Source organism: Cibotium barometz, chromosome 8, assembly GCF_041138505.1.
Source record: "Cibotium barometz isolate CiBa-2024 chromosome 8, ASM4113850v1, whole genome shotgun sequence".
Classification (NCBI taxonomy): domain Eukaryota; kingdom Viridiplantae; phylum Streptophyta; class Polypodiopsida; order Cyatheales; family Cibotiaceae; genus Cibotium; species Cibotium barometz.
Genome location: NC_141053.1, coordinates 48,107,584 through 48,251,762, shown reverse-complemented (window position 1 = coordinate 48,251,762; position 144,179 = coordinate 48,107,584).

Genomic DNA, 144,179 nt, shown 5'->3' with positions numbered 1-144,179 from the left:
AGTAACTTTTTTATAATAAAATAATCATCTTTTATGCATACCTTTATGCATGAAATTCAATTATGCTAAAAGTAACACTTTTATAATAAAATAATCATCTTTTATGCATACCTTTATGCATGAAATTCAATTATGCTAAAAGTAACACTTTTATAATAAGATAATCATCTTTTATGCATACCTCTATGCATGAAATTCAATTATGCTAAAAGTAACACTTTTATAATAAAATATTCATCTTATATGCATACCCCTATGCATGGAATTCAATTATGCTAAAAGTAACTCTTTTATAATAAAATATTCATCTTTTATGCATACCTCTATGCATGAAATTCAATTATGCTAAAAGTAACTCTTTTATAATAAAATAATCATCTTTTATGTATACCTCTATGCATGAAATTCAGTTATGTTAAAAGTAACACTTTTATAATAAAATATTCATCTTATATGCATACCCCTATGCATGAAATTCAATTATGCTAAAAGTAACACTTTTATAATAAAATAATAACCTTTTATGCATACCTCTATGCATGAAAATCAATTATGCATAATATAAAAATCAATTTCTCTATGATTACAATAAATATCTTTCAATTAATCTAGGATGATAATTCCTAGAATATGGTAGGAAGTCCTCTTTTCATGCTTTGAATGAAATTATTTTATGCGTAATTTTTATAAAAATTTTACCATAGCTCCGCTGCTATGACTGATAAATCTCAATTTTTCTAAGGGATAAAGCTTATCATTAAGGAAATAATTAGAATGATCCCTAATTGGATCATTAATCCATAATGGATTGAATCATCAATATTCATGACATACATAAACTAAAAGCATAGAAAAAAGCCATTAATTTGGCCTCAAGCATAGATTAATCTTGGATTAAGGAAAAGCTTTATGAAAAGCTTCATTTGGATTGAGAATGGGTCATGAGTATGACAATTTCTTGAGTGAGAGAGAGAAATTACATAAAAATCATTAGAATTAAGCATAAATGGAAATTTATGTAATTCTTAACTATCATTAATCAATCAACTTCAATAGCATTCATCAAATTATGCAACTCTTCACTACCATTCATCAATTAACTTCAATAGCATTCAAAAACCATTCCAATTAAGCTTCTCAAGCTTGAGAGGGGTTGAGAAGAGAGAAACATTGAGAAATTATAGAAAAGATCAAAATTCACCATTTACCTTATAAATTGCTTGATTCTTTGTTCACGGTAGAGGCCCCCAACCAATCAATTGGTTTAGTATGTTGATGGAGCCACCAATGGGGATTGAAGAAAGAGGGAAGCTCCAATTTCTTACAAATTGGAGAGAATTTTAGAGAATAGTAAATATTAGCATTATTTCAGCATAGTTCTAGAATAGTAAAATTCTCTTCCTTTTTTTCAAAGGACTCATGTTCTATTTATAGGAGAGGGAGGCTCTAACCAAGGTTAACTGATTTTTAGAATTTTCCAGATTCAGTTTGGTTGAATTTGGACTAGATTTAGACCTAGTTTGGTTACTTTTTTGATTCGGTTTGGTTCTTTTTTGATTTGGTTTGGTTCAAGAGAGAGGAGAGATAAAAATATCACATTATCTTTGAGTTTAAAACTAATTCAAGCATGTGAAATATGCACCTCCTTTAATGGACTCCCCTTCCTTACATATGTGTTAAAATGGAATGATTATACCCAAAATATCTCATATTTTTAATATTGCTCATAGTTTTTTACTAATAAACCTTGTACATTTTCAACTCTTCATCTTATGTGAGCATTTACTCATTTTTGGATACCCAAATTATCTCATTTTTTTGATATTATTCATAGTTTCTTATTACTAATAAACCTTGTACATAGTCAACTCTTCATCTTATGTGAGCATTTACTCATTTTTGGGTATCTTCTTTTACAAATTGGATTTATCTCCTCCCTACACATGGATTGATGCTATTGGTCCATAGGAACCTTAATTGGACCATAATCCAAAAATTTCTGAAAATCTAGACCCTTAGGTTAAGGTCCTTTATACCCATTTCCAATTAATTCCAATTGCACATTGGAAAGTTCTTTTTAAATTTCTGTTTCAGGAAAATTCATTTTAATAATTTGAGAAATTTTTCTATCTAAAAATATTCAAAATCTGAATATTCTCTCTCTAGAATATTTTCTCTCTCTATGTTAAAAGGGTTAGAGACAAGATCTTTTATATTTCTGAAGAGGAATTTAATTACACGGGAAGATGCTGGTCATCTTGAGAGGCTGGGGAGGAATCTTACATTCTCTCCCACTTGAAAAACGCGAGATGTCCTCATCTCGCAAACTGGGGGTAATTTCGCAAGATGCACGAATATGAGACTGAGAGAAAATTTAATTAAGATTAACCACCGAGAAAAGTCTCAAAGAGAGCAAGACTCAAGACAAGAACAAAGGTTTTAACTTTATTCACTCTTGGAACATATACAGTAAAGATAAAAGAACTTTTTTACAATTCCATAAGCCCGTCCATCATATGGTCACAAAAGCACCACTCACAAGCTGCACACGTATAAGGTAACTCATCTATGGGAATAATTCGGCTGGTTATTGCAGCACCTACCTCAGTGGTATGAGGTGATCTAACAAAAGGACCTCTAAGAGGCAAGCCGAGAACGAGATAAAGACATATCTTCTGGTGAGGAAGAAAACACGCGAGTAAGAAGACCTGCTCAAAAAATCCACCATGCCTTGATCTCATCACGCAGTAGTATCGGGGACCCAAACCCAAAGCTTCAATAACCATAGCCAAGCGGACATTGTTACGGAAGTGCTGTCGCCCCCATGGTGTTACCCTAGTTATATCTCGACAGGTCCGCCATTTGGTCTGAGCTACAGAAGTTCCCAAGTGAGGGAAAAGTGAGCTCTCATACAGTTCTATAAAATCCTTCCTCACAGACTCGCTTGCATCTTGAAGGTGAGAAATCATCATGGATAAAACCAATTCCTGCTGCCAAGCCATGAAGGAGATTAAGAAAGAAAGGAGATCGATGGAAGTAAGATTACTATGAGTGACAAGTAAAAGTTACGACTTATATAAAGGAAGGAGCTAGCGTAACCTAGAAGCCAACGGTATCTTGCCACTAAAGTTTTACCATCTTTCCATGATTTGGATTTGGCACATATTTTTATAGAAGGCTTACATGAAATACATTATGAACTTTGAGATGAGGAGGTAAAAGAAGCTCGTAGGTTAAGTCACCTACTTTCTTTGAATTCAGATAAGGCCCACAATATCTGGGGGATAACTTCTTATACTTCCCAAGAGATAAAGAACTTCTTTTGGGCCGTACTCGAATGAAGACCAAAACCTTGTATCCAAAACACCGATTTTCACTTCTGAACTCATTGTTTTGAATCCTTAAAACAGGAATTTTGATCTTTTCTATAATTTCTCAATGTTTCTCTCTTCTCAACCCCTCTCAAGCTTGAGAAGCTTAATTGGAATGGTTTTTGAATGCTATTGAAGTTAATTGATGAATGGTAGTGAAGAGTTACATGATTTAATGAATGCTATTGAAGTTAATTGATTAATGATAGTTAAGAATTACATAAATTTCCATTTATGCTTAATTCTAATGGTTTTTATGTAATTTCTCTCTCTCACTCAAGAAATGGTCATACTCATGACCCATTCTCAATCCAAATGAAGCTTTTCATAAAGCTTTTTTTTAATCCAAGATTAATCTATGCTTGAGGCCAAATTAATGGCTTTTTTCTATGCTTTTAGTTTATGTATTTCATGAATATCGATGATTCAATCCATTATGGATTAATGATCCAATTAGGGATCATTCTAATTATTTCCTTAATGATAAGCTTTATCCCTTAGAAAAATTGAGATTTATCAGTCATAGCAGCGGAGCTATGGCAAATTTTTTATAAAAATTACGCATAAAATAATTTCATTCAAAGCATGAAAAGAGGACTTTCTACCATATTCTAGGAGTTATCATCCTAGATTAATTGAAAGATATTCATTGTCATCATAGAGAAATTGATTTTTATATTATGCATAATTGATTTTCATGCATAGAGGTATGCATAAAAGGTTATTATTTTATTATAAAAGTATTACTTTTAGCAGTATGTTGATGGAGCCACCAATGGGGATTGAAGAAAGAGGGAAGCTCCAATTTCTTACAAATTGGAGAGAATTTTAGAGAATAGTAAATATTAGCATTATTTGAGCATAGTTCTAGAATAGTTAAATTCTTCTCCTTTTTTTTCAAAGGACTCATGTTCTATTTATAGGAGAGGGAGGCTCTAACCAAGGCTAACTGATTTCTAGAATTTTCCAGATTCAGTTTGGTTGAATTTGGACTAGATTTGGACCTAGTTTGGTTACTTTTTTGATTCGGTTTGGTTGCTTTTTGATTTGGTTTGGTTTACGAGAGAGGAGAGATAAAAATATCACATTATCTTTGAGTTTAAAACTCATTCAAGCATGTGAAATATGCACCTCCTTTAATGGACTCCCCTTCCTTACATATGTGTCAAAATGGAATGATTATACCCAAAATATCTCATATTTTTAATATTGCTCATAGTTTTTTACTAATAAACCTTGTACATTTTCAACTCTTCATCTTATGTGAGCATTTACTCATTTTTGGATACCCAAATTATCTCATTTTTTTGATATTACTCATAGTTTCTTACTAATAAACCTTGTACATAGTCAACTCTTCATCTTATGTGAGCATTTACTCATTTTTGGGTATCTTCTTTTACAAATTGGATTTATCTCCTCCCTACACATGGATTGATGCTATTGGCCCATAGGAACCTTAATTGGACCATAATCCAAAAATTTCTCAAAATCTAGACCCTTAGGCTAAGGTCCTTTATACCCATTTCCAATTAATTCCAATTGTACATTGGAAAGTTCTTTTTGAATTTCTGTTTCAGGGAAATTCATTTTAATAATATGAGAAATTTTTCTATCTAAAAATATTCAAAATCTGAATATTCTCTCTCCAGAATATTTTCTCTCTCTATGTTAAAACGGTTAGAAACAAGATCTTTTATATTTCTGAAGAGGAATTTAATTACACGGGAAGATGCTGGTCATCTTGAGAGGCTGGGGAGGAATCTTACATTCTCTCCCACTTGAAAAACGCGAGATGTCCTCATCTCGCAAATTGGGGGTAATTTCGCAAGATGCACGAATATGAGACTGAGAGAAAATTTAATTAAGATTAACCACCGAGAAAAGTCTCAAAGAGAGCAAGACTCAAGACAAGAACAAAGGTTTTAACTTTATTCACTCTTGGAACATATAAAGTAAAGATAAAAGAACTTTTTTACAATTCCATAAGCCCGTCCATCATATGGTCACAAAAGCACCACTCACAAGCTGCACACGTATAAGGTAACTCATCTATGGGAATAATTCGGCTGGTTATTGCAGCACCTACCTCAGTGGTATGAGGTGATCTAACAAAAGGACCTCTAAGAGGCAAGCCGAAAACGAGATAAAGACATATCTTCTGGTGAGGAAGAAAACACGCGAGTAAGAAGACCCGCTCAAAAAATCCACTATGCCTTGATCTCATCACGCAGTAGTATCGGGGACCCAAACCCAAAGCTTCAATAACCATAGCCAAGCGGACATTGTTACGGAAGTGCTGTCGCCCCCACGGTGTTACCCTAGTTATATCTCGATAGGTCCGCCATTTGGTCTGAGCTACAGAAGTTCCCAAGTGAGGGAAAAGTGAGCGCTCATATAGTTCTATAAAATCCTTCTTCACAGACTCGCTTGCGTCTTGAAGGTGAGAAATCATCATGGATAAAACCAATTCCTGCTGCCAAGCCATGAAGGAGATTAAGAAAGAAAGGAGATCGATGGACGTAAGATTACTGTGAGCGACAAGTAAAAGTTACGACTTATATAAAGGAAGGAGCTAGCGCAATCTAGAAGCCAACGGTATCTTGCCACTGAAGTTTTACCGTATTTCCATGATTTGGGTTTGGCACATATTTTTATAGAAGGCTTACATGAAATACATTATGAACTTTGAGATGAGGAGGTAAAAGAAGCTCGTAGGTTAAGTCACCTACTTTTTTTGAATTCAGATAAGGCCCACAATATCTGGGGGATAACTTCTTATACTTCCCAAGAGATAAAGAACTTCTTTTGGGCCGTACTCGAATGAAGACCAAAACCTTTTATCCAAAACACCGATTTTCACTTCTGAACTCATTGTTCTGAATCCTTAGAACAGGTGGGACTCCTGAGAAGTATTCTAGGGAAAGGGTCTTCCTTTTTAAACAGAATCTTTCTTTTATTTTAGAGAGGGAATAATTATAAGATCAAAAAGGGAGATTCTTACTCCTGTATACCTCGAAGGCTGGAGAGGAATCTTACATTCTACCCCACTTAAAAAAGTGCGAGATGTCCTCATCTCGCAAGGTAGAGGACAACTCTTTTTCTTAAGATCCAATTTTATTCTGGGGTTCCTTATATTCTGGTCAACCCAACAGAATACTGGGATAAATATCCCTTATATAGAACTCATCATTAAATAACAATTCATTCAGATCATATCATTCATATCTTTAACATGATAATGGTCCATTAGACCGAAAAATGTCCTTCTGAACATTCCTCCACAGGAATTTCAGTCAAGCAAGTTCTCAATTTGTCATCCCTTAATTTGATCTACCGTGACAAGTGTTAACAATAGCAATTTGACAGCACAATCCACTAATCTCATAGTGATTTGCTGAAATCATTATCATCATTCTAGTTATGAGTATCATCACAGGGACTCATCCCATTCATCGTCATTGTGGTTTCGCTCAGGTTATTATATTTCAACTAAATTTCAGAAATCATCATTTTTCAATCAGAATCCAAATCAATTCATCAATTCTCAAACAGAATTAAAAATCATATCAACCACATTCGAAATCATCATCTGGATAGCATTAACGCTTATAATTTCAAGTCTTAGATTTTCTCGTATATACTGTCAGTAAAAGAGCTGCAGTTATACTCTCGGTATATACGAGTAGTCACGGCCCTTGGAATTATAAGGTAAATACCATCATGTCTAGGCCTCAAGCAAGTCAGGGATTCTATATAATTGCGGTACTTCCATCTGAAGACCCAATTACCAAATTACGAATTTCAGTTTGAATATCAAATTGTATGAATTATATCACACAATTACAACCTTTTTGTGTTTCTTGATAAATTTTTGACATATTTGTCTTCTCAGTTAATCTTTATTAGCCAATTGGCTCTGATACCAACTGTGAGATCCCTGATCCCACCGCGCAATGGATTCGGGGTACTAGCAGCGGAAGTAGCACATCTTGCGCGGGGCAGGGTCCCACACTCGGGGCCTCGTCCCACAGATATCCGGACAAGAGATTAATTCGTTGGTTTTTCCAAAACCGAACCCGGAAAAACTTCCCTTACCCGGAAAGCATGGGCGATTCCACCAGGATAACTTTTTACTCTAACGTAGTCAAGATCATTACTGATCCCGCTGATCCGACTGCACCTATAAAGATACTCGGTCGGATCAAGGAAGAAACTTGCACTTGGATCATTGGGATCAACGCTTTTTTCCCCATCAAGAGGCACAGTCGTTGATTCCTATCCATAGAACAATTACTATCCAGGATTTACTTTATCTATCGTAGTAACAGAATTTGAGTCTCGATTTACGGATCCATCAGTCCAGCCTAACCCCATCCAGTCCTATGGATTAGCCAACCGCCCAACCACTGTAGTGATGGGATCCAATTTAGAATTTGATTTTTGTCCCGAGTACCAGGGAAAAGAGTTCCCAGGCCCCCTAGCTGCATGTTCATGCAAAAATAAAACTAGTCACACCACTTACACACCCCCAATATGAAATTGCCTTTTTTCACAGATTCAACCAGTTTTAAAACAATCCTTTAATGAACCATAGTATCACTGATCACAATCTTCCAAATTATCTGGTTGATTCTTTACTTCCCATCATTCCTTCATCAGAGTATCTATGGCATCATTGGCAACCAGAACGCTCACCACCTATCCACTCATCAGGGGCCTTTTCAATAGTTCCTAGCCCATAATACTCGGTAATATAATCACTTATAAAAATCAAGATGGACTCTTGTTGAAGATCAGCAAGATCAACCAACAGATCCATATAAAGAGCCATGGACTCATCCATTGAAGACCAGCAAGGTCAATCAACCAGATCCATGCCCAGTTTCAGAAAACAACTCTTACTCCTTGTTCCAATATCTTCCTCGGTGCACGTGTGGGTATCCTAGGCGACCCAGAGCCCGAGCACCGTATGGTCAGCACCCTCTAGGATCCTTTGCAGGTGACCTAGCGCTTCACTCATAGGCCACTTCCTTGGTCCCTCATCCACTGTACCGGAAGCTCACCATTTTAATCGAACTGAGGCCTGTTAAGACCTCGGCTGACTTTGCTATGCGAGACGTCCTCCATTGACTCTCCATCAGCAGTTGCAACTTTATTAGTTAGGTCTCCACCACGACCTTAATCACAAGACGGTCAAAATGCTTCCCCAGCATTCTTGACATAAAACAGCCATTTACAAATAGTTTACAAATACAATTTCTATATTAACTCTCATTTTTCCACATTATCCCTCATCAATCCACTTTACTTATTCCATATTCCTTTTATATGTGTACTCATCCAATCACATCATTTTCCATCTCGTCACTTCAGATTCCTTCACATTACATATCATATATTCACATCCATACATATATCCACATCCACATCCACATTCACATCCATACATCCACATCTACATCCATGCATCTATTTTCACATCCACATACATACATCCACATCCACAACATACACATCCACATCTATATGCATACATTCACATCCAATTTCATACATCCACATCTACATGTACATTCACATCCATACATCCACATTTATATGCATACATTCATACATACACATCCACATTCATATCTATACGTCCACATTCATGCATCCACATCTACATGCATACATCCATACATACACATCCATATTCACATCCATACATCCACATCCACATCCACATCCACACATCCACATTCACATTCATACATCCATTCTCACCCTATCACAACTCATATACATCTTATCCCATCCCATACACTTCTTACCTCATCCCATACACATCTTATCACATCTTAACTCATCTTATCACATCTTAACTCATCTCATATGCATCTTATCACATCTTATCACATCTCATACACCTCTTATCACATCCTATCACATCTCATATACATCTTATTATATCCTATCATTTCACATATCTATTTATAGAATACAAGAGAATTCTTATATTTGATATAAGATTCCTTTACACATCTATTTATGCACAAATCCCATCAAAGGAGACTAACACTCTCGTATTAAAAATCCATCTTTTATGCATCTTCCTATGCATAAATTCATTTTAAATGAGAATGACACTTTTGCTTTAAAATCAATCTTTTATGCATCTTCCTATGCGTAAGTTCTATTTAGTAGGAATTACTCTTTTAGAATAAAAGAATTTCTCTTATGCATCTAGCTTATGCATAAAATCCATTTATGATGAAAATCACACTTTTAGTATAAAAATTTTCTTTCATGCATACCTTTATGCATGAAATTCAAATATGATAAAAGTAACTCCTTTATAATAAAATAATAATCTTTTATGCATACCTCTATGCATGAAATCCAATTATGATAAAAGTAACACTTTTACATTAAAATAATAATCTTTTATGCATACCTCTATGCATGAAATCCAATTATGATAAAAGTAACACTTTTACATTAAAATAATAATATTTTATGCATACCTCTATGCATGAAATTCAATTATGATAAACGTAACACTTTTATAATAACATATTCATCTTATACGCATACCCCTATGCATGAAATTCAATTATGCTAAAAGTAACTCTTTTATAATAAAATATTCATCTTTTATGCATACCTCTATGCATGAAATTCAATTATGCTAAAAGTAACTCTTTTATAATAAAATAATCATCTTTTATACATACCTTTATGCATGAAATTTAATTATGCTAAAAGTAACACTTTTATAATAAAATAATCATCTTTTATGCATACCTCTATGCATGAAATTCAATTATGCTAAAAGTAACACTTTTATAATAAAATATTCATCTTATATACATACCCCTATGCATGAAATTCAATTATGCTAAAAGTAACACTTTTATAATAAAATATTTATCTTATATGCATACCCCTATACATGAAATTCAATTATGCTAAAAGTAACACTTTTATAATAAAATAATAACCTTTTATGCATACCTCTATCCATGAATATCAATTATGCATAATATAAAAATTAATTTCTCTATGATTACAATGAATATCTTTCAATTAATCTAGGATGATAATTCCTAGAATATGGTAGGAAGTCCTCTTTTCATGCTTTGAATGAAATTATTTTATGCGTTATTTTTATAAAATTTTTGCCATAGCTCCGTTGCTATGTCTGATAAATCTCAATTTTTCTAAGGGATAAAGCTTATCATTAAGGAAATAATTAGAATGATCCCTAATTGGATCATTAATCCATAATGGATTGAATCATCAATATTCATGAAATACATAAACTAAAAGCATAGAAAAAAGCCATTAATTTGGCCTCAAGCATAGATTAATCTTGGATTAAGGAAAAGCTTTATGAAAAGCTTCATTTGGATTGAGAATGGGTCACGAGTATGACCATTTCTTGAGTGAGAGAGAGAAATTACATAAAAACCATTAGAATTAAGCATAAATAAAAATTTATGTAATTCTTAACTATCATTAATCAATTAACTTCAATAGCATTCATCAAATTATGTAACTCTTCACTACCATTCATCAATTAACTTCAATAGCATTCAAAAACCATTCCAATTAAGCTTCTCAAGCTTGAGAGGGGTTGAGAAGAGAGAAACATTGAGAAATTATAGAAAAGATCAAAATTCACCATTTACCTTACAAATTGCTTGATTCTTTGTTCACGGTAGAGGCCCCCAACCAATCAATTGGTTTAGTATGTTGATGGAGCCACCAATGGGGATTGAAGAAAGAGGGAAGCTGGAGAGAATTTTAGAGAATAGTAAATATTAGCATTATTTCAGCATAGTTCTAGAATAGTAAAATTCTCCTCCTTTTTTTTCAAAGGACTCATGTTCTATTTATAGGAGAGGGAGGCTCTAACCAAGGCTAACTCATTTCTAGACTTTTCTAGATTCAGTTTGGTTGAATTTGGACTAGATTTGGACCTAGTTTGGTTACTTTTTTGATTCGGTTTGGTTCCTTTTTATTCGGTTTGGTTCCTTTTGATCTTGCAACAACCCTCTAAGACTTGAAATTATAAGTATTAATACTATCTAGATGATGAATTCGAATGTGGTTGATATGATTTTAAATTTTGATTGAAATGATGAGTTGATTTGGATTCTGATTGAAAAATGAAGATTTCTAAATTTTGGCTGAATTGTAATAACTAAGCAAAACCTCAATGAGAGGAGAGATAAAAATATCACATTATCTTTGAGTTTAAAACTCATTCAAGCATGTGAAATATGCACCTCCTTTAATGGACTCCCCTTCCTTACATATGTGTCAAAATGGAATGATTATACCCAAAATATCTCATATTTTTAATATTGCTCATAGTTTTTTACTAATAAACCTTGTACATTTTCAACTCTTCATCTTATGTGAGCATTTACTCATTTTTGGATACCCAAATTATCTCATTTTTTTGATATTACTCATAGTTTCTTACTAATAAACCTTGTACATAGTCAACTCTTCATCTTATGTGAGCATTTACTCATTTTTGGGTATCTTCTTTTACAAATTGGATTTATCTCCTCCCTACACATGGATTGATGCTATTGGCCCATAGGAACCTTAATTGGATTATAATCCAAAAATTTCTGAAAATCTAGACCCTTAGGCTAAGGTCCTTTATACCCATTTCCAATTAATTGCAATTGCACATTGGAAAGTTCTTTTTGAATTTCTATTTCAGGGGAATTCATTTTAATAATATGAGAAATTTTTTATCTAAAAATATTCAAAATCTAAATATTCTCTCTCTAGAATATTTTCTCTCTCTATGTTAAAACGGTTAGAAACAAGATCTTTTATATTTCTGAAGAGGAATTTAATTACACGGGAAGATGCTGGTCATCTTGAGAGGCTGGGGAGGAATCTTACACACCACACACACACACTATTTCAAAAAGCCTCAAAAAACCTTTGCGCGTAGGTGTGTACTGTGTGTGTGTGTGTAGGTGAGTGTGCGTGGGTGTGTGTGTGTGTGTGGGTGAGTGTGTGCACGTGTGTGTGACAAATTCTACTATCTCTCTCTCATTTCATATTTCATTAAAAACAACACATGGGTATATGTAAATAAATACACACACCCACACTCTCTTTCTCTCTCTTTCTCTCTCTCTCTCTAAGAAGAGAGAGAATGGGCTAACCTTTCTATCACCCAAGTGTGGTAGATTGGTTAGCTCATTTCCCTCTTGAATCAAAGATCTTGAGTTCAAATCTTGTCGGATAGATCAATTTGGTCTCTTGGGATAGTTTCCTACGACGTTAAAAAGTTCTCTTCTTCTTCTTCTTCTTCTCTCTCTCTCTCTCTCTCTCTCTCTCTCTCTCTCTCACACACACACACTATTTCAAAAAGCCTCAAACACACACACACACACACACACACACAAACAAATATACACACTATGTCAAAAAAACCCACACCCCCCCACAAAATACACTCTATTCACTAACTCAAAAACCCTCAAACACACAAACACATACACACACACTTTTAAAATTTAAAAAGACTAAAAATTTTAACATTTTTTATATACTAAAAAATTTACCACTCGAATGTGGGCGCACATCACCTCAGGATAGGCAAGACCTTTGCATGCACTTGGAAGAGAGAGAGATATGCATTGGAAACGCACGTGGCAGCCCACGTTGCAAATTGCAGCTCTTTGTCTGTGTGTATGCTCGCCGAGTAGATAGGCACGATAGGCATAACCTTTGCATGTGTTTGGAAACGTAGGTGTGGGGACCCACATTGCAAACCATAGCAAAAAGAAAGATATTCTTGTCGAGGAGAGGTTGTGAAGTCTGCATGCCAAAGAAAATGCCATCCGCAACATAGAGAGAGAGAGAGAGAGAGAGAGAGAGAGAGAGAGAGAGAGAGAGTACACACACAACAACAACAACAACCACACCTTCACACACAAACACATACACACACACACACACAAATACATAAATATATATATGATTAATTATATACCTTCACACACACACACACACACACACACACAAACACAAACACACACACACACACACACACACACACACCTTCACTGTAAGATTCCTCCTCCAACCCTTTTTGATGTCTAGCATATTCCCCTGTAATCAATTCCTTTTCTGAAATATAAGAGATCTTGTTTGTGGCTGTTTTAACCTAGAGAGAGAAAATATTCTAGAGAGATAATATTCAGATTTTGAATATTTTTGGATAGAAAAATATCTCACCTTATTAAAATAAATTCCCCTAAAACAGAAATTCAGAAAGAATTTTCCAATATGCAATTGGAATTAATTGGAAATAGGTATAAAGAACCTTAGTCTAAGGGTCTAGATTTTCAGAAATTTTTGGATTATGGTTCGATTAAGGTTCCTATGGGCCAATAGCATCAATCCATGTGTAGGGAGGAGATAAATCCAATTTGTAAAAGAAGATACCCAAAAATGAGTAAATGCTCACATAAGATGAAGAGTTGAAAATGTACAAGGTTTATTAGTAAAAAACTATGAGCAATAAAATTTTGACACATATGTAAGGAAGGGGAGTTCTTTAAAAAAGGTGCATATTTCACATAAGATGAAGAGTTGAAAATGTACAAGGTTTATTAGTAAAAAACTATGAGCAATAAAATTTTGACACATATGTAAGGAAGGGGAGTTCTTTAAAGGAGGTGCATATTTCACATAAGATGAAGAGTTGAAAATGTACAAGGTTTATTAGTAAAAAACTATGAGCAATAAAATTTTGACGCATATGTAAGGAAGGGGAGTTCTTTAAAGAAGGTGCATATTTCACATAAGATGAAGAGTTGAAAATGTACAAGGTTTATTAGTAAAAAAAAACTATGAGCAATAAAATTTTGACACATATGTAAGGAAGGGGAGTTCTTTAAAGGAGGTGCATATTTCACATGCTTGAATGCGTTTTAAACTCAAAAATAATGTGATATTTTTATCTCTCATCTCTTTTGAACCAAACCAAATCAAAATGGAACCAAATTGAATCAAAAAGTAACCAAACTAGGTCCAAATCTAGTCCAAATTCAACCAAACTGACTTGGAAAATTCTAGAATCAGTTTGTTTGGTTAGGAGCTCAATTTTTCCTATAAATAGGAACCTCCCCTTGTTGAAAAAAATATAGTGTCTTATGCATTGTTACTCTACTCCACCTAAGCCAAGAACTATGAATTCTTTAATAATTCACTAGTTTTTGACACTTCTCTCTTTCTTCAATTCCCATTGGTGGCTCCATCAACATACTAAACCAATTGATTGGTTGGGGGCCTCTACCGTGAACAAAGAATCAAGCAAATTATAAGATAAGTATAGTGAATTTTGATCTTTTCTATAATTTCTCAATGATTCTCTCTTCTCAACCCCTCTCAAGCTTGAGAAGCTTATTTGGTATGGTTTTTTGAAATGCTATTGAAGTTAAGTAATTAATGATAGTAAAGAATTACATAAAATTCTATTTATATTTAATTCTAATGGCTTTTCTCTCTCTCACTTAAGAAATGGTCATACTCATGACCCTTTTCAATCCAAATGAAGCTTTTCATAAGGCTTTTTCTTAATCCAAGATTAAGCTATGCTTGAGGCCAAATTAATGGTTTTTTTTCTATGCTTTTAGTTATGTATATTGATGATTCAATCCATTATGGATTGATGATCCAATTAGAGACCATTCTAATTATTTCCTTAATGATAAGCTTTATCCCTTAGAAAAAAATTGAGATTTATCAGTCATAGTAGCGGAGCTATGGCAAAATTTTTATAGAAATTACGCATAAAATAATTTCATTCAAAGCATAAAAAGAGGACTTCCTACCATATTCTAGGAACTATCATCCTAGATTAATTAAAAGAATTTTATTATGCATGGAAATGTGGATGTTTGCATGTAGATGTAGATGTATGGATGTGTGTGAATGTGGAGGTGGATGTATGCATGGAGATGTGGATGTATGTATGTAGAAGTAGATGTATAGATGAGGATGTAAATGGAGATGTGGATGGATGCATGTAGATGTAGATGTATAGATGTGGATGTGAATGGAGATGTGGATGTATGCATGTAGATGTAGATGTATAGATGTGGATGTGGATGTGGATGTGGAGGTGGATGTATGCATGTAGATGTAGATGTATAGATGTAGATGTGAATGGAGATGTGGATGTATGCATGTAGATGTAGATGTATAGATGTGGATGTGGATGTGGAGGTGGAGGTGGATGTATGCATGTAGATGTAGATGTGGATGTGGATGTGGAGGTGGATGTATGCATGTAGAAGTAGATGTATAGAAGAGGATGTAAATGGAGATATGGATGGATGCATGTAGATGTAGATGTATAGATGTGGATGTGAATGGAGATGTGGATGTATGCATGTAAAAATAGATATATAGATGTGGATGTGGATGTGGAGGTGGATGTATGCATGTAGATGTAGATGTATAGATGTAGATGTGAATGGAGATGTGGATGTATGCATGTAGATGTAGATGTATAGATGTGGATGTGGATGTGGAGGTGGATATATGCATGTAGATGTAGATGTATAGATGTGGATGTGAATGTGGAGGTGGATGTATGCATGTAGATGTAGATGCATGGAGGTGAATGTAAATGTGGAGGTGGATGTATGCATGTAGATGTAGATGTATGGAGGTGAATGTAAATGTGGATGTGAATGTATGCATAGAAATGTGGATGTATGCATGTAGATGTGAATGTACGCATATAGATGTGGATGCATGGATGTGAATGTGCATGTAGATGTGGATGTATGGATGTGGATGCATGAATGTGCATGTAGATGTGGATGGGAAAATAGATGTATGGATGTAGATGTGGATGTATGGATGTGAATGTGGATGTGGATGTGGATGTGGATATATGTATGGATGTGAATATATGATATGTGATGTGAAGGAATCTGAAGTGATGAGATGGAAAATGATGTGATGGGATGAGTATACATATAAATGGAATATGGAATAAGTAATGTGGATTGATGAGGGATAATGTGGAAAAATGAAAGTTAAAATAGAAATTGTATTGTAAACTGTTTGTAAATGTTGTTTGTAAATGACTGTTTTATGTCAAGAATGCTGGGGGAGCATTTTGACCATCTTGTGATTAAGGTCATGGAGACCTAACTGATAAAGTTGCAACTGCTGACGGAGAGTCAATGAAGGACGTCTCGCGTAGCAAGGTCGACCGAGGTCTTGACCAGCCTCGGTGCGATTAAAATGGTGAGCTTCCGGTACGGTGGATGAGGGGCCAAGGAAGCGGCCTATGAGTGAAGCGCTAGGTCACCTGCGTGAAGGATCCTAGAGGGTGCTGACCATACAGTGCTCGGGCTCTGGGTCGCCTAGGATACCCACGCGTGCATCGAGGAAGATATTGGTACAAGAGTAGGAGTTGTTTTCTGAAATCGGGCATGGATCTGGTTGATTGACCTTGCTGGTCTTCAATGGATGAGTCCATGGCTCTTTATATGGATCTGTTGGTTGATCTTGCTGATCTTCAACGAGAGTCCATCTTGATAAGTGATTATATTGCCGAGTATTATGGGCTAGGAACTAGGAAACGGCCCCTAAGTGGACAGGTGGTGAGCGTCCTAGTTGCCAATGATGCCATAGATACTCTGATGAAGGAATGATGGGAAAATTAAGAATCAACTGGATAAATTGGAAGATGGTGATCAGTGATACTATGGTTTTATTAAAGGATTGTTTTAAACTGGTTGAATCTGTGAAAAGGCAATTTCATATTGGGTGTGTGAGTGGTGTGACTAGTTTTATTTTTGCATGAACATCCGGCTAGGGGGCCTTGGAACTCTTTTCCTTGGTACCCGGGACAACCTAACCAAATTCTTAATTGGATCCCATCACTACAGTGGTTGGGCGGTTGGCTAACCCATGGGATCGGATGAGGTTAGGCTGGATTGTTGGATCCGTAAATCGAGACTCAATTTCTGTTACTACGATAGATAAAGTAAATCCCTAATACTAATTGTTCTATGGATAAGAATCAACGGCTGTGCCTCTTTGATGGGGAAAAAAGCGTTGATCCCAATGATCCAAGTGCAAGTTTCTTCCTTGATCTAACCGAGTATCTCTATAAGTACAATCAGATTAACTTGATCAGTAATGGTCTTGATTACGTTAGAGTAAAAAGTTATCCTGGTGGAATCGCTCGTGCTTTCCGGATAAGGGAAGTTTTTCCGGGTTCGGTTTTGGAAAAACCGACGGATTAGTCTTTTGTTCGGATATCCGTGGGCGAGGCCCCGATGTTGAGATATCGAGCTCGTCTAGTGAGGTGGTGGCCACTGATGACCCGCCTGGGGGATAGGCCCCACACTTACACCACTGGCATGGTTGGTGAGATCATGGGAGATATGCGGCCAGTGGGATGACAGGCTGTGTGACAGCCATTCTAGAGACTGGCATAGTTATAGCGCCAGCTCATTTAGTCGGGTTCACACTATAGAGAACCCGTGTATGTATTGGTTGAGTACCTTTCATATTATGTATACTCTTATCTTTGTATATGGTGTGTTGAGTGTTGAGTAGAGAAGAAGAAGATTTCAGCCTCTCACCTTGTGTGTTCTCTATTAGGGTTTTGTGAGTGTGTGTGTGTACTTGCAAGAGCTCAAGCTCTCTTCTCCCCTGCATCTTTTCATGGTATCAGAGCCTCGTTTGTGCTAAGGGCTGAGCTGCAAGCAAGAGAACCACAGGAAGCGGTACGAGGGTAAGAGCTTCAACTACTCTTCCCTATTTGTGTTGGTGACTACACCCTTGTCGGGAGCTCTACGGGAGGTACCAGCAACAATCTCTGATTGAGGAGCTTTCTTCGCGGGAGTAAAGCTATAGGGCAACTATACAGTCCTTCGGACTGAAATCCTTCGGACTGAAATTTTCGGGCCGAAAACGCGTTTCGGGCACGTCTGGACCTCCGTTTTTTAGAAAGCAGGCGATTTCAAGCACTGCAGGTAAGTCATCGATTCTCTGCAGAACTCTGTTTTAAGAACTGCAGGAAGACAGATTGACTGTGCAGACACTGTGGGTGCTGCAAAGAGGTCTACAGTTGCCATTGGGTGTATGTATGCACATTGAGGTCACTGGTTGTGACATTTGAGTGGACTGCAGTACCGCTGTGCAGAAAATACAGCAGTTGTGCAGGAAAAACCAGAGTGCAGTTTCTGGTAAAATTGTGTGTTTGGCAAGATGTCTAATGATGGCATAACACAGATTGTGGCTGAGAAGCTGGATAAGAATAACTTCCATGCTTGGAGGTTCAGGTTGACTAATTTCCTGATGGGAAAAGACTATTGGGACTACATAGAAGGTGAACATGAAGAGGCACCGGAGATACCGGATATAAATCCGACCTGCAGATGTGAAAGAGTTTAAAGACTGGAACCAAGGAGCCAGGAAGGTTATGTATTGGCTTTCCATTAGTATACAGGACACCATGATTGGGCACATTCAGGATGCCAAGTCCCCCAAGGAGACGTGGGACACCTTGGTAAAGCTTTATGAAACAAATACCAAGGCACGTAAGATACAGTTCAAGAATGAACTTCATATTGTGGAGAAAAAGAAATGTCTGTGAATGACTATGCGCTGAAGATAAAGGGTATTGTGGAATCCCTTGCATCTAATGGTGTGTCAGTAAGATGATGATGACAAGGTGGAAGTCTGTCTACGTGGTCTCGGGCCACAATACAAGGCGTTTAAGACGTCTATTCAGACTCGAAAAAACATTCCCAACTTTACAGATTTGGTGTCTATGCTGATTATCGAAGAGAAGAACTTGGGTGAAGACCAACAGTCTTCACAAAGCAAAAATAGTTCAGAGCAACAGGCCTTCTACACGAGTTCAGGAAGAGGACGAGGTAGAGGAGGCCGTGGACGCGGTCAAGGAGATGGCCGAACAGGTAATCAGAATTATGGCCAGCAGCAGCAGCAATAACAACAGTCCCAGAATCAACAACAACAACAACACGCAGGTGGAAGAGGCAAATTCAGAGGCAGGGGGAGTCAAAGAGGCCATGGAAATTGGCAAAGGCAATATAATGATGCACGTGAATGCTATTATTATGGTAAGCCTGGACATGTGCAGTCAGAATGTTATAAGAAGCAGGCTGACATGCAAAATGGGAAAGTGCAGCAAAACAACTATGCATCCTCAAGCAGAAATAATGAGGATAATGAAAGGTTGTTTGTTATGCAGCATGTTGTGAATGCCATGTCTGAAAATGTTGATGCAGCACAAAAAGATAATGTATGGTATGTGGATTCAGGCACTTCGAACCACATGACGAGTCATGGGGAGTGGTTCAAGGAGATGAAAAACCCGGAAAGACCAGGTTTTGTGGAAACAGGGGATGACACTGCTCATCCAATTGCCCACATTGGAGATGTGCCATTGTTTATGCATAATGGCAAAGTGAAGTACCTTGCAGATGTACTTCATGTACCGAACATAACAAAGAATCTGGTTTCAGTTGGCCAGATGATTGAGCAGGGTTTTCAGGTTCGGTTTAACCCTGATGGATGTTATGTTGAAGATTTTAAAGACAAGTGCAGGTTGGTTGCAAAAGGCAACAGAGTGGGCAGAATGTTTACGTTGGATGTAGACATGCCTGAGATGAGTGCTGCGATGTTTGCAAATGGTTCAGGAATTGTTGCAGACACAGACATATGGCATAAAAGAATTGGACATGTGAATGTGCAGAGATTGAAGTCTATGCAGACAAAAGGAATTGTGACAGGGCTGCCAAAATTTAAAGTGGAAGGTATGCATAAAATCTGTGAAGCATGCCAATTTGGGAAGCAAACAAAGCATGTGTTTCCACGTAACAGATATGTGAGCAGAAATGCACTAGATGTTGTGCATTCAGATGTATGGGGTCCTACGAAGACCATATCTATGGGAGGCTGCAGGTACTATGTGACTCTCATTGATGACCACACAAGGAAAGTGTGGGTATATTTCATGAAGGAGAAGAGTGAGGTGTTCACTCACTTTCAGAATTTCAGAGTTTTGGTTGAAAAGCAAACAGGGAAATATGTAAAGTGCCTAAGGTCAGATGGAGGGGGAGAGTACTTCTCCAATGAGTTCTCTGAATATTTGAAGAAGAATGGTATTCGGAGACAGTATACATGCAGATACACTCCGCAGCAAAATGGAGTTGCTGAGCGGAAAAACAGGCACATTGCTGAGATTACGCGAGCATTGATGGAAGAGAAGAATATGCTGCATTGCTATTGGACTGAGGCTGTTTCTACAGCAGTATACATCATGAACAGGACTCCAACTGCAGCCATACATGATGTAACTCCAGAGGAGAGGTTTACTGGCAGAAAACCAAATTTGTCTCATCTGAAAGTTTTTGGATGCATTGCATATGTGCATGTGCTAGATGAGCTGAGAACTAAGCTGGATCCGAAAGCTGAAAAATGTGTGTTTATTGGATATTCTCTTGAGCAAAAGGGATACAGGTGTTATAACCCTGCTACACGTGAGTTGAGGGTAAGCAGGGATGTTGTCTTTGATGAGATGAGCAGCTGGTATGCTGCTGAGAAAGAAGCTGTTGGGGCTGATGTGAGTGGAAGTGTGGTTGCACAAAATGCAGGTCAGCAATCACAGTCTTTGAGTGGACCAGGAGAGTCCTCATCTAGTGGGTCTGTTGGTAGACCATGGAGTGGTGGCAGGCTGCGTCATAATACCAGCCCTGCAAATGTGATTACTACATCACGTAAAGGAAAAGAGAAAGTGGTTGAGCCCCTTGGTATGCCTGACATTTCTGCAGGGCATTCTCATGTTGATGGAGAGTCTAGTGGCTCAGATATGAGCCTTGATGAGGAGCTTGGGATCCCAGCTATGAGAACACCTGGTGTAAAGAAGGCTATGGAAGCCATGAATGAAAAGCTGCGAAGATCAGGGAGAGTGAAGAACCCTGTGCAGAGATTTACATATGATGGTTATGTGGCACATCACTATGCATATATGGTTGTGCAGGTTGTTGAGCCCACATGCATTGATGAGGCTGTTGGAAATGTGTGTTGGGAGAAAGCTATGGATGAGGAGATGGATGCACTATATGGAAATGAAACTTGGGACTTAGTGCAATTGCCTGAAGGCAAGAAAGCCATTGGATGCAAGTGGGTGTACAAAGTTAAACATAATAGTGATGGAAGCATAAACAGGTACAAGGCTAGATTGGTAGCCAAAGGATATGCGCGGACATATGGGATTGATTATGAGGAAACTTTCAGCCCAGTTGCCAAGATGGCAACGGTGAGAGTTGTGATAGCAGTGGCTGCATCAAAGCAATGGTCTTTACATGAGATGGATGTAAAGAATGCATTCTTGCATGGGGATTTGCAAGAAGAGGTGTATATGTTGCAGCCACCTGGATATGAGGATGTGGTTCACCCCGAGCATGTTTGCAGGTTGAAGAAAGCCTTGTATGGCTTAAAACAAGCACCAAGAGCATGGTCTGACAAGATTTCTGAATATCTTGTATTTATTGGCTTTCATGTAGCCAATGCAGATTTCTCATTGTATGTGAGACATGGTAATAGAGGAGTTGTGCTTGTTGTCATCTATGTAGATGACTTGATCATTACGGGGGACCATGATGTAGAGATCTTTGATGTAAAGATCTTGCTAAGACAGAAGTTTGAGATGAAGGATCTGGGGGAGCTCAGATATTTCTTGGGCATTGAGGTGATTAGGTCACCACATGGTGTTGGATTACTGCAGAGACAGTATGGCTTGGACATGTTGTCCAAGTATGGTATGACAGGCTGTAAGCCTATTTCTGTGCCATTGGATCAGAATGGCAAGTTGAGTGCAGATTCAGGAGAGATCTTGGAGGATCCTACTATGTACAGGAGTATAGTAGGAAGTTTGATCTACATGACGATCACCAGACCAGATTTGAGCTATGCTGTTGGGTTGGTGAGTCAGTTTATGCAGGTTCCACGGAAACCGCATTTGGATTCAGTGAGACGCATACTGAGGTATGTGAAGTCTACTTTGCATTGTGGACTATTCTATGAGACTGGGACAGAGATATGTGTACATGGGTACACAGATGCTGATTGGGCTGGTAGTATCTCAGATAGAAGATCTACTAGTGGATTCATGTTTTCTTTGGGGAGTGCTGCTGTTACTTGGAGCAACAAGAAGTAGCCTACGGTTGCTCTATCGAGTACTGAGGCCGAGTACAGAGGAGCTGCTATGGCAGCATGTGAGGTAGCTTGGTTGAGAAAGCTACTGGCAGATTTGGGTCTATCAGTGGATAGACAAGTTGTCATTTTCTGTGACAACATTAGCAGTATACAGTTGGCCAGGAACCCAGTCTTTCATGCTCGTACCAAGCACATAGAGGTCCACTACCACTTCGTCAGAGAGAAGGTCTTGGCAGGATACCTTGACCTTGTTTATGTCAGCACACAGAGGATCAGGTAGCTGACATCTTCACCAAAGCATTGGGTACAGAGAAGCTCCGCAGATTCAGGGCTTCGCTTGGTGTACATGAGATGGAGTTGAGCTCGAGGGGGAGTGTTGAGATATCGAGCTCGTCTAGTGAGGCGGTGGCCACTGATGACCCGCCTGGGGGATAGGCCCCACACTTACACCACTGGCATGGTTGGTGAGATTATGGGAGATATGCGGCCAGTGGGATGACAGGCTGTGTGACAGCCAGTCTAGAGACTGGCATAGTTATAGCGTCAGCTCATTTAGTCGGGTTCACACTATAGAGAACCCGTGTATGTATTGGTTGAGTACCTTTCATATTATGTGTACTCTTATCTTTGTATATGGTGTGTTGAGTGTTGAGTAGAGAAGAAGAAGATTTCAGCCTCTCACCTTGTGTGTTCTCTATTAGGGTTTTGTGAGTGTGTGTGTGTGTGCTTGCAAGAGCTCAAGCTCTCTTCTCCCCTGTATCTTTTCACCCGAATGTGGGACCCCTGTCCCACGCGAGAAGTGCTACTTCCGCTGCCAGTATCCCGAATCCGTTGCTCGCTGGGAATAGGGATCTTACATTTACACACAAATACATAAATATATATATGATTAATTATATCTATATAAGATATAAATATATCTATATATACACATGTGTGTGTATGTACATATCTGCACGTCATGTTTGGGTGTGTGTTTGTGTGTTTGTGTGTTTGTGTGTGAGTACATGCACACACTCACCTACACAAACACACACACACACACACACACACACACACATAGTTAATGCATGAAAAATAATAGCTCATTTAAGAATATTAAAACATTTTCACACCATGTGTGTTGGTGTGTGTGTATGTAGGTTAGTGGTTGTGTAGGTGTGTGTGTGTGTGTGTGTGTGTATAGGTGAGGGTGTTTGTGCCATGTGTGTGTAGGTGTGTGTTTGTGTGTGTGCGTGATAGATGCTTGATGTAAACTCTATAAATTGAGCCATAGCCCTAATGAGAATTTGCTGGTTTTTGAGTATCCATGCCTACATTAATCTATTTGCTAATTATTTACTAATTACGTCTTAATTATTTGCTAATCACTTTGTTAATGATATTGATTCTAGTGTTTGATCCACCATAGCTCATCGCAATGCTCAAATTTCAACATGGTATCAGAGCCATGCCTAGAATCCATTAGATTTATGAGCCTGTTATTTAATTAATCAAGATTAGTAGATAATTAGAAAATAATCAAAGTTTTAGTTATTTTTCACTTCACCCCTTCACCCCCAGCCAATGGAGGAGTCCATTCACCTTGCACACTCACAATTAGGGCAAGCCCGTCTAGCACAAGCTAGCCATCTCAAGGCTCTTCAAGCCTATCAAAACGGCGCAGCAAACCGCCCATGCTAGCTCACGTTTTTTGCAGATTTACAGGCACCAATTTTCTGAGGGAAATTTGAGATATGCTCTTCCACAAGTCAAATCAGTCTAATTCCTCTTAGCCCCGGGGGTTTTCAAGCATGCTCTACAAGCTGGTGAAGACAGAATTGAGTTTTATCAAGTCTACAGTGAGATCCAAGCTCTTCATCAAATCGACAGGTGACTTTGGTAAAACAGAGATTAAGCTTTCAATATTTGGTCAAATCTTGTGTTTCTTGGCTTAATCCTCTACTAGACTCATTGCTATTGATGCCTTTGAAAGCATTTGAGCTCATTTGAAGTTTAAGGCACCTGATCTGGACTCCCCGCATACTCTGTTTTTTGCACACAAAACAATGGATTAATTTGCTAATCAATGATTAATCAATGCTAATCACTGTATTTTGGTGCAATTGAGGGTTCAAATTAACCATTAGGTATCTGATACAGATCCCTATAACTTCAGATTGCAAATCGGAGTTGGTTTGATACTCCAACCATCCCGTACAAATTGGTTACCCTTAATTTAATGTAATTTCTGGTGATTTTATGTTGATAAAATTATTGTAATCATCTATTAAACACCAGATTGAGTTGTAAAAGGGTAGACACTGCCTTTGAATCTTGAAATTGGATCAAGAGGTAAGACCCCCTTCACATCACCATGAGTTCAGCACAGGAAATAGCCAAATTTAATGGGGAGCAGTTTTATACATGACAGACAAAAACCATGTATTTGCTCATGAGAAAAAATCTGTGGGGATTAGTTGAAGGGAGAGATGAATGCCCAGAAAGAGGGAAAAATGAGTGGAAGAGCAGGAATGAAAAAGCATTGGGACTTATTGCACTCAGTTTAAATGATGAAATCATTCATCACATCACAGGGATACAATGGACAAAAGATACATGGGATGAACTCAATAAATTGTTTGGCACACAAGCAAAAAATTCAAACATAAATCTGTTAATGCAATTCTACAAATTGGACATGAAGGAAAGTGAACCTTTAATCACACACTTGAATAAATATAAAAGCATTAAGCAACAGCTGACAGCTATTGGCAAAAACCATTTTAGAGTAGTTGGTTCCAAAAAAAACATGGCATTTTTTAGAGGGCTACATTAACATTCTCAAAATTACCTAATGGGTTGTTGATTCAAAAAGAATAAGTCGCTAAAGAAAAGTAGTTGAGGTGTGTGATCCTAAGGGTTACACTCACATAGTTGATAGAGTTGCTGATTGGAAGAAAAGAGGAAGGCGCCAAAGAGAAGTAGTCGATCTGTGTACTAAGTAGTCGTCACTAAACAATGTGAACAGTTGTCCCACATAATTGATAAGTTGTAAAAAATAAGGCATTCAAGAGTAAGTAGTTAAGGTGTGGCACTCGTGAGCGAACATCTTGTGTTATTGTGAGCTGGTCATAGATGCGGTGAGCAACTCGTGAGCGAATTTCTTATGGTATTGTAAACGAGTGGCCATTATAAAGGCCAGGTGTTTTTGGCAGCAGGACCCAACAACTGGTGGTTCTCTCTCACACACTCTCGACATCCTGAGCAACGTGCCTCTCTCCGCCCTCAGCATGCGGACTGCTGCCACTAGTGCTCTCTTCACTCTCTGGCTGGTTCTCGCAAGCTGGATGCCTGCATCTGCACTTGCAGAACGACAGCCGGTTGTTCTTGAGTACTACATGCACTACAACGTTGGTGTAAACGTCGTCTTGGAGATACCACCCCATGATACGAATGCCACCAACAGCTTTGGCTTAGTGGTAGCCATGGACTTGCCCTTGACCCTTACCCCGGACCCCAACTCCACCCGCCTTGGTGCTGAGAGGTGCCTCGCCGCCACCCTCTCCATGTACCATAACCCCTATTATATGACCAACATGCACATGTGCACCGTCACTTACAACGACGGTGTCTACTATGGTGTCTTTAGCACCATGGGAGAATTCAACCTCATGGAACCCGCTTCATTTGAGTATGGAGTCACGGGAGGTGCCATCGACTTTCGAGGAGTCCAAGGTTACGTCGTAGCTACTCTCCACAGCAATGTCTCGTCTCACATCGTCTACCATTTTCTCGCTCACCTCACGCTTCCAGACCCGCCAATGATCAGGAGCCAGAACATTGTTAATTCTGCATAGCCAAAGCACAATATTAATGTTTAGCGGCTAGCCTTCTCATTTACTTAATGCACGCTTAGACCCGCCAATGATCATGAACTAGAACATTGTTAATTTTGCACAGCAAAAGCACAACATTAATGTTTAGCCTTCTCATTTAATTAATGCCGGTATGCTTCTTGTAATTATTTTGAGCTGCCAGAGAGATTGTGAGTACTGGTGTGAAAATGGTGAAGGTGACGGTGCTAAGAAATGAGGAGTCTAAGTCTAGTTTTTCTTATTGCTTTTCTTTTAGTACTCTACAGCTGTCAAAGACTTGGTTATTACATTAGGACGCGTGTTCATTGAGGAGCCATCTACACCAGTGGTGCTTGGGTATTTAGGCCTTTCCATCACAAGTCTTAGAGGCTCTTGCACTCATTTAATTAACATGTGGGCCTTCTTAAAAAATTTGTAATAGGTTTTTTAAGGGTTCAATTTAAGTTTGCCCATAAAAACCTTTGCAACTTCAAACTAATTTTTTTTAAAAGCTCAAAATTCTAAAAAAAAACTTTTTGAATTTCTAGGGTGAAGTTTTTTAAGGTAAAGAAATTTCATTTTTCGCACACTAATCAGTATTCAACCCATTTTTTGTCATGGGCCTTACACATAGTTAATAGTGTTGTTGTTTCCAAGGAAATAATACATAATTAAAGAGAAATAGTTAAGGTGTGTGGTCATGGGCCTTACACATAGTTTATAGGTTGTTTATTCGAAGGGAATACGTCACTAAAGAGAAATAGTAGAGGTGTGTGGTCATGGACCTTACACATAGCTGATATGGTTGTTCGTTTGTTGCAAGAAAAGAATGTCACTAAAGAGAAGTAGTTGAGGTGTGTGGTCATGGGCCTTGTACATAGTTCATATGACTCTTAAAAGGAAGTACTTGAGGTGTGTGATGGACCTTACCATTTGCGGATCCGTGTGAGCAGTGTCAGAAATAAACTTTGGTCTCATATGCCCATTGGTCTTTAGGAGAAGTTAAGTTCTCAAATTGGTGATTATATGCCTTTTCAATGATACATCATGATGGGTAATTTTAGATATTTTAAAAGATTTTAAATATTCAAGAAGCTCGCAAATTAGTGATTACGTGACCCAAATTTGTGATTCTGCAACACCTAACCACCAATTTGGAAACTTCTTGAATATGTAAAATTATCCATTATGCTATATATCATCAGAAAGATCTCGAAGAGTAGATTCTCAATCTATAATTTTTGATAAATCTTAATTTGATTTGTAAAAAATAACTATCAATCTATTTTTTAGAAAGAACGGATATGACATTTCTTAAAGGGTCCCTTTTAGAGTAGTTGGTTCCAAAAAAAAACATGGCATTTTTTAGAGGGCTCCGTTAACATTCTCAAATTTACCTAATGGGTTTTGATTCAAAAAGAATAAGTCACTAAAGAAAAGTAGTTGAGGTGTGTGATCCTAAGGGTCACACATAGTTAATAGAGTTGTTGATTGGACTAGTGTCACGACCCATCTCCGACGGGCAAGAAGCATTTTGCATTTAGGTACATGCAAAAGATATATGTGTAAAATCACTCTTCCTTTCCTTTTAGAAGCTAGGCACATAGAGTTACACACAAACACGCATAAACATGTACATATGTATGTACATGTACGTATGAGTATGTGTACGTGAAATCCATTGAAACCATACATGCCACAACTGGAAGATATGTGTAAGTGTGTGCACGCCTATGAATGCATGTGTGCATGTCACATACACATGTAGATATGTGTCTGTGTATGTGCACGCACCCATAATATCCATAGATACTGGTCACACTCATACATATATGTATACATCGCCCTCAACTTGCCAAACAAATATATAAAAACATCGTGATTGCCATATATATCCATATAGAAGCTCCTAGCATTACAAACCCATAAAATGATAAGTATCTTAACGCACATGAACACAACCTCAAAACAATCTTCGGACAATAGGATTCTCTCTCCTTGGTAGCCTATATCCCGTGCCTCCATCTAGCAAAATGTATGCCATAAAAAATATTAGTATTAAAAATATAACTCTCGTAGAAAAAAGTTGGATAAAGATAAAAGCTTACAAAACTCATTTGGTGGATCAATACTTGAGGCGAACGGCGTTTGAACAACATTGTAAATAGCAAATCAAAAAATTATGTATTGTCTGGTGCCTATACACCGAAAATCTAACTTATCAGGCTTTTTTGTAATCCACAAACATTACACATACATGAAGCTGATCTGCAACCTTCCACAATCGTAGATTGTAAATTCCTACGAGCCCAAAGCTCTCATCTCGTAACTATCTCGACCATACAAACCCAACAATAATCTAGGTTCTAAAAAGCGAAGATATTCCCTGCTGCAAATGAATGTTTTAATAAAAATATAAATTCATCAAACAAAACACAAAAGCTACATAAAAAGAAAGTTTGTATATATACCGTAAAACACCAGTGCTCTCTAAGAGTTCGATTAATTAGAGAAGTTGTTGCTTGGACTTCCCAAAATGGAGGGTCCACAATTCAGCCACCATGAATATTAAATAAATCTTGGAAAATAATAATACCTAAATTATAGCAAACATCTAAAACATTTACCTTCAATATCTTGTCCATCACCATAAACGAATGAAAATGATCTCCTTGCCACATCCATCCTAAGCAATATATCCTTGATATCAAATATAACACACACACACACACACACACACTCTCTCTCTCTCTCTCTCTCTCTCTCTCTCTCTATATATATATATATATATATATATAGACACACACACACACACAATATAAGGGCACTATATATAAAAACAATCCAATAGCAAACAAAGATTGCACTTGCACATCTTCATAAACATTCTCCAATCAAATGCTTCCTTCATTGCACAAAGATAGGTATAAATGTAGTCTCTTACATTTGTAAACTGCCATTTATATTTAAATTGATTTTATGCATAGAAGGATGCATGAAGAAATTTATTTTTATTTCAAAAGAGTTATTCTCATTAATTTTGATTTTATGCATAGAAAGATGCATAAAGAAATTTATTTTTATTTCAAAAGAGTTACTCTCATTAATTTTGATTTTATGCATAGAAAGATGCATAAAGAAATTTATTTCTATTTCAAAAGAGTTATTCTCATTAATTTTGATTTTATGCATAGAAAGATGCATAAAGAAAATTATTTCTATTTCAAAAGAGTTATTCTCATTAAATTTGATTTTATGCATAGAAAGATGCATAAAGAAATTTATTTTTATTTCAAAATAGTTACTCTCATTAATTTTGATTTTATGCATAGAAAGATGTTTAAAGAATTTTATTTTTATTTCAAAAGAGTTACTCTCATTAATTTTTATTTTATGCATAGAAAGATGCATAAAGAAAATTTTTTTATTTCAAAAGAGTTATTCCCATTAATTTTTATTTTATGCATAAAGAAATTTATTTTTATTTCAAAAGAGTTATTCTCATTAATTTTTATTTCATGCATATAAAGAAATTTATTTTTATTTCAAAAGAGTTATTCTCATTAAAATTGAATTTATGCATAGAAAGATGCATAAAAGATTTATTTTTATTTCGAAAGTGTTATTCTCCTTAAAATTGAATTTATGCATAAATAGATGCTTAAATGGATTTTTATAAAAGCGTTATTTCCCACTGAAGTTGTTCTTATGCATAAATAGATGCGTAAAGAATCTTTATATAAAAAATAAGAATTCTCTTACATTCTATAAATAGATGTGATAAGATGTGATATGAATCAGATAGATGAGAATGAATAGAGAATGGATGTGATGAGAATAGAAGTGATGAGAATGAGAGGTAAATAGATGTGATGAGATGTGATGTGAATCAGATAAATGTGAATGAATAGATGAGATTTGATGAGTAAGGATATAAATGAATAATATAGGATGTGAATGAATGTGTTAGCATGTGAATCGGGATGTGAATGATATACGATGTGAATGAATGTGTTAGCATGTGAATCAGGATGTGAGTGAATGTGTTAGCGTGTGAATCGGGATGTGAATGTGAATGAATGATGTAGGATGTGAATCGGGATGTGAATGAATGATGTAGGATGTAAATCGGGATGTGAATGAATGATGAGGGATGTGAATGGATGTGATGTGATGTGAATCAGATAAATGTGAATGAATAGATGAGATGTGATGTCATGTGAATCAGGATGTAAATGAATGATATAGGATGTGAATCGGGATGTCACTATTACATGATAGCCTAATACCGGCACTTATACCAACATCATTAAACGGGGTCTAAAAAAAGCCCTGTCATCGGTATAAACCCCGGTATCTGCGCCGGAACCATGACGTTGGTATATGCGTCGGGCGCTCATACCGACATGTATACATGTCGTGACGTGGGCGGTATCGCTGGGAAAGTGCGAGACTTTTGGCTGTGAGAGTAGCTTCTAATCCCAACAAAGAAACAGAATATATATCTCTTCAAGGGGTATAAGACATCTCCATTTTAGTTGACATGTACATGTGCCAATTCACTTCAAAAACATCCCCAAATTCAACTTGATGATTACACATAAGTTATGCGTCAAAAGCACGATCAGTTCCAAGCATAGATCCCCTGACCCTTTATCCAAGTGCCTCATACATAACACATGTAAGCACAACACAATCTTCAAAAGATTTCCACATACATTTTACATCACCCGTACAGAACCGTGCTGATGTCACCATCCACTAATACATTCTAATCCAGTCTTTTTACAATACCAAGCTAGAAGCGTGTCAGACCTAGCTGATTACAAAAGCATCTCTATAAAATTTATTCAAAGCATGGTACAATAGCAGCTCCCATAAAACCTTGTCATATACAGGGTGGAACTTACAAAAAAAAACTCCTAACCTTGTACAATTAAAAGAGACCCAAAACCATACGAAAGCCACCATCAACACATGAAACACGGCCAGCTTTTGATCTGGTGGACTGGCCATATGGGATAGATTGCCCATATGGAGACGACTGGCCATATGGGGTTACATTGCCCATATGGGATCGACTGGCCATATGGGACCGTAGATTGACATGATGGTTGGTTGGCCTGCATATAAGACTAAATGAACTCACTTACAAAATGCATAAAAGATTTACTTTTATATGTGAAAAGGGATGTAACAACATACATGTGCATGTGTCAATTGACTCCATGCCTACTGCCCATATCGTTGATTGATGATATTGAGCACGTGCATGACATATGGGTCCTTGATGGGTCCATAAATTGGTCCTATACAAATAACCCAACCCAAATATATGCATAAGACTAGTCAATTGCATAAAGCATAAGCCTTAACAATGCGTCATGAAAAACGACAATGAGTCAATTGCATAAAGCATAAGCCTTAACAATGAGTCATGAAAAACGACAATGAGTCATAAGTTGTCGTTTGCAACAAGCTGTCTTGATTTTTCAGTAGTCTTGAATATTGCTCAATTTTACACTCTTTTAGAGACATTGAAGCGAAATGTATTTAGAAATTTTACAAATAAGCATAGTTTTAAAAAATGTACATATTGCTAATTTAAAGGTGAAATTTTTTTCACTTTTTATATCAAAATACAAAATGAAAAAAACAAGGTCAATACAAGATCTGATATTCTTTAAAACTACTAATAATTCACACGTCTATGTAATGTAGAATATATTCTTTACTTTTAGAATTAGAAAATGTACTTTTTCTTCTCTAAAAATTTAACTAACTTCATCCCAATCATTGCACCTCATCTAATCATTGAATTAGAGCATATATTTGATGTTAAGATAAGTAGGTATATGGAGTCCATGGCCATAGAATAGGCTTATTGTTGAAAGAAACAATTTCTCTAGATTCACATAGAAAACTAATGATTCAAATAATCAAATTTTAGATGGTAGTGAGTGCTACAATTTATCAATTTACTTTATTTTGATCTAACAGTTCGGTTTAGAGTTATCATTTTTAAAAAAAGAATTTTTTTAGTTTAAATTTTGAGGCATTAAAATGACATCTGTCGTTTTGAAAAAATTGATAAAAATTTGGATTCCATAATCCACTTTGTTGACAAAATAGAATCTAGAATCCAAAATTTCGGACACACTGAAGTTTCTATTGTGACAGTGAAATTCTCACCCAAAAAAAGAGAAATTTTGGTCCACAATGAACAGAAATCTCACTTTCATTAGACAAAAAAAAAATCGTCAACCAAAAATTTTCGATGGAAAAAATTCCATTGATAAAAAATAAAATACTAGAATCCACTTGGATTTTGGAATCCAAATTTTTATCGATGGATTGAAATTTTCGACGGGAATAAAATTCCATCGATAGAATTTTTTCTGTCAACAGAATTTTTTGACGAAAAATTTTTTAATAGGAATTTTTTCTATCAATGGAGTTTTTTGACGGAAATCTTTTTCGTCTCGATGAAATTTTTTGATGGACTTAAATTTTCATCTAATAAAAGTGAAATTTTTGTTCATTACGGGCCAATTTTTATTTTTTTTAAAATGAAAATTTTGATGTCACTATAGAAACATTAATCTTAATGGAAATTTAGATTCCAAAATCCACTTTGTCAACAAAGTGAAATCCAAATTTCCATGAGTTTTTTAAAACGATGACTATTATCATTTTCATGGCTTAAAATCTAGTTGTTATAAACTTAAAACTCTATTTTTTCAAAGACTATAACTCTGAATCGAACTATTAAATCAAAATAAAGCAAACTGATAAATTATAATACTCACTACCATCCAAAATTTGACCATTTAGATCGTTGGATTTCTATCAATATCTAAAGACATCGTTTCTTTCAATAAACCTCTTCTATGGCCATGGACTCCATAAACCTACATGTCTTAATATCAAAATATGCTTAAATTTAACCATTGGATCAACTTTGTATATAAAGAAAATTTATTCTCTTAGACAATGTACTAACCCCATGTAAGAGTTTCATCAAATTATATTGGGTCTAAAAGTAACGCCAATTTTATCACCTATTAGTTTGTTAATAACACACTACGTACAACACGCAGTGTAGAAATGTGTATTGGTACAAATCTTATCCGTGCTGCTCAAAGGAAAGTATGATCTAGAAATGCTTAAACAAAGAAAAAAAGGAAAGAAACGTGAAATTTTTCGACAAGTGAACATTGTTAATTTGCATGATATAGAAATTGTTGTGTATGGATTTGAGTTAAAAAACTTCTTGACACTTGCACCAGAAAATAATTGATATTTTTAAGCAAAAGGTCCAATGACTCTTGTAGTTGATTGGAAGAGTTTATTCTCTTTTGTCATTCTTTTTTTAATTGGATGTTTTTAGGTTTAGAATAAAATTTAAGTAATGTTTTATACATTTTTTTTTCACAAAAGTAGTTTTTAAAAAAAATGTTTAACATGAAAGTGTGTCTTTTGTCTCCATAAATTTAAAAAATGTATATTTTTAGGTTTTTTTTTCCAAAAATGGAGTTGAGTTATCGTTTGCGTGATTTTGTTGTCATTTTTCATGACTCGCTGTTCCTTATGCAAAGATCCTTATGCATAAAGAGAGCATAATCTATATATGGATGATCTATATGCATGCATGCATAGAGACTATGTATGCTCTATGATGTGAGAGGGTACCACTTCACAATTATTAAGACCTCCTTACATTAGCATGCAATGTCTTTTCCCATTAAACTCTAACATAAGGAGTTAGCGCAAAAATTATGATGATAATGTCTATACACACGTAAACTTTATGAATAGAGATTATTCCTTATGCATAGAAAAAGAAAGCATAAGTAATATATGCTATATGCATAAGAGAATATAGACATTCAAAAATCTTATATTCTTCATCCATGCATAACACTCCACGTCAAAAAATCTTTATGCATAAAAACTGTACATAGCTTACATATAGCATACAGAGCTTACTTATAGCTTACATACAGTCTTATGTAAGACTTATGCATAAATCTTAAGCCTTATGCAGACTTACATATAGAACTCTTATACTTCTCATGTGATATAGAACTTGTAACATACCCATCTTCATTAATAAAGAAATATCCATATAATAGATGAATTTATGAGTTTTTATGGTATAAAAATTAATTATTTTATTAAATGAGCCATTTATACTTAGAATCTTTAAACTCCGAGCCCAACTTTAGAATCTGCGCATGATTTTATCTTAATATAGGATTTTACAGCATCCAAAACGGACACCAAATCAAGCTTATACGCGAACCTTTAAACCTTAATAAATGCACGACCAGGTGTCCGATTCACAAACGGTCTGCACCCAAATGACCACAGAAACATCCTCGACAAAAAACAATTTTGCCCCGCGACGCGGTCTGATACGCAAATCGAGGTCGACGCCCCAAATTCGGGGACCTCGCCCCCAAGAAAGGACCGTACACACTCACCAGTGAAAGATCCCTGTTCCATGGTTCCATTGAGCGACATAAAGCAAGATTGGTAGCTAAGGGTTATGCAAAAACCCAAGGTTTGGACTATGATGAAACATTTAGTCTAGTGGCAAAGATGGGAAATGGTGAGAACAATCATTGCTATGGCTGCAGCTAATGGTTTGGAAATGCATCAAATGGATGTGAAAAATGCATTTCTAAATGGTGATCTACAAGAAGAAGTGTATATGGCATATCTAGAAGGTTATGTACACCCAAAGTATCCCACTCATGTATGCAGATTGAAAAAGGCATTATATGGTTTGAAGCAAGCACCCCGTGCTTGGAGTGATAAGATGAATAGATATCTTATCTCCCTTGGATTTCAGGTTTCCACAGCAGATTCTTCACTCTATGTGAAGAAAATGTGAAGAAAACAGACCATGGGATTGTCCTACTTGTCATCTATGTGAATGACTTGATTATCACAGGTGATCATGGTACAGATGTGATGCATGTCAAGAAAGCATGAGTGGGCAGTTTGAAATGAAAGACTTGGGTGAGTTGAGATACTTTCCTGGAATTGAAGTGATCAAAGACCATGCAGGTACATGGTTAGTGCAACGCCAATATGCATTGGATATGTTGGCAAAATATGGAATGACAGGGTGTAAGCCTATGAGTACACCTTTGGAGCAGAATGTGAAGTTGCGGGCTGACATTGGTGAGGAGTTGGATGATCCATCTATGTACAGAAAGATGGTTGGTAGTCTCATTTACATGACTATCACGCGCCCGAATTTGAGTTATGCTGTGGGGCTAGTAAGCCAGTTTATGTAGAGCCCCAGAAAACCTCATTTGGATGCAGTGAGATGCATCATGCGATATGTAAAGACCATTGCACATTATGGTCTTCTTTATGAGAGTGGTAAAGGCTTGGATATACATGGCTACACAGATGCTGATTGGGCAGGTAGCTCATATGACAGGAGGTCTACTAGTGGTTATGCCTTTACACTTGCAAGTGCCATGCTTCTGTTGAACGCACGTGATATTTACATTTTTTTGTGAGTGACCCCCCCCCCCCCCCCCCCCGAGCTTATTGGTTTAAAAAAAATATTTGAAACGGTATTGGGATTTGTTTATGTTATTGAATTTCAAAAACAAGGCTTGCCACATGCACATATATTATTGATTTTGGAAAGTGGATGTAAACCGATCGAGATCCCTCACTATGATATGTTGGTCTGTGCTGAACTTCCTGATGACAAGGTGATGTTGCCAGAGCTGCATAGCATAATTAGTCATTGCAATGTCTATGGACCATGTGGTGAACTGAATATGCGCTCTCCTTGCATGATTAATGGGAGTTGCAAACATCGGTTCAAGAGTTGTTGCATGATTAATGGGAGTTGCAAACATCGATTCAAGAGTTGTTGGGTCCTGCTGCCAAAAAGAGCTGGCCTTTAATGGCCAAGAGCAGCATGGAACATTGCAAGAGTAGCATGGACCATTGCACTCTCTCACAATAATACAAGAAGATGTTTGCTCACGAGTCACAAGCACACCTCAACCACTTCTCTTTAGTACTATAACCACACAGATTGACTACTTCTCTTTAGTGCCTTACTCTTTTCTTCCAATCAACAACTCTATCAACTATGCGTGACCCTTAGGATCACACACCTCAACTACTTTTCTTTAGTGACTTATTCTTTTTGAATCAGCAACCCATTAGGTAAATTTGAGAATGTTAACGGAGCCCTCTAAAAAATGCCATGTTTTTTTTTGGAACCAACTACTCTAAAAGGGGCCCTTTAAGAAATGTCATGTCTGTTCTTTCAAAAAAATAGACTGATAGTTTTTTTTTACAAATCAAATTAAGATTTATCAAAAATTATAGATTGAGAATCTACTCTTCGAGATATTTCTGATGATATATAGCATGATGGATAATTTTGCATATTCAAGAAGTTCCCAAATTGGTGGTTAGGTGTTATAGAATCACCAATTTGGTCACGTAATCACTAATTTGGGAGCTTCTTGAATATTTAAAATCTTTTAAAATATCTAAAGTTACCCATCACGATGTATCATTGAAAAGGCATATAATCACCAATTTGAAAACTGAACTTCTCCTAAAGACCAATGGGCATATGAGACCAAAGTTTATTTTTGACACTGCTCACATGGATCCGAAAATGGTAAGGTCCATCACACACCTCAAGGACTTGTTTTTAAGAACCATATGAGCTATGTACAAGGCCCATAACCACACACCTCAACTACTTCTCTTTAGTAACATTCGTTTCCTGCAATGAACAACCATATCAACTATGTGTAAGGTCCATGAGACCACACACCTCTACTATTTCTCTTTAGTGATGTATTCCCTTCGAATCAACAACCCTATAAACTATGTGTAAGGCCCATGACCACACACCTTAACTATTTCTCTTTAGTGATGTATTATTTCCTTGGAATCAACCACGCTATCAACTATGTGTAAGGCCCATGACAAAAAATGGGCTGAATACTGATTAGTGTGCGAAAAAAATGGGTTGAATACTGATTAGTGTGAGAAAAAAAATGAAATTTCTTTACCTTAAAAAAATTCACCCTAGAAATTCAAAAAGTTTTTTTTTGAAATTTTGGGCTTAAAAAAAATTAGTTTGAAGTTGCAAAGGGTTTTTAAGGGAAAACATAAATTGAACCCTTAAAAAACCTATCACAATTTTTTTAAGAAGGCTTACTTTTTAGAATGCCCACATGTTAATTAAACGATTGCAAGAGCCTCTAAGACTTGTGCGGAAAGGCCTAGAAGAGTTTGTAAATTACAAGAAGACAAAACACCTAAAGTTGCAAGAGGTATTTTGGAGAGAGAGAGAGAGAGAGAGAGAGAGAGAGAGAGAGAGAGAGAGAGAGAGACTCTACATTATACATTAGGCCATTGGATATAAAAAAACATTTAAAAACCCTCAAAGTCAATGGATATCAAATAACATTATTGTTTAATTTTTTATTGTGCTTTAAAAGAAAGACCAGAGGTAAAAAGAACAAGCATTTCTTCTTTGTGTCATAGTATATCATACAACATAGTTAAGTTGCAAGGCCATAAAGAAAAACAAATTAAAAAAAAAACCAAAACAAAACAAAATGTGTACTCAAGAAAAAAATAAAGATTAAAGAAAAGAAAAAATCAAACCACAATCATGTAAATAAAAAGAGAGAACATAATTATTAACACTATAAATTAAAGATAAAATCACAAGATGAGAGCAAGAAATTGAGAAATAGAAGAAAAAGAAAGAAAGTAGTAAAAGTTGACACGATTACTTAAGATATTGTTTTTTTTTAAATAAAGAAAGAGAAGAGGTATTGTGTGGTGAAAAAAGAAGAGTGCAAGAAAGTGAAATAAAAAGAAAAAAGAAAAGAAGACAAGGATCGTAAGAAAAACAAGCTTGTAATTTATCATTGATGAAATGATTATCTTATTGTCTCATCATTAGCCAAGAATATGCTTTTTAGCTTTTATGATTTAACAAATGCCACCCGTTGTCTTGTGGCACCTACTAAATTAGTGACTTTTGAAACAAAAGATTAAAAAATACTACTATGTAGAAAAGTTATTTCATTGTGGTAAAAAGAGTTATCTTTCAACATTTGAAACAAAACACTAAGAAATACTATTATGTAAAAAAATTACCTTTCATTGGTTAACGGCATAAATATGTCAAGTTGTTTTCACATCATCATGGCTAAAGAGCAATTGCATCAGTGTGCAATTGAACTCATCTACTGATTTGCATGAATGTAGCTACAGTCTCTATATTCATTTGATTTCTAAGGTTTGACATAATGGTATTTTGAATACTAAAACCATGCTCACAAATTGTTGTGCTACAATATTGTACTACTAGAGCCACTTGTACCAACTTGAGCAAGGACCCATACTTTTCTTGTAATGTTTGTTATTACTAATCAATGACATGTATCTCTCATTATTCCAACCTCTCCAGTTAGTGACAACTTAAATTTCGAATGTTTAAAATTCACTCCTCAATATTTTTGGATCCAATAAGCTCTCATGTGAGAGTTCTAAGTGTATTAAGCAAGGCTCATTTATGGGGTTGTCCGCCCATGTGTGAAAGAGGTCTAGGGTTAGTGACATCTCTATAAAAGAGATGTTAGCTAAAGAAAGAGAACGTTTTTGGCCATTCTCATAAGCTATTGAGCTCTCAAGCTATGGCAACTCTCTAACTCTCTCTCTATTGTACTCTAATGAGCATCAAGCTCCAATGAGTATAGCTCCACTTCTTTCTCTTAATCTGTTTTAGCATCATTGAAGTAGATTAATCTATGATTAGTTGAATGCTTCTTTCTTTCTCTTGTGTATGCATGCTTGTAGTGTGTGTGTGTGTGTAGTCTCCATTGATGCAAGCTCTTGCCCACTTCATTGGCAATGAGTTATTCATGGATAGACTCTCTCTATGAGCTTGTGGGTTTGTGAATGTTACATTCTATGCTTGCTTAAGCTTGTGGGTTAGTAGATGCACGCTTATGGATTTGCTAGCATTAGGGAAAGCTAAGATTTAATCAATGTTTGAATGGGATTAAGAGATTGCCATGCATTGCTTGTTCTCTTGATTAGTGTAGTGGGTTTAAGGGATTGAGAGATTGATTGAGGTGTTGAATGGTTGAATCGTCAAGTGGTGGTTCGTGTATGTGAGCTCTCCCGCAAAGGGATAAGCCTTCATGCACTAATCGGGTCGAGTCCTCGGATTGACATTGTGTTTCTCAACAAATTTGTTGATCAGTAGTACTCTATGAGCACTATATTGCACAGTAGAGAGAACCGCTCTTCAGTTGGGAAATTGAGAGTTGAGGAAAAAAGATAGGAAAGAAGGAGATGGGGTGATCTTGTAGAAACTCTATAGAAAAAGACAAAGATTGGGAAATTTACTAATGAGGAGGCTACTTGGTATTTCAAATGTCACGATGGGTTGAGGAGTGAAGATGAGAAATGTAGTAGCAGGGAGGAAATTAGAAACAAGTGGAAAACCTTTAATAAGAAAAGGAAGTCAGATGGGTATCTATTTAAGTTGATTGAGGGGAAGAGGGGTAAGGAGATTATGGGGAGGGTTTTGGATGAAAATGATTAAGAGATAGAGGGGATTAGGTTAATAGCCAAAAAATGGGTAGAGTTTTTGAGTTAATAACCCTCACTCTCAAAGAGGATTACTAAAAAATGAAGCCAAATTTCTACAACAAATTAGCAATAGATTGGGTAGGGCTAGATGGATGGAGAGAAATATTAAGATAGAGGAATGTTGGGATGCCCTTTTGAGTATGGTGCCCTAGATGTATAGCACATCGTGTAAAACCAAAGCATTTGGTATACAATAATAGATGACTACTGGGCAAGATGCAACACATTCAGGCATCTCTCCACAATGCCTACAAGTAATGTTTCCATGCTCTGAAGTCATAAATCCTTTTGGACAACTACGCTTCATCCTTCCTTTCCACTGAGTTTCATTTTGAAATCTGAGTCTCATGTAGTAGGAACAATCCAAATTAATACATCTAAGGTGGCCAGAGCACCTACTGAAATGCACAACACTTTCAAAGCAATCATACGTACTCGTAACATATTCTATCCAATGATGACTATCATTCTTTTGCTCCATACCAATCATATAGGACTTTGAAGCACATGGGGGAAGCTTAAATGCAACATAACCATCATAACACCTTGGAAGCTCAAGAAGCTTTTGGAAGTCTTTAACACTTTGCGTAGCAGCATGCAAGCTACTATTTAATGGCATAGCCTTTATCAAATCAAAAACTGAGGAAGGCGAGTCAGTCTTGGACCCAAAACCTGAGGCCATTCTATCGACATTATGGTGCTCATACAACTCCTGTTCACAACCTTCATCACCAAGCCCATGGAGAATAGTTTTATCCTTGCTAGTTGCATCATCAATGCAAACTCTATATAACTGGTTGGCCGCGGAATCTAGAAGAAAACCATCTGTATGGGCTCTAATTTACATTGCTCTATATTCAAGGATAGAGGCTTCAAAGAAAAAGCCTTACCTTGAAGATGAAAATGATCCAGAAGCAATGCAAGTCTAAGCTCAACATATTCTTGTTGGAAAAATAGAACTAGCTTCTGACATTCCAGGGGGCCAAAAATAGTGATCTCTCTAGCCATGACCTCAAACAAGAAGAGTGAAATATTGCCTACATGTTCAAGAGTTGCATAACATAGTTCTCGTATTAAAAAAAACTTGGTTAAAAGGGGTCAATTTTCTAATCAAATTGTGATTCGTAAAACCCCCTTCAATTCTTTGAACATGAATAATAAAACCCCCTTCAAGAGTCATAAATGCACTAATGATGTCCTTGTATTTGTTTTGATAATTTTTGGTGAGTCGTGCATATGAAATTAATGTACCACAATCTCCTCTTTCTACCACACTTGCAATTCATCATTGAGCCTATTAATAAAAATCTTCCAACCTTATGAGCACAATATCTTATTCCCTATTTTACATCGTGCCCTACAAGTTATGATGATTTTTGTATTATTATTTAGAGTTTTTGAGGATATAAAAATTATTAAGTTATAATTGTAATTATAATTTTTTTATGAAAACATATAGACTTAAAATTATATTCACTATATTATAATACCGTCTAATTATAGTTGAAACATTTAGTATATATTTTGCACGTGTGTATTTATATTATTATACATAGACTATGTAAATAATGATTATTATAATCTTTTTTTTTGTTTTTGTGTGTGCTCGTGTATTTAAATATTATACAAAATTTTTATGTGTGTGTGTGTATATGTGTGTGGGTGTGTAAATACATAGAGTTTTGAAGATAGAGAGAGAGAGAGTGTGTGTGTGTGTGTGTGAGTGAGAGAGAGTGACACTCGAAACCAAGGATAGCTCTAGAGAGAGTGTTTGTGCGTGTGTGTTTGTGTGCGTGGGTGTTTGCAAGACACCATTGTTGACACCATCGCTGCAACCATTGGAGCCATCGAGCGTCTACTTGGAGCCTTGGAGCTTTTGCCTGTAGTCTCAAATCCAGGTTTACTCCCTGTGTGTGTGTGTGTGTGTGTGTGTTTTTACCTTAGTAGAGCAGGGGCATGTTGTTTGTGCTCATAGTCAGAATGCACAGGGCAAAGAGAGAGAGATCTTTCTCTCTCTCACAGAGAGTCTTTCTCTCTCTCTCTTTGGCCCTAAACAGGGCACGGCGCCGTGCCCTGTTTAGGGCCAAAGAGAGAGAGATATTTTTCTCTCTCTCACAGAGAGAGTCTTTCTCTCTCTCTCTCTTTGGCCCTAAACAGGGCACGGCGCCGTGCCCTGTTTAGGGCCAAAGAGAGAGAGAGATACTCCTTGCCTCAATTTCCTTCATGTCACGAAGGGTGCATAGTATATATTTTCTTCTGTCTGCTCTCCCAAAGTTCCAACATCAACCCCAAGATAGTGCAATCTAGTATTAATCTAGGTGATTGCATGTGTGGTTGGTCGAGGGTTGGCATCTGCAAGTGTAGTAACTGAATTTAGATTGTTTCAGGGCTTCTTTTTCTGCCTGTGCAAGTGATCTTGTAGATGAAATTCCGTAGTTTGCCGTTGCATGGTTTGTGAATGTGTAAGTCCAAAAACTTCTATGTCAAGGATCCATCCTGATATAAGGAAATCACACAAAAGACTCTCTATCTCTTTGGCCCTAAACAGGGCACGGTGCCGTGCCCTGTTTAGGGCCAAAGAGAGAGTCGACATTGTTTAGGTGGCCTAGGCCCGAGAGCCTGGACAAGGCCAAAATTTAGCTAATGTCTCACGCTGTCCAGAAGCTCAATGCAGTCCTCGGCGCATTGGCCCTCTAGCAAAGAAAGGCCTTGCTCGCCCGAGCATTTTGTGGCCAGGCTTTGTGCCTGGTTTGCACGCGTGGCTGCTGCCTGAACTGCGTAGGAAACCATGTACTACTAGGATAAATTATTGCTCGTCTCGCTGTCTACTAATTTGCCCATCATGCGTAGTAGTACCACCGACGGTCTATAACGTGGCTGAGGAAAAGATCGATTCCTCCATTTGGCAACGAAGCCTGAACACCTTTTTTCCTTCACCTAGGTGGGGTGCACTACATACATTGCACACAACGACAACGCACATGCAAGAGCACAGAAGTTTCTTTCTCGCTGATGTGTCAAACTTGTTCAGGCTTTTTGTGCCCCCCCATTAATGGAGGTAGATAGATAGATGTTGAAGAGTCCGCTAGCTGTTTTCAGCTCCCAGCCTCCAAGGTGCATCGAGGAATTAGCAAAGCTCTAGAAGGAATTCATGTCTTGCATGTTCCCATGTGATGTTAGCCAACAATTCAAACCCTTAATGGAAAAGCTTTTTGTATCTCCAAAGCGACTCTTATATACTTAATATCGATATCCTTAGGAGTCGTATGTGAGATCTTTATCACGTTAGCATTAGAGGGCATCATAGAGAGAGAGAGAGAGAGAGAGAGAGAGAGAGAGAGAGAGAGATTGAGATTGTATTTGGGATCAATAATTTGCAAAAACCATGAGAGTTTCTCCGTCCTCAATTAGCTATGGCACGCCTCATCAGTCCATCCACGAATGGTGCAAGACTCGTATTCTTGCACCGCTCATGTTTGCAGTGGCCCTCATTTGCGTGGTGCTTGCCCGACACAAAGAAGCTAAGCCACCTCAACATAATATCCATTTGCACAACCGCCTCTCCATCTCAATAGTGAGCACCATATGCAAGCACACACTGTATCCAGATGTGTGTGTGCAAGAGCTGTCTTCCTTCCACATACCCCTCACGACCACTCCACTGGTCGTGGTTTCCTACGTAGTTCAAGCAACAGCCACGCGTGCAAACCAAAAGAATATTTGATATAAAGAATTGTGAAGTGTATGGACATACAAAATAAAAAAATGAAAACACATTCATATCTTTTTTCCTAGTGGCTCTTCATAACTTTTTTATTAATTTTTTCTATATGCCTTCCATACACAATTTCATAGAGAGATTAAAAATATAAAAGTAGTCATGGCACCAAAGGCTTCCAGGAAACCACCATTGAGGTATGTCTTGATATAAGAAATGAATGGTTGAAATTGTCGTGAGTTATTTACATCTCCTTTATTTCATACACTATTTTATTATAACTTTGTGCTTTCAGCCCGATCTCAAAGGCTTCATCTCGAGCTAAAAGAGGGAGCAAAGGAGCAAGTAGCTCGAGGAATATTACTTCGACCTCTTTGGATATTGAAGATTCCCATGCCGATACACTAGACACTACTATAAGTAGAGTGGCTGAGACTAATATCCACGATGTAACAGACATTGGACTGGAGGTAGAGAGTCAACCCGATGATGGGTTGGTAGAGGTAGAGAGTCAACCTGATGATGGGTTGGGAGAGGTAGAAGCATGTTTACAAATTGCTTGTATAATGATCCAATTAGGGATCATTCTAATTATTTCCTTAATGATAAATTTATCCCAAAAAAATTGAGATTTATCAGTCATAGCAGCGGAGCTATGGCATAATTTTTATAAAAATTACGCATAAAATAATTTCATTCAAAGCATGAAAAGAGGACTTCCTACCATATTCTAGGAATTATCATCCTAGATTAATTGAAAGATATTCATTGTAATCCTAGAGAAATTGATTTTTATATTATGCATAATTGATTTTCATGCATAGAGGTATGCATAAAAGATTATTATTTTAACATAGAAGTGTTACTTTTATTATAATTAGAATTCATGCATAGAGGTATGCATAAAAGATTATTATTTTAATATAAAAGTGTTACTTTTATCATATTTGAATTTCATGCATAGAGGTATGCATAAAAGATGATTATTTTATTATAAAAGTGTTACTTTTATCATATTTGAATTTCATGCATAGAGGTATGCATAAAAGATGATTATTTTATTATAAAAGTGTTACTTTTATCATATTTGAAATTCATGCATAGAGGTATGCATAAAAGATGATTATTTTATTATAAAAGTGTGACTTTTATCATAATTGAATTTCATGCATAGAGCTCTCTCTCTCTCTTTCCAGGCTTGCCCCATCTCACTCTCTCTCAAGCACACACACATAGATGCAGATGTACGCACACACATGCACTCTCTCTCTCTCTCTCTCTCTCTCACACACACACACACACACACACACACACACACACACACACATGTAAACACCTGCACATGCACTAATGTGCAAACACACACTCTCTCCTCCCACACAAACTATCTCACACATAGAAACTCTCGCTCTCTCTCTCTCTCTCTCTCTCTCACACACACACACACACACAAGTTTAATTAATAAAATTTTAATGGTGGGGATGCGTGGTGAGGTTTGTGCACACACACATGCACATGCACACCCTCTCTCTCTCTCTCATATACATGCACAAACTCTCTCTCGCTCTCTCTCTCTCTCTCTCTCTCTCTCTCTCACACACACACACACACACACACACACACATACAAACCTGCACATGCACTAATGCAAACACACTTTTCTCCCCCACACACACTCTCAAACATAGACTTCCATCACTCTCCCTCTCGCTCTCTGTGAGATCCCTGTCCCCACCGTGCAACGGATTCGGGGTGCTAGCAGCTGAAGTAGCACATCTTGCATGGGGCAGGGTCCCACACTGTAGGCGTCGCCCACGGATATCGAGACAGGTGACTAATTCCTTGGTTCTTCCAAAACCGAATTCGGAAAAACTTCTCTTCTTTTTCATAAAATTATGAAAATTTTTGCCATAATCTCCTTTTTGTATGGCTGACCATTTCTCATTTTTTTCCTTCTACACTTATCTTAATTAACCCAATTTAGAATTATAGAACTCTAATCTACATAATTTTCTAAAGTAAATAATAAGAAGAGTTTAATTAATCACTTAGTTAATCTTTCTAGGATTGAGAAAGGTTGGAATGTAAAGAAGAGAAGGGGGTGGCCTTTTTATCAAAGGCATAGCATTTGAATTTAATTCAAACATTTGCAAAACATAAAAATCAAGAAAACCATAGATTTTTCATTAAACAAAGTAAGAAAATTAGCTTACATAGATCTTGTAATCTCTCCTTTGGCTTGAGGGATTGAGGGTTATACTCTTGTTTAAAGCAAGAGTGGCCACCAATTCACTTTGGAGAGGATTATGCCAAAAACAATTGAATTATTAAAAAAATCAATGTAGATGGCTCAGGACAGGAGTAGAGGAACAGTGCATAAACACCATTAGGCTTTTACAAAGGAGGAGGCTTCTATTTATAGGAAAAAGTGAGCCTCTAACCAAGCAAACTGATTCTAGAATTTTCCAGATTAGTTTGGTCAATTTTTGACCATTTTTGGGTCAGTTCAGCTTACTTTTTGGATCTAGTTTTGAAATAGGAGAGAGGAGAGATGAAAATATCTCATTTTATTGATTAAGAATTGGGAGTAATGATGAGAAAAAGGTGCCTACTTCATGAGGGGAGATCCCCACACTGAGGTGTCAAAATTCAATTTTTTAATTCTTTTCTTTGGTCCTTAGTCCACTCTTCGTCTTATGTGAACATATACTCATTTTTTGGGGGGTTTTATTTTATTCTTCAATTATTCTCCTCCCTACATTTGGATTAATCTTATTGGTCCATACAAACCTTAATTGGACCATAATCTAAAAATTTCTGAAAATCTAGACCCTTAGGCTAAGGTCCTTTATACATATTTTCAATTAATTCCAATTGCACATTGGAAAGTTCTTTTTGAATTTCTGTTTTAGGGGAAACCATTTTAGACACTAGGAGGATTTTTATATCCAAAAATATCTTAATTTTGAATTACCTCCCTCTAGACATTTTCTCTCTCCAGGCCAAAACAGGGTAAAACAGGATCATTCTTTTATTTCAGAGAGGGGAATAAATATAAGATCAGAAGGGGAGGTTCTTACACTTGCACATCTCAAAAGCTGGAGGGAGAAATCTTACAACAACCAGGGTGCTTGTAAAATGGCCGCACAAGAACCAAAGGTCGGCCACGCACTGTGTGGTCCACATGCTTTGCTACGTGGACACCCATGCTGCTTCTGACCAAATAAGGTACATGCGTACGACTCCTTTCCCTATTTACCATCACCATACCTTTCCCCCAAGCCCATGCAGGCCACTGATCCACATCCTTTGTTGACGGTATGCCATCCTTTCAACCGTACTTTGCGCAACACCCACTCCCGTATCCCATAGCTATATAAACCCCCGGGGTGCTACATGGCCAGTATGCATTCTTGCATAGCCTATACTCTAAATAAGGCCGTGTCACCGTCTGTATCGCCCTTGTGTCCCTACACACTATACTTTTTGCAGTACAGCCACCCTTGCTGCCGCCCTCCTCCACACCCCCTCATCTGTCACTTTTTAGATAAGCCAACTTTCCTCAAGCCCACCCTTGTTAGAAGAGAGTATCCTTATCTCTTCTCCCCCCCCTCCCCATATGAAGAGTGTCCTTAGCTCTTCTCCCCCCTCTCTATGTGAAGAGACTTACAGTAACACCCCTCTTCCCTCAACAAAATGTTTTTCCCTTCTCATTAAGGACATCTCACAATTCTTCCCCCCCCTCCCATTTGCGTGGATTTTAGCAAGAGGTTTTCTACATTAGGGGAGTGTTCATGTGGTGTGGTTTTTTGCTCATATAGTGAACAAACAACCTCGGAATCGAGAACTGACTGAAGCATTACGACCGCGACAGTGACGAGCACTAGAAGGCGACGTCCAAAATGGCCCCATCCCAAAAACACCAAAATATTGTCTCGAGAGGAGCACGGAACAATGAGATTGGAGAAGATGCTCCTAATGCGGCTCTAACCCTCCCGTTACAAGCTCCTAAACAAGGAAATGGTAGCCAAGTTAGCTTGGTTATCTTTTAAAAAAGAGTTTTTCTTTAATATTAATGTCAATAAATGAAGAAAGAAAATGTGTACCTTTTCCTTTGAAAAAAAATGTATAAAGCTACGATTTGAAGTGATGCTGTATTCCATGATTTGTATTGAAATTGTTATCTTTACGAGAAAGAGTGCAAGTTTTTCTTGGCTTTGATACTAACTCCATTCCGTGCTTGTGTAGCTGAGTGGCGTCGTTAGCAAAGCTTGGTATTGGCCCAAAGTATCCCTCATACCATTGGGAGAATAAGGTTCACCGATTGAGGCGAGAGATTGTGATGCTGTGTAGTTCTAAGGGCTGAGGCTAGTGCGATAAATAAGCCCACCCTAGTGCATAGACATCCCTCTAAGGGATGGCAGGATCGAGCGACGGAGCCTGTGAGGGCGATAGGCTGGATTGAGTCCTCACCAGCGAGACCGACGACGAGGTATATGGTCCCGTATGGTTTTGCCCAGCATGTAGAGGCTAGTAGGCCAAATTCTAGATCATCGACAGTATAAAGGAAAAGAATAAGAGAGCCGATTTGGCTTGTATGAGATTGATTCCTGTATAAACTTTTTTTTTATAAATCTTGTCTTTGGCATTATTGTACTATAGAAAAAGGTTGTTTTAACAAACCTTGTGAAAAAGGGCCTTAATTAAGGAACATGTTTATTTATGTCAAACAATGTGGTAGGATTAATTAGAAAACAAAATTTAAGCATGAGTAGGGTGGAAAGTTGGAGGATGGAATGCCCCAATGGCACCATCCTACGGACGGGTGGACTTGATTAGTCGGGTAGCTTTCCAACAGATTAAGTGAAATCCCTATGCTAGTTAAATAGGTTCTCGGGCAATTCTATTCTAGAAGACTAGGCCAGCAGAGCAGTTGTGCCTTACATGGATGAGGAGAAAAGCATTGTCTCCAGGAATCAAGACTAGTAGTTTCCCAAATTTATGATCAATTACTCTATGGGTGATTTGATTTTTAGAAGATCATGCTCCCCTTGCGATAGGACTAGGTCTTACCTATGAATCATATCCTTGAATCTCTGCATGGTCAAGGTGTCGATAAGTAGAAAATTTTTTCCAAGTTAAGACTTAGTGAACTATCTTAAGTGTTTCCCCTATTTTGGAAGGGGGGAACCTTACAGAACTTTATTAAGACCTTCTAGAACATTGCTTAGGCAAAGCAGAGTGGACAATGCCACTTTTGGATCGTATCTTCTGAACACTTTCCACACATTCCCCACTATTAAAGCCAAAGGAAGCTCCTCTTTTACAAGAGAAGGATAGTGAAAAGATCAAAGGCTAGCCCTCCACTATAGCCATCTACTTGTAGGTAACCACTCTTAAGTTGACTCAATCAACATTCTAAATGGCCTACAATAATTCCCCATATCTATATGCTCTATGCTCTAAGCTCAAATAACAAAAAATAGAAAAAAAGCATTACACTAGAGAAAACATAAAAACAACATAAATAAAGCATAGAGAAATGCATAAACAAAGCCTCATGCATAGTGTGAAGCTTATCTCTTTTTTGTGAGCTTATGAAGAGGATTGGTTGAGCGTATGGAGAGGATTAGTGATCTTTCATAAAACACAACATAAAACAAAGAATTAGTAGTTTTATTGCATAAATCTTGCATAGAAAAAGAGAGCTTACCTCTTTTTTGTGAAGCTTATGGAGAGGATTAGTGAGCTTACATAAACCTACAAAAAATCAACAACAACAACATAAAACAAAGGATTAATGAGCCTGCAAAAAACAACCTACGAAAAAGCATAAACAAAGTAAAACAAAGGAATAGTAAGCTTATGGAGAGGATTAGTGAAACGGGAGAAAGAGAAGACAAGGTAATGGGGGTAGGGCAAGGCATAAAGCTCCCCTTAAAGAAATAGAGAAGTGAATCTTTCCATGAAAGCATGGGAGAAAGGAGATGAAGAACAAAGAGAGAGGGAGAGAGGTACATACCTTATGTGAGCTTTGATGGAGAGAGGTGGAAGGACTTTGGTGGGAAAAAGATAAGCTGATACATGTGTAGTCCTTCCATGAGCAAGACAGATAGGTGAGGAAGAACTCACACCGAATCACGTCGACGGCGATCTAGGTGTGAGTCTCAGTAACATGTCAAAATTACCAGTAGGAAAATTTTGCTACTAGGCATTGAAATTTCATTGGTATAAATATTGTCCTAGCAGTGAAAGTGACTTTAACATTACTAGTGTCACTCATGTGTTTGCTTGCTACTTTATATTCAATTTTGGCTTGATTTCAAATGTCTGACATGGTCAAGCATAATGACATGGTAATGATGGATAATGAGAGAGTATCTCTTGCATTAGTGTGCATCTTTGCGTAGGCGAGTAAAAAAGTGACTACAATGAGCTGATCAAGATTAGCTACTAAGTAGCTCCATGAATCTGTCCATGATTCTCTCCCATAAATTCCTTCTTTAATCTCTTCAAACTCTAGTATTCTCTCTCCCTTGATTCTAGCTTTCCTAGATACACATATACATAAGCTTGATGCATGAGGTTTAGGCTAATGCACAAGCCTCATACATTAGGCATGAGACCTATGCATGCATGATTTTAATGCTTTTGCATAAAGCTTATTCTTATTGTTATTGTACATAAGCTTATCCTTAATGCATAAGCGTAATCATAAGCCTTATGCATAAGTGATAAATCTCATGTTTATGCATAAAGCTTAATTTTTTGAAAATATGTCATGTCCGAGTCACCTAGCTAAAAAAAGGCAGTCATAACAGTAAACGTGGGTCATCAACTTTTTTTCTACAAGCTAGTGATACCAACTATTAAGCATGTGTCAACTCGTTCAAAACTAGTAAAAGCATTTCTCTCAATATGTGGGAAGAATGTACGTGGTAATTATTACCCCGTACAAAGAAGTTTTTAAGTATGCATCAACTATGTGTCCCTAATTTTAATTTACAGCTACTAAAACATGTCTCAACTATTAAGCATGATTAATAATCAGTCTTGAACACTAAGTTGAGACAATAGCACGTACAAAAGTAAATAACTAGTACCTACTTCCGAATAGCTAAAATTAATGCTTACTAGTCCTCCTTAAGTAACATATTTAATAGCTACATAATAGCTAGTACCCACTTCTCAATAGCTGAGATGAATGCCTACTAGTCAGAAAGTAGTTGACACATACTTATGCATAAGCTTCATAATAGTTGGTACCCACTTCTCAATAGCTAAGATAAATTCCTACTACTCATGAACTAGTTGACACATACTTATCATAAGCTTATGCATAATGCATGAGGCTCATGCATTAGACATGAAACTTATTCATGCATGATATTGATGCTTATGCATAAAGCTTATGTATAAGCATGAAGCATAAGCATGACCACAATACCTTTGAGATAGCTTTAGACTTCTCCCCGTTTTCAAAGATTCGGAGTGTGTGGGAACCTTAAAAAATTTATTGAGCTTGGGTTTGAAGGTACATTTGCAAAATTCAACACTAAAAGTCAAATATTATTATATGATTTGAGGCGTTGTGGGCTTAATAATTACTCCTAAGGTCATTAATGTCTTCTAGACAAACATGGCTAGGTTTTCTCAGTTTCAATAAGAAAGGGGTGGTTGAGAAGAGAAAAGAGAGGAAAGAAACATTAAGTAAAGAGGTGGAAGTTGAGACAAATATGGGGTTAGAAAGAGATAGACATTGAGGAGTCCAATTGTAGAAAAATAGAGCAAAACTTTTATGGAATGAAAAATGGAAATTTGAATTTCATTGGTTAAAAATGATTTATCTTTTCACAAGTATGTTTCTACTCTTCAATTGTTGAGAGCTTGCAAAGTAGATAACATCCCAGAACAAATGTACAATTATGATAAAGCTTGCGCAACATTTTTTCGCTATATAGGCAAGTCTTTATCAATTTTGCATCCTTGAAATTAAAAGTCACCATGTTATGGTATCATGATTGATGAGTCCACTGATATATCCACCGAAGAGAACTTAATTGTGTATATCTCATTTATGGACAATCACTATCGTAGACTGGCTCTTTTAGATCTTTTGGATGTTAAGGATCGTACTTCTTAAGGCTTATTTAAATCATTAAAGAACTTGATCAAAAGGCACGGGTTGGTTTTAATGGAGCCTTGGTAATGATAGTAACAAGATAGGTGTGGCAAAAAGATTAAATCAAATGTGTCCATTCAAAACATCAGTACATTGTATAGAACATCCCACAAATCTATGCGGAAGTAAATAGTTGAGAAATTTCAACATACTAGATTTGTGGATAATACTCCTAATGAAGTTGCAAGTTTCTTCAAAAAGAGTCTGATATGCATGGAAACATTGAAACATTTGCAAGAAAATTTTAATAACTCCATTTTAGAGCTCGAAAATATTCAAAGATTCGTTGATTGAGTAGGCATAAAGTGTTGATGAAATTTTGTGAGTCAGAGTTTTTTTGCACTCAAAATGCAACAATATTTGAGAGAATATGCTGCTTTAAGATCATTTATGTAATTCATTTTCTTGGGGATATGTTTCAACACCTTGCGATACTTTGTAAATTTTCTCAAAAGGATTATGTGGATGTTACTTCATTTCCTAGTTTAATGCTGAAGTTTTTGCTTTGGAGATAGAGTTTGTCACACAGATCCTTCTATAGATATCAATGCAAGCAAGGAAGATAGTAAAGGGTTTCCTATTATTCTAGATTATGGGCCACCCAAAGGTTCTCTTCATGCCTTAAGATCTACCATTAGAGGTGAGGAGTTTAGAAGTATGAAGATTATACATCTTCTTACTGGTTTAGATCTTAAGCATGCTATCAATTTTTAAAAAAAATTCACAACATATATTATCAAATATTTAAGAAAAAGATTTGTGGACAATTCAAATTTGGCTTGCTTGAAAGTGCCATCTCCCTCTTTATATCCTTCAATTCTTAAACTATTGAAGAATTTTGGAGGTGAAGAACTAGATATTTGATATCATTCTATGGTCAAAGCAAGACAATGCTATATGGATGCATTTCACATGAGAGCTTATTGGATCCAAGAATATTGAGGAGTGAATTTAAAACATTCAAATTCAAGCTGTCACTAATTGGAGATGTTGGAATAATGAGAGATACATGTCATTGATTAGTAATAATCAAACATTATAAGAAAAGTATGGGTCCTTGCTTAAGTTGGTGTACAAATGGCTTTAGTACAATGTTGTAGCACAATAATTTGTGAGCGTGGTTTTAGTATTTAAAATATCATTGTCAAAGCTTACAAATCAAATGAATACAGAGACTATAGCTACATTCATGCAGATCAAAAAAAGAGTTTGATTTCACCAATGCAATTGCTCTTTAGTGTGATGATGTGAAAACAACTCGACATATTTATGTCGTTAACCAATGAAAGGTAATTTTTTTACAATATAGTATTTCTTAGTGTTTTGTTTCAAATGTTGAAAGATACCTCTTTTTTACCAATGAAATAACTTTTCTACATAATAGTATTTTTAGTCTTTTGTTTCAAAAGTCACTAATTTACTAGGTGCCACAAGACAACGGGTGGCATTTGTTTAATCAAAAAAGCTAAAAAGCATATTCTTGGCCAATAATGAGACAATAAAATAATCATTTCATCAATGATAAGTTACAAGCTTGTTTCTTTATGATCCTTGTCTTCTTTTCTTTTTTCTTTTTATTTCACTTTCTTGCACTCTTCTTTTTTCACCACACAATACCTCTTCTCTTTATTTAAAACAAAAAAACAATATCTTAAGTAATCATGTCAACTTTTACTACTTTCTTTCTTTTTTTTCTATTTCTCAATTTCTTGCTCTCATCTTGTGATTCTATCTTTAATTTATAGTGTTGTTAATTATGTTCTCTCTTTTTATTTATAGTGTTGTTAATTATGTTCTCTCTTTTTATTTACATGACTGTGGTTTGATTTTTCTTTTCTTTAATCTTTATTTTTTTCTTGAATACCTCCATGAGGATTTCAATTATACAGATTTTTTTAATTTTTTTTGTCATCCCTTAACTTGATCCACTGGGTCAAGTGTTAACAGTAGCAATTTGTCAGCACAATCCACTAATCTCATAGTGATTTGCTGAAGTCATTATCTTCATTCCAATTATGAACATCATCAGAGGGACTCGTCCCATTCATCCTCATTGTAGTTTTGTTCAGCTTATTACATTTCAACCAAAATTGAGGAATCATCATTTTTCAATCAAAATCCAAATCAATTCATCCGTTCTCATCCAAAATTTTAAAATCATATCAACCACATTCGAATTCATCATCTGGATAGCATTTTTGGTGTTGAATCAATTGCATTTTTTAAATTTCTGCCTGATTTTACATGCCTGATTTTACAGAGAAGTAATTCAAAGCGAGAAAAACCCCTAATATACCATCACTATATTGAAATGTTATACGTTAATTGCATTTTTTAAAACTATTTTTAGATTGCTGTGTGATTTTACAGAAAAGTAATTATAAGCTCGAAAAACCCCCTATATACCATCTATACAAGATAAAGCAAGGGTGCTTACCCCTTTTACTTGGAGAAAGGAGAGGGAGAATTTTTGAAAAAAGAGAAAGGAGAAGAGAAGACACTCTTTGGGGGTTTCTTTCCCACACGCCTAGATGCATTGGGGTTCACAATTAATTGTCACCATCAAGCCATTTGTTCATTGAATGAGTTTCTTTTATATATATATATATATATATATATATAATACATTAGAAAGCATATTGCCCACCCTTCCACATACACACACATATACACACACATAAGCAAATTGCCCACCCTTCCATATATACACACACACACACACACACACATATATTATGTATGTATCTATAGGTATGTAAGCATGTATATATAAATATGAATATATATATATATATATATATATATCATATATTAGAAAGCAATCCCTCACTCGTTCACATACACACATGCACACACATTATGTGCATGTGTAAGTGAGAGAGTGTACATACCTATACATATATAGATAAATATATACATACACACACACACATACACACACTCGCATGCATGGACACATGTGCAGATTTTTTCTACTATTTTTAAATTTTTGCTTGATTTTACTGAGAAGTAATTCGAAGTGGGAAAAACCCCCAATATACCATCACTATATCGAAATGTTATGCGTTAATTGCATTTTTTTTTACTATTTTTAGATTGCTGTATGATTTTACAGAAAAGTAATTATAAGCTCAAAAAACCCCCTATATACCATCTATACAAGATAAAGCACGGGTGCCTACCCCTTTTACTTGGAGAAAGGAGAGGGAGAATTTTTGAAAAAGAGAAAGGAGAAGAGAAGACACTCTTTGGGGGTTTCTTTTCCACACGCCTAGATGCATTGGGGTTCACAATTAATTGTCACCATCAAGCCATTTGCTCATTGAATGAGTTTCTTTTATATATATATATATATATATATATATATATAATACATTAGAAAGCAAATTTCCCACCCTTCCATATACACACACATATATATCTTCTAATAATATATTATGTACATGTGTAAGAGAGAGAATATAAAAAATGAATGCATACATAGATAAATACACACACACACACACACACACACACATATTATGTATGTATCTATAGGTATGTAAGCATGTATATATAAATATGAATATATATATATATATATATATATATATATATATATATATATCATACATTAGAAAGCAATCCCTCGCTCCTTCACATACACACACGCACACACATTATGTGCATGTGAAAGTGAGAGAGTATATATACCTATACATATATAGATAAATATATACATACACACACACACCCCACACAAACACACATACACACACACCCCACACACACACACATACACACACACACCCCACACAAACACACAAACACACATACACACACTTGCATGGACACATGTGCACACATAGAGATATGTACACACACACACACACACACATACACACAAGCTTGCACATACACATACATGTGTATATATGCACAAAAGCACATACATATGCTCACATACACAAGTACATACATGCACACATGTATTGTAAGATTCCTCCCCCACCCCCTTTTTGATGTCTAGTATCTTTCCCTATAATCAATCCCTCTTCAGAAATATAAAGACCTTGTTTCTATCTGTTTTAGCCTAGAGAGAGAAAAATATTCTAGAGAGAGAATATTCAGATTTTGAATATTTTTGGATAGAAAAATATCTCTTCTAATTCAGATGAGTTCCCCTGAAACAGAAATTCAAAAAGAATTTTCCAATGTGCAATTGGAATTAATTGAAAATAGCTATAAAGAACCTTAGCCTAAGGGTCTAGATTTTCAGAAATCTTTAGACTATGGTCCAATTAAGGTTCCTATGGACCAATAGCATCAATCTATGTGTAGGGAGGAGATAAATCCAACTTGTAAAAAGAAAATACCCAAAAATGAGTAAATGCTCACATGAGGTGAAGAGTTGAAAATGTACAAGGTTTATTAGTAAAACAACTATGAGCAATATTAAAAGTATGACATATGTAAGGAAGAGGAGTTCTTTAAAGGAGGTGCATATTTCACATAAGATGAAGAGTTGAAAATGTACAAGGTTTATTAGAAAAAAATTATGAGCAATATTAAAAGTATGACATATGTAAGGAAGAGGAGTTCTTTAAAGGAGGTGCATCTTTCACATAAGATGAAGAGTTAAAAATGTACAAGGTTTATTAATAAAAAATTATGAGCAATATTAAAAGTATGACATATGTAAGGAAGGGGAGTTCTTTAAAGGAGGTGCATATTTCACATAAGATGAAGAGTTGAAAATGTACAAGGTTTATTAGTAAAAAACTATGAGCAATATTAAAAATATGACATATGTAAGGAAGGGGAGTTCTTTAAAGGAGGTGCATATTTCACATGCTTGAATGAGTTTTAAACTCATAAAAATTGAGATATTTCATCTCTCCTCTCTTCTCATTCAAGTCTAGTTCCAAAAAGTTAGCTTAACTGACCTAAAAATGGTCAAATATTGACCAAACTGATTTAGAAAATTCTAGAATCAGTTTGTTTGGTTAGGAGCTCAATTTTTCCTATAAATAGAAGCCTCAGCCTTGTTGAAAAATATATAGTGTTTATGCATCGTTACTCTACTCCACCTAAGCCAAGAACTGTGAATTCATTTAATAATTCACTAGTTTTTGAAGCTTCCCTCTTTCTTCAATCTCCATTAGTGGCTCCATCAACATACTTAACCAATTGATTGGTTGGGGGCCTCTACCGTGAACAAAGAATCAAGCAAGTTGTAAGGTAATTAGTGAATATTCATCTTTCTATAATTTCTCAATGTTTCTCTCTTCTCAACCCCTCTCAAGCTTGAGAAGTTTAATTGGTATGGTTTTTTTTTTAAATGCTATTGAAGTTTGAATAGTAGTGAAGAGTTACATAATTTAATAAATGCTATTGAAGTTAATTTTCATTTATGTTTAAATTCTAATGATTCTTATGTAAATTCTCTCTCTCACTCAAGAAATGGTCATACTCATGACCCATTCTCAATCCAAATCAAGCTTTTCATAAAGCTTTTCCTTAACCCAAGATAAAGCTATGCTTGAGGCCAAATTAATGGCTTTTTCTTATGCTTTTAGTTTATGTATATTGATGATTCAATCCATTATGGATTAAGGATCCAATTAGAGAATCATTTTAATTATTTCCTTAATGATAAGCTTTATCCCTTAGAAAAATTGAGATTTATCAGTCATAGCAGCGAAGCTATGGCAAAGTTTTTATAAAAATTATGCATAAAAAATTTTCATTCAAAGCATAAAAAGAGGACTTCCTACCATATTCTAGGAATCATCATCCTAGATTAATTGAAAGAATTTCATTATAATCATGGAGAAATTGAATTTTAATATTATGCATAAAGGATAAATTTTTATATCAAAAGTGTTATTTTTACCATTTTTATTTTCATGCATAGAAGTATGCATAATGGATAAATTTTTATATCAAAAGTGTTACTTTTATCATTTTTACTTTCATGCATAGAAGTATGCATAAAGGATAAATTTTTATATCAAAAGTGTTATTTTTACCATTTTTATTTTCATGCATAGAAGTATGCATAATGGATAAATTTTTATATCAAAAGTGTTACTTTTATCATTTTTATTTCATACATAAAAGTATGCATAAAAGAAAATTTTTATATCAAAAGTGTTACTTTTATCATTTTTAATTTTCATGCATAGAAGTATGCATAAAGGAAAATTTTTATATCAAAAGTGTTACTTTTATCATTTTTAATTTTCATGCATAGAAGTATGCATAAAGGAAAAAAAATTTATATCAAAAGTGTTACTTTTATCATATTGGATTTCATGCATATAGGTATGCATAAAAGATATTCTTTTTATACTAAAAGTATGATTTTCCTCATAAATGGATTTTATGCTTAACTTAGATGCATAAGAGAAATTCTTTTATTCTAAAAGTATAATTCCCTACCAAATTGAAATCATGCATAAGAAGATGCATAAAAGATTGATTTTAATTTCGAAAGTGTTAGTCTCCTTAAATGGAATTTATGTATAAATAAATGTGTAGAGAAATCTTATATCAAATAAAAGAATTCTCTTTTAAAAAAAAAAAAGATATGAAATGTGATAAGATGTGATAAGAGGTGTATGAGATGTGATAAGAATTGATAAGATGCGTATGGAAAGTGATAGGATGTGATAAGAGGTGTGATAAGAGGTGATAAGATGCTTATGAAATAAGTTAGGATGTGATAAGATGAATTAAGATGTGTATGGGGGGATGAGGTAAGAAGTGTATGTGATAGGATAAGATGTATATGGGTTGTGATAGGGCGAGAATGGATGTGATGTAAAAGATTAGATGTGAAAGTATATGGGGTTATATAAATGGGAATGTGAAAATGAATGTATGTATGTGGATGTGTGGATATGGAGATGGGAGTGTGGATGTATGAACATGAAAATGGATATATGCATGAAGATGTATATGCATAGATGTAAATGTGGATGTAGATGTGGATGTATAGATGTGAATGGATGTGGATGTATGTGAATGTGAATGTAGAAGTGGATGTATGTGAATGTGAATGTAGATGTGAATGTGAAATGTGGATGTATAGATGTGGATGTATGGGAATGTGGATGTGGATGTATGTGAATGTGAATGTAGATGTGGATGTATAGATGTGAATGTGGAATGTGGATGTGGATGTATGTATGTATGTGGATGTAGATGTGGATGTATGGATGTGTATGTATGAATGTGGATATGGGATGTGGATGTATAAATGAGGATGTGAAAATGGAGGTAAGCATGTAGATGTGGATGCATGTATGTGAATGTGAATGTAGATGTGAATGTGGAATGTGGATGTATAGATGTGGATGTATGGGAATGTGGATGTGGATGTATGTGAATGTGAATGTAGATGTGGATGTATAGATGTGAATGTGGAATGTGGATGTGGATGTATGTATGTATGTGGATGTAGATGTGGATATATAGATGTGTATGTATGAATGTGGATATGGGATGTGGATGTATAAATGAGGATGTGAAAATGGAGATAAGCATGTAGATGTGGATGTATGGATGTGAATGTGGATGTGGATGTGGATGTATGGATGTGGATATGGATGTGAATATATGATATGTGATGTGAAGGAATCTGAAGTGAAGAGATGGAAAAGGAGGTGATTGGATGAGTACACATATACATGGAATGTGGAATAAGTAATGTGGATTAATGAGGGATAATGTGGAAAAATGAGAGTTAATATAGAAACTGTATTTGTAAACTGTTTGTAAATGCTGTTTGTAAATGGCTGTTTTATGTCAAGAATGCTGGGGAAGCATTTTGACCGTCTTGTGATTAAGGTCGTGGAGACCTAACTGATAAAGTTGCAACTGCTGACGGAGAGTCAATGGAGGACGTCTCGCGTAGCAAGGTCGACCGAGGTCTTGACCAGCCTCGGTTCGATTAAAATGGTGAGCTTCCGGTACGGTGGATGAGGGACCAAGGAAGCGGCCTATGAGTGAAGCGCTAGGTCACCTGCGAAGGATCCTAGAGGGTGCTGACCATACGGTGCTCGGGCTCTGGGTCGCCTAGGATACCCACGCGTGCGTCGAGGAAGATATTGGAACAAGGAGTAAGAGTTGTTTTGTGAAACCGGGCATGGATCTGGTTGACTGACCTTGCTGGTCCTCAACGGATGAGTCCATGGCTCTTTTATATGGATCTGTTGGTTGATCTTGCTGATCTTCAACGAGAGTCCATCTTGATAAGTGATTATATTGCCGAGTATTATGGGCTAGGAACTATGGAAACGGCCTCTGTGTGGACAGGTGGTGAGCGTTCTAGTTGCCAATGATGCCATAGATACTCTGATGAAGGAATGATGGGAAATTATGAATCAACTGGATAAATTGGGAGATTGTGATCAGTGGTACTATGGTTTCATTAAAGGATTGTTTTAAAGTTAGCTGATGCTAAGAAAAAGGCAATTTTCATATTGGGTGTGTAAGTGGTGTGGCTAGTTTTATGTTTGCATGAAATTCCGGCTAGGGGGCCTTGGAACTCTTTTCCTTGGTACCCGGGACAAAACCTAACCAAATTCCAAATTGGATCCCATCACTACAGTGGTTGGGCGGTTGGCTAACCCATGGGATCGGATGGGGTTAGGCTGGACTGATGGATCCGTAAATCGAGACTCAATTTCTGTTATTACGATAGATAAAGTAAATCCCAGATAGTAATTGTTCTATGGATAGGAATCAACGGCTGTGCCTCCTTGGTGGGGAAAAAAGCGTTGATCCCAATGATCCAAGTGCAAGTTTCTTCCTTGATCTGACCAAGTATCTTTATAGATGCAGTCGGATCTGTTTGATCAGTAAGGGTTTTGACTACGTTAGAGTAAAAATTATCCTGGTGGAATCGCCCGTGCTTTCCGGATAAGGGAAGTTTTTCCGGGTCTGGTTTTGGAAAAACCGACGGATTAGTCTTTTGTCCGGATATCCGTGGACGAGGCCCCGAGTGTGGGACCCTGTCTCGCGCAAGAAGTGCTACTTCCGCTGCTAGTATCCCGAATCCGTTGTTGCGCGGTGGGAACAGGGATCCCACAGTTGGTATCAGAGCAAATTGGTTAATAAAGATCAACTGAGAAGACAAATATGTCAAAAATTTATGTAGAAACACAAAAAGGTTGTAATTGTGTGATATAATTCATACAATTTGATATTCAAACTGAAATTTGTAAATTGGTAATTGGGTCTGCAGATAGAAATACCGCAATTATATAGAATCCCTAACTTGCTTGAGGCCTAGACATGATGGTATTTACCTTATAATTCCAAGAGCCACGACTACCCGTATATACCGAGAGTATACTGCAGCTCTTTACTGACAGTATATACGAGTAAATCTAAGACTTGAAATTATAAGCGTTAATGCTATCCAGATGATGAATTCGAATGTGGTTGATATGATTTTTAATTCTGTTTGAGAATTGATGAATTGAATTGGATTTTGATTGAAAATTCTGATTGAAAAATGATGATTTCTGAAATTAGTTGAAATATAAAAATCTGAACAAAACCACAATGAGGATGAATGGGACGAGTCCCAGTGATGATATTCATAACTGGAATGATGATAATGAATTCAGCAAATCACTATGAGATTAGTGGGTTGTGCTGTCAAATTGTTACTGTTAACACTTGATCAGTAGATCAAGTTAAGGGATGACAAATTGAGAACTTGCTTGACTGAAATTCCCGTGGAGGAATGTTTAGAAGGAAATTTTTCGGTCTAATGGACCATTATCATGTTAAAGATATGAATGATATGATCTGAATATTAATGATGAGTTCTATATAAGGGATATTTATCCCAGTGTTCTGTTGGGTTGACCAGAATATAAGGAACCCCAAAATAAAATTGGATGTTAAGAAAAAGAGTTATCCTCTACCTTGCGAGATGAGGACATCTCGCACTTTTTAAGTGGGGTAGAATGTAAGATTCCTCCCCAGCCTTCGAGGTATATAGGAGTAAGAATCTCCCTTTCTGATCTTATAATTATTCCCTCTCTAAAATAAAAGAAAGTTCTGTTTAACAAAGGAAGACCCTTTTCCTAGAATACTTCTCAAGAGTCCCACCTGTTTTAAGGATTCAGAACAATGAGTTCAGAAGTGAGAATCGATGTTTTGGATATCAAGGTTTTGGTCTTCATTCGAGTACGGCCCAAAAGAAGTTCTTTATCTCTTGGGGAGTATATGAAGTTATCCCCCAGATATTGTGAGCCTTATATCTGAATTCAATGAAAGTAGGTGACTTAGCCTACAAGCTTCTTTTATCTCTTCATCTCAAAATTCTTAATGCCTTCTATAGAAAAATGTGTCAAACCCAAATCATGGAAAGACGGTAAAACTTCAGTGGCAAGTTGCCGTTGGCTTCTAAGTTACGCTAGCTCCTTCCTTTATATAAGTCGTAACTTTTACTTGTCACTCACAGTAATCTTACTTCCATCGATCTCCTTTCTTTCTTAATCTCCTTCATGGCTTGGCAACAAGAACTAGTTTTGTCCATAATGATTCCTCACCTTCAAGACGCAAGTGAATCTGTGAAGAAGGATTTTATAGAGCAGTATGAGCGCTCACTTTTCCCTCACTTGGGAACTTCTGTAGCGCAAACCAAATGGCGGACATATCAAAACATAACTAGGGTAACACCCTGGGGTCAGCAGCACTTTCGTAACAATGTCCGCTTGGCCATGGTTATTGAAGCTTTGGGTTTGGGTCCCCGATACTACTGTGTCATGAGATCAAGGCATCTTGGGTTTTCTGAGCGGGTCTTCTTACTGGCATGTTTTCTTCCTCATGAGAAGATATGCCTTTATCCCGTTTTTGGCTTGCCTCTCAGGGGTCCTTTTGTTAGATCACCTCATACCACTGAGATAGGTGCAGCAATAACCAACAGAATTATTCCCATAGATGAGTTACCTTATACTTGTGCAGCTTGTGAGGACTGCTTTTGTGATCATATGATGGACGGGCTTATGGAAGTGTAAAGAGTTCTTCTATCTTTACTGTATAAGTTCCGAGAATGAATAAAGTTTAAATCTTGTTCTTATTTTGAATCTTGCTCTCTTTAAGACGTTTCTTGGTGGTTAATCTTGATTAAAATTTTTCTCTAAGTCTCATATTCGTGCATCTTGCGAAATTATCCCAGTTTGCGAGATGAGGACATCTCGCATTTTTTAAGTGGGGTAGAATGTAAGATTCCTCCCCCACCCCCTTTTTGATGTCTAGTATCTTTCCCTGTAATCAATCCCTCTTCAGAAATATAAAGACCTTGTTTCTATCTGTTTTAGCCTAGAGAGAGAAAAATATTCTAGAGAGAGAATATTCAGATTTTGAATATTTTTGGATAGAAAAATATCTCTTCTAATTCAGATGAGTTCCCCTGAAACAGAAATTCAAAAAGAATTTTCCAATGTGCAATTGGAATTAATTGAAAATAGCTATAAAGAACCTTAGCCTAAGGGTCTAGATTTTCAGAAATCTTTAGACTATGGTCCAATTAAGGTTCCTATGGACCAATAGCATCAATCTATGTGTAGGGAGGAGATAAATCCAACTTGTAAAAAGAAAATACCCAAAAATGAGTAAATGCTCACATGAGGTGAAGAGTTGAAAATGTACAAGGTTTATTAGTAAAACAACTATGAGCAATATTAAAAGTATGACATATGTAAGGAAGAGGAGTTCTTTAAAGGAGGTGCATATTTCACATAAGATGAAGAGTTGAAAATGTACAAGGTTTATTAGAAAAAAATTATGAGCAATATTAAAAGTATGACATATGTAAGGAAGAGGAGTTCTTTAAAGGAGGTGCATATTTCACATAAGATGAAGAGTTAAAAATGTACAAGGTTTATTAATAAAAAATTATGAGCAATATTAAAAGTATGACATATGTAAGGAAGGGGAGTTCTTTAAAGGAGGTGCATATTTCACATAAGATGAAGAGTTGAAAATGTACAAGGTTTATTAGTAAAAAACTATGAGCAATATTAAAAATATGACATATGTAAGGAAGGGGAGTTCTTTAAAGGAGGTGCATATTTCACATGCTTGAATGAGTTTTAAACTCATAAAAATTGAGATATTTCATCTCTCCTCTCTTCTCATTCAAGTCTAGTTCCAAAAAGTTAGCTTAACTGACCTAAAAATGGTCAAATATTGACCAAACTGATTTAGAAAATTCTAGAATCAGTTTGTTTGGTTAGGAGCTCAATTTTTCCTATAAATAGAAGCCTCACCCTTGTTGAAAAATATATAGTGTTTATGCATCGTTACTCTACTCCACCTAAGCCAAGAACTGTGAATTCATTTAATAATTCACTAGTTTTTGAAGCTTCCCTCTTTCTTCAATCTCCATTAGTGGCTCCATCAACATACTTAACCAATTGATTGGTTGGGGGCCTCTACCGTGAACAAAGAATCAAGCAAGTTGTAAGGTAATTAGTGAATATTCATCTTTCTATAATTTCTCAATGTTTCTCTCTTCTCAACCCCTCTCAAGCTTGAGAAGTTTAATTGGTATGGTTTTTTTTTTAAATGCTATTGAAGTTTGAATAGTAGTGAAGAGTTACATAATTTAATAAATGCTATTGAAGTTAATTTTCATTTATGTTTAAATTCTAATGATTCTTATGTAAATTCTCTCTCTCACTCAAGAAATGGTCATACTCATGACCCATTCTCAATCCAAATCAAGCTTTTCATAAAGCTTTTCCTTAACCCAAGATAAAGCTATGCTTGAGGCCAAATTAATGGCTTTTTCTTATGCTTTTAGTTTATGTATATTGATGATTCAATCCATTATGGATTAAGGATCCAATTAGAGAATCATTTTAATTATTTCCTTAATGATAAGCTTTATCCCTTAGAAAAATTGAGATTTATCAGTCATAGCAGCGGAGCTATGGCAAAGTTTTTATAAAAATTATGCATAAAAAATTTTCATTCAAAGCATAAAAAGAGGACTTCCTACCATATTCTAGGAATCATCATCCTAGATTAATTGAAAGAATTTCATTATAATCATGGAGAAATTGAATTTTAATATTATGCATAAAGGATAAATTTTTATATCAAAAGTGTTATTTTTACCATTTTTATTTTCATGCATAGAAGTATGCATAATGGATAAATTTTTATATCAAAAGTGTTACTTTTATCATTTTTACTTTCATGCATAGAAGTATGCATAAAGGATAAATTTTTATATCAAAAGTGTTATTTTTACCATTTTTATTTTCATGCATAGAAGTATGCATAATGGATAAATTTTTATATCAAAAGTGTTACTTTTATCATTTTTATTTCATACATAAAAGTATGCATAAAAGAAAATTTTTATATCAAAAGTGTTACTTTTATCATTTTTAATTTTCATGCATAGAAGTATGCATAAAGGAAAATTTTTATATCAAAAGTGTTACTTTTATCATTTTTAATTTTCATGCATAGAAGTATGCATAAAGGAAAAAAAATTTATATCAAAAGTGTTACTTTTATCATATTGGATTTCATGCATATAGGTATGCATAAAAGATATTCTTTTTATACTAAAAGTATGATTTTCCTCATAAATGGATTTTATGCTTAACTTAGATGCATAAGAGAAATTCTTTTATTCTAAAAGTATAATTTCCTACCAAATTGAAATCATGCATAAGAAGATGCATAAAAGATTGATTTTAATTTCGAAAGTGTTAGTCTCCTTAAATGGAATTTATGTATAAATAAATGTGTAGAGAAATCTTATATCAAATAAAAGAATTCTCTTTTAAAAAAAAAAAAGATATGAAATGTGATAAGATGTGATAAGAGGTGTATGAGATGTGATAAGAATTGATAAGATGCGTATGGAAAGTGATAGGATGTGATAAGAGGTGTGATAAGAGGTGATAAGATGCTTATGAAATAAGTTAGGATGTGATAAGATGAATTAAGATGTGTATGGGGGGATGAGGTAAGAAGTGTATGTGATAGGATAAGATGTATATGGGTTGTGATAGGGCGAGAATGGATGTGATGTAAAAGATTAGATGTGAAAGTATATGGGGTTATATAAATGGGAATGTGAAAATGAATGTATGTATGTGGATGTGTGGATATGGAGATGGGAGTGTGGATGTATGAACATGAAAATGGATATATGCATGAAGATGTATATGCATAGATGTAAATGTGGATGTAGATGTGGATGTATAGATGTGAATGGATGTGGATGTATGTGAATGTGAATGTAGAAGTGGATGTATGTGAATGTGAATGTAGATGTGAATGTGAAATGTGGATGTATAGATGTGGATGTATGGGAATGTGGATGTGGATGTATGTGAATGTGAATGTAGATGTGGATGTATAGATGTGAATGTGGAATGTGGATGTGGATGTATGTATGTATGTGGATGTAGATGTGGATGTATGGATGTGTATGTATGAATGTGGATATGAGATGTGGATGTATAAATGAGGATGTGAAAATGGAGGTAAGCATGTAGATGTGGATGCATGTATGTGAATGTGAATGTAGATGTGAATGTGGAATGTGGATGTATAGATGTGGATGTATGGGAATGTGGATGTGGATGTATGTGAATGTGAATGTAGATGTGGATGTATAGATGTGAATGTGGAATGTGGATGTGGATGTATGTATGTATGTGGATGTAGATGTGGATATATAGATGTGTATGTATGAATGTGGATATGGGATGTGGATGTATAAATGAGGATGTGAAAATGGAGATAAGCATGTAGATGTGGATGTATGGATGTGAATGTGGATGTGGATGTGGATGTATGGATGTGGATATGGATGTGAATATATGATATGTGATGTGAAGGAATCTGAAGTGAAGAGATGGAAAAGGAGGTGATTGGATGAGTACACATATACATGGAATGTGGAATAAGTAATGTGGATTAATGAGGGATAATGTGGAAAAATGAGAGTTAATATAGAAACTGTATTTGTAAACTGTTTGTAAATGCTGTTTGTAAATGGCTGTTTTATGTCAAGAATGCTGGGGAAGCATTTTGACCGTCTTGTGATTAAGGTCGTGGAGACCTAACTGATAAAGTTGCAACTGCTGACGGAGAGTCAATGGAGGACGTCTCGCGTAGCAAGGTCGACCGAGGTCTTGACCAGCCTCGGTTCGATTAAAATGGTGAGCTTCCGGTACGGTGGATGAGGGACCAAGGAAGCGGCCTATGAGTGAAGCGCTAGGTCACCTGCGAAGGATCCTAGAGGGTGCTGACCATACGGTGCTCGGGCTCTGGGTCGCCTAGGATACCCACGCGTGCGTCGAGGAAGATATTGGAACAAGGAGTAAGAGTTGTTTTGTGAAACCGGGCATGGATCTGGTTGACTGACCTTGCTGGTCCTCAACAGATGAGTCCATGGCTCTTTTATATGGATCTGTTGGTTGATCTTGCTGATCTTCAACGAGAGTCCATCTTGATAAGTGATTATATTGCCGAGTATTATGGGCTAGGAACTATGGAAACGGCCTCTGTGTGGACAGGTGGTGAGCGTTCTAGTTGCCAATGATGCCATAGATACTCTGATGAAGGAATGATGGGAAATTATGAATCAACTGGATAAATTGGGAGATTGTGATCAGTGGTACTATGGTTTCATTAAAGGATTGTTTTAAAGTTAGCTGATGCTAAGAAAAAGGCAATTTTCATATTGGGTGTGTAAGTGGTGTGGCTAGTTTTATGTTTGCATGAAATTCCGGCTAGGGGGCCTTGGAACTCTTTTCCTTGGTACCCGGGACAAAACCTAACCAAATTCCAAATTGGATCCCATCACTACAGTGGTTGGGCGGTTGGCTAACCCATGGGATCGGATGGGGTTAGGCTGGACTGATGGATCCGTAAATCGAGACTCAATTTCTGTTATTACGATAGATAAAGTAAATCCCAGATAGTAATTGTTCTATGGATAGGAATCAACGGCTGTGCCTCCTTGGTGGGGAAAAAAGCGTTGATCCCAATGATCCAAGTGCAAGTTTCTTCCTTGATCTGACCAAGTATCTTTATAGATGCAGTCGGATCTGTTTGATCAGTAAGGGTTTTGACTACGTTAGAGTAAAAATTATCCTGGTGGAATCGCCCGTGCTTTCCGGATAAGGGAAGTTTTTCCGGGTCTGGTTTTGGAAAAACCGACGGATTAGTCTTTTGTCCGGATATCCGTGGACGAGGCCCCGAGTGTGGGACCCTGTCTCGCGCAAGAAGTGCTACTTCCGCTGCTAGTACCCCGAATCCGTTGTTGCGCGGTGGGAACAGGGATCTCACATGTATACATAGATGGAAACGCATACACATTCGCACATGCTACATGCACACACTCACACACACACACACATGCATGTGCACATGCACACACATAGACCCAAAGATGTACATACGGACATAGTCACATGCTCACACACACGTATATGCACACACTCGCACATGGATACACACAAACATAAACATACACATACATACACTAGCCATACACACAATGAAGACAATTGAACGATGCATGAAGTCGAGATTACACAATCACACACACATATATATGTGCACACATAATCACACACATATGCATGCAAGTGTGTGTGTGTGTGGAGAGAGAGAGAGAGAGAGAGATAGAGAATGTCTATGTGTGTTTTCATGCGTGTGTGAGGGGGTGTGAAGAGAGTGCATGTGCATGTATATGCATAAGTGTGTGTGTGTGCATGTGTATGTGTATGTGAATGTATAAGAGAGGGGTGTGTGTGTGTGTGTGTGAGAGAGAGAGAGAGAGAGAGAGGGAGAGAGAGAGAGAGGTATATTGCACATGTATGTGCATGCATTTTAGAAGATAGGATGTTTGTGTGTGCGTGCATGGGAGATTGTTGCTCTGTGAGAGGGAGAGAGACACACACACATACATGCACACACATGAACGTACATGTATTCATGCACACACACACACTTAAGCTTACACACAAATATACATGCATATGCATGCACATAAGTATATACATATATATACACACATACACAAACTCACACACACAAGCACACGTGTGCACACCCACATACACATACATGTATACATAGATGCACACGCATACACATTTACACATGTACATGCACACACATAGACACAAAGATGCACACACAAACACATTCACATGCTCACACACTTGCACATGGACATACAAACTCAAACATGTTTGAATGGGATTAAGAGATTGCCATGCATTGCTTGTTCTCTTGATTAGTGTAGTGGGTTTAAGAGATTGAGAGATTGAATGAGGTGTTGAATGGTCGAATCGTCAAGTGGTGGTTCGTGTATGTGAGCTCTCCCGCAAGGGATAAGCCTTCATGCACTAATCAGGTCGAGTCCTTGGATTGACATTGTGTTTCTCAACACATTTGTTGACCGGTAGTACTCTATGAGCACTATATATTGCACGGTAGAGAGAACCGCTCTACAATTCCCATGTAGAAAGGGTGTCTTAATATCCATCTGGACAAGCTCCATGTCCTCTCTGGCAACCAATGCAAGAACTGTACAAAGGGTAGTCATTTTCACCACTGGTGAAAAGATCTCATCAAAATGAATGCCCTTCTCCTACTAAAAGCCCTTGGCTAGGAGTCTTGCCTTATACTTAGGTAATGTATCTGCTGGAAATATCTTCAACTTGTAGACCCGTTTACATGGCAATGCATTCTTTGGTCAAAAGAAACCAGATCCCAAGTTGCATTCTTCATCAAAGAATCCATCTCTCACTTCACGGCCTTCTCCCACTTATGCGTGTCATCCATAGACATAGCATCTGCATAGCATGAAGGCTCACCAGAGAGTCTATCAACACGACATAATCAAGAGTCTATCAACATGACATAATCAAGAGACATAGTATATCTCTGTGGAGGATTAGAGACTCTAGTAGAACGTCTCAACACTGGATGAACAGGAGCACATGGCTGTCCAAACTGATCTTCGTGCATAATCAAAGGTTGCACACCTGGCTGTGCCTCTCTATGGGCTCTCCATGCCCCGCATCGTGTGGAACATGTCCTGCATGTGGTGCATATGTTGGCTATCCATCCTCCTAAAACACCACTCTACGTATCTCAACAGTCTTCACTAGCTTTTTGTGCATCTTTTCTTCATTGAAGATAACATCATGGCTGCGTACTATCTTCCTGGCCTTTGGATCCCATAACTGGTATCCCATCTCTCCTGAATCACCATACCCAAGAAATATGCATTTCCTTCACTTCGGATCAAGGTTGCTACTTTTTTTCTTAGGTACATGAACATAGGTCTCACAGCCAAACACGCATAGATGCTCATAAGAGGGTGGCTTGCCTGACCAAGCCTCCTTAGGCACCTTCCCATCCAACACCTTACTAGGCAATCTGTTAATAAGATGCATTGCTGTCTTAATAGCCTCAACCCAAAAACCATGTGGAAGACTTGCATTAGAAAGCATGCTAAGATTTCTTTCCTACACTACTAGCCATTGGGTGTACAGCGACTCTTGTAGCGACTCTTTTTCGACACTATTTAGAGTCACTATTGGCGTCGCTGCAGTACGTCGTTTATACGATGCTGTTAGAGAATATTATAGCGACGCTTTATGTCACATAAGCGTTTATTTTTAAAATTTTACTTAACCGTCGCATATGCAACGCCCGCGCCAACGGGAAAAAACAGCTAGCCGATAAATTTATATCGACGGGATTATATGTTGTTATTAGCGCCTCTCTCTCTCTCTCTTTCTCTAGCTCTATCTAGTATTGTTGTCTCTCTTTGCCGCTTGCTTCCTTGCAATTGTGATTGTACTCGGTGCTGTCATTGTTTTTGCGGAGATTAGTCAGACCGGTGTGTAAACGAACATGAAATTCTATCTAGCTCTCATTTATTATTAATTTTTGAAATTGAAACTTTAAATTAAATGAAAATTAGACTCTATATACCTGTCACTCACACTCTCTCTCCTCGACACACATAGACATATTATATATATATATATATATATCATACACACACGCACAGTGTACACTCTCTCTCTTCGTTATTAGGAGCTCGTGAGGGGAGGGAACCCCTTGGAAATTTTGAAGGTAGCCTACCATGAGCTCCAGAGTTTGTTGCCTGTTCAAATAGTGTCTAGTTTTCATGAAGCCCTTCTAACACCATATTGGGGAATATGGGAATTTCCCACAAGTTTGGGACACGTGGTCAAAAGTTTTGATTAACCATAACTTGAACACCACTAATCCAAAATGAGCGCTTTATAGCTCTTTAGATTCCATTTTTCAAGCGCTTTCCAACAATAGGTCATATGATAGGGTTTTGAGAAACTTACAAACATGTTATCCATGTCCCCTTTTTTAAGTATTCAAAAATGGAAATTGGGAAATTCCCAAATTCACTAATATGGTGTTTTCTAGACTCAAGCAGTACTATTTCCTATTAGAGTTACAGTCCTGGGCACTGCCCATTGTACCACATATGCACACACTTTTTCCCTGACACATTTTTTATCTCCACACGACTGTCTGGCTGGTCGGCCTACATGTATGCTTTCCTGTATATAAGGAGGGCCATTAAACTCCATAGCTGTAGTAGCTCCCAGGTGATAGCCAACAGGTAGAGCTTGAAGCTCGTGGGTATCAAACAAGGAGAGAGGGTTAGATTTGGTACTTGGTACTTGGTACTTGATTTGGTATCATGTTGAAACCTCGTACATGCAATTGGTACATGGTACATAAATTGGTACATGGTACATGGTATTGTAATCATAATAGCTTATGTTGAGCTTGATACTTTGAAATCACGTGCTTTGAAACTTCATAGTTCGGATCTTTAAGCTTGAAAGTTAGCTTGAGTTGATACGTAGTGTAGAATTTGGGACCTCTGAAAAAATTATGAAAATCAAAAGCTTGTTTACATTAGAGCCTAACATAGAAAAATAGTCACTAGAACTGCGATAAAGATTCTGATTTGTCTCTATCTAGCTTTCCAAGAGCTTTTGAGAAATTGTTGATGCTTTGCCAATCTTTTGCTTCTTTTGATGTGTTACAACGTGGCCTCGCCTTTGTTTTTTTTAAACGTAAAGATAAATAAATAACGTTCACAGATACTTAGGCTAATTAACTTACTGACAAATAACTAATTGTTTGACGATAGACAAATTCGGTGATGCAACGAGCATACGTCAATATATATCATCAACAAATATATGTACATGTGTCTAGAGTGTGTGGTGATCAATCCTCACATATACAAAATAGATCCCTAAGTATGATCACTACATGAGCCATCACTATACGAGTCGCTAGTATCGGAGTCACGATCACCATCACCATCACCACCACTGCCACCACCCGTGCCCCCACCCGCAACACCACCATCACCAGCGCCACCACCCATGCCCCCACCCGTGATCACACCACCGCTCCTCTCAGCCTCTCGGAGTCCCCCCTCAGAATCCTGTCGAGCCACCTCTGTCATGTCGTCCTCGCCATATTTCTCCTGCATTAGTTAGTGAAATCAAATAAGAACATATTACAGTCAACATGAAAATAAACTACAAAACAAAACACTGATACCCACAAGTAGATTTGGCCTGTCAGCAAGTGTTGCCTACAAAGCGCGGTAGCCGTAGTATGTGGCATACTCCATCTCCTGTGCCATAGGTGCACGACCATAGTCTTTGGTCTGCATCAAGACAGAACCAAAGACTTATTGATTTCTTCATGCAATAATATTACATTTGAAAGTTAAAATTTGAACAGTCTATACTCACAAATGTGGCCACAAATCCATCTCGTCCCATCCGGCCTACTCTAGATGTGTGACTAGCTTACAGTCTCTTTCGTGCTGCCGTCTATGTAAATTTGATTAAACAAAATAACATAGAATAGAGAATAGTTAGAATCAATCTAGCAAAATTCATATTAATTCTAATATAAGTTAGCAAAGGCACACACCTTCTGCTGAGGAAAAGTGATGCGTAGGCATCTCTCCTTGCAGAAGTATTGCCATGTCTCCATGCACATATAAGCCCTCCTCTTGTTTGTCTCCACCATATAGTAGCGTCTGTTTATTTTTCATGTTACAATAAGCGTTAGAATACACCATAGAACTTGTTAGATTTCAATGTTTTGTTTCTTTTATTGATTTTTTAACTTTGATCATTTGATAAATGACTCATGTTTTTATGGTACTTGAAAATCAGTTTCGGACCAATCAGAGGGTACACCGCCACCTCCTACTCGTGGTGGTTGGGGTGCACAGAGTTCCAATACTGCACATGAACCCGTTTATGATGATTTCTACTACGATGAGTCTATTATATGCTGGTGTGCTCGTTGTCGTGGCACATATCGGAGGCCACGACGGGAGTGTTTTTCACATGAGATGACTCATGGTACTTTTGAGCGAGCACCACCACCTGAGGAGCGACATCGACCTATGGTATGTGATTGTTCTCTCTTAGTTTTATTATTGGTTATTTTATAAATCAAAGGCTCATATATAATGCAACCATATTATATCTGTAGGTATATTCACTTGATGACAAAGATGACTTCACTATCAGTGGTGCACATGTCCCTCGCACACACGGCACGGACATGTCATTTGTCAGTTGTGCAGCTCGAGGTTTCTCGACATCCTCTACCTCCTGCTTTGGTGGCTGAGACGGGTGGAGATCATCCATTGCCTACTCGTTTACATTCTCTAGTAGTATAGACGTATAATCGAAGACGATACGGAGGATGGCAGAGAGGATCACTTCCTTTAGATGGAGTGGTTTTTAGCTTCCGGGGCAATTGCTACATGATTGCTCCATCTACCATTAGTGGAGCAAGACGAGGCCTCTTTATTGCACAGGATTTGCATGTGCCCCCTCATTCAGAGGTCACCCTTATGTCTTTTTGTGGACGTATATATAGATGGGGCCCATGGCATCAGCTTACTCGCTACATTCAGAGCATGAGTACTTATGGGTTATGTCTCAATGCAGCCTGTCTTTCTAATAGAGGGATTACACATGCAGAAGGACAAAGACTCTATGTTGACGGAAGACCTTACTCTCAAGGAAACATAGCATGTTTAATTAATAGTAGTCGAGGGATGAGTTCAAGAACCAATTGCACCTTTGTGGAGTGTGAGAATAGTCATGAACCAGGACATATGAGTAGGGATGTAGAAAGATACATAGTTGTCAATGCTATTAGATCATTACGTGCTAGTGATGAATTACTGATCAATTATGGATGGCGTAGACCTCCACGAGCACCCTTAACAGATGAGGGTTGAGAGCTTCATTGTATACAATTCCTAATGTTATTTTGACCTCTTGTACCCTAATTCTACACTTTAATTTACACCACGTTCTCTATTGTCTCTAATGTAATTTGATAATCGTCTTTTATTATCTCTAACTATTTTGTATCTGTGATAATTATTGAATTCCATGCACATCTCTCTTTTCTTTTATATAGAAGCATGCTATTGATACAATCTTCTTTGCCTTCAAATATGTAGATTCTGGATTATGACATCGACAATATCACAAATCAACGTTCACATGACATATCTCACATGTCAATAGAGTGCATGAGGATCCTACACAAGAGTGATCCTAATGCGTATGCAAGACAAGAAATAATATTCTCAGGACTTTAATGGGCATGATAATATCTTTGATATTGACGATGGCATGCCTGATTTTATTGAGGATTGGTATCAAAATAATAGTGCGAGCGATATTCCTAATAACAACAAGAAGTATCTTCGAGAAGAAGCTCTAAAGTGTATCTACGCAGGAAGCCAACTGACACGACTCAGTGCAAGCTTACTTATTCTTAATCTTCAAAACCGTTTTGGATGGAGTAATCTATCCATTTCAGCACTTTTGAAGTATGTAACAATCTAACATATTTTTTTGTTACAGTCTAAACATGGTTGCTTTTCTTATTGATCATATTTTTAATGAACTTGCAGGCTACTCTCTCAGAAGTTCTTGACAACAAGCAATTCCCTTCCTGCATCACATGATGAGGTGAAGAAGATGATAAAAGTAGTCTTGGACTTGACTACTCTTCTATACATGCATGTCCCAACGGTTGTATTTTATATAGAGGTCAGTACAAGGACGGTGTGACGTGTCCAAAATGTCAAACGCCTCGTTATAAAGAGGAGAAATGTAAGGTCCCTAGAAAGGTATTGAGACATTTTCCCCTGGCTCCACGTATAAAACATATGTTCCAAAGTCCCAAACTAGCTAAGCTTATGACATGGGGAGCGGAGCACAAGAGCAAAGATGGAGTAATGTGAATTCCATCAAATAGTCCTGCATTTGAGCATATTGATTTGCGATGGCCAGATTTTACAAAAGAACCACGCAATTTAAAGATGGGTGTAGCATTAGATAGCGTGAATCCATTTTCAATGAGATCAAGTAAATATTCTACATGGCCAGTGGTAGTTATTAACTATAATCTACCCCCGTATCTCAGCATTAAGAAAGAGCATTGAATGCTCTCACTCTTAATTCTGAGAACATGACAAGTTAAAGATCTGAATGTTTATTTGGCCCCTCTCATCGACGATCTTCAAGATTTGTGGAGAGGAATTGATGTCATGGATATGTCCAGAAGCATCGATCAAAGACAGTTCATTGTTCGTGGAATTTTAGCATGGACTACAACTTTCCAGGATATGGATTTTGCTCAGGTAAATGCTTTAAATATATATATTGTCTCATACGTTTGTACGATGTTCATTGCGCTAATCATCTTTGTTATGTTTTCCATGTAGGGATATGTACCAAGGGTTATAAAGCTTGTCCAATTTGTGGTGATTGGTTGAGATCAACTTATAGCAAAAACCTCAACAAAAATATATATCTTCAACATAGATGATTTTTATCTGAAGATCATTATCTACAAGACAGAAGGCAAGCCATACATTTTAATGGAAAGGTAGAAGAAGGGAGATTTGGAAACCCATGTCTTTTCGTGTGAATGATTAGGTAACAATGCTTCCCTCTTGCAAAGGTGCCCACCACAGGGTGAAAAGAACCAAGTGAAATGAAGTGAAATCCCATTCGAAAGGTCGTATTCTTGCCTTCAAAGTGACCGACAATGGCTGGCTTGCAAAAGTTCAACATGTCTACATGGCCAAAGACATGGTGTTGAACTTGGATGAACATCCAATTCTTCATTCTTACTGTAATTTAACAAAACTTTATCTATTTGATACAACACAATATTTCTCCTTCTGATATATTTGTTGTTTGTTTAATTTCAGTTATCTTTCCATCAACAGCTGTGGAGTGGCAGCCTGTTGAGAGCTTAAGTGGCACATTCAAAGCAATTCACAAGGGGATTGCAGATGTAATGTATGCAAACAAACCACCTTCATTTTACAAATCAGTGGATATATTTGTGTATTTTGCAGAATACAGGGTTCCATCAAGAGAAGGTGTTCATGGAGAATTATATGACATACCTATTCCCACATTAATGTCACTGGAATGGGAAGTTCCTGATGCAAATACCATAACAAGCTTCAAATCCAAAATCAAAGATGATATTCTTAAAGCTATGTCTCCTGGGAAGGATTTCAAGAAGGATAAAAATTCAATGGTTCTTGCCTATACATGTCTTTGTGGCATGTTTCAATACAATGGAATTGGAGAGGACAAGAACGATGTGGCTTAATAGAAGACTATGTAACGACTGATCTGGACACTATACTTGGAGAAGGATGGAGTACCAAGGAAACTTTTCATATTGGCGACAATATCAGTTGTAGAGTAAGCCCAAATTCTATGTCTATCTCATACCAACTATGTCGTCAATCCCTAGTTTTGGGCTATGACTATAGGAGATGGAAAAGCAAGCTTGGTAGTTGGGTCCCTTTGGATTCTGAAGAGAATTGTCCAGAGTTTGAATTTAACATCATAGTCCATCCATTCATAGATCCTAGGAACCTCATAGTAACATCAAACTGGAGACTACAACATGTAAGAGAGTCGCTTGAGTTTCTGGACGAAACATCACCTGAATATAGATTCAAAGTAGATGATATTGTTGTTAGTACAAGGATGGAGAGTGTAACCTCATGCATCACATGTCTCCCCCCAAAAAAAGTTGTATTTGAGCCACTTGCAAGGGCAAGTTTGTAAAGCTGAAGAGGATTTCTCCAATAATGTAATCAATATATTCTGCTAAATTTCGTCTTGACTTCTTCACAAAAATGGTCAACATATTGTTCGCAACACAAAACAAGGTTTAACAGTTGAATATCAAATTATTGATACTGAATTTAAGTACAGAATATAGTCCCAAAAAGGGTGTGTTCATATGGACAAAATGAACAAAACAAAAACCAATTTGTGGAATCACTCAACAAAATCAACTTTCCTTTTGGCATGGGATGACCCTGGTTCTTTAGAGAATCTTTCTCTCTTCTGTTTGCTTCGATCAAATTTGACTGATTGAGGTTCAAGTTTCGGAGTTTTGAGCTCTTGAGGTGTTGGTTGGAAAGGAAGACTTTGCAGTGGATTCCTCAAGTGGTCGTAAGTTGGGCTCTTCTCTGAGATCTTTAGGTGTTGGCGAGGGAGATTTGGCAGTGGGATCTAGTTTTGGAGAAGGTTCTTTGGAGGTTGGCTTTGGAGACTTGGCAGTCTTCTTGGGGAACATGAAAAAGAAATTGAATGGAGAGCCAACATTTGCCCTATTACTTTCTTTGTTGGATGAACGACGCTTTTGAATTTTAAATTTCACTCGTGAGTGAAACGAAAGACCTTTAGTAGCACTCTTCTCTGTGAGACAGGGGTCTTCTCTTTGACAGGGGTCTTCTCTTTGATAGGAGTCTTCTCTTGAGCTGGTGAAGAGCTCCTCTCTTTGGCAGGAGGGCTTGGGGTCTTCTCTTTGATAGGAGTCTTCTCTTGAGCTGGTGAAGAGCTCTTCTCTTTGGCAGGAGGGCTTGGGGTCTTCTCTTTGATAGGAGTCTTCTCTTGAGCTAGTGAAGAGCTCTTCTCTTTGGCAGGAGGGCTAGGGGTCTTCTCTTTAGTAGGAGGGCTAGGGCTCTTCTCTTTAGCAGGAGGGCTAGGGCTTTTCTCTGTAGCCTGAGGGCTCTTTCCTTTAGAATGGGTCTTCTCTTTAGTAGTGTTCTTTTTTCCCTTGGAAGATCTGCTCTTAGTAGGGCTCTTCTTTCTTTTCTTCTTCTCTTTGGCATAGGTCTTTTTCTTTTTGGATGAGCCATCCTTGACATGGCTTTCCTTCTCCTCCTTTTTTCTTTTCTTTGAAGTTGTACCCTTGGCTCCTTTATTAGGTGGAAAGGGGGAATCAGGATCAACTGGATTGATAGATCTGTCCAAAACCATAGACACTGCCTTCTCCCTTACCCAACTTACCCAAGAATCTGGATATTCATGCAACTAAGGCAAAAGAAAATAAGAAAATTTCTTAATATGACAAAGTCACTACATGTATTGACCCAATCAATCAATGCTATTATTACAGTAAGTGTTGTTATTCTAAATCTTGACTCAAGATATCTCCAAGCATTAGCAAGCACCATCCATCCGCAAGATGTTGAGTCTTTCTACAAAGGAACTTCCTGATTGTAGTACTTAAAATCTTCGAGTTTGTAGTCTTCATAGGTGGAACCTAGAAAACTCAAGATAAGTTTGGCAGCACTGCAAGCATAAAATATTGAGGGTCAACCAAACAATTGAAAACATACAAAATATTGCTCTAGAACATAAACCATGGTAAAGTTGATTCTTACATTTTACTTCTCCCATGAATGGATGCTAAAGAATTCATAAAGATTATATCTTTATCCAATAGATTGAAGATAATAAGACTCCAATGGCCTCTGTGATAAGATGAATACTGCAATTAGTTGTGAATATTGTAATGATGGACAAAAGATAATTGAGTGTGAGTCTTACACTTCAACATAAGGGTATACAATGTAATTGCATGTCAGCATATCAAAGTTTTTGAGAAAACTTGCAAGATCCCCTTGCCTATTGAAAAGGAACTGTGTAACAAGGGGATCACGAATGGTCACTTGCATAGCCATTGAGTCAGGAAGATCCCTCATAAGACATCTGGAGACATAAACAAAACATATCAACAAAATATGGAATCTGAGAAATTTATCAAGAAAGCAAAAGGAAATCCACACAAACCTCAGACAGATGAAGAGGACTGTGTCAGATATCTCAATATTGTGATTCACAAGCATACTTGTGAATCACAAGCACACTTGTGTCTTCAGGGGCAATGTCACAATAAACCTCATCCTCTCCATGCATGGAGACATCTACTATCATTTGACCTGTTACATTCTGATAAAGCTCTGAATTGGATGCATGAAGAATTTCAGCTTGCTGAGAAAGAATGGCATCCTCTATAATCTTCTCTTGCTCTCTCTCTTTCTCCACTTCTTCTTTAATATCCTGAGCTTTTCTTGTACTATAAGTACGCGAATATTTTTGAGAGCAGAAATACAAGATAAAGAGCAACAATCAGAAATTGATGGAGAGAAGGAGGAAGAAAACTTAAATGTCACCATAGTCTCAAAGCTAGAGAAATTGATGGAGAGAAGGAGGAAGAAAACTTAAATGTCACCACAGTCTCAAAGCTAGAGAAAAGTGAGATTTTAGAAGAGGAAGAAATTGATGTTCAAGCTGAGGAGAAAGAGAGTGCCAATCTTGATGTTGCTGAAATTAGGGCTTTCACTGTTACTGAAGAGCCCTCAGAGGAAGCAAGCATATCTGAATCCTCTGTTACTGTTCCAAGACTTCCTTTCTTCTATATCAATGAGAAAGATTTTATTCCTTTGTCCTATCTTCAATGTCTCTTCAATATCAGGGAAGACTACTGTATTGCAGCAATTTCAGAAGCTTGTGAGGTGACCAAAGACTTTATTGATACAAAAGTAGAGTCAAAGGAAGAGTTTTTGGCACTTGATTTGCAAACATCTGACCACTCATTTATCCCTGCTCCTGATGCTCTTTCCTTGTGCCTTAAAAGAGTGGATGAGGAGAAACCTTCCCTTAGAGATGAGGATTTTGAGAACAGGCTTATTGAGCTAGGTGTAGAGTCTTTTGGTAGAGATTTCAAGCTTCAGGCAGATTCTGATAAAGTGGAAAGGGTTGGCTCATGCAACTTGATGAAAGACAAAGTAGTAATTGAGGATGAGTTGCAGAAGGTAGTTTCCATTTAATCTTTTGCAAAATGTTATTGTGATTGTAATTTTTTTTAAAGTGAGGTTTTTGTCTTGCAGATTGAATTGCTTGATAAGGATGATTTTCTAGGAAGAGCTAAAGGCAACAGAGTGAAAGCTACAGAGACTAGGTCAAGAAGGCCTTCATCTGCTCTCATGCACTACTTACCTACATTGGATAAGGCTGTGTTCTATGCATTCCACATGAACTTCTCTGAAGATGCTGAGTTGCCAATATTTGCCTTGAAGGTGTTGTCAAGGTTCATGGGATACACTCCCCTTCAAATAAATGCTAACAAGGTCTTACTTCTAGAGAGAGCTGCTGCTCTTAGAATATTTGGATATGCTGCAGGTTTCAATGCCTCAAGAGCAGGATACTTTCTTTGCCACTCTAGCTATGCAGTTGCAGCTGAGGAGTCAGATATCAATCTTCTTGGAGGTTATAGAAGGAGAAAATTTTTGAGATACAGAGGTGACATGCCAAATAGTCCCAAGAGAATCAAAAACTAATGTACACACAATATTTTGCAAGGACTGATTATAATTCAGCAAATATTTTGTAAGAGGTACAAATGTGTTAGTAAATCATTAGTCTCTATCGTGAGGTGTTTGTGTAGTTTCAGATTGCTGGTTCTTTGATCTCATCCTTTGTAATTGCCTCCTGTAGAACCAATTGAATAATTCTTTAAGTGCATTGCTTCTTCTTTGACCACCTTCTCTTCTGGTACATTTGAAAAAGGAAGTTCTCGCTTGATAGAGTGAGACTTTTCCATTCCTTGTGTGTTCCATGTTGCAAGGGGTCCTTCTGTAGCAAAATATGATCCATGCAAGTAAAGAATATGCTACAAAGACAATTCTTTGTTAGTAAATTTAAGAAATTACACTTTAATTTTAATTGTTTTGATAAGTCTGAACACTCACCAAGTAATAAGTTATGTCTTTTTCTCCCCAGGCATCTATGATAGCTTTTATTAAAAACTTTATTGCTTTTTTGAAATCATCTGCATAAGTATTTGAACCAACTTGTTGTCTTAGGACTTTGAAAAAATTGTCGAGTTTTTTCCAAACTTCCATACGTTTGTTGGCTACATCTGGTCTACTTTTGACATTTGTGGTGATGACACATAGATGTTTCCAGCAGTTCCACATTGCATTGACTTGTTTGGTGTCATGGTTGCTCAAAAATCTTCTTGCTTTTGCTCCTCCCATTGAAACATCTTGCAGAACATCACCTGTACCTCTAGAAAGAATAGGATCTTTTTTAAGATGCACTTCGCCACCATGGAAACCCATTTGAGAGAGCAAGGCTTCGCATTTTTCTATGCACTCATCTACAAGTTTAGTCGGCTTAATAGAATATGCATAGTCCAGATGAAGTCGGAGCAATTTGTCCAAGATTCTTATCTCTGCATGCAATGTACATATATGCACATTTTTTTATTTGTATTGGTAGAATTGGATCCCAAATTTTAACAGAAGTTGGATAATCGACAACATTCACATTATTTCTGGATGGTGGTTTTTCAATCTCATTTTTTGCAAGCCATTCTCTTGTCCCTATGCTTGCCATGCAATAAAGACATGGATATTTGGTATTTGCTCCTCCACATACACCAAACATACACTTCAATGCCTTGAGGTCGGTACTCAAATGCCATTCCACAAAGAAATCGCCTATGTCGTCTACATGAGGTGTTCACCTGCACTTTGGCTCTGAATAACTGAAGGAATGTCTGTTTGTGAGAAGAGCCACTTTAATATTTCATGACTCTCTACTGGCACATGAGCTGATCCAATCCAGCATAGCTCCATTTCTGATTGAGTTTTGTGGTATGGAGAATCAAGCTTACCTTGACTATAGTCCAATGCTTTATTCATTAGGGATATAGATATTCTTTCCATTTTTTGACATTTTTGGATTTGAGCTTCATCTAATTTTATAACAAATACAAGTTTTCCTTCACAATCTATTTCTCGAATGTTGTAATATCTCACCATAAAAGATTGGACTTTTCTAATGTTCATCCAAATATTATTATAAACGTTATATTCAAAAGACGATTTTTTTTTTGTCTCTCATATGGCATTGTTCCCTCAATATAGAAATACTCTCCGAAATATTTGGAAATTTCCTCATTTAACAGAGTTCTATATTTTCCAACATTGTGAGGTCTAGGCAACCCAAAAGCTTTGATTTTGTAATACTTAAGGACCCTGAACCAGGTTTTAGAGATGGCTCTATATCCCTTTCTACTCACTCCCACTGTGTCATAAACTTCTTGCATTTGGGAAGGCTGGACCAATAAGTCCATATCTTTTAGTAGATGTTGAAAGACTAGTTTTTTGTGAGTTTGATTTTCAGGAAGTTTCAAAAGTTTCAAGATATCCAACCTATTCATAAGCTCATTCAAAAATCTTACCCTTTCCTGAGCATTAGACATGTCAAATCCTAGAAGGGTAGTAACATGATCTCTTACAAGTTTTAACCTTTTTTTCCTTTGTCCAGATCTCTCTATCAAGTTAACTACATCTCGCATTCGTTTTACTCGTGCTCTTAACCCTATTGGAGTTTCTTTTAAGGTTTTCAATTAATCATTTTCTTGTTTCAAAGACACTATTTTGTTTTCAAGTTCTATAATTTTTGTTGTATTCAAAGATAAAGTATTTTGAAGATATGTAATATATTCTACATGTGATTGAGATAGTCTTGAACTATAACCAAGTAAGCCATCCACCCCATCACAAACAAATCTAATCAAATCATGTGGTGTGTCATGTGGTGTGTGAAAAGAAGGATATCATCCTGTTCTGGGATCCGGTGGATATAAACTTCCATCTGTCCATAGGTCAATATGCTTCTTTCCTTCGTTTTGCAAAGATGTTGAGCTTCATTCGCACATGAAAGGGGTCTTTGGTAGACACTCCGTGTAGTTGCATACTCTTGGTTGAGCTTGATATTCAAATGAAACTTACGATTAGATGTATCACTCATTACTAACAGAGCTAAAAATATTAGCAGAGCTATTAGAACATGAGAGACGCAGAAGGATGAGAATGAGATGTAACTTGTGAAATTCTTAGAGAAACAGAGGAGTGAAATTTTTTGGAGAATGGATGAGAGCGCGTTCGAAGGGAATGGTCATTCAAAAGTAAGAGAAATAAGTATTTGCCGCGAAGTCACTAAAAGAGGATAAATTTCGAGACGAGCCATTAAAGAGTAGCATGAAAACGATATATTTTTTTAGATTTTAAAATATGTACTTAGATACATGTTCAATCACATAGATACGCTTTAAATATCCAAAACGGCCAAATTTGGAGCCGTTTTGACCGTCAATGTAAGATCCCTGTTCCCACCGAGCAACGGATTCGGGGTACTGGCAGCGGAAGTAGCGCTTCTCGCGCGGGACAGGGGTCCCACACTCGGGCCTCGCCCACGGATATCCGGATAAGAGACTAATCCGTCGGTTGTTCCAAAACCGAACCCGGAAAAACTTCCTTTACCGGAAAGCACGGGCGATTCCACCAGGATAACTTTTTACTCTAACGTAGTCAAGATCATTTCTGATCGAGATGATCCGATTACATCTATAAGATACTTAGTCAGTTCAAGGAAGAAACTTGCACTTGGATCATTGGGATCAACGCTTTTTTCCCCATTCAAGAGGCACAGCCGTTGATTCCTATCCATAGAACAGTTTCTGTCCGGGATTTATTTTTTTTTTCTATCGTAAAAACAAAAGTTTGAGTCTTGATTTACGGATCCATCAGTCCAGCCTAACCCCATCCAATCCCATGGGTTAGCCAACCGCCCAACCACTGTAGTGATGGGATCCAATTAAAAATTTGGTTAGGTTTTGTCCCGGGTACCAAGGAAAAGAGTTCCAAGGCCCCCTAGCCGGATGTTCATGCAAAATAAAACTAGTCACACCACTCACACACCCAATATGAAATTGCCTTTTTCAACCAGATTCAACCAATTTAAAACAATCCTTTAATAAAACCATAGTATCATTGATAACCATCTTCCAATTTATCCAATTGATTCTTAATTTTCCATCATTCCTTCATCAGAGTATCTATGGCATCATTGGCAACTAGAACGCTCAGGAGCCGTTTCGATAGTTCCTAGCCCATAATACTTGGCAATATAATCACTTAACAAGATGGACTCTCGTTGAAGATCAGCAAGATCAACCAACAGATCCATATAAGGAGCCATGGACTCATCCATTGAAGACCAGCAAGGTCAATCAACCAGATCCATGCTCGATTTCAGAAAACAACTCCAACTCTGTTCCAATATCTTCCTCGACGCACGCGTGGGTATCCTAGGCAACCCAGAGCCCGAGCACCGTATGGTCAGCACCCTCTAGGATCCTTCGCAGGTAACCTAGCGCTTCACGCATAGGCCGCTTCCTTGGCCCCTCATCCACCGTACCGGAAGCTCACCATTTTAATCGCACCGAGGCTGGTCAAGACCTCGGCCGACCTTGCTACGCGAGACGTCCTTCATTGACTCCCCGTCAGCAGTTGCAACTTTCTCATCACGACCTTAATCACAAGACGGTCAAAATGCTCCCCCCAGCATTCTTGACATAAAACAATCATTTACAAACAGCATTTACAAACAGCATTTACAAACAGTTTACAATACAATTTCTATTTTAACTTTCATTTTTCCACATTATCCCTCCTCAATCTACATTACTTATTCCATATTCCATTTATATGTATACTCATCCCATCACCTCATTTCCATCTCATCACTTCAGATTCCCTCACATCACAATCGTATATTCACATCCATACATCCACAACTATATGCGTGCATTCACATCTACATGCATACATCTACATCCCTATGCATACATCCACATCCACATTCTCATTCACCTCCATACATCTACATCTACATGCATACATCCACTCCACATTCACATCCACATCTATACATCTACATCTACATGCATACATCCACCTCTACATCCACATCTACGTCTATACACCTACATCTACATGCATACATCCACATCTCCATTCACATCTACATCTATACATCTACATCTACGTATACATCCACATCTCCATTCCCATCTACATCTATACATCTACATCTACATGTATACATCCATATCTCTATTCACATCTACATCTATACATCTACATCTACATATATACATCCACATCTCCATTCTCATCTACATCTATACATCTACATCTTCATGCATCCACCCACCTCCACATCCACATCTACATCTATACATCTACATCTACATGTATACATTCACATCTCTATTCACATCTACATCTATACATCTACATCTACATGTATACATCCACATCTCCATTCTCACCTACACCTATACATCTACATCTACATGCATCCACCCACCTCCACATCTACATCTACATCTATACATCTACATCTACATGCATACATCCACCTCCACATTCACACTCACATCCATACCTCTACATCTACATGCAAACATCCATATCTCCATGCATAATAATATTCTTTTAATTAATCTAGGATGATAGTTCCTAGGATATGGTAGGAAGTCCTCTTTTTATGCTTTGAATGAATTTATTTTATGCGTGATTTCTATAAAAATTTTGCCATAGCTCTGCTACTATGACTGATAAATCTCAATTTTTTTTCTAAGGGATAAAGCTCATTATTAAAGAAATAATTAGAATGGTCTCTAATTGGATCATCAATCCATAATGGTCTCTAATTGGATCATTAAGAAAACAATTAGAATGGTCTCTAATTGGGTCATTAAGAAAACAATTAGAATGGTCTCTAATTGGGTCATCAATCCATAATGGATTGAATCATCAATGTGCATAAACTAAAAGCATAGCAAAAGCCATTAATTTGGCCTCAAGCATAGCTTAATCTTGGATTAAGGAAAAGCTTTATGAAAAGCTTCATTTGGATTGAGAATGGGTCATGAGTATGACCATTTCTTGAGTGAGAGAGAGAAATTATAAAAAACCATTAGAATTTAAATATAAGTGGAAATTAACTTCTATAGCATTTATTAAATTATGTAACTCTTCACTACTATTCACCAATTTACTTCAATAGCATTTAAAAAAACCATACCAATTAAACTTCTCAAGCTTGAGAGGGGTTGAGAAGAGAGAATCATTGAGAAATCATAGAAAAGATCAAAATTCAATATACTTACCTTATGATTTGCTTGATTCTTTATTCACGGTAGAGGCCCCCAACCAATCAATTGGTTTAGTGTGTTGATGGAGCCACCAATGGGGATTGAAGAAAGAGAGAAGTATCAAAAACTAGTGAATTATTAAAGAATTCACAGTTCTTGGCTTAGGTAGAGTAGAGTAACAATGCCTAAGACACTCTATATTTTGGCTTAGGTGGAGTAGAGTAATAAAGCATAAGACACTCTATCTAATTTGGCTTAGGTGGAGTAGAGTAACAAGCATAAGAGACTATATATTTTGGCTTAGGTGGAGTAGAGTAACAAAGCATAAGAGACTATATATTTTGGCTTAGGTGGAGTAGAGTAACAAAGCATAAGAGACTATATATTTTGGCTTAGGTGGAGTAGAGTAACAAAGCATAAGAGACTATATATTTTTTTCAACAAGGGGAGGCTTCTATTTATAGGAAAATTTGAGCTCCTAACCAAACAAACTGATTCTAGAATTTTCCAAGTCAGTTTGGTCACTTTTTGACCATTTTTAGGTCAGTTAAGCTAACTTTTTGGAACTAGACTTGAATGAGGAGAGAGGAGAGATGAAATATCTCAATTTTTATGAGTTTAAAACTCATTCAAGCATGTGAAATATGCACCTCCTTTAAAGAATTCCCCTTCCTTACATATGTGTCAAAATTGTATTGCTCATAGTTTTTTACTAATAAACCTTGTACATTTTCAACTCTTCATCTTATGTGAAATATGCACCTCCTTTAAAGAACTCCTCTTCCTTACACATGTGTCATAGTTTTTTTACTAATAAGCCTTGTACATTTTCAACTCTTCATCTTATGTGAAATATGCACCTCCTTTAAAGAACTCCCCTTCCTTACATATGTGTTTATTTACTAATAAACCTTGTACATTTTCAACTCTTCATCTTATGTGAAATATGCACCTCCTTTAAAGAACTCCCCTTCCTTACATATGTGTTTATTTACTAATAAACCTTGTACATTTTCAACTCTTCATCTTATGTGAGCATTTACTCATTTTTGGGTATCTTCTTTTACAATTTGGATTTATCTCCTCCCTACACATGGATTGATGCTATTGGCCCATAGGAACCTTAATTGGACCATAGTCTAAAGATTTATGAAAATCTAGACCCTTAGGCTAAGGTTCTTTATACCTATTTCCAATTAATTCCAATTGCACATTGGAAATTTTTTTTTTAAATTTCTGATTCAGGGGAACTCATCTGAATTATAAGAGATATTTTTCTATCCAAAAATATTCAAAATCTGAATATTATCTCTCTAGAATATTTTCTCTCTCTAGGTTAAAACAACCACAAACAAGATCTCTTATATTTCAGAAAAGAGAATTGATTACAGGGGAATATACTAGACATCAAAAAGGGGGTTGGGGGAGGAATCTTACATTCTACCCCACTTAAAAAACGCGAGATGTCCTCATCTCGCAACTTGGAATAATTTCGCAAGATGCACGAATATGAGACTTAGAGAAAAATTTTAATCACGATTAACCACCAAGAAAAGTCTTAAAGAGAGCAAGATTCAAAATAAGAACAAGATTTAAACTTTATTCATTCACGGGACTTATACAGTAAAGATAGAAGAACTCTTTACACTTCCATAAGCCCGTCCATCATATGGTCACAAAAGCAGTCCTCACAAGCTACACAAGTATAGGGTAACTCATCTATGGGAATGATTCTGCTGGTTATTGCCGCACCTATCTCAGTGGTATGAGGTGATCTAACAAAAGGACCTCTAAGAGACAAGCCAAAAACGGGGTAAAGGCATATCTTCTCATGAGGAAGAAAACATGCCAGTAAGAAGACCCGCTCAGAAAACCCAAGATGCCTTGATCTCATGACATAGTAGTATCGGGGACCCAAACCCAAAGCTTCAATAACCATGGCCAAGCGAACATTGTTACGAAAGTGCTGCTGACCCCAGGGTGTTACCCTAGTTATGTTTTGATAGGTCCGCCATTTGGTCTGCACTACAGAAGTTCCTAGGTGAGGAAAAAGTGAGCGCTCATACTGTTCTATAAAGTCTTTCTTCACAGACTCTCTTGCGTCTTGAAGGTGAGAAATCATCAGGGATAAAACTAATTCCTGTTGCCAAGCCATGAAGGAGATTTAGAAAGAAAGGAGATTGATGGGAGTAAGATTACTGAGAGCGACAAGTAAAAGTTACGACTTATATAAAGGAAGGAGCTAGCGTAACCTAGAAGCCAACGGTAACTTGCCACTGAAGTTTTACCGTCTTTCCATGATTTGTGTTTGACACATTTTTCTATAGAAGGCATTAAGAATTTTGAGATGAGGAGATAAAAGAAACTTGTAGGCTAAGTCACCTACTTTCATTGAATTCAGATATAAGGATCACAATATCTCGGGGATAACTTCTTATACTCCCCAAGAGATAAAGAACTTCTTTTGGGCCGTACTCGAATAAAAACCAAAACCTTGGTATCCAAAACACCGATTCTCACTTCTAAACTCATTGTTCTAAATCCTTAAAACAGGCGTGACTCCTGAGAAGTATTCTAGGAAAAGGGTCTTCCTTTTTATTAAACAGAAACTTTCTTTTATTTTAGAGAGGGAATAATTATAAGATCAGAAAGGGAGATTCTTACTCCTGTATACCTCGAAGGCTGGGGAGGAATCTTACATCCTACCCCACTTAAAAAGTGCGAGATGTCCTCATCTCGCAAGGTAGAGGACAACTCTTTTTCTTAAGATCGAATTTTATTCTGGGATTCCTTATATTCTGGTCAACCCAACAGAATACTGGGATAAATATCCCTTATATAGAACTAATAACAACTCATTCAAATCATATCATTCATAACTTTAACACGATAATGGTCCATTAGACCGAGAAGTTTCTTTCGGAACATTCCTCCACGGAAATTTTAGTCAAGCAAGTTCTCAATTTGACATCCCTTAACTTGATCTACCGGTCAAGTATTAACAGTAGCAATCTGACAGCACAACCCACCAATCTCATAGCGATTTGCTGAATTTGTTATCATCATTCTAGTTATGAATATCATCACAGGGACTCGTCCCATTCCCCCTCATTGTGGTTTCATTATATTTCAACTAATTTTTAAAAATCAACATTTTTCAATCAGCATTTTCAATCAGAATCCAAATCAATTCATCCATTCTCAAACAGAATTAAAAATCATATCAATCACATTCGAAATCATCATCTGGATAGCTTTAACGCTTATAATTTCAAGTCTTAGATTTACTCGTATATACTGTCAGTAAAGAGCTGCAGTATACTCTCGGTATATACGGGTAGTCACGGCCCTTGGAATTATAAGGTAAATACTATCATGTCTAGGCCTCAAGCAAGTCAGGGATTCTATATAATTGCGGTACTTCCATCTGAAGACCGAATTACTAAATTACGAGTTTCAGTTTGAATATCGAATTGTATGAATTATCTCACACAATTATAACTTTTTTGTGTTTCTTGATAAATTTTTGATATATTTGTCTTCTCAGTTGATCTTTATTAACCAAATGCTCTGATACCAACTGTAAGATCCCTGTTCCCACCGAGCAACGGATTCGGGGTACTGGCAGCGGAAGTAGCGCTTCTCGCGCGGGACAGGGGTCCCACACTCGGGCCTCGCCCACGGATATCCGGATAAGAGACTAATCCGTCGGTTGTTCCAAAACCGAACCCGGAAAAACTTCCTTTACCGGAAAGCACGGGCGATTCCACCAGGATAACTTTTTACTCTAACGTAGTCAAGATCATTTCTGATCGAGATGATCCGATTACATCTATAAGATACTTAGTCAGTTCAAGGAAGAAACTTGCACTTGGATCATTGGGATCAACGCTTTTTTCCCCATTCAAGAGGCACAGCCGTTGATTCCTATCCATAGAACAGTTTCTGTCCGGGATTTATTTTTTTTTTCTATCGTAAAAACAAAAGTTTGAGTCTTGATTTACGGATCCATCAGTCCAGCCTAACCCCATCCAATCCCATGGGTTAGCCAACCGCCCAACCACTGTAGTGATGGGATCCAATTAAAAATTTGGTTAGGTTTTGTCCCGGGTACCAAGGAAAAGAGTTCCAAGGCCCCCTAGCCGGATGTTCATGCAAAATAAAACTAGTCACACCACTCACACACCCAATATGAAATTGCCTTTTTCAACCAGATTCAACCAATTTAAAACAATCCTTTAATAAAACCATAGTATCATTGATAACCATCTTCCAATTTATCCAATTGATTCTTAATTTCCCATCATTCTGTAAGATCCCTGTTCCCACCGAGCAACGGATTCGGGGTACTGGCAGCGGAAGTAGCGCTTCTCGCGCGGGACAGGGGTCCCACACTCGGGGCCTTGCCCACGGATATCCGGATAAGAGACTAATCCGTCGGTTGTTCCAAAACCGAACCCGGAAAAACTTCCTTTACCGGAAAGCACGGGCGATTCCACCAGGATAACTTTTTACTCTAACGTAGTCAAGATCATTTCTGATCGAGATGATCCGATTACATCTATAAGATACTTAGTCGGTTCAAGGAAGAGACTTGCACTTGGATCATTGGGATCAACGCTTTTTTCCCCATTCAAGAGGCACAGCCGTTGATTCCTATCCATAGAACAGTTTCTGTCCGAGATTTATTTATTTTTTTCTATCGTAAAAACAAAAGTTTGAGTCTCGATTTACGGATCCATCAGTCCAGCCTAACCCCATCCAATCCCATGGGTTAGCCAACCGCCCAACCACTGTAGTGATGGGATCCAATTAAAAATTTGGTTAGGTTTTGTCCCGGGTACCAAGGAAAAGAGTTCCAAGGCCCCCTAGCCGGATGTTCATGCAAAATAAAACTAGTCACACCACTCACACACCCAATATGAAATTGCCTTTTTCAACCAGATTCAACCAGTTTAAAACAATCCTTTAATAAAACCATAGTATCATTGATCACCATCTTCCAATTTATCCAATTGATTCTTAATTTCCCATCATTCCTTCATCAGAGTATCTATGGCATCATTGGCAACTAGAACGCTCAGGAGCCGTTTCGATAGTTCCTAGCCCATAATACTTGGCAATATAATCACTTAACATGATGGACTCTCGTTGAAGATCAGCAAGATCAACCAACAGATCCATATAAGGAGCCATGGACTCATCCATTGAAGACCAGCAAGGTCAATCAACCAGATCCATGCTCGATTTCAGAAAACAACTCCAACTCTGTTCCAATATCTTCCTCGACGCACGCGTGGGTATCCTAGGCAACCCAGAGCCCGAGCACCGTATGGTCAGCACCCTCTAGGATCCTTCGCAGGTAACCTAGCGCTTCACGCATAGGCCGCTTCCTTGGCCCCTCATCCACCGTACCGGAAGCTCACCATTTTAATCGCACCGAGGCTGGTCAAGACCTCGGCCGACCTTGCTACGCGAGACGTCCTTCATTGACTCCCCGTCAGCAGTTGCAACTTTCTCATCACGACCTTAATCACAAGACAGTCAAATGCTCCCCCCAGCATTCTTGACATAAAACAATCATTTACAGACAGCATTTACAAACAGCATTTACAAACAGTTTATAATACAATTTCTATTTTAACTTTCATTTTTCCACATTATCCCTCCTCAATCTACATTACTTATTCCATATTCCATTTATATGTATACTCATCCCATCACATCATTTCCATCTCACTTCAGATTCCCTCACATCACAATCGTATATTCACATCCATACATCCACAACTATATGCGTACATTCACATCTACATGCATACATCTACATCCCTATGCATACATCCACATCCACATTCACATTCACCTCCATACATCTACATCTACATGCATACATCCACTCCACATTCACATCCACATCTATACATCTACATCTACATGCATACATCCACTCCACATTCACATCCACACATCTACATCTACATGCATACATCCACTCCACATTCACATCCACATCTATACATCTACATCTACATGCATACATCCACTCCACATTCACATCCACATCTATACATCTACATCTACATGCATACATCCACCTCTACATCCACATCTACGTCTATACACCTACATCTACATGCATACATCCCCATCCACATCCTCATCTACATCTATACATCTACATCTACATGTATACATATACATCTCCATTCACAACTACATCTACATGCATACATCCATATCTCCATTCCCATCTACATCTATACATCTACATCTACATGCATCCATCCACCTCCACATCCACATCTACATCTATACATCTACATCTACATGTATACATCCAAATCTCCATTCACATCTACATCTATACCTCTACATCTACATGCATCCATCCATATCTCCATTTACATCCTCATCTACACATCTATTTCTACATGCATACATCCACGTCCCATGCATACATCCACCTCCACATTCACACTCACATCCATACATCTACATCTACATGCAACATCCACATCTCCATGCATAATAAAATTCTTTTAATTAATCTAGGATGATAGTTCCTAGAATATGGTAGGAATTCCTCTTTTTATACTTTGAATGAATTTATTTTATGCGTAATTTCTATAAAAATTTTGCCATAGCTCCGCTACTATGACTGATAAATCTCAATTTTTTTCTAAGGGATAAAGCTCATTATTAAAGAAATAATTAGAATGGTCTCTAATTGGATCATCAATCCATAATGGTCTCTAATTGGATCATTAAGAAAACAATTAGAATGGTCTCTAATTGGATCATCAATCCATAATGGTCTCTAATTGGATCATTAAGAAAACAATTAGAATGGTCTCTAATTGGGTCATCAATCCATAATGGATTGAATCATCAATGTGCATAAACTAAAAGCATAGCAAAAAGCCATTAATTTGGCCTCAAGCATAGCTTAATCTTGGATTAAGGAAAAGCTTTATGAAAAGCTTCATTTGGATTGAGAATGGGTCGTGAGTATGACCATTTCTTGAGTGAGAGAGAGAAATTATAAAAACCATTAGAATTTAAATATAAGTGGAAATTAACTTCTATAGCATTTATTAAATTATGTAACTCTTCACTACTATTCACCAATTAACTTCAATAGCATTTAAAAAAAAAACCATACCAATTAAACTTCTCAAGCTTGAGAGGGGTTGAGAAGAGAGAATCATTGAGAAATCATAGAAAAGATCAACATTCAATATACTTACCTTATGATTTGCTTGATTCTTTATTCACGGTAGAGGCCCCCAACCAATCAATTGGTTTAGTATGTTGATGGAGCCACCAATGGGGATTGAAGAAAGAGGGAAGTATCAAAAACTAGTGAAATATTAAAGAATTCACAGTTCTTGGCTTAGGTAGAGTAGAGTAACAAGGCATAAGACACTATATATTTTAGCTTAGGTGGAGTAGAGTAACAAAGCATAAGACTCTATCTAATTTGGCTTAGGTGGAGTAGAGTAACAAGCATAAGAGACTATATTTTTTTTCAACAAGGGAAGGCTTCTATTTATAGGAAAATTTGAGCTCCTAACCAAACAAACTGATTCTAGAATTTTCCAAGTCAGTTTGGTCACTTTTTGACCATTTTTAGGTCAATTAAGCTAACTTTTTGGAACTAGACTTGAATGAGGAGAGAGGAGAGATAAAATATCTCAATTTTTATGAGTTTAAAACTCATTCAAGCATGTGAAATATGCACCTCCTTTAAAGAATTCCCCTTCCTTACATATGTGTCAAAATTGTATTGCTCATAGTTTTTTACTAATAAACCTTGTACATTTTCAACTCTTCATCTTATGTGAAATATGCACCTCCTTTAAAGAACTCCTCTTCCTTACACATGTGTCATAGTTTTTTTACTAATAAGCCTTGTACATTTTCAACTCTTCATCTTATGTGAAATATGCACCTCCTTTAAAGAACTCCCCTTCCTTACATATGTGTTTATTTACTAATAAACCTTGTACATTTTCAACTCTTCATCTTATGTGAAATATGCACCTCCTTTAAAGAACTCCCCTTCCTTACATATGTGTTTATTTACTAATAAACCTTGTACATTTTCAACTCTTCATCTTATGTGAGCATTTACTCAATTTTTGGGTATCTTCTTTTACAAATTGGATTTATCTCCTCCCTACACATGGATTGATGCTATTGGCCCATAGGAACCTTAATTGGACCATAGTCTAAAGATTTATGAAAATCTAGACCCTTAGGCTAAGGTTCTTTATACCTATTTCCAATTAATTCCAATTGCACATTGGAAAATTCTTTTTAAATTTCTGTTTCAGGGGAGCTCATCTGAATTATAAGAGATATTTTTCTATCCAGAATTATTCAGAATCTGAATATTCTCTCTCTAGAATATTTTCTCTCTCTAGGTTAAAACAGTCACAAACAAGATCTCTTATATTTCAGAAAAGGAATTGATTACAGGAGAATATACTAGACATCAAAAAGGGGGTCGGGGAGGAATCTTACATTCTACCCCACTTAAAAAACGCGAGATGTCCTCATCTCACAACTTGGAATAATTTCGCAAGATGCACGAATATGAGACTTAGAGAAAAATTTTAATCACGATTAACCACCAAGAAAAGTCTTAAAGAGAGCAAGATTCAAAATAATAACAAGATTTAAACTTTATTCATTCTCGGAACTTATACAGTAAAGATAGAGAAACTCTTTACACTTCCATAAGCCCGTCCATCATATGGTCACAAAAGCAGTCCTCACAAGCTGCACAAGTATAGGGTAACTCATCTATGGGAATGATTCTGTTGGTTATTGCCGCACCTATCTCAGTGGTATAAGGTGATCTAACAAAAGGACCTCTGAGAGGCAAGCCAAAAACGGGGTAAAGGCATATCTTCTCATGAGGAAGAAAACATGCCAGTAGGAAGACCCGTTCAGAAAACCCAAGATGCCTTGATCTCATGACACAGTAGTATCGGGGACCCAAACCCAAAGCTTCAATAACCATGGCCAAGCGGACATTGTTACGAAAGTGTTGCTGACCCCAGGGTGTTACCCTAGTTATGTTTTGATAGGTCCGCCATTTGGTCTGCGCTACAGAATTTCCTAGGTGAGGAAAAAGTGAGCGCTCATACTGTTCTATAAAGTCTTTCTTCACAGACTCTCTTGCGTCTTGAAGGTGAGAAATCATCAGGGATAAAACTAATTCCTGTTGCCAAGCCATGAAGGAGATTAAGAAAGAAAGGAGATTGATGGGAGTAAGATTACTGTGAGCGACAAGTAAAAGTTATGACTTATATAAAGGAAGGAGCTAGCGTAACCTAGAAGCCAACAGTAACTTGCCACTGAAGTTTTACCGTCTTTCTATGATTTGAGTTTGACACATTTTTCTATAGAAGGCATTAAGAATTTTGAGATGAGGAGATAAAAGAAACTTGTAGGCTAAGTCACCTACTTTCATTGAATTCAGATATAAGGATCACAATATCTGGGGGATAACTTCTTATACTCCCAAGAGATAAAGAACTTCTTTTGGGCCGTACTCGAATGAAAACCAAAACCTTGGTATTCAAAACACCGATTCTCACTTCTAAACTCATTGTTCTAAATCCTTAAAACAGGCGTGACTCCTGAGAAGTATTCTAGGAAAAGGGTCTTCCTTTTTTAAACAGAAATTTTCTTTTATTTTAGAGAGGGAATAATTATAAGATCAGAAAGGAAGATTCTTACTCCAGTATACCTCGAAGGTTGGGGAGGAATCTTACATTCTACCCCACTTAAAAAGTGCGAGATGTCCTCATCTCGCCAAGTAGAGGACAACCCCATTCCCCCTCATTGTGGTTTCATTATATTTCAACTAATTTTTTTAAAAATCAACATTTTTCAATCAGCATTTTCAATCAGAATCCAAATCAATTCATCCATTCTCAAACAGAATTAAAAATCATATTAATCACATGCAAAATCATCATCTGGATAGCATTAACGCTTATAATTTCAAGTCTTAGATTTACTCGTATATACTGTCAGTAAAGAGCTGCAGTATACTCTCGGTATATACGGGTAGTCACGGCCCTTGGAATTATAAGGTAAATACTATCATGTCTAGGCCTCAAGCAAGTCGGGGATTCTATATAATTGCGGTACTTCCATCTGAAGACCCAATTACCAAATTACGAGTTTCAGTTTGAATATCAAATTGTATGAATTATATCACACAATTATAACCCTTTTGTGTTTCTTGATAAAATTTTGACATATTTGTCTTCTTAGTTGATCTTTATTAACCAAATGCTCTGATACCAACTGTAAGATCCCTGTTCCCACCGAGCAACGGATTCGGGGTACTGACAGCGGAAGTAGCGCTTCTCGCGCGGGACAGGGGTCCCACACTCGGGGCCTTGCCCACGGATATCCGGATAAGAGACTAATCCGTCGGTTGTTCCAAAACCGAACACGGAAAAACTTCCTTTACCGGAAAGCACGGGCGATTCCACCAGGATAACTTTTTACTCTAACGTAGTCAAGATCATTTCTGATCGAGATGATCCGATTACATCTATAAGATACTTAGTCGGTTCAAGGAAGAGACTTGCACTTGGATCATTGGGATCAACGCTTTTTTCCCCATTCAAGAGGCACAGCCGTTGATTCCTATCCATAGAACAGTTTCTGTCCGAGATTTATTTATTTTTTTCTATCGTAAAAACAAAAGTTTGAGTCTCGATTTACGGATCCATCAGTCCAGCCTAACCCCATCCAATCCCATGGGTTAGCCAACCGCCCAACCACTGTAGTGATGGGATCCAATTAAAAATTTGGTTAGGTTTTGTCCCGGGTACCAAGGAAAAGAGTTCCAAGGCCCCCTAGCCGGATGTTCATGCAAAATAAAACTAGTCACACCACTCACACACCCAATATGAAATTGCCTTTTTCAACCAGATTCAACCAGTTTAAAACAATCCTTTAATAAAACCATAGTATCATTGATCACCATCTTCCAATTTATCCAATTGATTCTTAATTTCCCATCATTCCTTCATCAGAGTATCTATGGCATCATTGGCAACTAGAACGCTCAGGAGCCGTTTCGATAGTTCCTAGCCCATAATACTTGGCAATATAATCACTTAACATGATGGACTCTCGTTGAAGATCAGCAAGATCAACCAACAGATCCATATAAGGAGCCATGGACTCATCCATTGAAGACCAGCAAGGTCAATCAACCAGATCCATGCTCGATTTCAGAAAACAACTCCAACTCTGTTCCAATATCTTCCTCGACGCACGCGTGGGTATCCTAGGCAACCCAGAGCCCGAGCACCGTATGGTCAGCACCCTCTAGGATCCTTCGCAGGTAACCTAGCGCTTCACGCATAGGCCGCTTCCTTGGCCCCTCATCCACCGTACCGGAAGCTCACCATTTTAATCGCACCGAGGCTGGTCAAGACCTCGGCCGACCTTGCTACGCGAGACGTCCTTCATTGACTCCCCGTCAGCAGTTGCAACTTTCTCATCACGACCTTAATCACAAGACAGTCAAATGCTCCCCCCAGCATTCTTGACATAAAACAATCATTTACAGACAGCATTTACAAACAGCATTTACAAACAGTTTATAATACAATTTCTATTTTAACTTTCATTTTTCCACATTATCCCTCCTCAATCTACATTACTTATTCCATATTCCATTTATATGTATACTCATCCCATCACATCATTTCCATCTCACTTCAGATTCCCTCACATCACAATCGTATATTCACATCCATACATCCACAACTATATGCGTACATTCACATCTACATGCATACATCTACATCCCTATGCATACATCCACATCCACATTCACATTCACCTCCATACATCTACATCTACATGCATACATCCACTCCACATTCACATCCACATCTATACATCTACATCTACATGCATACATCCACTCCACATTCACATCCACACATCTACATCTACATGCATACATCCACTCCACATTCACATCCACATCTATACATCTACATCTACATGCATACATCCACTCCACATTCACATCCACATCTATACATCTACATCTACATGCATACATCCACCTCTACATCCACATCTACGTCTATACACCTACATCTACATGCATACATCCCCATCCACATCCTCATCTACATCTATACATCTACATCTACATGTATACATATACATCTCCATTCACAACTACATCTACATGCATACATCCATATCTCCATTCCCATCTACATCTATACATCTACATCTACATGCATCCATCCACCTCCACATCCACATCTACATCTATACATCTACATCTACATGTATACATCCAAATCTCCATTCACATCTACATCTATACCTCTACATCTACATGCATCCATCCATATCTCCATTTACATCCTCATCTACACATCTATTTCTACATGCATACATCCACGTCCCATGCATACATCCACCTCCACATTCACACTCACATCCATACATCTACATCTACATGCAACATCCACATCTCCATGCATAATAAAATTCTTTTAATTAATCTAGGATGATAGTTCCTAGAATATGGTAGGAATTCCTCTTTTTATACTTTGAATGAATTTATTTTATGCGTAATTTCTATAAAAATTTTGCCATAGCTCCGCTACTATGACTGATAAATCTCAATTTTTTTCTAAGGGATAAAGCTCATTATTAAAGAAATAATTAGAATGGCCTCTAATTGGATCATCAATCCATAATGGTCTCTAATTGGATCATTAAGAAAACAATTAGAATGGTCTCTAATTGGATCATCAATCCATAATGGTCTCTAATTGGATCATTAAGAAAACAATTAGAATGGTCTCTAATTGGGTCATCAATCCATAATGGATTGAATCATCAATGTGCATAAACTAAAAGCATAGCAAAAAGCCATTAATTTGGCCTCAAGCATAGCTTAATCTTGGATTAAGGAAAAGCTTTATGAAAAGCTTCATTTGGATTGAGAATGGGTCGTGAGTATGACCATTTCTTGAGTGAGAGAGAGAAATTATAAAAACCATTAGAATTTAAATATAAGTGGAAATTAACTTCTATAGCATTTATTAAATTATGTAACTCTTCACTACTATTCACCAATTAACTTCAATAGCATTTAAAAAAAAACCATACCAATTAAACTTCTCAAGCTTGAGAGGGGTTGAGAAGAGAGAATCATTGAGAAATCATAGAAAAGATCAACATTCAATATACTTACCTTATGATTTGCTTGATTCTTTATTCACGGTAGAGGCCCCCAACCAATCAATTGGTTTAGTATGTTGATGGAGCCACCAATGGGGATTGAAGAAAGAGGGAAGTATCAAAAACTAGTGAAATATTAAAGAATTCACAGTTCTTGGCTTAGGTAGAGTAGAGTAACAAGGCATAAGACACTATATATTTTAGCTTAGGTGGAGTAGAGTAACAAAGCATAAGACTCTATCTAATTTGGCTTAGGTGGAGTAGAGTAACAAGCATAAGAGACTATATTTTTTTTCAACAAGGGAAGGCTTCTATTTATAGGAAAATTTGAGCTCCTAACCAAACAAACTGATTCTAGAATTTTCCAAGTCAGTTTGGTCACTTTTTGACCATTTTTAGGTCAATTAAGCTAACTTTTTGGAACTAGACTTGAATGAGGAGAGAGGAGAGATAAAATATCTCAATTTTTATGAGTTTAAAACTCATTCAAGCATGTGAAATATGCACCTCCTTTAAAGAATTCCCCTTCCTTACATATGTGTCAAAATTGTATTGCTCATAGTTTTTTACTAATAAACCTTGTACATTTTCAACTCTTCATCTTATGTGAAATATGCACCTCCTTTAAAGAACTCCTCTTCCTTACACATGTGTCATAGTTTTTTTACTAATAAGCCTTGTACATTTTCAACTCTTCATCTTATGTGAAATATGCACCTCCTTTAAAGAACTCCCCTTCCTTACATATGTGTTTATTTACTAATAAACCTTGTACATTTTCAACTCTTCATCTTATGTGAAATATGCACCTCCTTTAAAGAACTCCCCTTCCTTACATATGTGTTTATTTACTAATAAACCTTGTACATTTTCAACTCTTCATCTTATGTGAGCATTTACTCAATTTTTGGGTATCTTCTTTTACAAATTGGATTTATCTCCTCCCTACACATGGATTGATGCTATTGGCCCATAGGAACCTTAATTGGACCATAGTCTAAAGATTTATGAAAATCTAGACCCTTAGGCTAAGGTTCTTTATACCTATTTCCAATTAATTCCAATTGCACATTGGAAAATTCTTTTTAAATTTCTGTTTCAGGGGAGCTCATCTGAATTATAAGAGATATTTTTCTATCCAGAATTATTCAGAATCTGAATATTCTCTCTCTAGAATATTTTCTCTCTCTAGGTTAAAACAGTCACAAACAAGATCTCTTATATTTCAGAAAAGGAATTGATTACAGGAGAATATACTAGACATCAAAAAGGGGGTCGGGGAGGAATCTTACACATTCCTTCATCAGAGTATCTATGGCATCATTGGCAACTAGAACGCTCAGGAGCCGTTTCGATAGTTCCTAGCCCATAATACTTGGCAATATAATCACTTAACAAGATGGACTCTCGTTGAAGATCAGCAAGATCAACCAACAGATCCATATAAGGAGCCATGGACTCATCCATTGAAGACCAGCAAGGTCAATCAACCAGATCCATGCTCGATTTCAGAAAACAACTCCAACTCTGTTCCAATATCTTCCTCGACGCACGCGTGGGTATCCTAGGCAACCCAGAGCCCGAGCACCGTATGGTCAGCACCCTCTAGGATCCTTCGCAGGTAACCTAGCGCTTCACGCATAGGCCGCTTCCTTGGCCCCTCATCCACCGTACCGGAAGCTCACCATTTTAATCGCACCGAGGCTGGTCAAGACCTCGGCCGACCTTGCTACGCGAGACGTCCTTCATTGACTCCCCGTCAGCAGTTGCAACTTTCTCATCACGACCTTAATCACAAGACGGTCAAAATGCTCCCCCCAGCATTCTTGACATAAAACAATCATTTACAAACAGCATTTACAAACAGCATTTACAAACAGTTTACAATACAATTTCTATTTTAACTTTCATTTTTCCACATTATCCCTCCTCAATCTACATTACTTATTCCATATTCCATTTATATGTATACTCATCCCATCACCTCATTTCCATCTCATCACTTCAGATTCCCTCACATCACAATCGTATATTCACATCCATACATCCACAACTATATGCGTGCATTCACATCTACATGCATACATCTACATCCCTATGCATACATCCACATCCACATTCTCATTCACCTCCATACATCTACATCTACATGCATACATCCACTCCACATTCACATCCACATCTATACATCTACATCTACATGCATACATCCACCTCTACATCCACATCTACGTCTATACACCTACATCTACATGCATACATCCACATCTCCATTCACATCTACATCTATACATCTACATCTACGTATACATCCACATCTCCATTCCCATCTACATCTATACATCTACATCTACATGTATACATCCATATCTCTATTCACATCTACATCTATACATCTACATCTACATATATACATCCACATCTCCATTCTCATCTACATCTATACATCTACATCTTCATGCATCCACCCACCTCCACATCCACATCTACATCTATACATCTACATCTACATGTATACATTCACATCTCTATTCACATCTACATCTATACATCTACATCTACATGTATACATCCACATCTCCATTCTCACCTACACCTATACATCTACATCTACATGCATCCACCCACCTCCACATCTACATCTACATCTATACATCTACATCTACATGCATACATCCACCTCCACATTCACACTCACATCCATACCTCTACATCTACATGCAAACATCCATATCTCCATGCATAATAATATTCTTTTAATTAATCTAGGATGATAGTTCCTAGGATATGGTAGGAAGTCCTCTTTTTATGCTTTGAATGAATTTATTTTATGCGTGATTTCTATAAAAATTTTGCCATAGCTCTGCTACTATGACTGATAAATCTCAATTTTTTTTCTAAGGGATAAAGCTCATTATTAAAGAAATAATTAGAATGGTCTCTAATTGGATCATCAATCCATAATGGTCTCTAATTGGATCATTAAGAAAACAATTAGAATGGTCTCTAATTGGGTCATTAAGAAAACAATTAGAATGGTCTCTAATTGGGTCATCAATCCATAATGGATTGAATCATCAATGTGCATAAACTAAAAGCATAGCAAAAGCCATTAATTTGGCCTCAAGCATAGCTTAATCTTGGATTAAGGAAAAGCTTTATGAAAAGCTTCATTTGGATTGAGAATGGGTCATGAGTATGACCATTTCTTGAGTGAGAGAGAGAAATTATAAAAAACCATTAGAATTTAAATATAAGTGGAAATTAACTTCTATAGCATTTATTAAATTATGTAACTCTTCACTACTATTCACCAATTTACTTCAATAGCATTTAAAAAAACCATACCAATTAAACTTCTCAAGCTTGAGAGGGGTTGAGAAGAGAGAATCATTGAGAAATCATAGAAAAGATCAAAATTCAATATACTTACCTTATGATTTGCTTGATTCTTTATTCACGGTAGAGGCCCCCAACCAATCAATTGGTTTAGTGTGTTGATGGAGCCACCAATGGGGATTGAAGAAAGAGAGAAGTATCAAAAACTAGTGAATTATTAAAGAATTCACAGTTCTTGGCTTAGGTAGAGTAGAGTAACAATTCCTAAGACACTCTATATTTTGGCTTAGGTGGAGTAGAGTAATAAAGCATAAGACACTCTATCTAATTTGGCTTAGGTGGAGTAGAGTAACAAGCATAAGAGACTATATATTTTGGCTTAGGTGGAGTAGAGTAACAAAGCATAAGAGACTATATATTTTGGCTTAGGTGGAGTAGAGTAACAAAGCATAAGAGACTATATATTTTGGCTTAGGTGGAGTAGAGTAACAAAGCATAAGAGACTATATATTTTTTTCAACAAGGGGAGGCTTCTATTTATAGGAAAATTTGAGCTCCTAACCAAACAAACTGATTCTAGAATTTTCCAAGTCAGTTTGGTCACTTTTTGACCATTTTTAGGTCAGTTAAGCTAACTTTTTGGAACTAGACTTGAATGAGGAGAGAGGAGAGATGAAATATCTCAATTTTTATGAGTTTAAAACTCATTCAAGCATGTGAAATATGCACCTCCTTTAAAGAATTCCCCTTCCTTACATATGTGTCAAAATTGTATTGCTCATAGTTTTTTACTAATAAACCTTGTACATTTTCAACTCTTCATCTTATGTGAAATATGCACCTCCTTTAAAGAACTCCTCTTCCTTACACATGTGTCATAGTTTTTTTACTAATAAGCCTTGTACATTTTCAACTCTTCATCTTATGTGAAATATGCACCTCCTTTAAAGAACTCCCCTTCCTTACATATGTGTTTATTTACTAATAAACCTTGTACATTTTCAACTCTTCATCTTATGTGAAATATGCACCTCCTTTAAAGAACTCCCCTTCCTTACATATGTGTTTATTTACTAATAAACCTTGTACATTTTCAACTCTTCATCTTATGTGAGCATTTACTCATTTTTGGGTATCTTCTTTTACAATTTGGATTTATCTCCTCCCTACACATGGATTGATGCTATTGGCCCATAGGAACCTTAATTGGACCATAGTCTAAAGATTTATGAAAATCTAGACCCTTAGGCTAAGGTTCTTTATACCTATTTCCAATTAATTCCAATTGCACATTGGAAATTTTTTTTTTAAATTTCTGATTCAGGGGAACTCATCTGAATTATAAGAGATATTTTTCTATCCAAAAATATTCAAAATCTGAATATTATCTCTCTAGAATATTTTCTCTCTCTAGGTTAAAACAACCACAAACAAGATCTCTTATATTTCAGAAAAGAGAATTGATTACAGGGGAATATACTAGACATCAAAAAGGGGGTTGGGGGAGGAATCTTACAGTCAACATTCTACTATAGCAAGTTAGCGAAATTCCTTACACAGCCCATTTTGAGACGTTTTTGGCCCTAATGCATAAAAAGCACATGGGCAAAAGAAGACATGATAATGTTCTACTCAACAACATTTGAAAAGAATCTTGCTACACAAAGGGACATCATCACATGCCAATTACTTAAAATGATAAATGTCACTTCAATGAATTAATAGTATCCAAAGCTACAACTTGGACGGGCGCCCGTAATGGTGTGATAGAGTATTTATGGGTGGCAATTCTTGCTTCAAGAGCATGTGGTGGCAAGATAGGATGAAGTCCTAAGTGAAATACTTCATGGATATATTATGAGAGTAGTCATTGTAATAGCATTAGGCCTCTTATGAGCCTACATTTGCCGCCAAGCTTCAAGCCACCGCCTTCTCTACCCATCCATAAATATGCAGGCATGTCTAGCGTAGCGGTCTTTGCCGTCTCTAGCCATCCATGAATCCTTTGCCTTCCTTGCGCAGCCGCCTTTGCCTCCCTTGTGTAGCCGCCTTTGCCCCCTTGCACTTGCACAGCCTTTGCCTCCCTTGCACTTGCCTTTGCCTTGGCCTCCCTTGCGCATCTCCCTTTGCATACCTTGTGCAACCCTTTGCATTTTGCCTTCGTTTTGCTTGCCTTTGCATACCTTGTGCAGCCACCTTCTCCGCCATACCCTACCTTGTGCAGCTACCCTCCCTTGCTCTTGTGCAGCCTTGGCCTCCCTTGTGCTTGCCTTTGCCTTGGCCTCACTTGCGCAGCTGCCTTTGCATACCTTGTGCTTGCCTTTGCATACCTTGCATAGGAGCCTTCTCCGCCATACCCAATCCATAGTGCTTGCACATGAAAAAGCGCATGGCTTTGTAGCCAAAAAGCACAAGCTTGTGTGGCCAACGCTTGCACAATAAAGAAGGAGAGTAGCCATAATTTGTGGCTAGCACAATTAAATCAAATCATAAAATCATTAAGCGAGACGGCTCACCTCCTCTCGTAGCATGCATGCAACACTATAGGAAAGAAAGTGGATTCTCCAAAACAAAATCTTCAAAGCTTCATAAGGGCAAAAAGCTTCAACATGGGCAAGACAGTTTCAATAGAGTTTTCTCTCCTTCTTCCTCATAGACCCTTGTGTTTTCGGTGCTTTTTGGATTCTAGAATCCACTACTTCTGTCAAGTTGGATTCTAGAATCCACTTCTTGTGTCAAGATGGATTCTAGAATCCACTTCTTCTGTCAAGTTCCAAAATCCACTCCTTGTGTCAAGTTGGATTCGAGAATCCACTTCTTCAAGGAGGTTGCATTTCGGAATCAAATTTTGCTCTTGAGTTGGATTCCGAAATCTAATTTTTTTTTGAGTTGGATTTTGGAATCCAGATTTTCACAAAGTAGGATTCTAGAATCCACTTTGTCTCACAAGCTGAGTAGTATTACCAAAATTTACTCAAAGCAAAGATTTTTTTTAAAACTTGCACTTTATGTTTTCTTTAACCAAATAAGTATGATTTTAACAATAATACATATTTTTCTCAAAACTTTGGATGGCATTCACAAATAAAAATTTACAAGTTTAAATTTTTTACAGAAGTGCAAAAAGGATTATGGAATCTACATGTTTTTTCTACTTGAGATATGGACCATTATTTTTCACTCCGAAATTTCAAAATTTATAGATATAAAATATTTTATACTTCTTATTTGTTTTAGGATTTTGCGACAATGCAATAAACAAAAATAAATAAAATATTACTACTAAAAATTCTAATTTCAAAAAGACACGAGCACAGAACTGAGAGCCAAAAATTAGCAAAGCATAGGAAAACGTGTTTAGAGAAGAAGGATAAATATTTAGACCTTGTCATCATTGATGGCATGGATCAACAGAAAACTATGTTGCCTCATTTTATGGCATCCTCCTAAGAATCCCAAGGAGGAAATTTTTTTCCAAATCCATGTTGTAGAAGCCTTAGTTTTCAATGGTGTCATATCATCAAGGATCTTTGTTAATTTTCCTAACATTCATAATGATCCGAATTTGGCAATCACCATCATTCAAAACATCATCGAAGAATGGCAAGGCAAACTACCACCCGTTCTCTACTTACAACTGGATAACATTAGTGGAGAAAATAAAAACATAGTTCTCCTTGTGTACTTGAATATGCTGGTACAAAAGAAGATATTTAAGAAATTCAAGCTTGGGTTTTTGTTGGTGGGACACACATATGACCAGATATTTAGTAGGTTCTCAGTCAAATTGGCAAAGAAAAGTGCATTTGACCTTCCATAGATCTGCACCTTGTTAGAGGATGCATATGTTCCCAAGACCTCCATCAAAATCATGGAAGAAACATATGATTTTAGATTCTTTGCAACCAGCGAGGCCACTAACATGCCATCATTTGCACAACTCAATGATAATATTTTTTAGCATCAATTTAGATATAAGCAATGGGAGGAACATACTCTCATGTGGTCCAAAAAATACTCAAACTCTAAATATTGATTGCCATCAGAGGGTTTGAAGTTCTTAGTATTTGTTCCTTATCATGAAATTAAACGAGCAAAGTACATGCTACTCTCTACAACGAGCGAGACACAAAAAAATTAAACGAGCAAAGTACATGCTACTCTCTACAACGAGCGAGACACAAAAAATTGAGAAAGAAAATCGCTCTATTGATTTTCTGCAATATGTTTGAACGAGATCAAGGATACAATACATGTTACACATGTTTATTTTCCAGCAAGATCTCTGGCATGGTGGGAGAGTTTTTTCGCAAAGTAGGAGAAGCTGGTTGAAGAGTTTAGGGATGACACATTTCAGCTACAACATGCATTTGTGTGGCCTTAGCCAAAAGAGCGGCAATGATGTAGCTGCTAGTGTTAGCAATGTGCCCATATCAGTAGAGTTATTATCTCTTGTTCATGGTGGAGAAACAAGGGAAATGCATGTTGGTCATAGGAAGAGCAGAAAGCATTGACCACAAGAGAAAGAAATGTGGGAAGGAAATGTAAATGAGCTAAGTGAGGGGGCACAATGATTGTAGTTCTTGCTACCAATGATGAAAATGATAATCCATTTTGGCTTGTAAAAGTCACAAAGGTTTTCAAAGAGCATGATGTATTAAATGATGTGGAAGTGCATTGGTATCGAAGAACTGGAGAAGATCCATTGAAAGGCAAGTACGATCCTGAGATACTAAAATAAAGCAGAAAGGGGAAGAAAACATAGAGTTGTCACCATGTGGACACACTCAATCCAGAGGATGTAGAAATCCTTGTGTATGGGTTTGATTTGAAAAACTCTTGTCACTTGCACAAGACAACTGTAGAGATATTGAAGTAAAAGGTCCAAGATCTCTCTTAGTTGTTGCAAGGAGAAGTATTTGTTTTCTGCAATTATTGTAATGTTTTTTGTACTCAAATTTTCATGGAATGTGATGGTATTGGCTTCGTCCAAATCAAATCTTTTTTTGAGAGTTCTCTTGATTTAAGTGATCAAATTCATTCTAAAATGTTTGAAAAGATAGCAATATTTATTAAAATTTTAAAGACCACCTACATAAAAAGTGATTTATTTTAAACAATCAAGTAGTCCTTTTTAATTATTTTTTTTGGAAAAATGGACTTGAGTAAACATTTTCACAATTTTGTGAACATTTTTCATGACGTACTGTGCAAGATCGAGATATGCCAACGATCAAGATCACATTTCCATATCTCATTCAAGATACGTGGATGGTCGAGATGGCGTCATTGTTCATGTTCAATTTACATCTCCAACTGGGAGTTATGCATATGTTAATCGAGATCTCTTGTGGCATGAACGTGGATCCCAATGGCCTTAGTATCTGAAGTGAGATATCCAGGAGGCGGTGATGTGTTTTAGTGACATGGACTATCATCAAGATACAAGAGACCTTTTGAGGCTTCTTGTACGGTGGTTGTTGGTATCTCAATCGAGATATTGGGCTATTGGGCTTGGGGGACATGTGTCAAGCTGTGAGTTCATATCTTGATTGAGATACCCCACCTATGAGTTTTTCTTCTTGCATTGATGTTGTATTTTCCTTGAGAGTGACAAAAGTGACTAGCCTTACCTCACATTCCAACCATGAGAGGGAGATGAGGCTTTCCTAAAAAGGCTTGAGAGCATAGAAGATAAAGAAAAGAGGGGAATGAAGAGAAAAACTCACAATAGAGATTACATGAAGATTTCATGGAAAGCTTAAGACCATAAGAGAGGGAGATAAAGCTTTCATGAAAATCTTGAGAACATAGGAGAGGGAGATGAAGCTTTCATAGAAATCTTAAGAGGGCTTGCGTATGGGTGAAAGAGGTGGGTGGATGAAGTGAAAGGGATAGAAGTTGCAGGGAATCCTTCTTGGACTATGCCAGCTTCTATTTTGGGATGGGAAGAAAAGCAACAGCGTGTGGTGAGATGAATTGGGTGAGAGTCCTACTTTGCTGAGTAGCAAAAAATTGCTAAAGCTCACTACTCTCAGTAGAAACATTTCCCTACTGTTTGTAAATGTTGCGATACAATGAAATACTAGGGCACTCTCTACCTGAAATTTTGTTAACCGTTAACATCATTTTCCAAGCATGGTTATGCAAGATGTCTAGTATCTTCCCCTGTAATCAAATCCCTCTTTAGATATATAAAAGTTCTTGTTTCTACTTGTTTTTACCTAAAGAGAGAAAATGTTCTAGAGAGAGGTTATTTAGATTTTATATATTTTTGGATGGAAAATATCTCTTCTTATTAAAATAAATTCCCCGAAACAGAAGTTCAAAAAGATTTTCAGAAGGGGCATTAGAAATCAATTATAATCTGTTCAAAAGGCCTTATCGTTAAGGGGTCAAGATTTTCTAAAATTTTTAAATTAAGGTTTTGAGGGGCCAATCAGATTCATCCAAATGTGTGGAGGATATGAATAGAAGAAATAAAGAAAATCCCCCCCAAAAAAGAGTAAACACTCACATAAGATGAAGAGTGGACTAAGGACCAAAGGAAATACTAAAAAATGAATCTTTGACACCTCAGATGTGGGGATTCCCCCTCATGAAGGAGGCGCCTATTTCACATGTGTGGTGGAGTTTTAAATTCTCAAAAATTGAGATATTTCATCTCTCCTCTCTCCTAATTGAAATCTAGTTCCAAAAAGTAAGCGAAACTAACCCAAGAATGGTAAAAAATGTGACCAAACTGATCTGGAAAATTTTGAAATCAGTTTGCTTGGTTAGAAGCTCACTTTCTCCTATAAATAGAAGCCTCCCCCTTTGTTGAAGCTTAATAGTGTTTTATGCATTGTTACTCTACTCCTCCCTAGAGCCAAAAACTGTGAATTTCTTAATAATTCATTAGTTTTGGACCATTCCCTCTTCTAAAGAATTGGTGTGGCCACTCTTGTTGCAAACAAGAGTAGATCCCTCAAATTATCAAGCCAAAGGAAAGCTCCCAGAATTTCATGTAAGTTAGAAATCTTACTTTTTCTTATTCTTTTAATGGTTTTCTAATTTTGTTATCTTTAAAATGATAATTTGATGCTATGCCTTGCTAGAAAGGCTTTCCCCCTCTCTCATTCTTAAACTCAGCCCTTCTTGATCCTAGTTCAGTAATCAAATTGTTTGAATTAAACTTTTCATATTGTTTCTCTTTTAAAAGTGGAATTTGATTAGCTTAGGATGCTTTAAACCAATTGGGGATAATTTTTAAGTAAATTAAGAATAGGAAAAATTAAAAAATGGTCAGCCATACAAAGGATATTATGGTAAAATTTTCTTAAATTTTGTGAAATAAGTATTACCTTTTATTATTCAAAGAGTAATCCCCATCGTTTGTGTATTCTAAAAGTGTTATTTTCATTCTATGCATAGAAAAATGCATAGTAGAAATATTTTTATTAGATTTAAATTCTATGAATAAAAGGATGCATATTGGTTAATTTTTAATATAAAAGAGTGATTTTCATTAGATTTAAATTCTATGCATAGAAAGATGCACATTGGATAATTTTTTTATTATAAAAGTGTTACTTTCATTAATAATGATTTTTATGCATAAAATGATGCATAAAAGATTTTTTTTTATTATAAAAGTGTTACTTTCATCAATATTGATTTTTATGCATAAATAGATGCATAAGAGAATTTTTTTATTATAAAAGTGTTACTTTCATCAATAATGATTTTTATGCATAAATAGATGCATAAAAGAATTTTTTTATTATAAAAGTGTTACTTTCATCAATAATGATTTTTATGCATAAAATGATGCATAAAAGATTTTTTTTATTATGAAATTGTTACTCATTATTGTTTTTTATGCATAAAAGAATTTTTTTAATTATAAAAGTGTTGCTTTCATCAAAATGGATTTTTATGCTTAAAAGATTTTTTTAATTATAAAAGTGTTAGTTTTATCAAATTTGATTTTTATGCATAAATAGATGCATAAAAGGATTTTCTTTTATATAAAAGTGTTATTTCCATAGAAGTTGGATTTTATGCATATAGAATTTTTTTATATCAAAATGAGAGTTCTCTTTGATGATTGTTTAAATCCCATGAATATTGGTAAATGAATGAGTAAATACTGTGTGAAGGAAAATTCTAATATTTCATATTCTCTAGGATAGTAATGAGAAAATTCATAAGATCTATCGAAGTTGGAATTTTAGATAAATGATTAATTTATTCCTCATAGGAATATGAGTTCCGCCTCAGATTGCAGAAACCAGAGCAGTCACAATAGCAGAAGTAGTGAAAGAAGAAAGAGGACAGATTTATGTAGTAATTGAAAACCAAGGGCCAAACCATCAATTTTTTGTCATTCATATTCCAGCTGAGTATCAGGGTAAGCCTTTTAAGCTTTTGATTGATTCAAGCAGTACTCATTCTTTCATTTTCCCTGGATGCATACGTAAGCTAGTCTTAGATCAAAAATTAGGGAAACCTATGCAAGTTGAATTGGCAAAGTGGGAAGATTCTTTTCACTCACCTTGAGACAGAAGTATTCAGTTCAATCTAGATGGGAATTTAACTGACTATCAATTCAGAGTTATACCTTTGGGAGTTTTCGATGGGATCCTTGGAATGGATTGGCTCCATAAAAATCAAGCTGACATTCACTATCATAATGGAACCATGTCCTTCCGTGACCTTCACGGAAATAAAGTTCAAGGAACCGAAATTTTGAGGATCCCCAAGTCTGCAGCTAATAAAGGCTTCTAAGTTACTAAAAGGAATTAGAAAGAAGTAGCTCATTTATGTTGTCAAAATGAATCCAGTAGACTCAAAGTTAAAAGCTAAAGAACGTGAATGGTTAAGTGATTATGATGATTTATTCCCAGTAGAATTAACAGAGATACCTCCAATTCGGGAAGTAGATCATGTGATAGAATTGACCCCTGGAGCTCAGCCAGTAGCCCTGCGTGTGTACAAAATGCCAGTTCTTGAAGCCATCAAACTCAAGGAACAGCTTAGATAGCTGTTAGAACAAGGGTTTGTAAGACCCAGTGTTTCACCTTAGGGTGCGCCAGTTCTCTTTTAGAAAAAGAAAGATGGAATGCTAAGACTCTGTGTGGACTACAGAGGCCTCAATTCTGACAGTTAAGAATAAGTATCCTATCCCCAGAATTGATGAGCTTCTAGATAGGCTAAGTGGTGCCCAGATCTTCACAAAGATAGATCTCAAATTAGAGTATTATCAGATCAGGATTAATGAGCAAGATATCCCAAAGATAACCCCATCAATACTCAGTATGGTTATTATGAATTCACTGTCATGCCATTTGGGTTGACAGTGAATTCATTGTCATGCCGTTTGGGTTGACAAATGCCCCAACTACATTCAATCTATTAATGCAGGACATTCTCAGAGAATACTTGGATGATTTTGTTCTTGTTTTCTTTGATGATATTCTGATTTACAATGCACCATGAAGCTCATGTCAGAAAAGTTCTTGAGATTCTAAGGAAGCACCAACTCTTTGCAAAAAAGAGCAAATACACTTTCTTTGCCGACCATGTTGAATACTTGGGCTTTCTGGTATCCAAAGATGGAATTTCTCCAGATTCCGCTAAAGTCCAAGTAGTCATAGATTGGCCTGAACCAAAGACAGTGAAAGAAGTTATAGGATTCTTGGGATTGACTGGTTGTTATAGAATTTTTATACCAAAGTATGCTCTCATAGCTTCCCCCTGACTAATCTTCTCAAGAAGAATATCCTATTTCAATGGTCTGCTGCCAAAACTCCACAGGAGTTGAACCGAGTTCAAGGGTATAGCCTGGATGATGGAATTATGTATTATAATTGCAGACTATGCATTCCCAAATGATGAGGGAACTAAGGGTCAAATTCTGAATGAAGCCCATGCAAGACATCCAGATTTCATCATCAAAACCTACACGTCTGTGAAGAAAAGCTTATTTTGGCTTGGTCTGAAAAAGGATGTACTTAATCATGTACGTCAATGCTTGACCTATCAAAAAGTCAAGGCCAAGAGAGTAGAAATGCCTGGGAAGTTACATCCATTAGACATCCCCCAGATGAAGTGGAAATGTATCAGTATGGATTTTATTACTGGATTACCTTCAGTGCAATCAGGTTACAACTCCATCTTCGTGGTAGTTGATAGACTAACCAAAGTTGCCCATCTGATTCCAGTAAAAGAAACCTACACTCTGCAATGGATGTTGCTAGAGTGTTCCTCAAAGAAATCTTCAGATTGCATGGCCTACCCAGAAGAATAGTAAGTGATCGAGATCCCAAATTCACGTTAAGATTCTGGACTGCATTTTTTGAAGCAATAAGAACTTTCTTGGATCTCAGCATAGCTTACCACCCTGAGACCGATGGTCAAACTGAAAGGGTGAACCAGGTAATCGAAGATATACTTTACTCATGCTGTGTGGCAGGGAACCCAAGAAGTGGCTAAGCGCTGCACCTAGTCGAGTTCGCCTACAATGCTTCTTATCACAAAAGTATTGGGATGAGCCCTTTCAAAGCTTTGTATGGACAAGATTGCTTAACTCCATTAACTTGGTCCAATCCATTGATTAGGGTCAAGATGTCCAGACATATGCTTGATGACATGGAGCAGTGGATGCAATCAATTCGCAAAGATATAAAAGCTGCCTAGGATAGACAAAAGCAGTATGCAGATAAGAAGAGGTCAGACAGAAAATCCGAAGAAGCAGATATGGTCTTCATTCGAGTACACCCCAAAAGAAGTTCTCCCCCAGATATTGTGGACCATATCTGATTACAAAGAAAGTAGGTGACTTAGCCTATGAGCTTCTTCTACCTCCTCATCTCAAAGTACATAATAAATTTCATGTCAGCCTTCTTAAAAAGTATATACCAAACCCGAATCATGTGCTTGATGAATGAAATCTTAACTTCTTCAACCCAAGGTCAGATGGAACTCCAAGCTCAGGAACAGAATTCTGAGCGAATTGTTGGTCAAATGGAAGTTCTATCCTTTTGAAGATGCCACCTGGGAGAAAGAAGCTGAACTGTTATGAGATTATCCCCAGTTTGCGAGATGAGAACATCTCGCGTTTTTCAAGTGAGAGAGAATGTAAGATTCCTCCCCAGCCTCTCAAGATGTCCAGTATCTTCCCTTGTAATCAAATCCCTCTTCAGATATATAAAAGATCTTGTTTCTACCTGTTTTTGCCTAGAGAGAGAAAATATTCTAGAGAGAGGTTATTCAGATTTTAGATATTTTTGGATAGAAAAATATCTCTTCTTATTAAAATAAATTTTCCCAAAACAGAAGTTCAAAAAGATTTTCAGAAGGTGCATTAGAAATCAATTATAATCTGTTCAAAAGGCCTTATCCTAGGGGTCCAGATTTTCTAAAAAATTTTAAATTAAGGTTTTGAGGGGCCAATCAGATTCATCCAAATGTGTGGAGGAGATAAATAGAAGAAATAAAGAAAATCCCCCAAAAAATGAGTAAATACTCACATAAGATGAAGAGTGGACTAAGGACCAAAGGAAATACTAAAAAAATAAAATTTTTGATACCTCAGATGTGGGGATTCCCCCTCATGAAGGAGGCGCCTATTTCACATGTGTGGTGGAGTTTTAAATTCCCAAAAATTGAGATATTTCATGTCTCCTCTCTCCTAATTCAAGTCTAGTTCCAAAAAGTAAGCTAAACTGACCCAAAAATGGTCAAAAATTGACCAAACTGATCTCGAAAATTCTAGAATCAGTTTGCTTGGTTAGAAGCTCACTTTTTCCTATAAATAGAAGCCTCCTCTTTTGTTGAAGCTTAATAGTGTTTTATGCATTGTTACTCTACTCCTCCCTAGAGCCAAAAACTATGAATTTCTTAATAATTCATTAGTTTTGGACCATTCCCTCTTCTAAAGAATTGGTGGCCACTTTCATCATTATTGATTTTTATGCATAAAATGATGCATAAAAGAATTTTTGTAATTATAAAAGTGTTACTTTCATCAATATTGATTTTTATGCATAAAATGATGCATAAAAGAAATATTTATTATAAAAGTATTACTTTCATCAATATTGATTTTTATGCATAAAAGATTTTTATTATTATAAAAGTGTTACTTTTGTCAATAATGATTTTTATGCATAAAAGAATTTTTTTATTATAAAAGTGTTACTTTCATCATTATTGACTTTTATGCATAAAGTGATGCATACAAGAATTTTTTAATTATAAAAGTGTTACTTTCATCAAAATGGATTTTTATGCATAAAAGATTTTTTTTATTATAAAAGTGTTAGTTTCATCAAAATGGTTTTTTATGCATAAATAGATACATAAAAGAATTTTCTTTTATATAAAAGTGTTATTTTCATAGAAGTTGGATTTTATGCATAAATAGATGCATATAGAATTTTTTTTATCAAAATGAGAGTTCTCTTTAATCATTGTTTAAATCCCATGAATATTGGTAAATGAATAAGTAAATACTCTGTGAAGGAAAATTCTATTGTTTCATATTCTCTAGGATAGTAATAAGAAAATTTAGAAGATCTATCGAAATCAAAATTTTAGATAAATGATTAATGTATTCCTCATAGAAATATAGTTTTGAATTCAGCTAAGCAAAAAACTCAATGAATGAAATTCAGTAAAGTAGTAATTGAAATATTACCCTTCGAGAAAGTTAGTTCAGGGAGAACCTTTCCATACTCGAACCCTGAATCAGACTATGACCTCGACTTAATCTCCTTCGTCACTTTCAAGAAAAGATGATGTGACCAATTCAGGAAAATTCAATGAAATCACCCATCGAATCTCAAATTAAATTGAGACCTTTGATTTTGATCTGAGGACCAAGATTATAGAATTCGAGGAATTCTGCTTGGGAATTCAGACCTATGATCTAGAAGTCTTGGGATACGGAATTAAGATATACTCATTGTATTCAATAGAAAATCAAAACTGAAAATTTGCATAGAAACCTTGACTTCTTAAAGGACTATCTTACGGCCAAAATGCTGGAGGGAGCATTTGGTATATGTGTTTTTATAAGGGAAGTTTGGTTGCAACAGCTGGCGACGGGGAGTGTTCAAAGGATGGCTCAGGTTGGCAAAAACCTGCCCAGGTCTTGACTAGCCTGGCTATGGTGAAAAATGGTGTGCTTCTGGTACAATGGACGAGGGCCGACGAAGCGGTCCTCCCTGAGCGAAGTGCCAGGACACCTAAGGAGGATCCTGGAGGATTCTGACCAGGTGATGCACGGGCTCGCGGTGCTTAGGACACCCATGCGTATGTCGTGAAAGATATATATATGTAATATGACAAGAAAATTATTGTAATCTATTACTGGATCTTGTTGCTAACCTGGTGGTCTCAACGGAGAGTCCAGAGTGATACTGTTTTGTGAGAAATAAGGATTGAATGGAAATTTTGAGTTATGACATCTGTATAACCAATAATTATTTGTCAATGGATTGTTTTATAAATTAAAGTTTAAAGAGGAGTGTGTGTGTATTTGTATTCAAAAGCAAAAGTTAAGAAAGGCATTCAATTATGGGTGGGTGAGTACTTGTCTAGTTCTACCAATTCCAGTGGTTGGGCGGTGGCTAACCCATGGGCCGGATGGGGTTAGGCTGGAATCAGTAGAGTTTTAAAAATAAAATTGATTAATAGGAGTACGCTTAGAACTCGAATAGTTAAATAATAACTTGAAGACTTCTCAAATGAATAGATCAACGACTATGCCTAATTCAATTAGGAAAAAAGCGTTGATCCCTTCAAGTTAAGTCTGTAATAGTTTGCCTTCTTTCTGGTTTATTCAGACGAAGGTTAGTTCAGTATCTTGACCTCATTAGAAAAATTCGTTAAGAAATTCTAAATGGTGGCATCGTCCTCGTTTTCCAGGCAGGGGGAATTGAGGGAGCTACTTCCGCTGCCAGCAATCGAGAATCCGGTGCACGGAGGGGGCAGTGGGATCTCACGGTTATGCTTCTTGTTATACATTGTTATGTAACCGTACTAACCGAGCTTGGAACTTGTGTAATGACAGTCACACAAGAATGATACTAGATTTACATACAGCTAGGAAATTAGTTTTGGGCCCCCAATTGTAAATGGGCGGGGCTAACCATTATAAAAAGAGAGCTCATGTATATAAGTGATTTATGAAATATGAAAAGGGACAATCCCATTATCACAATTGAGTCTTGCCTTATCTCTCTCTCTCTCACTCACTCTCTTATGACTATGGTGGTAGGATTATATTAGTTGATGCATGCTTTCTTGATTGTGGTGTGTGCATGTAGGAGATGATTCTTTCCTTGTCTTCTCTCATGCCTCTTCTTGTCTCTTTCTCAAGATCCTTCCTGCATACACAAAGGCATGGAATAGAGATAGAGCTTTCCATAGATCCCTCCCTCTTTGTTCGCTACCTAGCTTGTGGAAGCTCCATTTGAGTGACACAAGTTGAGGTGGAGTGAGCCCCTACTAGTCTCACATCGAGGAGTTAACCCTCATTAGGGTTGGCTAAGTTCTAGTCTCGGAACTGACCCTTGCATGGCATATTTCTCTTCTTCTCTCCTTCTCTTATGGAAGGTAGCATGTTGATTTGGTTAACATCTTTGACGCTGCTGTCGGGTATGGGCATTTATGTAAGATTCCTCCCCCAACCCCTTTTTGATGTCTAGTATCTTCCCCTGTAATCAACCCTCTTCAGAAATATAAAGACCCTGTTGCTAACTATTTTAGCCTAGAGAGAGGAAAATTATTCTAGAGAGAGAATATTCAGATTTTGAATATTTTGGGATAGAAAAATATCTCTTATAATTCAGATGAGTTCCCCTGAAACAGAAATTCAAAAAGAATTTTCCAATGTGCAATTGGAATTAATTGGAAATAGGTATAAAGAACCTTAGTCTAAGGGTCTAGATTTTCAGAAATCTTTAGACTATGGTCCAATTAAGGTTCCTATGGGCCAATAGCATCAATCCATGTGTAGGGAAGAGATAAATCCAAATTTGTAAAAAGAAGATACCCAAAAATGAGTGAATGCTCACATAAGGTGAAGAGTTGAAAATGTACAAGGTTTATTAGTAAAAAACTATGAGCAATATTCAAAATATGAGATATTTTGGGTATCCAAAAATGAGTAAATGCTCACATAAGATGAAGAGTTGAAAATGTACAAGGTTTATTAGTAAAAAACTATGAGCAATATTAAAATGATTCCATTATGACACATATGTAAGGAAGGGGAATTCTTTAAAGGAGGTGCATATTTCACATAAGATGAAGAGTTGAAAATGTACAAGGTTTATTAGTAAAAAACTATGAGCAATATTAAAATGATTCCATTATGACACATATGTAAGGAAGGGGAATTCTTTAAAGGAGGTGCATATTTCACATAAGATGAAGAGTTGAAAATGTACAAGGTTTATTAGTAAAAAACTATGAGCAATATTAAAATGATTTCATTATGACACATATGTAAGGAAGGGGAATTCTTTAAAGGAGGTGCATATTTCACATAAGATGAAGAGTTGAAAATGTACAAGGTTTATTAGTAAAAAAAAACTATCAGCAATATTAAAATGATTCCATTATGACACATATGTAAGGAAGGGGAGTTCTTTAAAGGAGGTGCATATTTCACATGCTTGAATGAGTTTTAAACTCATAAAAATTGAGATATTTCATCTCTCCTCTCTCCTCATTCAAGTCTAGTTCCAAAAAGTTAGCTTAACTGACCTAAAAATGGTCAAATATTGACCAAACTGATTTAGAAAATTCTAGAATCAGTTTATTTGGTTAGGAGCTCAATTTTTCCTATAAATAGAAGCCTCCCCCTTGTTGAAAAATAGATAGTGTTTATGCATCGTTACTCTACTCCACCTAAGCCAAGAACTGTGAATTCATTTAATAATTCACTAGTTTTTGGAGCTTCCCTCTTTCTTCAATCCCCATTAGTGGCTCCATCAACATACTTAACCAATTGATTGGTTGGGGGCCTCTACCGTGAACAAAGAATCAAGCAAGTTGTAAGGTAATTAGTGAATATTGATTTTTCTATAATTTCTCAATGTTTCTCTCTTCTCAACCCCTCTCAAGCTTGAGAAGTTTAATTGGTATGGTTTTTTAAATGCTATTGAAGTTTGAATAGTAGTGAAGAGTTACATAATTTAATAAATGCTATTGAAGTTAATTTTCATTTATGTTTAAATTCTAATGATTTTTATGTAAATTCTCTCTCTCACTCAAGAAATGGTCATACTCATGACCCGTTCTCAATCCAAATCAAGCTTTTCATAAAGCTTTTCCTTAACCCAAGATTAAGCTATGCTTGAGGTCAAATTAATGGCTTTTTTCTATGCTTTTAGTTTATGTATATTGATGATTCAATCCATTATGGATTAATAATCCAATTAGAGATCATTTTAATTATTTCCTTAATGATAAGCATTATCCCTTAGAAAAATTGAGATTTATCAGTCATAGTAGCGGAGCTATGGCAAAATTTTTATAAAAATTATGCATAAAATAATTTCATTCAAAGCATAAAAAGAGGACTTCCTACCATATTCTAGGAATTATCATCCTAGATTAATTGAAAGAATTTCATTACAATCATGGAGAAATTGAATTTTAATATCATGCATAAAGGATAAGTTTTTATATCAAAAGTGTTATTTTTACCATTTTTATTTCATGCATAGAAGTATGCATAATGGATAAATTTTTATATCAAAAGTGTTATTTTTACCATTTTTATTTCATGCATAGAAGTATGCATAGTGGATAAATTTTTATATCAAAAGTGTTATTTTTATCATTTTTAATTTTCATACATAGAAGTATGCATAAAGGAAAATTTTTTATATCAAAAGTGTTACTTTTATCATTTTTAATTTTCATGCATAGAAGTATGCATAAAGGAAAATTTTTTATATCAAAAGTGTTACTTTTATCATTTTTAATTTTCATGCATAGAAGTATGCATAAAGGAAAAAATTTTATATCAAAAGTGTTACTTTTATCATTTTTAATTTTCATGCATAGAAGTATGCATAAAAGAAAATTTTTATATCAAAAGTGTTACTTTTATCATTTTTAATTTTCATGCATAGAAGTATGCATAAAAGAAAATTTTTTATATCAAAAGTGTTACTTTTATCATTTTTAATTTTCATGCATAAAAGTATGCATAAAAGAAAATTTTTATATCAAAAGTGTTACTTTTATCATTTTTAATTTTCATGCATAGAAGTATGCATAAAGGAAAATTTTTTATATCAAAAGTGTTACTTTTATCATTTTTAATTTTCATGCATAGAAGTATGCATAAAGGAAAAATTTTTATATCAAAAGTGTTACTTTTATCATATTGGATTTCATGCATATAGGTATGCATAAAAGATATTCTTTTTATACTAAAAGTGTGATTTTCCTCATAAATGGATTTTATGCTTAACTTAGATGCATAAGAGAAATTCTTTTATTCTAAAAGTGTAATTCCCTACCAAATTGAAATTATGCATAAGAAGATGCATAAAAGATTGATTTTAATTTCGAAAGTGTTAGTCTCCTTAAATGGAATTTATGTATAAATAAATGTGTAGAGAAATCTTATATCAAATATAAGAATTCTCTTTTAAAAAAAAGATATGAAATGTGATAAGATGTGATAAGAGGTGTATGAGATGTGATAAGAATTGATAAGATGCGTATGGAAAGTGATAGGATGTGATAAGAGGTGTATGAGATGTGATAAGAATTGATAAGATGCGTATGGAAAGTGATAGGATGTGATAAGAGGTGTATGAGATGTAAAAAGATGTGATAAGATGTGTATGAGATGTGATAAGATTTGATAAGATGCGTATGGAAAGTTATAGGATGTGATAAGAGGTGTATGAGATGTAAAAAGATGTGATAAGATGTGTATGAGATGTGATAAGAATTGATAAGATGCGTATGGAAAGTGATAGGATGTGATAAGAGGTGTATGAGATGTGATAAGAATTGATAAGATGCGTATGGAAAGTGATAGGATGTGATGAGAGGTGTATGAGATGTAAAAAGATGTGATAAGATGTGTATGAGATGTGATAAGATTTGATAAGATGCGTATGGAAAGTTATAGGATGTGATAAGCGGTGTATGAGATGTAAAAAGATGTGATAAGATGTGTATGAGATGTGATAAGAATTGATAAGATGCGTATGGAAAGTGATAGGATGTGATAAGAGGTGTATGAGATGTGATAAGAATTGATAAGATGCGTATGGAAAGTGATAGGATGTGATAAGAGGTGTATGAGATGTAAAAAGATGTGATAAGATGTGTATGATATGTGATAAGATTTGATAAGATGCGTATGGAAAGTGATAGGATGTGATAAGAGGTGTATGAGATGTAAAAAGATGTGATAAGATGTGTATGAGATGTGATAGAATGTGTTAAGATGAGTTAGGATGTGTTAAGATGTATATGGGATGTGTTAGGACGAGAATGGATGTAATATGGTTGTATGAATGTGATGTGGATGTATACATGTAGATGTATATGTATAGATGTGAATGTTGATGTGGATGTGGATGTATGGTTGTGATTGTGAATAAAGAGGTGGATGTGAATGTATGGATGTAGATACAGATGTGGATGTATGTATGTAGATGTGGATGTATGGATGTGATTGTGAATGAAGAGGTGGATGTGAATGTATGGATGTAGATACGGATGTGGATGTATGTATGTGAATGTGGATGTATGAATGAGGATGTGAAAATGGATGTATGCATGTGAATGTGGATGTATGAATATGAATGTGGATGTGTGGATGTGGAAATGGAGGTATGGATGTATGAATGTAGATGTGGATGTATGCATGTAGATGCGTATGTATGAATGTGAAATTGGATGTATGATGTGGACGTACGAACATGGATATGTATGTAGAATAATGAATATGAAGATGTATGTGAGATAATGTAGTCTATATGAGTGAATGGATGAGAACGAGTACACACTGAATGGAATGTGGAATAAGTAATGTGGTCCGAGAGTGGATAATATGGAAAGACAAGAGTTCGTTATAGAAACTGTATTTGTGACTGTTTGTAAATGACTGTTTTATGTCAAGAATGCTGGAGAAGCATTTTGACCGTCTTGAGAATTAAGGTCATGAAGACTGAACTGATAAAGTTGCAACTGTTGACGGAGAGTCAATGGAGGACGTCTCGCATAGCAAGGTTGATCGAGGTCTTGACCAGCCTCGGCTCGATTTAAATGGTGAGCTTCCGGTACGGTGGATGAGGGACCAAGGAAGCGGCCTATGAGTGAAGCGCTAGGTCACCTGCGAAGGATCCTAGAGGGTGCTGACCATACGGTGCTCGGGCTCTGGGTCGCCGAAGATACCCACACGTGCGTCGTGGAAGATATTTGAATAAGGAGTAAGAGTTGTTTTCTGAAACCGGGCATGGATCTGGTTGATTGACCTTGCTGGTCCTCAAGAGATGAGTCCATGGCTCTTTTATATGGATCTGTGGGTTGATCTTGCTGATCTTCCACGGAGACTCCATTCTATTATATGAATATATTGCCGGTTACTATGAGCTAGGAACCATGGAAAAGGTCCCTGAGAGAACAGGTGGTGAGCGTTTTGGTTGCCAATGATGCCATAAGTATACCGATGAAAGAATGACTGGAAATAAGGATTCAACCAGAGACTTTGAGGATTGTCATCAGTGACATAATGGTTTTATTAAAGGATTGTTTTAAAGCTAGTTGATGCTAAGAAAAAGGCAATTTCATATTGGGTGTGTAAGTGGTATGACTAGTTTTATGTTTGCATGAACTTCTGGCTAGGGGGCCTTGGAACTCTTTTCCTTAGTACCCGGGACAAAACCTAACCAAATTCCAAATTGGATCCCATCACTACAGTGGTTGGGCGGTTGGCTAACCCATGGGATCGGATGGGGTTAGGCTGGACTGATGGATCCGTAAATTGAGATTTAATTTCTATTATTACGATAGATGAAGTAAATCCCGGATAGAAATTGTTCTATGGATAGGAATCAACGGCTGTGCCTCTTGATGGGGAAAAAAGCGTTGATCCCAATGATCCAAGTGCAAGTTCTTCCTTGATTTGACCAAGTACTGTTAAAGGTGCAATCAGATCAGTTTGATCAGTAATGATCTTGACTACGTTAGAGTAAAGAGTTATCCTGGTGGAATCGCCCGTGCTTTCCGGGTAAAGAAAGTTTTTCCGGTTTTGGTTTTGGACAAACCGACGGATTAGTCTCTTGTCCGGATATCTGGGGGCGAGGCCCCGAGTGTGGGACCCATGTCCCGCGCGAGAAGTGCTACTTCCGCTACTAGTACCCCGAATCCGTTGCTCGGTGGGAACAGGGATCTCACAGTTGGTATCAGAGCAGGTTTTGAAAGCTAATAAAGATAATTAAATTCTTATCTGAAATTGGTAATTAGAATTCAGAAACAGCATTTTCATAATGTATTTTCATTCCGTAAGCTTCTTTAATGAAAAAATTTTAATCAAAGAAATTGTTTTTATAGATGGAAGTTTCCCATTTATCTGGTATTCCCGACCTCACCCAGTCTCAAGATATGATTGCATTTGCCTTCGAGCATCTCATCTCTTCCGCTTCAACATGAACAAGCCGAGCAAGACTCGCACTCCATTTCGAGGAATTATATTTTCCTAACCCAGTGGAGAGACAACAGCATAAGTGGGTTGCAGGGCTATATATCCACGCCTCTTATAACCGGCGTGCAATGCTAAGGCAGAACCTCTCATTGGCCATGATTTTGATAAAGCTGAAAATGACGCGTGGTGTCATTCTATATCTTTCAACGCCTCAAAATTTCAGACGTGCTTGCCGAGTTTATAGACTCCTTAGTGGATTTATCCCTAAGGAGAAAATAATAGCTCCCTTCGCAGTTAGAGAACTTATGTAACAGGGCATGACTATGGCCCAGTACGGTCCTCTTATATGTCTTTCGAGGAGATTTTGAACTCAGAGCCGAGTTGCTCTATGTATATATTGCAACTTTTATATAAATAAAGAAACGTTTTCCAGTTAAAAAATTCCTGTTGAATAAATGATTGTTTATGGCGAACGATCTACTGCTGATAAAGAAAAAAAAATCTGTTATCGGACATATGCCATAGATCTCCATTAAGATCTTGTCTTGTATAAGAAATTGTTTTCCGAACTCTTAAGTCTTAGGATCTCGTGAATAATATCAAAATAAAAATTTAATAATATATAAATTTTGGCAAAATCATGAGACGAGGAAACCGTGGTCGTCAGCCAGACCCTGTCTCTGAAGATGACGAGCTTGACCTTAATGTTCGCAAGGCTCTTCATAGGTCTCAGCCAGGACCCTTCAAAGGAGAAGAGGAGAACTTGGGTGAGGCTGTGGAGAAATGGGTGGAAGCCTTGGAAGAATATTTTGATGTCACAGGATACAATCATCAGAGCAATTGGCTAATAAAGATCAACTGAGAAGCCAAATATGTCAAAAATTTATCAAGAAACACAAAAAGGTTGTAATTGTGTGATATAATTCATACAATTTGATATTCAAACTGAAAAATTTGTAATTTAGTAATTGGGTTTTCAGATGCCGCAATTGTATGGAACCCTGACTTGCTTGAGACCTAGACATGATGGTATCTATCTTATAGTTCCAAGTATCATGACTACCCGTATATACCGAGAGTATAACTGCAGCTCTTTACTGACAGTATATACGAGTAAATCTAAGACTTGAAATTATAAGCGTTAATGCTATCCAGATGATGATTTCGAATGTGGTTGATATGATTTTTAATTCTGTTTGAGAATTGATGAATTGAATTGGATTCTGATTGAAAAATGACGATTTCTGAAATTTAGTTGAAATGTAATAAGCTGAACGAAACCACAATGAGGATGAATGGGACGAGTCCTAGTGATGATATTCATAACTGGAATGATGATAATGATTTCACCAAATCACTATGAGATTAGTGGATTGTGCTGTCAGATTGCTACTGTTAACACTTGAGACGGTAGATTAAGTTAAGGGATGACAAATTGAGAACTTGCTTAACTAAAATTCCTGTGGAGGAATGTTCAGAAGGAAAATTTTCAGTCTAATGGACCATTATCGTGTTAAAGATATGAATGATATGATCTGAATGAATTGTTATTTAATGATGAGTTCTATATAAGGGATAATTATCCCCGTATTTTGTTGGGTTGACCAGAATATAAGGAACCCCAGAATAAATTGGATCTTAAGAAAAAGAGTTGTCCTCTACCTTGCGAGATGAGGACATCTCGCACTTTTCAAGTGGGGTAGAATGTAAGATTCTCCCCCAGTCTTCGAGGTATACAGGAGTAAGAATCTCCCTTTCTGATCTTATAATTATTCTCTCTCTAAAATAAAAGAAAGATTCTGTTTAAAAAAGGAAGAACCTTTTCCCTGAATACTTCTCAAGAGTCCCACCTGTTTTAAGATTCAGAACAATGAGTTCAGAAGTGAGAATCGATGTTTTGGATATCAAGGTTTTGGTGTTCATTCGAGTACGGCCCAAAAGAAGTTCTTTATCTCTTGGGAAGTATAAGAAGTTATCTCCCAGATATTGTGGACCAAAGAAAGTAGGTGATTTAGCTTACGAACTTCTTTTATCTCCTCATCTCAAAGTTCTAAATGCCTTCTATAGAAAAATATGCCAAACCCAAATCATGGAAAGACGGTAAAACTTCAGTGGCAAGTTACCTTTGGCTTCTAAGTTACGCTAGCTCCTTCTTTTATATAAGTCGTAACTTTTACTTGTCGTTCACAGTAATCTTACTCCCATCGATCTCCTTTCTTTCTTAATCTCCTTCATGGCTTGGCAACAAGAATTAGTTTTATCCATAATGATTCCTCACCTTCAAGACGTAAGTGAGTCTGTGAAGAAGGATTTTATAGAACAGTATGAGCGCTCACTTTTTCCTCACCTAGGAACTTCTGTAGCGCAGACCAAATGGCGGACCTATCAAGACATAACTAGGGTAACACCCTGGGGTGAGCAGCACTTTCGTAACAATGTCCGCTTGGCCATGGTTATCGAAGCCTTGGGTTTGGGTCCTCGATACTACTGCGTCATGAGATCAAGACATCTTGGGTTTTCTGAGCGGGTCTTCTTACTGGCGTGTTTTCTTCCTCATGAGAAGATATGCCTTTACCCCGTTTTTGGCTTGCCTCTCAGAGGTCCTTTTGTTAGAACACCTCATACCACTGAGATAGGCGCAGCAATAACCCACAGAATCATTCCCATAGATGAGTTACCTTATACTTGTGCAGCTTGTGAGGACTGCTTTTGTGACCATATGATGGACGAGCTTATGGAAGTGTAAAGAGTTCCTCTATCTTTACTGTATAAGTTTCGAGAATGAATAAAGTTTAAATCTTGTTCGTATTTTGAATCTTGCTCTCTTTAAGACTTATCTTGGTGGTTAATCTTGATTAAAATTTTTCTCTAAGTCTCAAATTCGTGAATCTTGCAAAATTATCACAAGTTGCGAGATGAGGACATCTCGCGTTTTTTAAGTGGGGTAGAATGTAAGATTCCTCCCCCAACCCCTTTTTGATGTCTAGTATCTTCCCCTGTAATCAACCCTCTTCAGAAATATAAAGACCCTGTTGCTAACTATTTTAGCCTAGAGAGAGGAAAATTATTCTAGAGAGAGAATATTCAGATTTTGAATATTTTGGGATAGAAAAATATCTCTTATAATTCAGATGAGTTTCCCTGAAACAAAAATTCAAAAAGAATTTTCCAATGTGCAATTGGAATTAATTGGAAATAGGTATAAAGAACCTTAGTCTAAGGGTCTAGATTTTCAGAAATCTTTAGACTATGGTCCAATTAAGGTTCCTATGGGCCAATAGCATCAATCCATGTGTAGGGAAGAGATAAATCCAAATTTGTAAAAAGAAGATACCCAAAAATGAGTAAATGCTCACATAAGGTGAAGAGTTGAAAATGTACAAGGTTTATTAGTAAAAAACTATGAGCAATATTCAAAATATGAGATATTTTGGGTATCCAAAAATGAGTAAATGCTCACATAAGATGAAGAGTTGAAAATGTACAAGGTTTATTAGTAAAAAACTATGAGCAATTATATTAAAATGATTCCATTATGACACATATGTAAGGAAGGGGAATTCTTTAAAGGAGGTGCATATTTCACATAAGATGAAGAGTTGAAAATGTACAAGGTTTATTAGTAAAAAACTATGAGCAATATTAAAATGATTCCATTATGACACATATGTAAGGAAGGGGAATTCTTTAAAGGAGGTGCATATTTCACATAAGATGAAGAGTTGAAAATGTACAAGGTTTATTAGTAAAAAACTATGAGCAATATTAAAATGATTCCATTATGACACATATGTAAGGAAGGGGAATTCTTTAAAGGAGGTGCATATTTCACATAAGATGAAGAGTTGAAAATGTACAAGGTTTATTAGTAAAAAAAAACTATGAGCAATATTAAAATGATTCCATTATGACACATATGTAAGGAAGGGGAGTTCTTTAAAGGAGGTGCATATTTCACATGCTTGAATGAGTTTTAAACTCATAAAAATTGAGATATTTCATCTCTCCTCTCTCCTCATTCAAGTCTAGTTCCAAAAAGTTAGCTTAACTGACCTAAAAATGGTCAAATATTGACCAAACTGATTTAGAAAATTCTAGAATCAGTTTGTTTGGTTAGGAGCTCTATTTTTCCTATAAATAGAAGCCTCCCCCTTGTTGAAAAATAGATAGTGTTTATGCATCGTTACTCTACTCCACCTAAGCCAAGAACTGTGAATTCATTTAATAATTCACTAGTTTTTGGAGCTTCCCTCTTTCTTCAATCCCCATTAGTGGCTCCATCAACATACTTAACCAATTGATTGGTTGGGGGCCTCTACCGTGAACAAAGAATCAAGCAAGTTGTAAGGTAATTAGTGAATATTGATTTTTCTATAATTTCTCAATGTTTCTCTCTTCTCAACCCCTCTCAAGCTTGAGAAGTTTAATTGGTATGGTTTTTTAAATGCTATTGAAGTTTGAATAGTAGTGAAGAGTTACATAATTTAATAAATGCTATTGAAGTTAATTTTCATTTATGTTTAAATTCTAATGATTTTTATGTAAATTCTCTCTCTCACTCCAGAAATGGTCATACTCGTGACCCGTTCTCAATCCAAATCAAGCTTTTCATAAAGCTTTTCCTTAACCCAAGATTAAGCTATGCTTGAGGTCAAATTAATGGCTTTTTTCTATGCTTTTAGTTTATGTATATTGATGATTCAATCCATTATGGATTAATAATCCAATTAGAGATCATTTTAATTATTTCCTTAATGATAAGCATTATCCCTTAGAAAAATTGAGATTTATCAGTCATAGCAGCGGAGCTATGGCAAAATTTTTATAAAAATTATGCATAAAATAATTTCATTCAAAGCATAAAAAGAGGACTTCCTACCATATTCTAGGAATTATCATCCTAGATTAATTGAAAGAATTTCATTACAATCATGGAGAAATTGAATTTTAATATCATGCATAAAGGATAAGTTTTTATATCAAAAGTGTTATTTTTACCATTTTTATTTCATGCATAGAAGTATGCATAATGGATAAATTTTTATATCAAAAGTGTTATTTTTACCATTTTTATTTCATGCATAGAAGTATGCATAGTGGATAAATTTTTATATCAAAAGTGTTATTTTTATCATTTTTAATTTTCATACATAGAAGTATGTATAAAGGAAAATTAACTTCAATAGCATTTATTAAATTATGTAACTCTTCACTACTATTCAAACTTCAATAGCATTTAAAAAACCATACCAATTAAACTTCTCAAGCTTGAGAGGGGTTGAGAAGAGAGAAACATTGAGGAATTATAGAAAAATCAATATTCACTAATTACCTTACAACTTGCTTGATTCTTTGTTCACGGTAGAGGCCCCCAACCAATTAATTGGTTAAGTATGTTGATGGAGCCACTAATGGGGATTGAAGAAAGAGGGAAGCTCCAAAAACTAGTGAATTATTAAATGAATTCACAGTTCTTGGCTTAGGTGGAGTAGAGTAACGATGCATAAACACTATCTATTTTTCAACAAGGGGGAGGCTTCTATTTATAGGAAAAATTGAGCTCCTAACCAAACAAACTGATTCTAGAATTTTCTAAATCAGTTTGGTCAATATTTGACCATTTTTAGGTCAGTTAAGCTAACTTTTTGGAACTAGACTTGAATGAGGAGAGAGGAGAGATGAAATATCTCAATTTTTTATGAGTTTAAAACTCATTCAAGCATGTGAAATATGCACCTCCTTTAAAGAACTCCCCTTCCTTACATATGTGTCATAATGGAATCATTTTAATATTGCTCATAGTTTTTTTTTACTAATAAACCTTGTACATTTTCAACTCTTCATCTTATGTGAAATATGCACCTCCTTTAAAGAATTCCCCTTCCTTACATATGTGTCATAATGGAATCATTTTAATATTGCTCATAGTTTTTTACTAATAAACCTTGTACATTTTCAACTCTTCATCTTATGTGAAATATGCACCTCCTTTAAAGAATTCCCCTTCCTTACATATGTGTCATAATGGAATCATTTTAATATTGCTCATAGTTTTTTACTAATAAACCTTGTACATTTTCAACTCTTCATCTTATGTGAAATATGCACCTCCTTTAAAGAATTCCCCTTCCTTACATATGTGTCATAATGGAATCATTTTAATATAATTGCTCATAGTTTTTTACTAATAAACCTTGTACATTTTCAACTCTTCATCTTATGTGAGCATTTACTCATTTTTGGATACCCAAAATATCTCATATTTTGAATATTGCTCATAGTTTTTTACTAATAAACCTTGTACATTTTCAACTCTTCACCTTATGTGAGCATTTACTCATTTTTGGGTATCTTCTTTTTACAAATTTGGATTTATCTCTTCCCTACACATGGATTGATGCTATTGGCCCATAGGAACCTTAATTGGACCATAGTCTAAAGATTTCTGAAAATCTAGACCCTTAGACTAAGGTTCTTTATACCTATTTCCAATTAATTCCAATTGTACATTGGAAAATTCTTTTTGAATTTCTGTTTCAGGGGAACTCATCTGAATTATAAGAGATATTTTTCTATCCCAAAATATTCAAAATCTGAATATTCTCTCTCTAGAATAATTTTTCTCTCTCTAGGCTGAAATAGTTAGCAACAGGGTCTTTATATTTCTGAAGAGGGTTGATTACAGGGGAAGATACTAGACATCAAAAAGGGGTTGGGGGAGGAATCTTTCATTCTATCCCACTTAAAAAACGCGAGATGTCCTCATCTCGCAACTTGTGATAATTTCGCAAGATTCATGAATATGAGACTTAGAGAAAAATTTTAATCAAGATTAACCACCAAGATAAGTCTTAAAGAGAGCAAGATTCAAAATACGAACAAGATTTAAACTTTATTCATTCTCGGAACTTATACAGTAAAGATAGAGGAACTCTTTACACTTCCATAAGCCCGTCCATCATATGGTCACAAAAGCAGTCCTCACAAGCTGCACAAGTATAAGGTAACTCATCTATGGGAATGATTCTGTGGGTTATTGCTGCGCCTATCTCAGTGGTATGAGGTGTTCTAACAAAGGACCTCTGAGAGGCAAGCCAAAAACGGGGTAAAGGCATATCTTCTCATGAGGAAGAAAACACGCCAGTAAGAAGACCCGCTCAGAAAACCCAAGATGTCTTGATCTCATGACGCAGTAGTATCGAGGACCCAAACCCAAGGCTTCGATAACCATGGCCAAGCGGACATTGTTACGAAAGTGCTGCTCACCCCAGGGTGTTACCCTAGTTATGTCTTGATAGGTCCGCCATTTGGTCTGCGCTACAGAAGTTCCTAGGTGAGGAAAAAGTGAGCGCTCATACTGTTCTACAAAATCCTTCTTCACAGACTCACTTGCGTCTTGAAGGTGAGGAATCATTATGGATAAAACTAATTCTTGTTGCCAAGCCATGAAGGAGATTAAGAAAGAAAGGAGATCGATGGGAGTAAGATTACTGTGAACGACAAGTAAAAGTTACGACTTATATAAAGGAAGGAGCTAGCGTAACTTAGAAGCCAACGGTAACTTGCCACTGAAGTTTTACCGTCTTTCCATGATTTGGGTTTGGCATATTTTTCTATAGAAGGCATTTAGAACTTTGAGATGAGGAGATAAAAGAAGTTCGTAAGCTAAATCACCTACTTTCTTTGGTCCACAATATCTGGGAGATAACTTCTTATACTTCCCAAGAGATAAAGAACTTCTTTTGGGCCGTACTCCAATGAACACCAAAACCTTGATATCCAAAACATCGATTCTCACTTCTGAACTCATTGTTCTGAATCTTAAAACAGGTGGGACTCTTGAGAAGTATTCAGGGAAAAGGTTCTTCCTTTTTTAAACAGAATCTTTCTTTTATTTTAGAGAGAGAATAATTATAAGATCAGAAAGGGAGATTCTTACTCCTGTATACCTCGAAGGCATAAAGGAAAATTTTTTATATCAAAAGTGTTACTTTTATCATTTTTAATTTTCATGCATAGAAGTATGCATAAAGGAAAAATTTTTATATCAAAAGTGTTACTTTTATCATTTTTAATTTTCATGCATAGAAGTATGCATAAAGGAAAAATTTTTATATCAAAAGTGTTACTTTTATCATTTTTAATTTTCATGCATAGAAGTATGCATAAAAGAAAATTTTTATATCAAAAGTGTTACTTTTATCATTTTTAATTTTCATGCATAGAAGTATGCATAAAAGAAAATTTTTTATATCAAAAGTGTTACTTTTATCATTTTTAATTTTCATGCATAAAAGAAAATTTTTATATCAAAAGTGTTACTTTTATCATTTTTAATTTTCATGCATAGAAGTATGCATAAAGGAAAATTTTTTATATCAAAAGTGTTACTTTTATCATTTTTAATTTTCATGCATAGAAGTATGCATAAAGGAAAAATTTTTATATCAAAAGTGTTACTTTTATCATATTGGATTTCATGCATATAGGTATGCATAAAAGATATTCTTTTTATACTAAAAGTGTGATTTTCCTCATAAATGGATTTTATGCTTAACTTAGATGCATAAGAGAAATTCTTTTATTCTAAAAGTGTAATTCCCTACCAAATTGAAATTATGCATAAGAAGATGCATAAAAGATTGATTTTAATTTCGAAAGTGTTAGTCTCCTTAAATGGAATTTATGTATAAATAAATGTGTAGAGAAATCTTATATCAAATATAAGAATTCTCTTTTAAAAAAAAGATATGAAATGTGATAAGATGTGATAAGAGGTGTATGAGATGTGATAAGAATTGATAAGATGCGTATGGAAAGGGATAGGATGTGATAAGAGGTGTATGAGATGTGATAAGAATTGATAAGATGCGTATGAAAAGTGATAGGATGTGATAAGAGGTGTATGAGATGTAAAAAGATGTGATAAGATGTGTATGAGATGTGATAAGATTTGATAAGATGCGTATGGAAAGTTATAGGATGTGATAAGCGGTGTATGAGATGTAAAAAGATGTGATAAGATGTGTATGAGATGTGATAAGAATTGATAAGATGCGTATGGAAAGTGATAGGATGTGATAAGAGGTGTATGAGATGTGATAAGAATTGATAAGATGCGTATGGAAAGTGATAGGATGTGATAAGAGGTGTATGAGATGTAAAAACATGTGATAAGATGTGTATGAGATGTGATAAGATTTGATAAGATGCGTATGGAAAGTTATAGGATGTGATAAGAGGTGTATGAGATGTAAAAAGATGTGATAAGATGTGTATGAGATGTGATAGAATGTGTTAAGATGAGTTAGGATGTGTTAAGATGTATATGGGATGTGTTAGGACGAGAATGGATGTAATATGGTTGTATGAATGTGATGTGGATGTATACATGTAGATGTATATGTATAGATGTGAATGTTGATGTGGATGTGGATGTATGGATGTGATTGTGAATAAAGAGGTGGATGTGAATGTATGGATGTAGATACAGATGTGGATGTATGTATGTAGATGTGGATGTATGGATGTGATTGTGAATGAAGAGGTGGATGTGAATGTATGGATGTAGATACGGATGTGGATGTATGTATGTGAATGTGGATGTATGAATGAGGATGTGAAAATGGATGTATGCATGTGAATGTGGATGTATGAATATGAATGTGGATGTGTGGATGTGGAAATGGAGGTATGGATGTATGAATGTAGATGTGGATGTATGCATGTAGATGCGTATGTATGAATGTGAAATTGGATGTATGATGTGGACGTACGAACATGGATATGTATGTAGAATAATGAATATGAAGATGTATGTGAGATAATGTAGTCTATATGAGTGAATGGATGAGAACGAGTACACACTGAATGGAATGTGGAATAAGTAATGTGGTCCGAGAGTGGATAATATGGAAAGACAAGAGTTCGTTATAGAAACTGTATTTGTGACTGTTTGTAAATGACTGTTTTATGTCAAGAATGCTGGAGAAGCATTTTGACCGTCTTGAGGATTAAGGTCATGAAGACTGAACTGATAAAGTTGCAACTGCTGACGGAGAGTCAATGGAGGACGTCTCGCGTAGCAAGGTCGATCGAGGTCTTGACCAGCCTCGGCTCGATTTAAATGGTGAGCTTCCGGTACGATGGATGAGGGACCAAGGAAGCGGCCTATGAGTGAAGCGCTAGGTCGCCTGCGAAGGATCCTAGAGGGTGCTGACCATACGGTGCTCGGGCTCTGGGTCGCCGAAGATACCCACACATGCGTCGTGGAAGATATTGGAATAAGGAGTAAGAGTTGTTTTCTGAAACCGGGCATGGATCTGGTTGATTGACCTTGCTGGTCCTCAAGAGATGAGTCCATGGCTCTTTTATATGGATCTGTGGGTTGATCTTGCTGATCTTCCACGGAGACTCCATTCTATTATATGAATATATTGCCGGTTACTATGAGCTAGGAACCATGGAAAAGGTCCCTGAGAGAACAGGTGGTGAGCGTTTTGGTTGCCAATGATGCCATAAGTATACCGATGAAAGAATGACTAGAAATAAGGATTCAACCAGAGACTTTGAGGATTGTCATCAGTGACATAATGGTTTTATTAAAGGATTGTTTTAAAGCTAGTTGATGCTAAGAAAAAGGCAATTTCATATTGGGTGTGTAAGTGGTATGACTAGTTTTATGTTTGCATGAACTTCCGGCTAGGGGGCCTTGGAACTCTTTTCCTTGGTACCCGGGACAAAACCTAACCAAATTCCAAATTGGATCCCATCACTACAGTGGTTGGGCGGTTGGCTAACCCATGGGATCGGATGGGGTTAGGCTGGACTGATGGATCCGTAAATCGAGATTTAATTTCTATTATTACGATAGATGAAGTAAATCCCGGATAGAAATTGTTCTATGGATAGGAATCAAGGGCTGTGCCTCTTGATGGGAAAAAAGCGTTGATCCCAATGATCCAAGTGCAAGTTCTTCCTTGATTTGACCAAGTACCGTTAAAGGTGCAGTCAGATCAGTTTGATCAGTAATGATCTTGACTATGTTAGAGTAAAGAGTTATCCTGGTGGAATCGCCCATGCTTTCCGGGTAAAGGAAGTTTTTCCGGTTTCGATTTTGGACAAACCGACGGATTAGTCTCTTGTCCGGATATCCGTGGGCGAGGCCCCGAGTGTGGGACCCCTGTCCCGCGCGAGAAGTGCTACTTCCGCTGCTAGTACCCCGAATCCGTTGCTCGGTGGGAACAGGGATCTCACAATTTAGCTTAGGGTCCTCCACACTCTATCACTTGTTGCTAAAGTCATTGCATAGACTAGTTGGAGTGCAACTCCATCGGTGGTTGTATGTTTGATATGTTTATTTGTTGTTTTATCTTGTCTACTTCAACCATGGAGCTTAATGTAGCCTAAGGAGCTTGGGAGTCTTTATCGGAAGTGGGAGCAACAAGTAAGGGACTAACTTTGCTCTTGAAGTTCATGAATTTTGGTTTTCTTCAACATTTGTCAAACTTTTCACAATTAGATTAATCCCTTAATTATTCTTAGGTAATTAGGTTTTATTAAGCATTCTAGGCATCATAGGGTAGCTCGAGACTAGCTCTAGCCACTAAAAAAAAAACACAAAAAATAATTAGAGAAGGACCCAGAACCTCAAAAATCAGGGGAGGGAGAGAGGCGCATGTTTTACTCTATCGTCCTTCAAGAAAGAGTACAACTATACTCTTCTCCTTCTCAGAGACATGCCTATGTCTTCCTTTGCCACACCTGTATCTTCCTTATGGGAAAATCTTCAAAATCTATTTCATTAATATGAGGAGGGAGCAATTAAAGGGGAATAAGTTTCATTTACAAGGTATAAAGGGCATTAAAAAGGGGTACAAATAAGGTACTGTTGTACTGTTAGGGGAATAGAGGGTGGCTATTAGAAGACATAGCTACCTTGCACAATTAAGAGATCTACCTGAAGACCCAACAAGCATATGAATGTATCTTTAGAAGAGTACGCCTGTGTCCTTCTCAGAGTACACCCGTGTCCTTCTCCAACCATTCCCATGTCTTTCTCAAGACACGGCCATTCCTCCTTCTGAAAGACCCTTGCCCCCTCCGCGCAACGGATTTGGCAGAGCGGAAGTAGCACTTCTTACGCGGGTCAGGATCCTTCACTCGGGGCCTCGCCCACCACGGATATCTGGACAAGAGACTAATCCCTTGGTTCTTCAAAAATTGAACCCAAAAAAACTTCCCCCTACCGGAAAGCACGGGTGATTCCTCCAGGATAATTTGTACTCTAACGTAGTCAGGGTCATTACGGACCAAACTTATCCGACCAAACCTGTGAGTCACTTGGTCAGATCAAGGAAGAAACTTGCACTTGGATCATAGAAACCAATGCTTTTTTTTCCATCAAGAGGCACAATCGTTGATTCTTTTTCCATAGAACAATTACTATCTGGGATTTACTTCATCTATCGTACTATAACATAATTGAGTCTCATTTTACGGATCCATCAGTCCAACCTAACCCCATCCAGTCCCAACCACTGTAGTGATGGGATCCAATTAGGAATTTTGTTAGGTTTTGTCCCGGGTACCAAGGAAGAAAAGAGTTCCGAGGCTCCCTAACCGGATATTCATGCAAACTTCAAGATAGTCACACCACTTACACACCCAAAATGAAATTACCTATTTCACAAATTTAGCTGACTTTAAAACAATCTTTTAATAAAACCATAGTATCAGTGATCATAATCCTCTAAAATATCTGGTTGAATCCTAATTTTTAATCATTCCTTCATCCGTGTACTTATAGCATCATTGCAACCAGAACGCTCACCACCTGTCCACTCAGTGGCCTTTTTTATAGTTCCTAGCTCATAGTACCCGGTAATATATTCATTTATAAAAATCAAGATGGAATCCCCGTTGAAGATTAGCAAGATCAACCAACAGATCCATATAAAATAGCCATGGACTCATCCGTTGATTAGGACCAGCAAGGTCAATCAACCAGATCCATGCGTGGTTTCAAAAAATAACTCTTACTCCTTGTTCCAATATCTTCCACTACGACGCACGTGTGGGTATCTTCCACGACCTAGAGCCTGAGCACCGTATGGTCAGTACCCTCTAGGATCCTTCATAGGTCACCTAGTGCTTCACTCAGAGGCCACTTCCTTGGTCCCTCATCCACCATACCGGAAGCTTACCATTTAAATCAAACCGAGGCTAGTCAAGACCTCGACCGACCTTGCTACGCGAGACGTCCTCTGTTGACTCTCCGTCAGCTATTGCAACTTTATCAGTTAGGTCTCTAGGACCTCATTCTCAAGACGGTCAAAATGCTTCCCCATCATTATTGACATAAAACAATCATTTAAAAATAGGTCATAAATACAGTTTCTAAAATGAACTCTCATCTTTCACATTGTTCCACATCTGTCCATATTACTTAATCCATATCCAATTTATATGTATTCCTATTCTCATCCAATCACATCATTTTTCATCTCATCACATCTTTCCTCATTTATCCTCATCACATCTCATCCACTCGCATCCCATATCATTCATTTACATCCAATTCACATGACATCACATCTCATTCATTCACATCCTGATTCACATCTCATCCATTCACTCACATCGACATCACATCCTTTCACATACACATCCACATCCATTGTTCCACATACACATCCACATCCATTCTTTCACATGCACATCCACATTCATTCTTTCACATACACACCCGCATCCATTCTTTCACATACATATCCACATCCATTCTTTCACATACACATTTGCATCCATTCTACACATCTGCATCCATTCTTCCACATACACATCCGCATCCATTCTTCCACATACAGATCCACATCCACATCCACATCCATTCTCCCACATCCATTATGCGTAGATCACGGATCTGTAATCTCCGCTCAAATCAGAGCTTGTATGTAGAAGTTATGGAGGTCCGAAAATTGTAAAATTGCCCCCCCCCCTTTTTGGGAGAAAAAGTGCACCCTTTGACCACTCTTACACCTCTCTTACAAACCCATGGTTTTTGCTTACATGGCGGGATCCTATTTGTCAAAAAGTTAAACGTTTCCATAACCTCATGGCAAATTAAAGGGCCCAAAAAGACTCCATTGAGTTCCTAATGAGTTTGATACCGATAATGGGACTTTTTCTAAATTTTTGCCAATTGCTTAGCCTAATTAAAGGTTCTTTTTCTCGACGACTATTTCCATATTCCTTCTCAATTCCTCAATTGAATTATATTCAATATTCCTTTTTTGAATAAAAGAATTCATGGGATTTGTAGAAATCAATTTTACCTATATTTCCACTTTTGGTAAATAATCATAAATTGAATTATACTAAAATATTCTCTTCTTCCCATTTAATTTCTTGGATCTCAATTACCATGGGAATTCCTCTTTTTGCATTTAATTATTTTCATTTCAATGTCATGGGAATTCCTCTTTTATCATCAAATATTTCTCATAAAACAAATTCATCTAAAATAAAATATCCATTATTTCAATATGCTAGGAATTTCTCTTTTCCCATCTAAATGATGGAATTACAAATGTCATAGGAATTCCTCTTTTAACATCTAAATATTTCTCGTAGATAAAATAAATTTATCTAAAATTTATCTTTGAATTTAAATAAAATACTCATTAATTCCAATATGCTAGGAATTTCTCTTTTTCCATCTAAATGATGGAATTCCAAATGTCATAGGAATTCCTCTTTCAACATCTAAATATTTCTCATAGATAAAATAAATTTATCTAAAATTCATCTTTCAATTTAAATAAAATACTCATTAATTCCAATATGCTAGGAATTTCTCATTTCCCATCTAAATGATGGAATTCCAAATGTCATAGGAATTCCTCTTTTAACACTAGTTTGGTACCAAAATAGGACACTTGAGTGTCCTTTTTTGGGGGTTGCGAAAAAAAAATCAAACTCCTAATGTAGGCTTTAAAAACCAAAATGCTTCATTGGGCATGTAGAACATAACCCTATGCTTATGTAAAAAATGCTAAACATATAAAATGCCTTTTTATTTGGAAGTACATAAGCAACAAAGTAGCATATGTCTGGAAAATGAACATTTTTCAGGATTTTTCAGGATTTTTCCAAATATGCAAGCATCATTCTCTCAAAAAAAAATCCAATGATATCAATAGCATTTTTCCCAAGATATTTTGATAGCATACATCAGTCCAAGGAGGTAGAAGTTCACCAAAAAAATCATTTTCCTTTCCTAGAATTTTTTCCAAAAAAGTTGTATAAAATCAGCAAAAGTAACGCGTATTATCAAAACTCAATCACGCCACTAAAAAAAATTGTAGCCCTATCAATGAGAATGTTGATTATTGGTTTTCATGCTTGAGATGAGATAAATAAGCCATAATTTGATGTGTATGACACTAACTTAGCCTCCACTTAAGTAGGTTCTTATCGCCTAGTTCTAAAAAAACTGTAAAAAACAAAAATACAAAATTTGATCATCTTTTTTCAAAAACTAATCATAAATATGCTTGCAAAAGTAGTCTACACCTATAGTTACAACAAATAATGCACTTACACAGCTTTTCCCTTTAATGAAAATCAAAATTAGGCTCATAATTAGACATTTTACGTATTAAAAACAGGTTGCGCAAAAGGCCATGTATGAAAAGAGGCCCAAAAAGTGGCTCTAAAGTTTTGGAAAATTCAAAACAAAGTAGTATTTACCCTATATAACATGGGTGCACCTCAAGTTTTACATTATTAGCTTGCATATGGAAGGAGAAAAATTCATGCTCCACCTGTATAAAAAACATAATTTCAATATTAGCGAGTCAAAAATTTATCCAATAATTATCGTTTGATGATTCCAAGATTTAGTTTACATCATGGGCTTTCCATCAAGCCAAGTTTCATGATCAAACTATGTTCCTTCTAAAAGTTATGTACAAATTACTACTATTTTGAAAAGAGCAAAAATCATGCGTTTTATCAGCATGTGTCTAAGAAAATTAAAATATTGCCTTGCAAAAGCTAAGAAAAGTGCAATTTAAAAAATCTCAAATTTTTTTTTGGGTCTTGAGGAACATCTGTGGATGTTAAGCATTTCAAAATGAAGCGAACCGTTGCCGATTTCATGCAAGGGAGGAAAAATCTGAAGCCATGGGGCAAGAAAAGCTTGGGACAGTAGCGTGGAAGGCCGCTAGTACCTACTGAGTTTAGGCACACCAAAGAGCAGTGAGAGCTGAATGGTGATGCGATGTGATGAAGGGAGGAGAAACTGATGCTGTGACATGTTGATCGCTTATCGCCATGAAGACCTTAACACTTTTGTCATGAGCTTGCCGGGGCGGATAGATCAAAAGCTGGCCGCGTTTCATGTGTTGATGGTGGCTTTCGTATGGTCTTGGGTCTCTTTTAATTGTACAAGGTTAGGAGTTTTTTTTATGTAAGTTCCACCCTGTATATGACAAGGTTTTATGGGAGCTGCTATTGTACCATGCTTTGAATAAATTTTATAGAGATGCTTTTGTAATCAGCCAGGTCTGACAGGCTTCTAGCTTGGTATTGTTAGAAGACTCGATTAGAATGTATTAGTGGATGGTGACATCAGCACGGTTCTGTACGGGTGATGTAAAATGTATGTGGAAATCTTTTGAAGATTGTGTTGTGCTTACATGTGTTATGTATGAGGCACTTGGATAAAGGGTCAGGGGATCTATGCTTGGAACTGATTGTGCTTTTGACGCATAACTTATGTGTAATCATCAAGTTGAATTTGGGGATGTTTTTGAAGTGAATTGGCACATGTACATGTCAACTAAAATGGAGATGTCTTATACCCCTTGAAGAGATATATATTCTGTTTCTTTGTTGGGATTAGAAGCTACTCTCACAGCCAGAAGTCTTGCACTTTCCCAACGATACCGCCCACGTCACGGCAGCATTGGTGAACCCGACGTGAAACTGCTGGGGTGAGAGTTAGTGGTGAAATACACAGTGCAAGCTATGGCTGAGAATCCTGAGGGATAGGGGGTTCATTTTGACCCCGGGGTTATGCAAATGTTTCAGATTTTTACTACGTATATGCAACAGCAGCAAGCTACTGAGAGGGGGCAAATTTCCACGACTAAAGCACTACAGTCAATCGTGAAGAAGGTGGATCAATTTGATGGTAAAGGAATTCATGTTTAGTTTAGAATTCTATAAGCAAATATTCAATGAACAAATTGAAATATTACCTTTCAAGAAGGAAGAATCTTTCCAGACTCAAACTCTGATTCAGACTATTGACCAAGACCTAATTTCTTTGTTAGTTTCAATCAATGACGATGTGCCCAATTCAAGAAAAATGCACTAATCACCCACCGAATCTGAAACTAAGTTAAGATTTTTGATTTTGATCTGAGGATCAAGTTAACAGAATTCGAGGAATTCTGTTTGGAATTCAGACCTGGATCTAGAAGTATTGGGATACGGATTTAAGATTTATTCATTGTATTCAAACAAAATCAAAACTAAAAACTTGCATAGAAATCCTATTTTCTTAAAGGACTGTCTTATGCCACAATGTTGGAGGGAGAATTTGGCATACATGTTTATCTAAGGGAAGTTCGGTTGTAACAGCTGGTGGGGGGAGTGTTCAAGGGACAGCTCACGGAGCAAAAACCTGCCTAGGTCTTGACCAGCCTGGGTATGGTGAAAAATGGTGTGCTGTCGGTATGATGGGCGAGGGCCAATGAAGTGGCCCTGAGTGAAGTGCCAGGACACCTAAGGAGGATCCTGGAGGGTTATGACCAGGCGATGCACGGGCTCGCGGTGCTTAGGACACCCATGCGTATGTCGTGGAAGATATATATATGTATGTTGATAGAATGATCCAGAGTGGTACTGTTTTTGTGAAACAAGGGATTGAATGGAAATTTTGAGTTATGAAATCTGTGACCATATGTGTTTTGTCAATGGATTATTTTTATATTAAAGTTTTAAAGAGGAGTGCGTGCGTATCTGTTTTCTAAATCTAAAGTTAAGAAAGGCATTCAATTATGGGTGGGTGAGTACTTGTTTGGTTCTACCGATTCCAGTGGTAGGGTGGTGGCTAACCCATGGGTCGGATGGGGCTGGTTGGAATCAGTGGAGCTTTAATAATCAAACTGAAAAATCTTAGGATTACGCTAGGATTCGAGTAGTTAGTTAATTCCCTGATAAATTTCTCAATTGAGTGGATCAACGGCTGTGCCTGATCTTGATTAGTAAAAAAGTGTTGAAATTGCTCAGATGATCGAATTATATGAGTGATAGTTTCCTTCTATCTGGTTTATTCAGGTGAAGGTTAGTTTAGATTTGATCTCATTAGAAAAATTCGTTTAAGAAAATTCAAAAAGGTGGAATCTTCCCCGCTTTTTGGGCATGGGAAATTTTCCCGGTTTCGGTTTTCGGAGTGACCATCAGCCTAGTCTTGTGCCCAGACATTCGTGGGCAAGGCCCCAAGTGAGAAGCCCTGCCTTGCACATGAGGGGTCTGCATCCGCTGTCAGCTATCTATAGGGAGTGGACCAGCGAAGGGGTCCCTGAGTGAAGTTCTAGGACACCTAAGTAGGATCCTAGAGGGTTCTCACTTGGTGATGCACAGGCTCGCAGTGGCTAGGACACCCATGCGTACATCGAGGAAGATTCGGATAAACTGAAAAGAATGACTTTTGTGAATCGAATTTTGATATTGGATCTCGTTGGTTGACTAGCTGGTCTTCAACAGAGAGTCTAGATGACATATTTTGTAATATAATGGACTCAATATTTTGGAGGATTATGATCAGTAATACTAGGATTTTCATTGAAGGATTGTTTTAAAGATAGCTGAATCTGTTATAATGGTACTTTCATATTGGGTGTGTATGTGGTATGGCTACCTTAATTTTTGCATGCAACGCCGGCTACGGGGCCTGGAACTTTTTTTCTCGGTACTCGGGCAAAAACATAACCAAAGTTTTATAAAGGAATCCCACCAGTTACGATTAGTTACTTTAGTTAGGTTAAATCTTAGGAAGACCCTTGTTCTGTGGGAGGGAATCAGGCTGTGCCTTCATTAAAGGAGGAAAAAAGTGGTGATCCTAGTGCAAGTCTCTTCTTTGATTTGACCATGTGACTTTTGGGTTCTATTGGATCAGTTTGGATAGTTAAGACTTTGACTCGTTAGATCAATTCTCCCCTTAGATGATTTTCCTAGTGGAATCGCACGTGCCTTTCGAGCGAGGGAAGTTTTTTCGGGTTTGGTTTTGGAGGAACCGCCGGGCTAGTCTCTTGTCCGGACATCCGTGGGAGAGGCCCCCAGTGTGGATCCTGGCCCCGCGCGAGAGGCTGATGCTTCTTTCGCCACCCAGTGCCCACGAAGAGGGCATTGCGAGGAAGGGGGGGTGGGGGTTTCATAGCTGGTATCATAGCTTTGTTGAAAGCTACTAAGGAAAAATGAATTCTTATCAGAAATTTATAGTAAAAACTTAGAAAGAGTATTTACGTATCGTATTCTCATTCCTTAAGCTTCATTAATGAATATTTTTAATCAAAGAATTTGGTTTTATAGATGGAAGTTCCACACTTATCTGGTGTTCCCAATCTCAAAGATATGACTGTTTTCGCCTTCGAACATCTCATCTCTTCTGCTACAATGAGAACGAGCCAACCTAGACTCCCAGGCCATTTTGAGGATTTATATTTCCTAGACCTAGCCAAGAGATGACAACACAAGTGGTTTATAAGGCAGTATGTCCACGCCTCTTGGGACCAGCGCGTGATGCTGAGGTAAAATATCTCATTGGCCATGATTTTGATGAGGCTAAAAAGGATACATGGTGTTATTTTATATCACCCTACACATCACGATTTCAAACTTTCTTGCCATATCTACAGACTTCTTAGTTGCTTTATTCCTAAGGAGAAGATAGTACCTCCCTTGGCAGTAAGGGAACATTTGTATTGCCGTCTTATGCATCTCTCCAGGAGATTTTGACTTCTAGAGCCGAGATGCTCTATGTGCATATTGCAACCTTTATATAAATAAAGAAATGTCTTGTGGAAAAATAAAATTCTGTGTTGTATTATATGATAAATTGATGAAGCAAAATTTGCTACTCGGACATATGTGATAGATCTCCAATAAGATTGTTTATCTTGTTTAAGAAATTATTTTTTGAATCTCTTAAGTATTAGGATCTTGTGAATGAAATCAAAATAAAAATTTAATAATGTATCATTTTTGGTAGATTCATGAGGCGAGGGAACCGTGGCCGATAGCCAAACCCTCTCACTGATGAAGAAGAGCTTGACCCTGACGTTTGCAAGGCTCTTCACATAACTCAACCAGGACCCTTCAAAGGTAAAGGGGAGAACTTGG